Genomic DNA, 144,179 nt, shown 5'->3' on the forward strand with positions numbered 1-144,179 from the left:
GTTGGTTTGGCCAAGGCTATGTGGGTCATTTGTGGCTGCTGTACAAGAGCAGGAGCTGATTCCAGCATTCTAAGCCAACATGTTGGCTGGCATTTCATCTGTGTACAGAAATACAAGGTGGATTTAGGGCACATTTAGGCTTGGTTTGTGAACATGAACAAAGTAGCACGTGAGCACTGTTTTCTGAACTACTTCCAATATTTATCTTAATTTTTAATGTATGATCATCACTGTCAAGAGAAGACCTTTTAAGTCCTTGTCTTTGTGCCAAATGCTTATGACGTCGACATCTTTAAAGGTATAAAAAGCAAACCTGCTTGCCCTCAGTACCTTCAACTGGACCAAATAACCTGCACAATGAAGTTCTTCATTTTGTTCGTGCTGGTCAGCCTTGGCCATTGTGATGGTAAGCAATTTCCTTCTATTGAATGCTTAAGTAAAATATGCACTGGAAATGATTTCTTGATGCTTAGCTAGTGAGTCATAGTGTGAGTAGAGCTTCAGTTAGTTTAAGATACTTGTACGTCTATGCTTAGGACATCAGGGGAAGAGGAAGCGGCGCTAAGCACACCATTATCATTATTTCTTTAATGCAAACCTGAACCAATTTTCTTCCACTTGATCTTATCTTTGTCATGTTCTAATCTAACTAAAGAACAGTGCTTTATCAGTGCATAGTGCAAGTCTCTGTTTCATGGGGGCTTCCATCTTGCTAGTTACAAATTCTAAAAATAACATTACCTCCTGTTTCTAACTGATATCTGACACTTCAAACACATAGGGGCTATTCCTGCCCCATGTTCCACTCAGAGAGAATTTATATTGTGCTAGAGGGGCACAGCAAAGTCAAGCAGTCAGCCAGCACTGTCCACATTTACAATTATTCACTACAGAGGTCAACAGTGAGGGCTGTTCCACACCAGAGCGGTTCTGGATCGTTTTTAAAAACGATTGCGGATAGACAAACGCTTGGCTAATGTATTTCAATGGGATGGTGCACACCAGAGCAGGTTGTTTTTTCCACAAACGCAAACTCAGGGGCTGCAGCATTTTTTAGATTTCGGAGGCGTTTCTGCCTCAATGTTAAAGTATAGGAAAGTGGAAAACTGAAAAACACTAGTTCAGAGTGGTTTTCCAGGTGTTTTTGTTACAGTAGCTGTTCAGTAACAGCTTTACTGTAACAATATATGACATCTGCTACACACACTCCAAAAAAACGCTAGGCATGTTTAGAAAACATCTCTAAACATGCCTAGAGTCGCTCTGAAATCTGCTTCAAAAACCTCTAGCGTTTTGGAGATCTGCTAGAGGTTTTTGGTGTGCACTGGGCCTGAAAGTTATCAGAATAAAAACCTTTAGTTGTATGAATTAAAGGTACATGTAAAATTGTCTGTATGACAAAAACTCATCCATAGCTTTTGTTTGTAAAAGTAAATTAATTTTATTACAGCTAAAAATATTTTTTGGCTTTAAGTCATGAGAATAAGGGTAATACTGTCTGGCTAATTGTTTCTGCTGTCTTTGTACACTTTGGGGAAATTTTCTTTTATTTCCTGTTGCTGGGACCTCCATTACTTTGATGTGAATCTTCCAAAATGTTTTACGCTTTAGGCCTCGTTTACATCATTCAGCGCAGATGGCTGTGCGATTGGAACGCAGCGCGTACAATCGTACGCCATCTGTGCTACTATGCACTGCGTATCCTATTCACCACAGTGAATGGGATCTGCGCTGCGATTCCTGAAAATGCATGCAGCGGTACGATAGCGCATCACACTGCTGCGCAGCACATATGATGGGAACGGTAGAAAGGCTGTCTATGCTCTTCTACTATTCTTGCGTGTCAAACACTATGTGCGCTGCCAAAATGCGCACGGCAGCGCTCATAGTCTGAACTAGCTCATTGATTTTAATTGTACCATTAAAAAGATTTACTCTCTAAGTGTTAAAACAAAATATGAAGGCATTCTAATCCTTGTCTGCATTATCTAAAACTGGAGTTGGGCCTTCACTGTTTTAATGATGATATTTTCTGCCTCTTATTACCTGTAGAGAAAGAGCACAACCGCAGGGAGTGATAGGACTGCTGCCCTTTCCCTCCATCCTGGTCCCATAGCAGCCCCTATAGTTGATTTGGCAATTTCTGCTTCTTTAAACACATAGATCCATTCATGATTTCCCTTGTCTTTAGTATATATGTATATATATATATATATATATATATATATATATATATATATATATTTGAATGAGGCATTGTTTATGCAAAATTAAGTGGCCTATGGAGCCTTCCATTTTTTCTTTATAACTAATTAATTAGTTCATTCATATGATGTAGAAGAGATTTTTAGTAGTTTATTCCTAGTAGCATATTGAGTAATGGGATGTAATTGTCCCATAGCCAGATCATCTGGAAAGGAAACTAGGCAAGTGTATGGGACCCGGTAGATATCAGGTGCCCGGCTTCCCCCTCCTCTGAGCCACCACCTTAGCTTATAAAAAGAGGAGATGTAGACAATGGGAAACCAATGCTGCTGCCTTGCCTAGGCCTCATTTTACTTATAGGTCTGTAAATGTCCCCTGCCCAATCTGCTGAGGCACCCTGGGGTAGATTTATAAATACACATGCACAGGGAATAGGAACAAAAGCTAAGCAGCCCCTTCCCATTTATTTTAATTGGATAAATCTGGTCGGTTGCTCACAGCAACTGTACTTTTACTCTAGTTTTTAATGAGTTTGTCAATGTAAAGCTGTCCCACTGTAGTGATGATGGTATTCAGCTAATTAGGATTACGCAAAATGTTGCATACATTTTTGCAATTACGCCTGTGTGTAATTACACTTTGTAAATTCAATTGATTTCGATTAATCGTTCGTAATGATTGCCAACTTTGGTGGTGAATAACACAGCCCCCATACATGCTATTGCCACCAGAATTGCTACATATGTTAAGGATTATAGTGGGTACAAGTCAAAAAGACCTTTTAATTTTTGAGAAAATTAATTTGAAATATGCAAAATCATTTTTTTTAAACTCAGAAAAATGACAGTTTAAAAACCTTTGCATTTTTAAAATTGATTTCCTCAAACACTACAAGGTCTTTTTATGTTTTACTTGTAGCCACTATTCTCCTTTACTATGTAGCAATCTTTGGAGGCAATAGCATGTATGGGGACTTTGCTATTAACCGCTAAAGTTGGCCCAACATTACACGAGAATTACATGGAAATTTACTCAAAATCGTACATGATTACAATTGCAGACAAAATTCTTTACGATTTTTTTCTGAAATTTCACATTACAATTTTGCATTGTAATTGCAAATTTTGATGCAACATTACTTCTATGTGAAATGTGTGCTCATCATCACTACTCCACTGTACTTTTAGTTTATGTTTCCCCATTTATCCTAGCTGCCAGTTTAATATTTGACTCAATTTTCAAAATTATTTAAAAAATGAAACTACCTTTGTTCATGTGGATGTGTTTGTCCCTATATATCCTCCAGGTGTTTCTTCTGAGGCTGGACTATCATTTTAAGGGCTGGTTCAGACGGACGCTTGCGGAGCGTTTACCGCAAGCGTTCAGAACGTCGCGGTAAACGCTCACATTCAAGTGAATGGGAGCGTTTACACCGAGCTTTTGCACATGTTTACACGATCGCGGCGTTCGGGTCCCGATTTTTGCTAGCGTTCGAGCTGCCCCTGGAAGCGACATTTAGCTTCCAGGAGCGGCCAACCGCGACGGCTAATGTACCTCTAGGGGAAGAAAAAACGCGACCGCATCGGAACGCAACGCGAAGGCTACTGAAAGCCTGACCGTGCAGCTGCCGCAACGCCCCCAAACGCGACGCCACGCAGACGTCCGTCTGAACCAGCCCTTAATGTGAAAACCAGCTCAGTGTGACAAGCAGGTTATCAGTGGTTTTTCCGTAATGCCAGTCATGATCTTTACTAAATACTTTCTAATATATTATATAATACATTATTTTCATAGATCTGCCAGTGCCAGTGCCACTGCCAGCTGCGGATTGTACTACAGGGACTCTTAAGGTAAGAATATCTGCTTTTTTATACAAAGTATCATTTTAGAGGCACATTTCAAAAATGCATGGATCGATAGATCATTGATAAAATGGCATAGGTTAAAAGACCACTATCGCGAAAAATTGTAAAATTTAAAATACATATAAAACACACACATAAGATGTATGTTTCTTCTGGAGTAAAATGAGCTATACATTACTTTTCTCCTTTGTTGCTGTAACTTAAAGTATTTGGTAGAATTCTGACAGAACTGACAGTTTTTCGACTGGTCCATCTCTTCATGGGGAATTACCAGTACTTTACAAATAAATACAGACGACTCTGAGAACCCTCCCATGAGGAGATGGATTAGTCCAAAACTGTCAGTTTTGTCAGATTTCTACTAACTACTGTAAGTGACAGCAATATTAGAGAAAAGTAATTTATAGCTCATTTTACTCTTGGAAAAATGTACTTTGTATTTATATGTTTTCATGTATTTTAACCTTCCTGGCGGTAAGCCGGAGCTGAGCTCGGGCTATGCTGCGCAGGAGGATTTCTCAGGCCCTGTTGGGCCGATTTGCATAATTATTTTTTTTTGCAACACGCAGCTAGCACTTTGCTAGCTGCGTGTGCATTCCGATCACCGCCGCTCCGCGCAAGATCACCGCTAATCGACGCACCGTGCCACCCCCCCCCCCAGACCCCGTGCGCTGCCTGGCCAATCAGTGCCAGGCTGCGCTGAGGGGTGGATCGGGACTCCCTTAGCCATGGCGACGGGGGAAGCCCTTCAGGAAATCCCGTTCTTTGAATCGAATCGGGCGGGGGGATGCCGCTCTACAGCGGCTATCAGGTATCGAGCCCTAGGCTCGCTACATGATTTAATTTTTTATTTTTTTTATTTTTTTTGTCAAATAGTGTTGCGCTGCCCCTCTGGCGGTTTCTAATAGACCGCCAGGAGGGTTAAATTTATTTCTTTTGTGATAGTGGTCCTTTAATTAACAATCTGTTGTTAACCAAAGAGGCAGAACACTCATGAGGAACTAAACTCAGATTTATAAAACAATAGAATTTATTTAGCTTTGTTGATATTCTCATGTTTTTGTTTAGTTACAGTAACTTGTTCTTAGGCAAGACAAAAGTCTTCAGAGCTTTCTATCTTTTTCTTATTTTAAATGAAACCTGAATTGAACATCATCTCAGGTTTTATACTTACCTGGGGCTTCCTCCAGCCCTATGGGGTCCACATGGTCCCTAGGATTCCATCCAGTCCCCTCCCTCCATCCCCATGGGGTCCATCTGATCCCATTCGGATATCATTCCATCTAGTTCGGGTGCAGGCCACTGGGTGTGCGCGTCCCAGCTGTGCTTGTGTGCTGATCATGCTCCCATGGCTAGAAGCATTCTGCACATGGGCAGTTACAGTCTATGTGAACTGTCGATGCGCAGAATGCTCCTGGCCATGGGAGCACGATCAGGGCGTGCATGCGCAGTGGAGCGCAACTGGGCTCAATTGGCAAATTTATTGTGCTAGCCTGTGGAGGAACAGAGGGAACTGGGCCAAATCTCATGGACTAGTCAGACCTCATGGGGCTGGAGTAAGCCCCAGGTAAGTGTAAACCTGAGATGATAGCACTTACATTCAATCTTTTGTGTCCACCAAGTTCTTTCAGGGTTTTAACTATATTGTTCATTCATTTTCACATACAGTGGGGTGCGAAAGTTTGGGCAACCTTGTTAATCATCATGATTTTCCTGTATAAATCATTGGTTGTTACAGTAAAAAAAGTCAGTTAAATATATCATATAGGAGACAAACACAGTGCTAGTTGAGAAGTAAAATTAAGTGTATTGGATTTACAAAAAGTGTGCAATAAGTGTTTAAATACAATTAGGCAGGTGCATACATTTGAGCACTGTTGTCATTTTATTGATTCCAAAACCTTTAGAACTAATTATTGGAACTCAATTTGGCTTGGTAAGCTCAGTGACCCCTGACCTACATACACAGGTGAATCTAATTATGAGAAAGAGTATTTAAGGAGGTCAATTGTAAGTTTCCCTCCTCTTTTAAATTTCTCTGAGGAGTAGCAACATGGGGGTCTCAAAACAACTCTCAAATGACCTGATGACAAAGATTGTTCACCACCCTGGATTAGGGGAAGGATACAGAAAGCTGTCTCAGAGATGTCAGCTGTCTGTTTCCACAGTTAGCAACATATTGAGGAAATGGAAGACCACAAGCTCAGTTCAAGTAAAGGCTTGAAGTGGCAGACCAAGAAAAATCTCGGATAGACAGAAGAGATGAATGGTGAGAACAGTCAGAGTCAACCCACAGATCAGCACCAAAGACCTACACCATCATCTGGCTGCAGATGGAATCACTGTGCATCGATCAATTGTTCAGCGCACTTTACACAAGGAGATGCTGTAGGCAAGAGTGATGCAGAGGAAGCCTTTTCTCCTCCCACAGCACAAACAGAGCTGCTTGAGGTATGCTAAAGCACATTTGAACAAGCCAGCTTCATTTTGGAATAAGGTGCTGTGGACTGATGAAACTAAAATTGAGTTATTTGGGCATTACAAGGGGCATTATGCATGGAGGAAAAAGAACACAGTATTCAAAAAAAACACCTGCTACCTACAGTAAAATATGGTGGTGATTCCATCATGCTGTGGCTCTGTGTGGCCAGTGCAGGGTCTGGGAATCTTGTGAAAGTTGAGGGACACATGGATTCCACTCAGTATCAGCAGATTCTGGAGACCAATGTCCAGGAATCAGTGACAAAGCTGAAGCTGCCCCGCGGCTGGATCTTTCAACAAGATAAAGACCCTAAACACTGCTCAAAATCCACTAAGGCATTCATGCAGAGGAACAAAAACAATGTTTTAGAATGGCTATCTCAGTTCCCAGACCTGAGTATAATTGAAAATCTGTGGTGTGAGTTAAAGAGAGCTGTCCATGCTCGGAAGCCATCAAACCTGAATGAACTAGAGATGTTTTGTAAAGAGGAATGGTCCAAAATACCTTCAACCAGAATCCAAACTCTCATTGGAACCTACAGGAAGCATTTAGAGGCTGTAATTTCTGCAAAAGGAGGATCTACTAAATATTGATTTCATTTCTTTTTTGTGCTGCCCAAATTTATGCATCTGCCTAATTTAGCTTAAACAATTCTTGCACACTTTCTGTAAGTCCAATAAACTTCATTTTACTTCTCAAATATCACTGTGTGTGTCTCCTATATGATATATTTAACTGACATTTTTCATCATAAGATCCAACGATTTATACAGGAAAATCATGACGATTAACAAGGTTGCCCAAACTTTAGAGCCCCACTGTATATGGTATGTTCAGGATCAACTGAGAATTACTGTATTTACTAAGAAACCAGCAGTCAGTTCTCAGTTATTTCCAAATGTATGGTAGAAGAATTCAGTTCCATTCAGTGGTGGATCTGATCATATTGTTCATTAATTGGTGGTAAATATTGCCTTGTGTGTACTGACAGAGAACCACTGTTTTTTCATCTGCCTTGTCAAATCCACTGATTGAAGTGTTTGATGATAATAATAAAAGAATATATTTTAGCATACTTTGACAATGATTATGTGAACACTTCTGCCTTTGCTTAAAATGAGGAAATGGTATATACTCAAAAACAATGATTCAATCAATTTCCTCTGTTTGTTTAGGATGTCGCTGGATTGCCTAAAGTCGTTTTGAGTCTAACATGCGCACTTACTGGACCTGCCTCGGTAAATATACAGAAAATTCTATATTGCTGGTATAGTGAGCTTTTACTCAAAGTATGCTGTACAGAAATCAGTGACATAAAGTCAGCACTGAGAGAGGTTATGTTTGCTGACTGTAAAGAAGAATCTTCAATACAGCTATACTTTTGTAGTTACCTTAGCTTGCATAACGATTCTTTAATATCATTCAGACAGACTTTATTGAATTCCAAGAGAAAGTAAGAGAAGTACATTAATTTTTAAAATGGGCTTGTCAGCCATAACATCAAATTCCATTGACCCACTGCTCTGTGTCTATTATGTAGCCTTCAACCTGACCATGCATTGCAAGCATTCCAATCTAATCAGAAATGTTTCTGCTATAATAAATCTCAGTCACCCTTGCTTTATTGCTGAAGAGAAGGAAGCTTGTCCTCTCCCCTCCCACTTTCCTGCTTCTCACGGATTGGCTGAGGGCAATTTAGTGAGCTGCTGAAATATGATCTATGCTGTGCTCGCATGTGTTTACAAAGCAAGCCAGAGATGACAGTGCAATTTCTAGGAGAAAAAAGGTGAGGTAAGGGTGTAAATTAGATCAGAATTGGCTTTAGTCAGAAGAAATAAAAATGGAAAATGCCTACGAAAGAATTCTCTTTATTTACTATATAAAATTCACTGAAATGAAAATGTGGACAGTACAATACAAATGTTAAGTAAGTAGAATAAATATTTATCAGAATCAGAATCATTTATAGTGTAAGTACAAAAGAGGGGGTTGTACCTGGAATTGGTTTCAGCTCATACAGATTCTGAAAGGGGGGTGGGGAGTAATGTCCAAAAGCCAAGAGTCGAGGCTACCATGCTACGGCGCAAACACTCTCACTTGGCAAGCATCTGCTATCCCTAAGGAGAAATGGGGGTGGGGGGGCAGTGGGAGGTGAAGGTTCAGCAGTGATGGCCCAGCTCTACTATTATCTACTTATATATGTATTTCTTTTACTGGGAATATGATTGTCCCTGGTACTTTAATGCCTTGTACACACCATGCAATTTTCCAGCAGATTGACAGGTTAAGTATTTTCCAACATGTCCGATCTGATTTCAATCATTTTTCTGATAAATTTTCCAATCACTTCTGTACAAAATCGGTCAGAAAAACAATTGTAAATCAGATCGGAACTGTCGCAAATTATCGATTTGACCTGTCAATCTGCGTGGTGTGTACCAGTCATAAAATCGGTGACCACCCTTTCAGTGATTGGCCAAGCTGGAAGATCCTCAGGTAATCAATATTGTTGTCTCTATAGTGAGATGTCTTCTGATAGATTATTCCATTTTCATCCCCATCAAGGGCCCTAATTCATTTCAGATTTTCTCCAAAGTTTCCTCATGGGTGATATTTTCAAATCTTATAAATTAAATGTCTTTTAAGCTACCAGTGACCAATACAGTACTCAGAATTATTTTAACAGTACTTTTTCTCCTGCTTTTTGGTTCATTTTCAATTTTAGAGTGCTGAAAAGTTATTTTAAACAGAAGATAAAATATTACCTTTTAGGAGAAAACTTTGGAGAAAAATTGAACAAGAGCTAAGGGCCCATATGCAATTAACTTTTTCTCTGGAGTTTTCTCCTAGGTGATATTTTTAAACTTGTCAATAAAATTCCTTTTAAGCCACCAGAAAGCAATAACATACTCAAAATCATTTTGATAGCAAGTTTTCACCTACTTTTCAGTACATTTTCAGTTGAAAAGTGCTGGGAAGTTATTTTAAATCGAAGATGAAAATTGATCTCCTAGGAGAAATCTCAGGAGAGGAGGGGAATTGCATATGGACCATGGAGTTTTATTGGTCTGACAGATGTGTATAGAAATATATTTATTTATTCAAAGTGAGTTGAAAATAAACTGATAAAATAAACAATTGGCATTTTATCCTCCTACTCCTAAAATTACTTTTTTTTTAGATATCTATATTTAGATATAAAATAGTATTATTTTATTTTTAAAAATGTAAAAAGAAGATGTAATGCTCTATCGTTTTTGCTCAATGGCATAGACTTGCTGTGTCCCAGGGCTAAAATAGTTTATTGACCATTTTATCTATCCCGTGCACTCAAAAGCTGTTTTCTGCCAGACAAGTGTTTTATGGCAGTAATACCACATCCTTGAGGATTATCGTATATTCTTGACTATAAGCCGAGTTTTTGAGGTAAAAAAGTGGCCCAAAAGTGGGGGTCTAAGCTTATACTCAAGTCACAAGTGCTCCCCCCAATGCAATATGAACAAAAAAGCTGCGCGCTGATGGCCCCCGCCATTTACATAGTGTTGCAGGCACATTTGGCAGCCAAGTTACACTCCTCCTCCTGACTCTGCCGGAGCGAAATGTGTGACAGCTTTTGCGCTGTTCTCTGCCTCACACAAGAGTCCTTGTCCCGATAAGCAGAGCCGTGTGGGCCTCATAATGTCAGCACCATGGGAGCCTCCTTAATTTACCAGTCTGCCGCCGGGACTCCTTCATAGGTGAAGCTAGGAGGAGTCCCAGTGGCAGCTATGGAGATTTCCTGGTGGCAGCTATGGGGAGTCCCAGTAAATAAATAAATAAAGGAAGTCTGCGCAGCTCTGTTTATCAGGACAGGGGCACTTGGGTGTGACAGTGGACACAGAAAAAGCTGCTACACATTTCACTCTGGTGGCACGCAAGGAGGGGGGAAGGAGGGTAACTCGGCCGCCAAATGTGCCTGCGGCACTATTTACATGGAAGATGGTGGGATGAATGGATAGCAATACAGTGAGGTGAATAGCTCAATTCAGTGGTAGGGCTAGCACAGTGATTAAATGGCTAGCACTCTCACCTTGCAGAGCTACACTCACATCCTGAAGTCCAGGGTAGCCAGAATCACCATCTGATTGAGAATTTGAACACAGAGAAATTCCACCTGCACCACTCCTGCGTTTCCTACCATTGCCTTATATTAGAGTCAATCATTTTTTCCAATATTTTTAAAGAGACACTGTAACATCAAAAAGTCTCCCTGGGGGTACTCACCTCGGGAGGGGGAAGCCTCAGGGTCCCAATGAGGCTTCCCACGCCATCCTCTGTCCCACGGGGGTCTTGCTGCAGCCCTCCGAACAGCGGCCTGTCAGACTTGACAGCCTGATCAATATTTACCTTTCCAGGCTCTAGCGGGGGCGCTGTTGTGGCTTTCGGCTCCGAAGTAGACAGAAATACCCGATCTCAGTCGGATCCGCTCTACTGCGCAGGCGCCGGAGACTTGCGCTTGAGCAGTAGAGCAGACCTGATGGCGATCTGATATTTCCGCCTATTTCGGAGCTGAGAGCCGCAGGAGCCGGGAAGGTAAATATTTACATTGCCGCTGTTCGGAGGGCTGCAGCAAGACCCCCGAGGGACGGAGGACGGCGTGGGAAGCCTCTATGGTACCCTGAGGTTTCCCCTCCCGAGGTGAGTACCCCCAGGGGACTTTTTGATGTTACAGGTTTTCTTTAAGTAAAAGTTGGGTGGTCAGCCTATGCTCAGGTCGGCTTATACTCGAGTATATACAGTACACTATTGCCCTACTAGGTTCCGACTGGATAGAAACTGTCACTTGCTTACATGAATGTTAAATACAGCCTAGTTATTTGTATGCTTGGCACTGTACATACCCATGTCTATCTCATCATGTCCCCTCTAGTACAGTGTGAGGATTATAAAACAGACATTACAAACAGCAACTATAGAGTCCTAGGAGCCTCTTTAAGTCATCAATAGGGCTCAAATTTATAGTAGGCAAAATGTAATGAACTCAGTTTATAGTGGATCTTTTGTCAATTTAAATTTCAAAGGCGAAAACAGAGTATACTCACCTCCTCTCAGGCAGTTTTTAAGAAGGCAAGTGTCCACCCTATGCAGAGATCACTGGCACCTCACTTGTTTTTGGACACCATTCTATTCACAGCAATGCAGAGTAGGTTGTTTGCCGTAAACTTAAACATTACTTTGATTCCAGACCTGAAGACTATATTTTACTAAGGTTTGAAAGGCACCACTGTACTTTACAGAAGGTCTAACACAGGAAATTTTAGCTCCATTAGACCCTCTTCTCAAATACTTGGTGGTTCTCTATGAGCTGCCTGGTGGTTCTAGTGTAAGCAGTGTAAGTGGTAGTGTAAGAAGACTACTACTTCATTAACTACTTTAGCACCACGCTAATTGAAATCTACGCCCTGTTTTGGTGGGCTCCTGGCTGGCTGGGCGTAGATTTCAATTAGCTGCCGATGCACGCATTCGGTGTTTCCGTCGCTTCCCGCCGACCGTGCCACTCAAACCCGACATGTCTCGCCGCATCTCACAGGCTCTGCCTGTCTCTATGACGGCAGAGCTATATGATCGGTCAGAAGCCGATTCATTGGCTCCTGGCTGTGTCTATCAATGTAAGCTGCTCCCATTGGCTTACATTGATAAACATGGTCATGAGCCAATGAAAGCGGCTCCTGACCGGCTCACATGACTCTGCAGTTATAGATATGGCAGAGTCTATGTCCTGGGGGTCCCGGGGTGCAGTGATGATGGCAGTTGCGGCAGGTATGCGCATTGATTCGTTGCGATTCCGTCGTTCTTGTACCAGCGGTCTCTAGTCCTTAAGGGGGCAGAGACCACTGGAACTTAAGTGGTTAAAGTCAAAGACCAAAAATGAAAACGTCTGTTTGTTTGTTTCTTTTAAATGGTCTGAAGGCTGAAGATGGCAGTTTTCAGGTCTGAAGTGACGGGATCATTTGTGAAGTGCCAAAGTACTTATTGTGCTAAAGTGTTTTTTTGTTTTTCATAAGCATCACTTTTCCCACAAATTGTCAGTTTTGGAAAAAACAATTCCAAAGCAGAAACTCGCAATTCTCTTCGGTATCTGAGAGTCATCCTTAGAAAAAGTAAATAAACGTATAGCTCTATCATGGGTGAGATCATCAGTGCTGTAACAATAATTTAACAAAGTATGATCAGTCTAGTATAAGTCAACTTATGACTGGTTTTCAACAGGAACAGGACTTATGCATTTTACATACTACGCCAGTATTGACAGTGAGGTTATTTTTGTCTAATCTACAAAATAAAGAAAAAACAATTTTACCAAGATAAATAAAAAACATTTACAGTAGAGCCAACATATACAGTAGGAACTCAACTAACCAGCGGTCTCAACCAACCAGCGCAATTAAATGGCAGCACTCAAAGTGGTGAAGCAAACTAAAAGCGGAGATTACATTAATTATAAATTCTTATTTAGCACTATTTTTTTTGTTGTTGAAAGCCCAAGTGTCACATGACTAGCAAGATTACAGTGTTGTAGACTATAGCACTGTTAAATGAATCTGGTTTATCCAAAACCAAAAGTTATGATTATAATAAAACTCTCAAAGCTGCCTAATACTCACTTAGACAAACATTATCATGAAAAACTATCAAATGTAAAATGCATAAATTAAAAATGTACCGTCCATTTCTTCCACCGTAAACTATAAATTGCCTTCTTCCTAAGTTGTTCTCACACACAGTAGGTAATAATAAGCTGAAAGATCTGACAGGTTTTGGACTAGTCCACCTCCTGGGAGGGATTTTCAGTACTCCCTTTATTTTTTACAAAAGCGCTCTATGCAAAGGATCTATACAATGTTGTTGGCCACCCTCCCAACTCATTTGCCCACTATTGTGGAAGCTGGACTGAGCAACTGAGTAATTCTAGTGTGGAAATCCCCAGTGCTGGAGCCACACAAATCTTTTATCTGTTGTGTAATCTAATGGTCAGGTTCATGTCAGCATAAATATATTTTCCTTGGCATTATAAATAACAATGCATGCAAAAAAATGAAGCATATCAATTAATTTGTAAACTACAGTTTACTGTTCTGCTAAATATATCCATGGAGACGGGCGTAATGACAGGGTGGCAGCCCCGGAAACCGCAGGGGGACCAGAGCTGTGAGGGGACCCCAATTACTAATCTTCCCTTCCTCCTATAAAGGGATCCTTCCTCAGATCAAGTGTTTTTGGGACTACACTTCCTACGCTCCTTACGAGATGGACCCCCAGCAGGCCAAGAGTTACCTAACAGGAGCCTATAGGCACAGATGTTCTGGCACCCTAGACTTTGCCCTCCACAAACCTACAAATCAAACCCCCACCAAACTGCACTGCAAGTGTGCTGGCTGTGTCAGCTGTCACTTCTCACTTACTTCCCTTGCCCGCCATAGCTGCAGGTGTCCCTCAGCATTAGGTAGCCAGAGGTACCCTCAGTATTAAATATATAGTGGTGTCCCGACTGAAGGAAGATCTCAACAGTGAAATGCAGAGAGCTGGATGAGTAATCTCGCATGTATGCTCTGCTCAGGGCTCTGCATAGGGAAGGAGGGAGGCACTAGGGGAGGGGAATAAGCCACCTTTCCATCATCAGGCGCCTGCAGGCATGCGCCTACAGTGCCTTATGGTAAAACCAGCACTGGCTCCATGGCTTTAAAGAGAACCTGAACTGAAAATAAAAAGCCAAAATAACCATACACAGCTCATACTTACCTCCTGTGTAGTCTACTCATCAATCTCTTTCTCCTCTCCTGCATCCTATTTGTCCACTGTGATCAATGGAATTCTCCATCCTCCATTTTAAAAATGGCCATTATCCCCCAACAGCTTCCTGGTCAGTTCACTGTTAAACTGTAATATCGCCCACCTGAGCCATAGGGAAACATGGACATTACCTTGCTCATTCAGTTGTAACTGACAGCGGTGGTAATACTGTATATAACTGATAGCAACTGGAAGGGATCATTGTAAGAAGAATATGTGAGCTTCTGAGAGGAACTGATGGTGAGGTAAGTATGTAATATTCATTTGCAGCTATGTCATGTGGTTATTTTAAATAATTTTACTCGCTTCAGGTTCCATTTAAGGCTTACCAAGGGGAAGCAAGGAACTGGGTGTGGGGGGCCCATCAAAGTTTTGCTGGGGGTTTCATGATTTGTAGTTACACCACTGCATGAAGATGTAAGAAATCTGCAGAACGCCACCTGATTGATGAAGCATGACTGGCTGCAGTCCTGCTCTACATGCTCGGCTCTCTGCAGACCAGCCTGACCACATGCAAGTCTCTGAATACGTCAGATGTAAACCTGTAATAATCCATCATGGTGTTCATTTTTTAATGGGATTTACATATCAATTCCACAGGTTGACGAGCAGAATGCAGCTATTAATGCATACAACACACAACTTGGCTCATTGTCGGTAAGTCATGGACGTATTTTATTTCAATCAGATGCAACAAATGCATGAGTTGTGATAGCTGGTTTTACAGAGGCGTTTGTCTTGGACCCAGACTTGTACAAGTTTTTACTCCTTTGATTGCCTAGTGAAGGTCGATACAACCTGTGAAATGCGTTGCATTGTGGAGTACTTAAAGCGGAATATAACCCAGAATTTCTTCTTTGCTCTAATAGAGTATTCACAGCATATTATATACAACCAGCTTTTTTTTTTTACTAGAACATCATTCAAAGGGTTTACACAGGCTTTAGAAGCTTTAATGCCTTCAGAGCTGTCCGCTTCCGAAAGTTAAACAATGTAATCTTGTGTTTACTTAAATGTATCAAGTGTGGAATGTGACACATTCTCTGACTGTGCAGGAGCTCCCGGACACAGAGAGAGAGTCAAACCATGTCTGCCTGAATGAATGAATGAATAAAAGCAGTTATTAATAAAATGCATAAAGCAAAAAACGGTACTTTTGGGAAGCTATAACTTATAAATGAATAATAATACTTATGCAAAAATGCAAATATGATAACCGTATGGCATATAAAATGTAGGAAAACATGTTTTTATTGAATATTATGTCCGGGTTTTAAACCTCTTCAAATAAACGGTATCTTTGTTGAAACTTTTAATCAACACAGTCTGTGTTTTACTTGTGGAGGAGGTAAGCCAACCACGGCCGCGCTTTTTAAATGGTTTTTAAACATTTTTACTCTATTCTGGCACCTCCGTTCAAGCCTCTCTTCATACTGGTTTAGTTTGTTTACCTTTAGGCCACGTTCACATTACAAACGCGGACGGGCACACACGCGGAACGCAACGCGTACGAACGCACGCCATCCGCGTTTGTATGCGTTGCGTGGCTGATCCCATCACTGAAAAGTGAATGGGACAGCCACGCGTTTTTGCGGAACATGCTACACGTGGCCAGTCCTGACGGGTCTGTCGGCAAAAATGAAACTAGCTGGCAGCGGGGGACCAGAGGATTAGTGAGTGGCTGCGAGGGCACAAGACTGCTGCAGGGGGCTGGTAGAAGCCCCAGGTGAGTAAAACAATTTTTTTTTTTCTGACTTAAGGTTCACTTTAAGGGGTGAATTTATAAGGCAGAATTCACAAAGAAGTTTTATAGGCAATATACAGATAATAACTAATAGTACTAGGGATGAGCAAGAATGCTATGGAAGATGTTGACGCTATATAAATGAAAAATAATAATAATAACACCTCTGGCAGTCTCACAATAATTTTCTTGAACTTACGATCATTGTCTGTAACAGTTTTGAAAATGATATTAAAGTCAATCGTGCCGAATTAAGCAGTGAAAGGAGTGGTTGCTATGTAAGTTCATGTCACGGCCTTGTCAGATATCAGATGTTTTTAGACTATTTAAGTTCCTGGCGCCAGGACATAAAATGGTTAACAGAACACAGACAGACACAGAATGTGAGCACACAATATGCTAGTTCTTTACTTCAATTGCTTTCCTTATATCTTACTCAATACAGAATTTGCTCATGCGCAGTATATCATCATATGTCACCATAATTACAGAAAGTCATGTGATTTACGAGAAATAGCACAGTTCAATGATCACGGGGAAATATGTTATTTAGGAACATACAGTTGCTTGAGGGACGCTCAGGGGGTTTGCCCAGAGAGAATTTGCCTATTCTGAGTTTCATACAGCCAGTGTTTTCCTGCACAGATGTGAGGCTGGTTCTTCTTCTTAATAGCAAAGCTCCCATACATGGTAAAATGACCATAATTGTTAGATATGTGAAAAATAATCTGTAAGAAAATAAGGTGCCCCTATGGGGTACTTTCCTCAGGAGGGGGAAGCCTATGGATCCTAATGAGGCATTTCCATCCTCCTTCATCCCTCCATTTCAGCTAAGTCAGCTGCCGAAGATCCGCCAGGGCTTCAGGATCATAACAATCCTGTGTGAGCCTCCTGAAGAAGCAGTCGTGGCTTTCCTTCCAGCTCAGGCAGAAAATGCCGCGCATGATTGGATCCGCACAGATGCAGACACCGCGCACGGGTCAGATTGGGCTCGGCTATTTCTGCCTGAGCCTGAAGGAAAGCCACGACTGCGTCTTCAGGAGGCTCACACAGGATGTTTATGAAGCTGGAGCCCTGGATTTTCAGTGGCTGACAGCGCTGGAATGGAGGGACGGAGGTGGACAGGAAAAGCTTGATTAGGATCCAGAGGCTTCCTCCTCCTGAAGTACACATAGGACATTTATTTTTTCCTACAGAGAGAGAAGTGTTGTTCTCTCTCTGTAAGGCCGCTATGGAAGCTTCCTGGGCCTCCATAACACCTGAGCAGTGCCACAGGCTGATTGCCTCCATGCCACGCCGCATTGAAGCAGTCATTTCTGCAAAAGGATTCCCGACCAAGTATTGAGTGCATAACTGAACATCATTATTTGAAGGTTGACTTTTTTTGTTTTAAAAACACTTTTCTTTTATTGGTCGGATGAAATATGCTAATTTTTTGAGATAGGAATTTTCAGTTTTCATGAGCTGTATGCCAAAATCATCAATATTAAAACAATAAAGGGCTTGAACTACTTCAGTTGCGTGTAATGAATCTAAAATATATGAAAGTCTAATGTTTATCAGTACATTACAGAAAATAATGAACTTTATCACAATATGCTATTTTTTTGAGAAGATCCTGTATAGGGGTATGTAGCCCCAGCCTTCCAGTGATGCTTAGCTTAGGCTGTTTAACTATGTGGAATTCTCCACCAAGAGCATTCTGGAAGACCATGCATTATTTTCACTGGCTTCAAAATACTCAGAAGCAGGGGTGTGTGCAATTGGGGCGGAGCTACCTCCCACCCCGCTGCAGCACAACCGCGATCACCCACATCCTCCTGCCACACAGCAGAAAACAGCAGGTGCTGGGGGGATGTGAGTGATTGCGAAAATGGATTGGAAAGGATTAAAATAGAGTACATTTTAGTGAACTTTAATAAACTAATGACTGTATTAATATAATATTTTTCATTAATTTACAGACTAAAACTGAGTGCATTACTCAGAAGCTCGCTGGTCTAACAGTAGTAAGTTTGCTGATACATAATATAGATATATTCATATGTATATATATATATTTAAAATGTACCATAAATGCCTGTAGGTTGTTGTATAGACAAGAGACAGCATGAACAATAATGTCAGTCACCTCTTTCTATAGAGAAATGTAAATATGGTTACATCAGATTTTGATCCTGGAAATACTTTTTGTGGTTGTAAGACCTTCAGGCAAAACTCACTATGATGACCTAAATACCTGAAAACCATGCATAGCATTTTGCTCATCGTTCAAGTGCTTTGCAAGCATTTTTTTTTTTTTTTTTAATGTTTTTATTAGTTTTTAAACTTTAAACTTTACAGGCATATGATACATATTTTACAATATGAACGCTCATTTCAATTCAACATCCCTGTTTGTATCCCTCCCCTCTCCCATACCGACCCATCCTCCCCCCTCCCTCGTCCAATGCTCCCCCCTCCCTCCCCCACCCCAAGGTCACTCCTTGTTAGTGTCCATATCAAATCTTGCGACGTTGGTTATAGTTCTTTTCCTTTGAATTGGGATGTTTATTTCGGTCTAGTCTATTTAGTCTCCTACTGCCAATCGACCCAAAGTCCCTGATAAGTCTGCCTTCGCATACCATGAGGTATACTTAAATGGTGCTACTAATTGCTGAATGTCTCTATCCGTCATGGTTTCCAGGATTAAGGGTTTCCATTTGGTGAAGAATTTTTTTGTTCCTTTTTCTTTGTTTATACTGGCGTCCAATTTTTCAATTTGCATCAAATGTCTTAGTTCTTCTTTCAAATCCCATATTGTCGGAGTTGACGAGTAGATCCATTTGTTGTAAATTGTCTTTCTTGCCGCTAGGAGTATGATATGAACAATGTCTTTTAGTGGTTGGGGTTTTTCCTCGTCTGTCTTCTTTGAGGCTATATTGAAAAGTAATAATCTAGGGTCTTTTGGCAGCAGGACTTTCCCCAGCTTCCGCGCAAATTTAACTACCTCATCCCAATAGTCCTGGATAGCTGGACATTCCCAGATACAATGCACCATGTTTTTGCAAGCATTTTAAGAAATTGTTTCTGTGGTTTTAAGCATCAAACATCTAAAGCAAGCTTGTGCCCACGCTGTCTGCAGTGCATTCTGGTTGAATGGGAATTTGTGCCTTGCTTTGTAAAATGCTGAAATAATTGTAACAATGACTAGAAACCACTTCCATTATTTTCTGTGAGAGTGTAACTGCCAGGCCACATACATGTGAACCTATACACTTTCCTAATGCAGCATTTTGTATTTTATCGGAGCTGTGCTGCTCCAAATCTACCTATGTATGTACATCCTATTTTATTAATTATTTCCACCATGCATGTTGGAAGGTGGCATCACTGTGGGGTAATGCCACCTGAAACTTGTCAGTGTGACCAGACACAATCGTCAGACATGTCAGACAAGAACCTCCCTAGGGAAACTGGTTCTCTTTAAAGCCAAAAAGTTGGTCACACCACTTATGCATCACATTCATCTTTTTTCTTTCTTTTTTTGTGGTAATGCACTTTTTAGGGTTTTTTTTATTGATAAAGAAAAACTATTCATCATATAGCCATCCTTGCTTTAAAGCACACCCAAGGCTGTAATTACTAGGTCATTCCCAGCGGTGTTGATCCAGGAATCTTTTCTGATTGCCATATGGAGTCAGGTCTGAATTTTTTTTCCCTATTAGGGCTAATTGGTGCAAGCCTTGAAAGGGTTTTTACATATATAAAGGCAGATGGATATTTATACAAGGGATATGGTGTAACTGACCAAAAATGATAATATATTAAATTCCAAAACTCAGAATCCCTTAATTGCATTTTATATTCTAGTACATACAAAACAAAAATAATTCATGGGTAGTTGTCATGACAACGGTTGGGGTGAAATGAGGTATATACAGAAATTTCGTCTCTGGACAGGAGATCCTGTGTATAAAGTCCCAGAACAGAAAAAGGAATGTTGAGCTACAAACTTTCATCCAGATAATATAAAACATAAAACAGTTCCTCAATTATGCTAAGTAGAAGCAGTAGAGTGTTGTACCGTGTTAGCCATCAGTAAAAGCAAGGAGTTTTGAATCAGGATGATACCATTTATTGGCTAACTTAGAGAAGCGTAAACAGTGAGCTTTCGGCTTATAAAAAGCCTTCGTCGGACTGGTTCCTGACCAAAACTGAAAAACACAGCTGAAAGCTCACTGTTTACTCATCTCTAAGTTAGCTAATAAATGGTATGATCCTGATTCAAAACTCCTTTCAATTATGCAAGATATCCTCATCTCAGAGCATTTTTCACAAGTCTCTAAAATGTTTTCACAGCACTTGCTGATCATGCTGTTAACTGTGTTCATTTACATGCAAATGGGGTCAGTAGCAGAATCACTTTCAGGGGAGGTCTGGGACCATTTGGCCTGGGGGGAAAACACAACCTAGAGGACGGTTATCATGGCAGCCCCAGCCCAAATGGCTTCATACATGCGCCCTACTTGCTATATGCCGGTAGTCATTTAGGACGCCAATGCGGAAATATAGCAAGGAAACTTGCAAGACCGCGTGACAGGTAAAGTATAAATGCACAGGCATCGGGGGTCACATAATACATTTGGAGGGAAGATATCCAGGGTTTTCCGCCATGTCTGTCATTGGTGATTATCACACGCCATTACAGCTGTGTACCCGGTCAGCCACTTCAGCCTGAGATTTCCCATCATATCAAATTCGACCAATTTCTGCCTGAAATCAGTCAAATCATCAATTGGGATTCGATAGTAATTATCAAAACAGTTGGCTGATCACCAAGTCTACAGCTGTATGGCCACACACACTTGTGTCCAAAGAGGAACTGTCCCTTCAAAAGCGGGACAGTTGGGAGCTTTGATGGTAAGAGAGCACACAGTAATTTGTTTTCTACGGACACTCCAGGCAAGTCTCTGCTCTGCATCTTGCTGTGTACACTTACCAGCGTACCCCTCCTCTAATTGCTCTGTAAGGGCTGGTGCACACCAGAGCAGTTCTGAAGTGTTTTTTAAAACACTTGCAGGGGAAAACCGCTTGGCTAATGAAAGTGAATGGGATGGTGCACACCAGAGCGGGTCGTTTTTTCCACAAACGCAAACTTGGGGGCTGCAGCATTTTTTAGATTTCTGAGGCGTTTCTGCCTCAATGTTAAAGTATAGGAAACAGCTCTGAAAAACGCTACATCAGAGCAGTTTTCCAGGCATTTTTGTTACAGAAGCTGTTCAGTAACAGCTTTTACTGTAACAATATTTGTAATCTGCTACATAAAAACGCTCCAAAAAACGCTAGGCATGTTTAGAAAACGTCTCTAGTCTAAACATGCCTAGAATTGCTCTGAAATCTGTTTCAAAAACCTCTAGCGTTTGGCAGATCTGCTAGAGGTTTTTAGTGTGCACTGGGCCTAATTGCACTTTTATTTCCCTCAGTTAGCCTAGTGTTTCACATTGCCTTCAAAAAACTGAAATGCAGCAGGCCCTGCACCAGCCCTAAATCGTTAAGAGAGGTAGCCTGGGGGGAAATGTCCCCCCTTCCCCTAAGCCAGTCCTCCCCTGATCACTTTCATTATTGTATTGCAGTTTGTGGTCCCCCTCACTTGCTGTAATGCCACAGGACTGAAAGTACAGGAGAAGCTCTCCAATGACTAAATAGACAGCAGAGAAAACCTTTTGTTGTAAGGATTTCTTATATAAGACCTGATAGAAATAAACAACAGCTTAAAGCTTTCACATCTTTCTTTCTATATACCAAAAGTTTTAGGCGGGATTCTACTTTAACCTCATTCCTGAGCAATCTAGAGATCAGGAATATTTTGTCACAATTGGGACAAGTGGAAGGCATGACGTCATAATGACGGCAGTTGGGAATTTAGGTCTTCAAAGTTTTTCAGCACATTTAGATAATGGTCAATATGATGGTTTGATCATAATGTGTATACTTTTTTTTATTCTAGAAACCACTAGTAGACAAGAGTGGAGAAGGTGCACAAAAAATTATTGAAGGACTTGGAAGAACTACTGTAAGTTGAAAGTTTTTGTACAGCTGTTACCCTAGCATAAATGGACTGTAATTCCCCTACATAACCTTATTAGTCTATTATTATTCGCCTATTTTATTTATAAAGTGCCAACATACTATGCAGTGCCAGAGAATAAATAGGGAACATCAGCTGACTGTAGTTTCCTTATATAACCTTGTTAATCATTAGCCTAGCACTGTGATTGATATTGCTAAAATAGGCACAAGGAAATACCAATAGTAGAATCATTTTACCCACTGTATATTCTACTACACCTATAGTAGAATACCGGTAATAAGACAGATATTCTACTATTTTCCACTGTAACCTAATTTTCACACTAAGCCCCCCCCCCCATCTACTGTATGCATAACACTAACCTGCCCTCATCTCCTCCCAACACTAAGCTTCTCCCTATATAAGTATTATTTTATTATTGTTTACTGTAGTATTTATGTAGTAGAGACATCTTATTCAGTGCTGTCCAGGGTATATAGTCTTGTCACTTAAAGGATACCTGAGGTGACATGTGACATGATAAGCTAAACATGTGTATGTACAGTGCCTAGCACACAAATAGCACACAAATAACTATGCTGTGTTCCTTTTTTCTTTCTCTCCCTGAAAGAGTTAAGCATCAGGTATGTAAGTGAGTCAGGACTGGGTCAGACTACAGTGTGACCTTCACTGATAAGATCTTACAACTATAAAACACTTTCCTAGCAGAAAATGGCTTCTGAGAGCAGGAATGAGATAAAAAGGGTCAATAGTTTGACAATTTTGGCTCTGGCATACTTTAATGAATGTGTCATTAAGCAAATACAATAAAACAGTAAATACTTAAAAAGTAAATTTAAATTATAAATAAAATGTGGAATATCTTAAAAAGTCATTTTTAGGAGGAGGAGGATGATAGAAACAATTGTTTATTTCATAGGTTTATTTTCACCTCAGGTGTCCTTTAACTGTCTGTCATAGTGTAGGCTAGCGCCATTTTTTAGTGGGAAGCCAATTAACTCATCTGTATGTGTTTTGGATGTGGGAAGAAACCAGAGTACCCAGAGGAAACCCACGCAAACATGAGGAGAACATACAAATTCTGTGCAGAGAGTGCCCTGGTCAGATTCCAACCGGGGATCAAGCGCTGCAAGACAAAGGTGTTATGCGCTATACCTAACACTAACCCCCCCTTCCCTACCTGAGTGAATGTAAAGCCACTAATTACAGCAGCTGCAAAGCTGCTAATTAGTGTGGCTGTAGAGCCACAATGTACCTATCAATCCATATTATACAGTTAGTGCCATTCAAAAGATATTTGTATTGCCACAAATGGGTCACCCAAATTAAGGCCCGGTTCACATGAAGCGTCATGTTGTCACATGACGCGGAAGAAGACGGAAGCCTCTACAGCCGGCTACTACTGAAAATTAGGTATGTATAAACCCTCCCTCACCCACCCGCCCAGCTGCTGCGCCCTCCCCTCACCCTCCCGTCCTTAGATTTGCATCGGCATATGCCCCCATCCCCCGTGGAACGGTCCGTTTCTTCACTAGTGTTAACAAACGTTCCGTTTCCCATTGCCCCAATGCTGCAGTATTTTTTGTCCTGATCCGTTCCGCTAGGCAGAACGGTCCGGAAAATTAGGGTCTTCAGCATTGTTTCGATTCATGGACCGAAACGTACGGAACGTATCCGTACCAACGGACGCATGTGAATGGATCCATAGGTTAACATTGGATCCATTCACATCCGTTCTGTTTGTACAGTATACGTTTCGGTTCCAATCCGCAAAAAAACGCTAATGTGAACCGCGCCTAACAGGTGCTATTCTTCAATGCCTTTTAGTATAGCTCCTTATAAAAACTTATTGAACATTATGCCCTCCTCAGCTGCCTGGGATAATATGTGCTTTATGCTAAGCTGGTAGAGGGTGGTCAGCACACCCACACAGGAAGCTTCTGCATCTCACACTGCCGATTATGGGGTCAATTCATAAAGCATTACCGCATTTGGCAATACAGAAATCAGATGACTTTACCAAGCAGTTAGGGAAATGTCAATTCATAAAGCCTGTTACCGCAGGAAAAGCTAAAATTACCGAGCAGTGAGGTAAATCACCAACTTGTGCGGTAATTACCTCAACACATGTTAGTAAATGTCAGTTCATAAAGCAGACAAGGGGCTTGATTTACTAAACTGTTATAACTCATATCATGGCCGTTTTCACACGCATTTGCGCGCAATTGTGAATTATCGCGTGCAATTGAGAATTTTCGCACGAAAACGTGAACATTTTCAAGCGAAAATGCATGATTGTGCGTGAACATTTGCGATTGCGCGCAATAATTCGCGATCGCGCGCAAACGTACAAATGCACGCTAAAACGCCCGTGATATGAGTTACCACGGTTTAGTGAATCAAGCCCAAGGAGCGATAAAGCCACAAAGCAATACCAGCTGCTTTGAAGTGGTGAAAAGAATGTGGAGAGTAGACTGTGGGAGCGTGACTCACTAGCAGAAGCAGGTGCAGCTGTGATTGACAGACGCAGAGAGCTAATAGAATCAGCCCATTCTCCTGCAAGTCTGACTGATCAAATCTGATAGGACCCGCAGCCTTCACTGGCGGGACAAGCTTTTAAACCCCTTAGGCAGCAGCACAGCAGCAGAGTGACAACGGAACAAAACAGGCATCCCCTGAGTACCTTAGGCCGTGTGTGTTTAACCTCTTGGGTACCTGTTAGGAGCTAGTGGGGAAAATCATCCAGGCATGGCATGTGTAAAGTTTCTTGGAAGTTAATCTAAACTGTGGCAATTAAATGGCTTTTCATGAAAGACTATTACAGATAGACTGTAATTACAGCATCGGGACTTGCAGCGAGAGGCAGAGGGTGTTTAGTGGTGGTAGGTAAAGTGGTAATGGGTGACGACGCAGCTGTGGGGGGCTTCGCCAATATGCGGCAGCCCAACTGAATGCTCTGGGGGTCTCCTTATTAATGGAGACCCCAGATGCAGTGGTGGAAGATGGTGGCGGATGTTCGGAGGGTTTGCGCACATCTCTGGGGAGCGAGGCCGTGGTGCTGAAGGACAGCGCCACAACATAAAACTTCACTCCCCTTCGTCTAGGAAAAGGGAGCATTGCTCAGGCTTTTGCTGAGTAATGCTCTCTAGTAATCAGCCATCGCACTAAGGAAAGCGGCAATAGGATTAGCCAGTAATCCTCACGTGATGGCAAGGTGATAATTAGCTCGCATCTCCAAGCTACTTATCACTAGAGTTGGGCCGAACGGTTCGCCGGCGAACCTGGTTCGCGAACTTTATTGCGGAAAAGTTCGCCCCATTGCGGTTCGCCCCATAATGCACTGAGGGTCAACTTTGACCCTCTACATCACAGTCAGCAGGCCCAGTGTAGCCAATTAGGCTACACTAGCCCCTGGAGCCCCACCCCCCCTTATATAGGCAGGCAGCGGCGGCCGTGGCCACTCGTGTGCCTGCATTAGTTAGAGTAGGGCGAGCTACTGCAGTCTCTCATAGGGAAAGATTAGTTAGCCTTAGCTTGTCCCTGGCTGCATACCTGTTCATTGATCCTGCCACTGCATACCTGTTCATTGATCCTGCCACTGCATACCTGTTCATTGATCCTGCCACTGCATACCTGTTCATTGATCCTGCCACTGCATACCTGTTCAGTGATCCTGCCACTGCATACCTGTTCATTGATCCTGCCACTGCATACCTGTTCATTGATCCTGCCACTGCATACCTGTTCATTGATCCTGCCACTGCATACCTGTTCATTGATCCTGCCACTGCATACCTGTTCATTGATCCTGCCACTGCATACCTGTTCATTGATCCTGCCACTGCATACCTGTTCAGTGATCCTGCCACTGCATACCTGTTCATTGATCCTGCCACTGCATACCTGTTCTGTGAACCCACCACTGCATACCTGTTCTGTTCAGTGGACCCGCCACTGTATACCTGTTTAGTGAACCCGCCACTGCATACCTGTTCTGTTCAGTGGACCCGCCACTGTATACCTGTTCAGTGGACCCGCCACTGCATACCTGTTCTGTTCAGTGAACCCGCCACTGCATACCTGTTCTGTTCAGTGGAGTTTGGTGTGTCAGTGTGAAGCAGTACCTTAATTACACTCCCTGATTGATGTATACACATGCAAGATGTTTTAAAGCACTTTAGGCCTGTCATTTAGCATTCAATGTGATTTCTGCCCTTAAAACGCTGCTTTGCGTCAAATCCAGATTTTTCCCGGTGACTTTTGGCGTGTATCCCACTCCGCCATGCCCCCCTCCAGGTGTTAGACCCCTTGAAACATCTTTTCCATCACTTTTGTGGCCAGCATAATTTTTTTTTTTTTTCAAAGTTCGCATCCCCATTGAAGTCTATTGCGGTTCGCGAACTTTAACGCGAACCGAACCTTCCGCGAAAGTTCGCGAACCCGGTTCGCGAACCTAAAATCGGAGGTTCGGCCCAACTCTACTTATCACCTTTAATAGGATATGGCCCAGAGTGTCAAATAGAAGAGAGCTAACATAGAGTAAAAGATTAGGCTTAAAAAGCAACCTGAAACGAGAAGTATATGGAGACTGCCATAGTTATTTCCTTTAAACAATACCAGTTGCCTGGCAGCCCTGCTGATCTATTTGGCTGCAGTAGTGTCTGAATCACACCAGAAACAAGCATCCAGCTAATCTTGTCAGATCTGACAATAATGTCAGAAACACCTGATCTGCTGCATGCTTGTTCATGATATATAGAAAACTATTTTAGAGTCAGAGGATCAGCAAGATAGCTAGGCAACTGGTAATGCTTAAAAGGAAATCAATATGGCAGCCTCCATATACCCTCACTTCCACTGTACTTCATAGCTTTTAATAATGCAAATATACTTTTTTTATATATATATTTCTGTAGCTATGAAATTGTAATAAGAACCATTGAAAAGTTTAAAATATCCTTTGCTCTGTCCAAAATAAAAACATAACATTGCCTGATTTGCCAGTAGAGCTGTTTAGCACAGAACTCCCATGTGTGTTTGTGTCAGGCTAATAGGAATTGACAGTACTCAAAAAGTCTGTTATAAGAAAAAATAAAAAAAAAAGAAACATAACAAATTTTTCTTATATTCTAGAAGCAACTTGGGATTGCAGATAATATAGTGACCGATGCATGTAATTTGGTAAGAAAATACTTCTCTGAATAAATCACGCTTTCTTCTTACATAAATGACTGACTTTTACTCTTAGGACTTGTTCACACTACAAGAGCTGTTTAAGCGCTAGTGATTTTGAAAAACTCTTGGTAATGCAATGCTATGGGGGATTTTTACAAAATCACATCACTCCAGTGTGAACACAGCTTTTAAAATCACAAAGGGCTTAGAAAATCTCTTGTAGTATAAACAAGGCCTCACATATTGAAAAAAAATGTTCTGTGATTTTAAATATAAAATATTGTCTGTCTCACACTCACGGAAATAACTTTCATAAAACAGAGAGTGAAGGCAGTGAAGAGCTAGTTTTTGCTAATACCTCCTGTACCCAGAGAAAGCAATACATAAATAAATACATAAATACAAATCTGTAAAGAGGAGAAGAGTTAAAATCCACCATCTAGTTATTGTAGTGTACTCCCATTTCCTGTTCCCAGGAATACCAGTTTTCATTTTAATGTCACAAATTCCCATAGTGGTCCCAAAGACAGGAAGTGAAAGGAGATTCTCCAGTGGCGAAAGAAAAAGCAGCGAAAATCCCCATAAGTTTCTAACCGCTTTTTACACTATTTAAAAATAATATAAAAATATAAAAGAGCAGTAAGGAAGCCTGAGATATAGGAAAGGTGGAACCAAGCTCCTTATCCATGAAAAGTCAACATTTCAGCGCATAGATCCCTGAAGTTGCTGTTTATAGTTGACACACAGATCTCACTAAAAGTGACACGTGGGTTACGTTTTCATCACTTTTCTTCTCAGATTTGTAACAGGTATGGTTTAAATGGAGACATATGATTTGGTGGAGGAACTAGATGGTAACAGTGAGCTATTGTTATCACAATAATTCATTTTGAAATTCAATTAAAATCTTTCTCATTTTACTTTATAGACTTTTATTTTTAGTACAATGTACTTTAATTTCCTTGATTGTTTTCAGGCAATGTTGTGCAGAATCATACTTGCATTGCAGTAATATTTTATGTATCCTGAACTGTACACATTACAATACTACTTAGTAACTTCACAATATCTTACAGATCAATTCCCTGCTGAATCCAGCATGCTTGAGCAAAATAACAAACGTATGTACTAGATTTTAATATAACACTGTTCCTAATACTGCCCTATGTAGACAAAATTACTGTGTTCTTCTTCTTTTCTGTGGTAAACTGATAATTAAGCGTACATCAAATAAGGGCTCCTTGAAAAAGGGCGTGTGTTATAGCCAAAATGTTATAATATTGTATATTACAATATTTGTATCTTTTGTTCATGTAATAAAATCTGAAAATATCATCTATAACAATGAAAACTAAAAATATATGTACAGTTGTAATAACTATAGTAAAACATTGGTAAATATTACCAATATTTGACTACAACTAAACCACCTCACCCTACTCTCACACAGAACCCTCCCTCTACCTATCCCTAACCCTTAGAACCCCCTGGTGGTGCCTAATCCTAAGACTCCCCTAGCTGGTGCCTAACCCTAAGACTCCCCTGGTGGTGCCTAACCCTAAGACTCCCCTAGCTGGTGCCTAACCCTAAGACTCCCCTGGTGGTGCCTAACCCTAAGACTCCCCTGGTGGTGCCTAACCTTAAGACTCCCCCTCCCCCCTAGCTGGTGCCTAACCCTAAAATCCTCTTCCTGATGCCTAAACCTAAAAACCCCCTTTCTCAGCTTAAAATAAGGTTAATACAAAAAAAACGATAATTAACAAAATTATAACTCTCAAAACAAATGTAAAAATGCTATAAGAAATTAAAATGATAATTTACAAGTTATTAAAATGGAAAAGAAAAAACGTATAAAAAGTTAAAACAATATTTTGCAAACTATCAAAACGAAAATATGATATAAAAAGTTAAACTGATAATTTACATTAATTCAATTCTGTTTGTTAAAAGCATAAATAGAGAACTGTTTCAAGTAAACCTCCAAGCACATTATTTTACCTTTCAATTACAAGATTTTCTCTGCATGCTTTCAGAACCTTAAAGAGAACCCGAGGTGGCATTGCATTACGTTAGTGGGGCACAGAGGCTGGTTGGGCACACTAACACCAGCCTCTGTTGCCCCATCGTGTGCCTCAAAGACCCCCCTGCTCGCCGCTATACCCCCGCAGTGCTGGCGACACGCAGCGTGTCGCCAGCACAATGTTTACCTAAGCGCTGTCTGTCAGCGCCGCTCCCCCGCCTCCTCCGCATCGCCGCTACCCGCCCGTGTCCCTTCCCTCCCGCTGATTGGAGGGAAGGGACGAGGGCGGGTAACGGCGATGCGGAGGAGGCGGGGGAGCAGCGCTGACAGACAGCGCTAGGGTAAACATTGTGCTGGCGATGCGCTGAGTGTCGCCAGCACTGCGGGGAGTATAGCAGCGAGCAGGGGGTTCTTTGAGGCACACGATGGGGCAACAGAGGCTGGTGTTAGTGTGCACAACCAGCCTCTATGCCCCACTAACGTAATGCAATGCCACCTCGGGTTCTCTTTAAGTTTCTTCTTCAGGCTGAAACATGCCTGAAAAATAAACTTTAAAGTCTAGAAAGCTTGCAGAAAAATCTTGTACATTTAGTCATTATGTATCACCTGAACAACTTTTGTTGTATGTCTTTGGATGCTTTCTGTAACAATGATAAACTTGCCATGTGCAGGCAGCGGAAGGCAACTTATCCACCAGGTGGATAACAATAATTGCAATGGAAGCAGAGGCGCCAGCAGAGTAAAAACTGAACATAAGTAAAAACAGATAAAAGTTGGGGGTCTTACCTCCCCAAAACCAAACACAACCACTATGTATGGTTTAAACAAGATTTAATTCGTACTACAGAACAAATGCAACACATTTTGCAGGTCTCTAGCCTGCAAATAATACAGATAGGAGTAACCCAGCAGTAGTGTAGCCAAGTACAGCGCCTCTGTCTGCATGTGTATGTACAGTGGCAAGCATACAGACACTTCTGCTGTGCTCCTTTCCTTTTTTCCCTGCGTAAAGATTTAATATTCAGCTATGGAACTGATAGTTTTTCTCCCGTTGGGACTCAATCGGCTCACTGATAACAAATCACAGCTATAAAACACTTTCCTACGCAGATAACTAAGCTTCTGATTACAGGATGCAAGATAAAAAGGTCAATAGTTCATGTATTTTTGCTCTGGGACTCTTGAGACACTGTAATTGAGCAGAAATGGTAAAACATTAAATCTGCTTTGTAAATGTTTTTACATAAAATAAACCCTTGAGCTATCTAAAAAAAAGTCATTTTAGGAGGACAGACCTAGTTGTTTATCTCAATAGTTTGTTTTCTGTTCGGGTTCACTTTAAAGTGGACCCGAGCTCTTGCAAAGAACAAACTGAAAACTGTTCATTCCACAAAGAAATACTGCAGAAATCAGCTGCACTGAACTGTGTTTGTTTATTTAGATGCAGTTGAGTGTAACATGTGTAATCAGTAGGCATGACTCTCAGTGGCAACACATGGGGAGGAGCAATTTTTGTTGGTCTCAGCATGATGTATTATACATACAGTAGATCAGTATTAGTAGGTAACATGATCAGTATTTTTAGTTTTGGATATGCAGTTACCACCACTGTAGTAGCCCATGGGGCTTAGAAGACAGTAGTAAAGTTCTAAAACAGATTTCCCACACTATCCAAAACTTAAATAGTATTGCCTGAAACTGTGGAGTTGGGTTTAACCATTTAGCAAAATCAGAATAATTGTGACATTATACAACCCGGAGTCATTTTTACAGCAGATGCCACCATTGATGATTAAATATGTATTTCCTATGAATTTTTCTGAATTTAATCTTTGTTTTATCTTACAGACAGTATCTGATAAGGCAGTACAAACGGCCCTGAAACTTGACTTATGTCAGGTATGAATTATGTGCTGTGACATTACTCCCAAAATTCTTTTTAAACCTTTCACATCACAAATGAGACTATAATAATACTTCAGCCAGCAGGTGAGTAGCTGCAGGTATCCCTAATACATTCCTGTGCAGCTGGGAAGCCCCTGGATATCTTGGGATATCTTTACAAGGAGGGGTTTAGCATTGTCCAGACCTCAGCTATTTGTCACCTGAAATGATCTTCCAACAACACTCTGGATAGCAGTATGCTGGGGAGATGTTAGCGGGTTGCTGTAAGATTCAAGAAGAATTTCACAAAGTGATAAATAATTAGTACCTCTGTGCCAAATAATGAGGCAAGGTAACATAAAAAAGATGTTTATGTCCTTAGTAATATGCCCTTAAACTATACCCAAGGCTATCCTCGGTTCAAAAAACACATACTTACCTAAGAATAGGAAGGCCTCTGGATCCCATAGAGGCTTCCCATGTCATTCTCTGGACCTCCATTGCTGCTTACAGACCCCAAAGAGAAATCTGACTAGAACTTGTTGGATTGAAGATCTGGGCCACGGTCCTCTTCGTGCACGAGCGCAGCTGTACTGGGCTTATGTGAGTACTGCCGCGCCTGTGTAGTAAGCCAGATCTGCTCATGCACAAGTGGCTCTGTGCTACTATGTAGGTGTGGCTATGATTGCTTATTGGCCGCACGGCTTAGTGCATGCATGAAGAGTAGAGCGGCCTGGATATTTCAGACAGTAATTGTAAGTAGAGATATTACGCTGGGCTCCGAGGAGTTGCTGCTTGCATATTTTATTTCAGTTGGTACATCAAAAACAAAGTGTGTGAGGGGTGAGATCAACTCCCAAGTGCTCAGCGTGATTTCTCTACTTACAATTATACAACTTGTTACTTGTTGTGAGCACGTGGAGGCTACGTTATTCTACTGTACTTTGCCACATTGAGTGCCACTGCCAGCCCTTCTGTCCTCCTTTTCTGCATCTTTCCGAGGGTGCCGGCAAGTGGCAGCAGCAGCAGCGAGAAGGATATATGTTAAATGAAAGGGCAGTGAATTGTTATTATCCGTGAACACTGTGATCCTTATTGCAATGTTTTTGCTTCTTTCACAGCTTAAAAAGGACAACTTGGACTTAAACGCATTAACCAGTGTTTTGGTAAGCGTGACATCATAACGTAGTTTACGACACGTTTTACTTCAGTTCTGCATTACTATCCAAAGACTAAAAAGCACTCAAAGGGGCAGCACGGTGGCGTAGTGGTTAGCGCTCTTGCCTTGCAGCGCTGGGTCCCAGGTTTGAATCCCAGCCAGGGTACTATCTGCAAAGAGTTTGTATGTTCTCCCCGTGTCTGCGTGGGTTTTCTCCAGCCACTCCGGTTTCCTCTCACATACCAAAAACATACAGATAAGTTAATTGGCTTCCCCCTAAATTAGCCTTAGACTACAATACATACACGACATGATGCATACATACACATATGACTATAAAAGGGATTAGATTGTGAGCTCCTTTGAGGGACAGTTAGTGACCAGACTATATACTCTGTACAGAGCTGCGAAAGATGTCGGCGCTATATAAATACTAAATAATAATAATAATAAACTATTAGAAAAGTCCGGTATTTAATCATTCTGAAATATTAGTTAATCCATTAATATTCTGGAAAACAAATTAAATACAGTAAAATCTTGGATTGTGAGTAACTTGGTTTAAGAACGCTTTGCTAACATTTTTGTGAAATTTTGACTTGATATACAAGCAAAAAAGTGTACACGCGTCACGTCATCACATCTGAGCCAATAGTTCTTTTCCCTTTGGGGCTGCAGGATTGTACTTAATTGTGTAGAGTGTAGAGACTGTGCGAAGTCACATTTCTACAAAATCCTCAATAGTAACTGTCATTGGGTAAGTCCCTTATTAAAGCTACACAAAAAAAAGTTTGGGGAAGCCAACAGATAGCAATGATTATGTTAGTTATAGTGAAAGTCTTGTTTATATTTTTATTTTATACTGTTTTACTATAACTGTTTTTGGGTTGTGGAACTAACCATTGGGTTTCCATAAATTCTTATGGGGAAATTTGTTTTTAAATAAGAGTGCTTTGGATTACAAGCTCCAGAACAAATTATGCTCACAAATCAAGGTTCCACAGTATATTCTATAACTTTCTTACTTTTCTTACCTTGCACCAAAACCCAAAATGTCAGTAGACCTTAACAGTACTTTTATACAAAGTGTTGCAGATGCAGCATAAAATGTTGGCTCATTCCTCGTTGCCTACATCCACCCTACCCACATTTGCTCTTGTAGTGTGAAGAGAGAGGAAAAGCTAAGTCCTTTGGCTATAAACCCCTAATGCCTTAACTTCCAACATGCGTGGCAGCCCCAGGCAGCCCCAGGACCGCCTAACGCCACTTGGCGTCAAGTCCTGGGGCTGCAGTTTGCAGAAGATTGTGTGCATCTCCTGCTCTGGAGGTGGAGCTCCACCCCTCCTTCAGTCTCCGAGCCGCTCGGGAGACTGTTAGTCGGCGTAACCGCCGTATATTTACATGTACAGCGCTGCGATCTGTGTCACACGGCTGTCCCCCTGGGGCACTTGAGAGCGAACGGCTCTCATAGGCAGAAGCTTATGACAGCCGATCGCAAGGATTGGCCGGCTGGGGGGAGGGAGGGGTTTGAAAAAAAATAAAAAATTTTTTTGAACAATGTTAATAAAACACACAAATAAATATTTATAAAAAAAACCCCACACATTTGGGGGGCAATCAGACCCCACCAACAGAGAGCTCTGGGGTCGCTAGTGTGCTGTGTTGTGCGGCCCTGCAGCTTGGCCTTAAAGCTGCAGTGGCATATTATGAAAAAATAGCCTAGTTTTAGGGGGGTTTACGACTGTGGTCTTCAAGTGGTTAAATGCTAACAAAATAATTTAACCAGTATACCTAGTATATCTACACCCCGAGGGAAGAGACTGCTCCTGTCTCAGAGGCATAGATACTCGTCTTCTGCAGCAAACGGGTGGTGTGCATGCAATGTTAATTCAATGAATGTCTAAAAAATTCCCACTAACTTCTGGTTTTATTTTAGCTTAGGAAGTTGTGATTCAGCTTCCTAAGCAGTAAGGTACCATCAAGTGGTAAAAATTACTTTTATTATATGTATTTTTATTTAAAAAAAAATCATACTCCTAGCGCATTAACTTATTCATAGTTGCCCCCCCCCTCCTCCCCCCCCCTGAAAAAAAAAATAAACCTGGAAAAAAAAACAACTATACGTTAGGTTAGGAACTTAGCTTTTTATATATGTATGCTATACGGATATATTATTGTTATTTTTACAAATCAGGGCTTTTAATTATCTGTAGAGTACAATGAGAAAACCAAAACCAAATAAAATACTGTTGTCATACATTGTACAAGGGATATCATTTAAATATTGTAATAACTAGGAAAAATGGGTAAATAAAATTTGTGGATTTTAATTACAGTAACATATTATTTTAAAAATAGAATATTTAAATACTGATTTTTTTTGTTTTCCTAATATTCCCTTTAAAATGTATACACAATAAAACTGATTCTTAGCAAAATGTACTGCCTAAAGAATGCCTAATTGGTGGCAAACAAAATAAGGTATAGATCATTTTAGTGTGATAAGTAGTGATAAAGTTATTGGCAAATAAAAGGGAGCGGTGCTGAAAGGTAAACAATTATCTGGTCCATAAGGGTAAACCCCTTTGTGGTGAAGTGGTTCACTTGGTAAAGGGGTTAAAATTATCATTTAAAATCAATGTTTATTTATTTACAATTAACCAAATATACAAGTGGTCAGACACACTATTAAAGGATACTTGAGAAGGATATGGAGGCTGCCATATTTATTTCTTATAAAACCATGCCAGTTGCCTGGTAGTCCTGCTGATTTTTTATGCATCAGTAGTGTCTAAATCACACACCTGAAACAAGCATGCAGCTATTTCAGCCAGACTTCAGTCATACTTTAGTCAGAAACATCTGACTGTTTAGTCAGAAACATCTGCTTGTTCAGGGTCTATGTCTAAATGCATTAGAGGCAGAGGATCAGCAGGACAGCCAGGCAATGTGTATGGTTGTAAAGGAAATAAATATGGCAGCCTCCATACCATTCTCTCTTCAGGTCTCCCTTAAGACATCTCATATTCTGTATTTTTCAGACCATAAGACGCCCCAGACCATAAGGCGCATCCAAATTTATAGGGCAAAAAACAGGGGAAAAATGTATACTAAACCTGGTGTGTCCATGGTGCAGGGCAGTCTTTTGGAGCTTCCCCCCCAAGTTATTATGGTCACTGTTGTGAGGCAGGACAGCAGTTCTCACAGGCAATATATAGTGGGATGCAAAAGTTTGGGCAACCTTGTTAATTGTCATGATTTTCCTGTATAAATCGTTGGTTGTTATGATAAAAAATGTCAGTTAAATATATCATATAGGATATATATATATATATATATATATATATATATATATATATATATTGATATTGATATTTGAGAAGTGAAATGACGTTTATTGGATTTACAGTAAGTGCGCAATATTTGTTTAACTAAAATTAGGCAGGTGCATAAAGTTGGGCAATTTTATTGATTCTAAAACCTTTAGAACAAATTATTGGAACTCAAAGTGGCTTGGTAAGCTCAGTGACCCCTGACCTACATACACAGGTGAATCCAATTATAAGAAAGAGTATTTAAGGGGGTCAGTTGTGCTGCAGTTGTCTGCGCCCGTCGGACCTGTTCTCATATCGGCTTTTCTCCTTCTGCACAACATGCTTACAGGGATGTTTTGTCAGGATCTGCGGCCTTGCTACTGCTTAGGAAAAGCGCCCGCTGTGATACAATTGGGAAAAGCACCCACAGTAGTAGCAAAGCCACAGATCATGACAAACATCCCTGCAAGCATGCTGTGCATAAGGAGAAGGGCTGCTATAAGAGCAGGTCCGACGGGTACAAACATTCAGGAGGGAAAAAAGCCACTTTGGGACCATAAGAGGAAACCAACATTTTCTCCCTCTTTTGTGGGCAGAAAAAGTGCGTCTTATGGTCCGAGAAAATACGGTAAGTCATTAGGAATTACAAGATAGTTATATAGAAATAGTAAGATGTGTGGCTGCATATTAGACTTTGATTCATCAAATGCACCGGAAGAGGATTCATATTACATAGAGGTTCCATTAGCCGGGATTAATTTATTTTTTATGAGGAAACTAAAAAAGTGTTTGAAAATTGAGTTCTAGTAATTCAAAAATGTTCTTCTTTTGTTTTAGGATAAATCAGGCTGCCTGGATGTACTACCTAAGAATCTGGTAATATATGTTAACTACTAAACAAGTGTTTAAAGTGGAATTTAACTGAAATAAAATAAATAAAAAAAAACCTGTGTGCTGGAAGAATTTCACTTTCCAGTTCAATTTGAGTGGATTGTGCTTTAAGTGCACCATGAAGCGTATTTGCAATGTCAAAATAAAGACCCATGTGTACTTAAAAATTGGGATGGTAAATATGATACAAATAATTATTAGTTGATTAAAAGTTTCTGTTAATTTTAGGCAATATTTGGAGCTTGAAAATGGACTCCTCAAATACTGCAGCTGTTGCTATTGGCAAGTACATTTTCAAGCTGCACAAATGTGTATATTACCTTAAAGAGAACCCGAGGTGGGTTTTAAGAATGCTATTAGGACATAGAGGTTGGTTCTGCATACTATAACCAGCCTCTGTGTCTGTGCTGTGTCCCCCAGCCCTCCCCCCCCTGCGCTCTGCTGTCCCCTTTAAAAACAACAACGTGCTAGTGACATGAACCGTGTCGCTAGCAGGCTGTTTACAGTTGTGCTGCCTGTCACCGCCACTCCCCCAGGGAGCCGCGATATAGAGGAGGCGTGGGAGCGGCAGTGACAGGCAGCACAATTGTAAACAGCCTGCTAGCGACACGGTGCATGTTGTTAGCACAGCGTTTTTTTTCTGGTGGACAGCAGAGCGCGGGGGGGGGGGGGGGGGGGGGGGGGGGCACAGTACAGACACAGAGGCTGGTGATAGTATGCAGATCAAGCCTCTGTGTCCTAATAGCATTCTTAAAACCCAACTCGAGTTCTCTTTAAAAGTTGGCATTATTTGCATTTTAAAGGATGCCAGAGCTGACAAAAATTTAAAAAGCTGTCCTCATGCCCACCGCTTCCCCCGTTCTCCTCCTCCCCCCTCCACTCTCACCTAAATGCCACCCTTAGCCTCTTCTGTGAGTGCTCTGCACGTGCACACAATGTTACAGTTGATGTCGTGCACATGCGCAGAGTGCTCCCGGCCATGGGTGCACGATCAAGGATGCAAGCTGCTGGGTCTGCACCTGTGCACTACTGCCCGACCCGGCCAACTCTGTTTTGTTTTTGTCATCTGTTATATAAGATCTTGCAAATGTAGTTTGTCTTCCCATCTTTGCATACAGTTTATACTGTTTGAAATACATCAATCTATTACAGGAGCTATGACTGTTCCCAGAACTGTGGAGTATAGACTTGAACCTTTGTGTCTTGTAGTGCTGTTTTTTGACTGCTCAGCAGTTTCACAACACATGATGTCTAAGTTGGTCTATGCACACCTTTAGCATTAAAGAGAATCTGTACTCTAATATTCTCACACTAAAAAGCATACCATTCTATTCCTTATTTTCTCCTGTGCCTCTCTGTGCTGTTTCTGCCACTCTCTGCTGCAATCCTGGCTTGTAATTAACAGTTTTAGGCAGTTTTTACAAACAAACTAACCAGCTTGTGAAAGGCTCACATAAACAGAGTGTGTGAGTCATACAGAGTGTGCAGGGGGCCTGCAGAGGGTGTGTATCGCTTCTATCCAATCACAAGCAGCCCTGCACATTCCACACATTCAAGCCTTAGCCCGACAGACACGACAGAGGAAAAGAGATAAGATGTATTACAGAGACAGTGCAATTAGGAAAGGCTGCAGTAAGCCAGAGCACATTAGAACAGGCATAGGAACTTATAGGATAGAAGAACTAAGGCTGAAAAATTTGTTACAGAGTCTCTTTAAGGCATGTACTACGCTAGATTATACTCAGGCAAGGAGGCCATTCAGTTCCATCCCAGCCGAGATCCTAGCATTACTACACCTCTATCTGGTATATTTCTGGTGATTTGTCACAGTTTGTAATCCTGTCCCCAGTCTTGCTTTGGGTTTGGCTGTTTAGTGTTCATCCACTCCGATCGTGTCCTGGAGTTCTTTGATTAGTCCCAGCCTTGCATTTCCTGTCTCATCCTGTCTCCTCATTGTTCTTGCATTTGATATTTATTTTTTTGGCCTTCTTTCCTGTTGCATTGCCTTTTGGTTGTTCTAAGTATCCCTGCTTCTTACATCTCTGTCCTGTCTCATGTTCTTAGTCTTGTCTCTTATTGACTACACAAAATCTTGCATCTGAAGAAGGTCTTATCTCTTATGAACAAAAGATCTGTGCACATGGGCTTATATGCAATTAACGTTTTCCCCTAGGAGATCATTTTTCATCTTCTATTTAAAATAACTCTTCAGCACGTTTCAACTGAAAATGTACTGAAAAGTGGCTAAAAAAGTACTATCAAAATTATTTTGAGTATTTTCTTGCTTGCTGGAGGTTTAAAAGGCATTTTATTGACAAGTTTAAAATTATCACCTAGAACAGTGATCTGCAAACTTTGCTCTCCAGCTGTTACGGAACTACAAGTCTCACAATGCATTTGCCTTTATGAATTATGACTGTGGCTGTGAGACTCCTGCAATGCATTGTGGGAGTTGTAGTTCTTTAGCAGCTGGAGAGCCAAGTTTGAAGATCACTGACCTAGAAGAAAACTCAGGATAAAAAGTTAATTGCATGTGTGCCATGCTATTAGTGTCACCTTCATGACTGAACTTGATCTTGTGAGTGACACTGCAGGGAACACTTAACAGACCCAAGAGCCCTTATTCAATTTGCTTTTTGCCCAAGGTGATATGTTTACACTTTATTGATGCAATGCATTTTAAGCCACCAGTAAGCAAGAAAATATTAAGAATAATCTTGACAGTACTTGCCCCCTACTTTTTGGTACTGTTTTGATTTCAGAGTGCTGAAAAGTTATTTTAAAGGGAAGATCCGTGCTGCCCCAAAAAACAAACTGCACTTACCTGGGGTTTCTTCCAGCTCCTGGCAGTCGATCGGTGCCCTCGCCGCAGCTCCTCTCACTCCTGGTGTCCAGCGGTGAAGAAGCCGACCTCGCCATGTCGGCTTCCAGGTCGGCTTCTGAGCGCTCCACGGCGAGGGGTCACGTGGTGTAGGGACGTCATCGGGTCTCTACTGTGCTGGCGCAGAACTAGTAGAGACTTGATGACGTCACGTACCCCACGTGACCCGCGCCGTGGAGCACACAGGAAGCCAACCCGGAAGCCGACCTGGCGAGGCGGCTTCTTCACCGCTGGACACCGGGAGTGAGAAGAGCTGCGGCGAGGGCACCGATCGACTGCCAGGAGCTGGAAGAAGCCCCAGGTAAGTGTAGTTTGTTTTTTTTGGGCAGCGCGGATCTTCCCTTTAAATAGAAGGTGAAAAATGATCTCCTAGGAGAAAACGTAGGAGAAAAAGTGAATTGAATAGGGGCCAATGTTTACAGTCAGTTGACAGAGATGGGAGGAGGGATGACAGCGCAGTGTACAATGGAGCTTCTGGCAGCTGAGGTGAGGAGAGGAACAATGCTCTTAACGGTCACTGTCCTTTAAAGCTACTAGCTCTTATTCAATTAACTTTTCTCCTGAGTTTCAACACTAAGCAATTCAAAAAGTACTAAAAAGTAGGTAAAAAGTAAAGTAATGTCAAACTTATTTTAAATCATTTCTTGCATGGTGGGGAATTTAAAGGTATTTTATTGATTTAAAAATAACTCATCATACCATTATGCCATAGCTTCAAATGACTACAGGGACACTTGTAGACATACTAGCTTCATGGCTGAGACCTCCCTAAATAGTCACTTATGTATGTTGTCCTGTTACTGTGTATACGAGGCTTAGCTCCTAGACACTGCACTTACCAGGCTGGCAGGTAATATATTTAGATATTTAGAACTGTGCCTTAAAGGGAACCTAAACTAGGAGAGATACGGATGTTTCCTTTTAAACAATACCAGTTGCCTGACTCTTCTGCTGATGTCTTTAGTTGCAGTAGTGGCTGAATCACACACCTGAAACAAGCATGCAACTAATCCAGTCTGATTTCAGTCAGAGCACCTGATCTACATGCTTATTCAGGGGCTGTGGCTGAAAGCATTTAGGCTGCTTACACACAGGGACGTTACAGGCGCACGTTAGTGCGCCTGTAACGCTCCCCCAACGCACAGCAATGTAACACAAGTGGGCTGTTCACACAGCCCACGTTGTGTTACATGTAACGCTGCACGTTCTCCGCAAAGTGCAGCATGCTACGGCATTGGAGCGGCTATAGCCGCGTTAGACTGTTTGCACATGCGCAGTGGGGGGCGGAGAGGAGGCGGGGAGAGCCAGCTACAGTAGCCGCGCACATGGCTACTTAATATTCACTTCACTGGCGGGCGCTGATTGGCCGGCGGGACCACGTGATGCGGAGTGTCTCGCTCCGCATCACGTGGACCTGCTGGCCAATCAGCGCCACTCTGGGAGACATTATAGGAATCGAGCCGCCTAACGCGGCTCACTCTACCGTCGGCTCTTGCAGCACCATACGTTGTGTTAGGTGCACGTTATGCGACCTTAACGTGGCACCTAACGCAACGTCTTGGTGTGCAAGAAGCCTAAAGACACAAGATCAGCAGGAGAGTCAGGCAACTGGTATTATTTTAAAAAGACAAATCCATATCCTTCTCAGTTTAGGTTCCCTTTAAGGAGTGTATACAGTTACAATTAGTGGGACCTACAAGTGATAAGGACTCAGTCAGTCAGGCAACATTTTGGGGCTGAGTTCTGTACAGGCACATCGCTATCCTCCAGGCTAGTGATGTGCTCTGTTGCTATGAAGAGAGATAAAGTGGCTCAGAGCTGGTGGGGTGAGCTAAAGAAGAATAAGGTTGGCTAGTCTGGATAATCTTTCACTGACACTTTGGGGAGAATCAAGGACCCTTACACACATTATAATGTGGTCAGAAGTGGCCTATTCCGTGATATGTAATGTAAATGTATGGCTATCTGCCCTGTGAGGTTATAGTTTTTTTAAAAATCCACCTGGAAGTAACCAGTAATGTTGTGTCTCTTTTTCAGAAAGCCCTTGAAACTGTACAACCTGTCATCAGTTTGGTTCAACCACTTGCATCAAATCTTGCGGTAAATTCTTACTGCTGTTATTATTACTGCTTGTATATTCTCTTAGCCTTTCCTCTTTATGTTGTCTACTGAGATTGTAGGTTTCCTAACCGTGTAAAGACTAGTGATAACAGTTGTAGTCATGAAGGAAGGAGGAGGAATGATCGGCACTGCAAAGTACATTTATTCTTCAAAAACTGAGGCACAGTCCAAATGGGTAAATACAAAACAGTAGTGCAGCATGCATGGACATACCGGTGCTCAGAGGTGTGGTGGTAGCAGTGGGTGCTGGGCACTGCTCGCCTGATGGCCGTTTCGTGCTATATTGCGGTTCTACTGAGGCTGGAGAGCAAGCTCCCAATAATCCAGGTTTAAATAAGCTCTAGGGACGGTATTCGGCGCATCCACGCCGTAAAAATCTGCCCATTTCCTTTAAGAGCAGCAAATAGCACAGTGGAACATATGTGTTCCACCAAACTTCCTGGTTGTTGCCTCACCTCCCACTTATGGCATCCTTTGCAGACCAAACTTATTAGATGGCTGCAAATGCTATTGCATGTATTGGATGACAGTGGGGGATAGGTGCCATCCAGTGGCTGAATAAAATATAACCGGTGAGCGAATATATATATATATATATATATATATATATATATATATATATATATATATATATATATATATATATATATACAGTACATATATATATATATATATATATATATATATATATATACAGGTATGTATATATATATATATATATATATATATATATATAGTGTACATTTATATTAAGGCAGGGACTGGAACCATATACGATGCACCATGTTAGTCAAAAGTGGCAGAGGTGGGGACTAGGTGGGAATGGACTAATTTAAAAAGATGCATTGGCATCATGTACATCTGGAGGGGCTGAGGGGGGGGGGGGGGGGCAAATGACCTGGATTAGTGTAACCCCATTGCTTATACAATCAAATTACTATATTAGCAAGAGTATAGAAGGGGAAGAACGCTGCAGTGCCAGCTGATTTTCTACCTTCTCCAGTTCTAGTCATGCAGGGCCTGGTCTCAGACATGTTGCTGCACATGTTGTCATGCCTGGCCAGCAGGTGGTCAGGTGATCTGCTCCACATTCCTGCTGATCCTGCTCCTTCAGGGACTGCTGAAAACAGTCACTCCTGCACTTATGTTGCTCCTCCTCTTCTCACACCAGATAGTAAACAGTGTATCCACCACTACTACTTATTGGTAAAGAGTGAACAAGCAGGCACACTGACAGGATTGGGGTGCTAAAGGTGAAGAATAGTAGCATTACATGTGGATATTGGGTAAAGTGTAGCTAGTAGACAGAATTTATTGTTGAAGATACAGCAGCTACCATGTCCGGGTGCAGTGCTTATAAACAAATCAGTCAGGAAAACATCACTCAAATGCTATGAAAGTTTGTGGATGACCAACAGCGCACACTCCTACTGTGAAGTGAAAAGTGAACCTCCAGACTAAAAAGCATGATGGGATTTCTGATGTTGTTGTTCTCGTTCTGCTGTTTTTGCGCAAATTCGTTTTTTACATTTTGAATTTGAGATTTGAAGCCTAGCGCGCGCAGCTGGGAGGGGTGATCAGGACACAGGACAGTTGAAACTGTGTCTCATGCTCCCTTTCACCTACTTTCAACCAAAAAGATGGCTACCCCCATGAAATCACAAACATTTGCCTGTTATTTTAAAACAGGGTGGGTAAGAGATTATATTACCCACCATATATACTCGAATACAAGTCGACCTCATGTATAAGTCGACCCCAATATTTGACCCTCTTAAGCTGGCATTTTTTAATCGCATTTTTTTAATGGCATTTAGTCTCGAATATAATTCTATCCAGCAAAGTTGTAGTCAAGTCCAAACCTTCTGTCTTTGGAAGAAATCATAAACAAGGTTAAAGGAATACTATCGATACCCAAGTGTTCTAAAATGACAGTGTGTAGCTGTGTAAACATTTTCCTACTTTTCATGTTAAATATCAGAGGCAAAAGCTGTAATTTATTGGGGGTAGGATTTAGCTACATTGGGACAAATCAATTGCAGAAGGGGTGTCTGCTTCAATGCACAGCCAGAGTTGCATATCAGACTACAGAAAGCAAATATCAAACATATCAAACTCTGAAAGCAAAAGCCGTATGAAAAGCTGTGACAATTAGTTACATTTCCTCTGCTCTCTTCAGACACGTCAGTCAGAAACACAGGACACAGGAGCTGCAGCTGTCGGGAGCTCTCTCTCTCTCTCTCTCTCTCTCTCTCTCTCTCTCTCTGTCACATGCAGAATTACACATAGAGTTCACTGATCAAGTGTGAGGGGAATTTCCCCTCTCCTCATGGCTCAGTCAGCCATCAGTTTTGGCGTCAGTAAAGTTTGAATGTATTTTGATAACAGTAAACAAAGAAGTTGCTACTAAAATGTATACACCAGTACTTAGAAGCACTTCCTAAACAATTCCTGTGTCAATTGAAAAAAATATGTGGATCGATAGTATTCCTTTAAGGGCAGCATGGTGGCAAGGTAGTTCGCACTCTCGCCTTGCAGTGCTGGGTTCCCGGTTCGAATCCCAGCCAGGTCAACATCTGTATGCAACGTAACAATGTATGCTCTGCCAGTGTCTGTGTGGGCTTCGTCCGGGCACTATGGTTTCCTCTCACATCCCAAAACATACAGATAAGTTAACTGGCTTCCCCCTAACTTGGCCCAAAACTATGATACATACACTACATGATACATAGACATATGGCTAAGGTAGGGATTAGATTGTGAGCCCCTCTGAGGGACAGTTAGTGACAAGACAATATACTCTGTTCAGCAATGCAGAAGATGTCACTGCTATATAAATACTAAATAATAATAACAGTGGGCATGTATGATACTGATACCAGGAGCAACCATGCATGATCTCCATGCATCTTCCTCACACTGTGCTGCTGATATGTTAATACAGAACATTAAAAGCAGCACAGTGTTGGAAACATGCTTGCAGATCACAAGGGGTTAATCACTTCAAGTATCTTGCCTCAGTTATAAAAACAATGATAAGCAACAATGCACACAGGAGCTGAGTGCTGACAGGGAAGATGAGCCCAATCCTATGACTCAAATAAACATGTTAGAGAATTACCCAGTCTGGATGCATCTAAACTTCCTCTCAATGCTGATATCCTCCACAAATCACTGAAACACGCTGGCTTCAGCTCCCATCCAGCATGTCTTGCTACTCTGATCCCCTCCCCCACTTCCTCATGTCACTAGGAAGCAGGACCGGGAGACCTAAGGGCTGGTTCAGACGGACACTTGCGGTGCGTTTACCGCAAGCCGTTGGAACGTTGCGCTAAACACTTCCATTCAGGTGAATGGAAGCGTTTACACCGAGCTTTTGCGTGCTTTTACACGAACGCGGCGTTCGGGTCCCGATTTTCGGTAGCGTTCGTGCTGCCCCTGGAAGCTACATGTAGCTTCCAGGGGGCGGCCAACCGCGACGGCTAATGTCCCCCTGGGGGGATTAAAAACGCGACCGCGACACAAAGGTTACTGAAAGCCTGACCGTGCAGCCGCCGCAACGCCCCGAACGTAACGCCGCCGAAACGTCCGTCTGAACCAGCCCTAATGCAAACTGATTCAATGCTGATAGATAATGCTGCTCTCCCCAGCACTGCACAATAAAGGTGTCACTGTTATCAGCAGTGCTGACACTTCAGTGATTAAAGCAGTAAAAAGATTAAATGGAGCTCCAGATTCAACTGAGGATTTTAGCTGCTCCTGCTCCACTGGCTGTATGAGATCATGTGTTATCAGAGCCGAGGTTAATCCATTATGCAGCTTGCAGGGGGAGGTGGATTATGGCGACCAGGCATCTTAACTGAAGCAGGGGGACACAATCTGGCTGGCTAGCAGCACAAGGGGGGCAGAATGCAGCAAATGTAGAGCAGAGGAGATGCTTTATACTCTGCTTCAAGTCAGAAATGTAGGTCTGTTGCGAGTATTAGTCGACCCCCCTACTTTACAAAAGTAGATCAGACCTAAATTTCTCGACTTATAGTCGAGTATATACAGTACCTATTTTTATTAACATAACTAATGTAACTTAATGACAGAATGTTTGTTTACGCTGAAGTTCCACTTTAAGGGGTAAAGGTTTAGCAGCAGGGGTATAGTCACCAGGTGGGGTCTTAGGGTTAGGCATAGGTGGAGAGGGGGTTCAGTGTGAGAGTGGGCAGGGGCTTTATTATAGATTACCTGCTCCTGACAATAACATCTCCACTTCCTGGTTAGTTTGAAGGTTTCTTGCAGCTAGCCAATCACCATGCGGCTTCAGTTCCTGCACTGGAATTTGCTGGCTGCAGGACACTTGGAAACTAACCAGGAAGTGGAGGAGATGTGATCGCTGGGAGCTTGTAATGAATAATAATGCTAGATGCCAGTAATGACATTTTGTTACTATCGTTATTTAACATTTTAGAAATGTCCTAGAACATTAAATAAGCACCATAGTTCTGAAGTGCTATTCTTAAATGTATGGCCGCTATGATTTCTGAACCACAGAACCCCCACCAGTTCAGAGCTTGCATTGCAGCAAGCTGCTATCCACTGCTCTGCAGATTGTGCATTGGAGCTTATCACAAGATATTTAGCGCTGATAACTTTATTGCAGCTGTTTCTCATAGGATTTCTGAGATCACACAATAAATCGCCAGCCGCAAGGAAATCATCCAAGCAGATAACTGTGCTTTACTGGCATAGCCAAGCATTGCACAATCTGGGAGTGGGAGGCAGGGCATATGCCAGTACAAGCTATGCCTAAGGGGTACGAGGAGAACTAGACATATACTTGGCACAATACAAGGGGTATTACAAAGGGACAATATACTAAGGGCACTATACAATAGGCACCACTCAGGGGACAATATAGAAACAATACATGAGACACTACAAAGTGAATACGACACAGGAGGCTATAGTATACATGGTGCTGACCATGTTTAAAGTCCTGATTTTTATAATTAGATTATTATCAATATATTATGTTTATTTGTTTATTGGTTGTTTGTATTTAGTCTGAGATTCTAATTCTGCAAACCTACCATTATTTTAAAGGCTTTGTTTCACTTGCACATGTTCTAATCTGCTTTACAGCTCACATGCAATCAGGAAATTGCTATGATGTGCAGTTTCCCAGAAAGCCCTCAATTTTTTGTGCCATTTAGTACAATTGCATTGAACTTTAAAATCCATCAAAAATTGTACAGGAAAAAAGGTTTGCAATTTGCAGTGCTCTCAAGTCATCTCTCTGGACCTCTGTGGTTTACATTTTGCAATCTGCTGCCCCTCCCCAAATCTCTCCCATTGCAGATCAATTACAGCTACTCAAGGAGCCCGGTTCATTTTTTAGATACATTTGTGGGGAAAAATTGGTAATTTGATCAGTCCAAGTAGTCCTGCTCTGGGAACCACAGGCTTGTGGTGGTCTGAAAGAAAATGTATCTGAATCTTATGCTGGTGTTTATTTCTGTTCTGCATTGTAACAAACATTAGGTTTGCACCCAGGTCAGGGGATTCTCAGCTTTAGGTTCTAGTAAGTCACTCATCAGGTGGCAAGGATTTTGTTCAAGTTTTGTTCTTTTTTTATGTATATAGTGTGTACAGCACTATTACAGTTTTGATGTTTAGTGAAGTTCACAGACTGTCTCCTGACTTGCTTTGCACTGTGCCTGAAGGCAAAAGTAATTACTACCAAGACAGTACATATTACACATGTTATAGCCATATAACAGAGAACAGACTGTCTAAGTAGGGATGCTCATTCGGATTCTGCGGAAATGCAATTTCCGTATTTCCGATCGGAAATTGCATTTCCGCATCGGAATGCAGAAATCGGAAATGGGGCTTTGCTATTAACCGCTAAAGTTGGCGGCTTTTGACTGTAATTTAAAATGCAGAAAATCCGCATTATGCGATATGCTGTAATTTTAAGCCAATCAGAAGACTCGGAATGAATAAACCAATCAAAGAATTGGGATTTAGGCGGAAATGTCCACATTCTCTGATTGTCTTATTCATTCTGAGTTGTCTGGCTTACAATTACCGCATGACGGATAATGCGGATTTTCTGCATTTTATATTACATTAAAAAGCCGCCAACTTTAGCGGTTAATAGCAAATCCCCCATAGGTCCTAGACACACCACATTTTCAGGGTTTATTAAACAGGACACTGTGAACAAGATGAAGAAAAAGTTTTCAAAAAGACCTTATAGTTTTTGAGAAAATCAATTTTAAAATCCGCCGAAATTTCTGCGATTTCCGGCGGAAATCCGCATCGGAATGCGGAAATCTGTAGCGGAAAGCGGAATCGGTAGCGGTATCAGTGATCGGCAATGGCAGAATGCGGATTTTCCACGGAATCGGAAATTGGCATTTTCGAACACCCCTATGTCTAAGAAACTATTTTGGAGACGTAGTTCTTCTTTAAAGAAATCTATTATTACTAAAGCCTATACGACTGTTGTCATTACTTTCTGAACTATTGGCCCAGACTCGATATGCAGATGAGGTGTTCTGATTCTGATTCTATTGGCTGATAATATGTCTCCAGTTATCTTTCTGACTACTTCCAGAATTGTGCCAGAATGTTGCTGGCCACACACAGATTGGAGAATACCCCAAAGTTTGCAGCTGGTAATTTTTGAAAGACCAAAAAGAAATTGTAAATGTCAGTTCTTATTCCAGTTTCACAACCAACCTAAGGAAACCTCATCAACTTATTACTTTGACATAGTTTGTTTCTAAATCTTCTTTTACAGGCAACGGTTGATGGCATTCTTAACCCACTTTTTTGCGCTGTGGTAAGATATCAGTTACTTCTTTATTTCTTCATCTTCCCAGGTGTAATACTGCTGGCGCACACAGGCTTCTGATATCACTTTGATTTCAGTTTACATTGAGATTACCATACGTTCATATCCTGGCTATACATGTAAATGGTAAATAGGGGACTAACTAAGGTCAAACTAAACACAACTGACCTTGAATGTAAAGTCGGTGCACATTTTAAGCTATTTTAACTTCAAACAGTTGTTAGAGTGTATTTGGGTGACAGTTTTAGGAAGGAGGACTGTATAGACACACTGCCCAGCTGCCAGCTGAGAAGCCAGTTCTATTCTATGTAGAGGGGGGGGGGGGGGGGGGACAAATAAGCTGGATCCTGTTGCAGGAACTTTGGAAGAAGCTCCCAAAATAACAATAGCTATTGGTCAATGATAATGTAGCTAAGTCGAATACTTGTCAGCAAAGTCAAAGGACAGCTTTCCCCAGCATGAGTATGAAGGATCATCTCAGGGGAGGAAAATCTATGTGTGTACATAGCTAAGTAATGACAAGCTAATTAACATAGACTCATGTTCAACTCATGTGACTAAACAGGAATCTGACTCTTGCCAATAGAGAATTTCAGAAGACTATCCATACGGTATTAATATTCAAGTGAAACTCATAAAATTAGAATAGCATTCAAAAGTCCATTTATTACTGTGAAAAGGTGAAAGTAATATATGAAATAGGACCTATTTGCAGGTGATTTGGATCAATTGGCTGGTTAGAGTCGTAGTAGAAGATTAGTCTGACACTTTGAGCCTAGAATATTGAACATTTTCACAATATTCGAATGGTCTGAGATTTTGATTTTGGGGCTCTCATAAGCTGTAAGCCATAATCATCATCATAACAAATAAAGGTTGAAATATCTTGCTTTGCATGTATTGAGCCTATTTTATATATTAGTTTTACCTTTTAACTTAAATTACTGAAATAAATGAACTTTTGCACGATATTCTAATTTTTCAAGTTTCACTTGTATGTAATAACTTGGCTGAAAAAGGAAAAGGCAAACAGTTATAATAATCCCAAGTATCGAGCACTTTTTGAATATGAGGTGACTGAAAGGTGGAAGCTGCAATCTTTATCCTATACAATAAAACCTAACTGTCCCTGCATCATCCACTTTCCCTGTCTGTCTGTCCGAAGCTTTTTTGTACTGCGCATGTGCGCAGTACAGAAAGCCGTTGGGACGGGAGGTGAGGCCAGGGAGCAGGGCGGCCATGTGCATGCGGCGGGCAGGCGGGTGCGCATGGCACGCACGATGCGTGAGCGCGGCGCAGGCGCACGCAGCGGGCATGCGCGGTTAAATCACTACCTAGAGCCTGTTTTTAAACGGGCTTAGGTAGACTAGTTTCCTTATAAAATGCTGGTTGCTGTAATGTAGACCGCTTGGCTTCAAGGGGGCCTGAGATACAATAGCCAGACAAGGCTGAGGACAGTAAAGACAAAGTAGTCAGAGCAGCTGATCTGCTTGCTTTTCCTTAGCTCAGTGATTTAGCAGGTATTACAAAATGTGGATCAGAGCAGCAATCGAGCAAGTAGCATTTCAACAGGTAATCGGCAATTGCACCTTTAACTATATTAGAAACCAGAAAAGGAAAGAAATCCTGCACAAAAACGCTGCACCACCAATTACAAATATAACAACGCTTTATTGGACATTCTGTCTAAGAACATCTAAGAACATTTAAAACAAGTGCTGACATCAGCAACTGACCACAATACAATATTATGTGGAACCAACCAACAATGCCTCACCTCCTATGTTCAAGATCAACCCTGCAGGCTGCAAACAATTACCCAACATGGGTTCAAAAGTTGAACCCAATGTTAAGCAGTACTGGACCCGGGTCTGAACAATTGCAAATCACCTGAAAAACCTCCTATAAATAACCAATGTGCAAAAAGAATAAGAGTGCTAGTGTGTAGATATAATGCTCATGGAACATGAGTAATAATTAATATAATCATGTGTGGACAGTGCATATCAGGATCAACAATGTCAGTGAATCAGGGGGTATACATACGTAGCCCAGGATTAAATGTGCAGGCAGCCATGGAGTAAGGGTGGAGGGAGGCACATTCACCTTTAACTATATTCCTCCCACTTCAGATTGACTTGCTTATTGGATAGAGGGCCTAGCTGTCACATGTAGTAAGAAAGGTATTGAATGAAATAGAAGTGTGCATTCATTTAGGTAACCACTGATATTTATAGGTAGTAATGAGAGTCAGTGGCCATTTTTGTTTTGCTATCATTGTTACATTGTAGCACAGATGAAAGATAGCATGAGAAAGAACCTTATTTGCATGTAATTTATCAGTGACTAACAACTACAGAAAAATAGTGGCGGTGGATTTCAACCTGTCATTCCACAAACTACTGGGGGTGCTAATTTGCATGATGTAAGGACAGGTCGACATCCACCTCCACTATGTTAGTGTAGTTGTTGGTCTCTGGTCAGTTACATCCAAATTGTCTTTTCTTTTTACTTATTAATTGCCCATAAAGGTTAAGTTTTAATTTTCTCCAGTACAAGATTAATTGTGAGCTAACTGAGCAGGAGATAAGACATTGATGCATAGATGGCTGTATACATGAAAATGTATGGTTTGCATATGAAAACACATTTTTTCCAAATGCATTGAAGTCAATGGGCATCAGAAAACACATTTTCAGAATAGTTCTCATTTTTGCAAAAATGTGGAAAATCTGTTGTTTTTTTGACCAAAAATGGAGTCAATCAAATTCAAAATTACTTCAAAGGAGATTTTAACTTGTCCCTACTGATAGGTAAAATAGTGTTCTACTATTGGCTTTGCAATGGTAGTTTCATCTGTTTTATTTTTTTGTACCAGTTTCTGGTTGATCCCCTATCTCTACTACTTAATGCTTAACCCAAACCTGCCCTACCACTTTGTAACCTCCTATACCACAGTGAATTTCTTTCTCCTGCCTAACCCTAACCCTCCTCATTGCAATCCCCTTCCTATTCACCTAACCCTCCTCATTGCAATCCCCTTCCTATACATCTAACCCTATCCCCCCTCTCATTGCAATCCCCTTCCTATACACCTAAGTCTAACCTAAACATAGTTACATAGCTATTTGGGTTGAAAAAAACATACCTCTATTGAGTTCTAATTGAGTTCCAATTAGCCCCAAAACATAAAAAAATCCCTGGATAGACACTGCCAGCAATTACCTAGTAATTATAGCCATGCATGTTATGAATGCAAGGAAAGCATCTAAGGCCCCCTTAAAGGAATACTTAAGTCAAAATAAAAAAATGATTTTTACTCACCTGGTGCATCCCTCAGCCCCCTGAAGCTGTATGGTGCCCTCGCAGCCTGGTTCCGATCTTCCTGTCCCCGCCGGCGGCTACTTCCGGGTTCGGCGACAGCCGCCGACAGGCTGGGAACGCGAGTGATTCTCCGCATTCCCAGCCGCTATATCACCCTCTATGCTGCTATAGTGTGTATGTTATACACTATAGCAGCATAAAGGGTGATATAGCGGCTGGGAACGCGGAGAATCACTCGCATTCCCAGCCTGTCGGCGGCCGTCGCCGAACCTGGAAGTAGCCGCCGACGGGGACAGGAGGATTGGAACCAGGCTGCGAGGGCACCATACAGCTTCAGGGGGCTGAGGGATGCCCCAGGTGAGTAAAAATATTTTTTTTATTTTGACTTAAGTATTCCTTTAAACACAGATATAGAATTTGAAATAACTACTTCCTGTGCAGGGTTGAACCTAACATGAAGCCACCTAAATCACATGATTCAGGTGCAAAATCTTGAAGGCAGTATTTACACAGTTTGGGCCACCAGGTGTCTGCCTCCTCTCCGCTCTCTCACCCGCTTTCCTGGCGCACACATTACCCTCCTCATCCCCACCCTCATTCAACTGGTGGCACCTGCTGGACTAATCAGGGGGGTGCTACTGGCCAATCACAGATACCTGCTGCTCCTTTTGCTAACTGGTGGCGATGGTCCTCTGGGCGAGACCACAGCCCCGTCATAGGGTGCTCGGTCAGTAGCAGTGACCAATCAGATGTGATTGGCCCAATGACGGTTCCGTGGTCATGGCCGCTAGACCATAGGCACAAGTTAACAAGAAAAACAACAGCTGGCCGGTGATTGGCCAGTCTGGTGCCAGCCCCCCCCCCTGATTGGTCACGTGCCAAAGCTTCCCCTCTGACTGGCCATGGTGATCTCTCACCGATAATGGGGTTTATATAGGGGGTATATATGATAAGAGGTATATATGATGGAGGTATAAACTGTATGCATTTATGGAGCGGGGGGCAGCCCTCCGTGCACAGATCATATACCCTAGTCCTTTAGTTCTCTGTGCAAGCCTAAATAAAGCCCTTCTACTGCCTATTGCTTAATTCCAACCCTTCCTTCATTCTGTAACTCCTTATTCTAATCTTTCTTTCTTTTTGAAACCTAACCTTAGCACCCTTCTCATCCTGCTAACTCCAACTTTCCATGCCATATACCTAACACTATCCCAGGTTTATATGATATCTCCACAGGTGAATCTTGGCACAAGATATTACAGAAAGTTAACATGCCTAATGCTAGCCGGCCTTCCTGCATTCTTATTGCCTAAAACTAACCCCTCCACCGTGTCCACGCCAAACACTAACCTCCCTCCTTTCCACGCCTTACAATAATCCCCTCCCTACTAACTTGTCTCTAAAAACTATCCCTTAGGGACTGTAGAGGGCTCTCCAGAGGTAGCATAAATTAGAGTAAACCTGCAACTTTCTTTAAAATAAAAATCAGATACTTACCTCAGGAGCTGGAAGCCTCTGGGCCCTATTGAGGCTTCCTCCGTCCTCCTCAGCAGCCCCGATCCAGTGCTGCAACCCTCAGGGCCCGTTCAGACTACAAAATGCGGACCGCAACGCATGCGGACCGCAACGCGTACGAACGCACGCATGTCCGCGTTCGTATGCGTTGCGTGGCTGATCCCATCACTGAAAAGTGAATGGGACAGCCGCGCGTTTTTGTAAAATCTGCGTGCAGCATGCGTTCCCGGACCGCACAGGTCCGGAACGCATGCTGTGTGAACATCAGACATTGCACTCTATGCAATGTCTGATGTCGTGCGTTTTGGCCACCTGCACGCGTTTCCAAAACGCGGCTGGAAACGCGTGCAGTGTGAACGGGCCCTCAAAGAAAAATAAACAATAATAAAACCATTAAACCATATTTCATGATGGATGCCACCCGCGGTGATTGTTCGTTTTTGAATGACCACAATGCCGGATTGTCCCGATCCTCATTGACTTTCGCTGGTTTTGCCGGGATCATGTAAAAGATTGTTCATTTATGACGGCGCGCACAATGCTTGCGGATACGGCCAGATGGATCAGGGACTGATCATTTGTTGGCGGAGATCCCCGATCCATCTGCCCATGATCTGTCTGCAGGTATTTATCTTAAAAAAGCTTTGCGGTGAAATAGCAGGATCTGGTTGACTGTGTTACATGAAGGGCCTTATCACTTTGAGAGAGCAAGGGAAGGCCAAGTCCAAAAGGAAGCCCAGGTGTATGGTATGGGGTGCAAAGAAAACAATCCTGGGGACTTCGGGACCGTGAAGGTTGCTGGAGAGAAGTTTATGTGTGAAGGTGTGGCCTGTCATAGTCTGCTGAACTAGTGCTGGTGCTGACAACTCTTTTCTAGCAATATTTGACTGTAGTTTTCAGCAACAATGTTGCCTGGTGAAATTCCACTATGAGTAATGTTAGGAAGCCCTGGACATGCATACTGTACTCATTCTCTGGCCGTAGTCTCAGGGGTGTACCTAGAAATCCCTGGGCCCCCCTGCAAAAAAAAATCCAGGTCCGCTCAGGGACTTTTGTAGGGCAGGAGGGGTCTCAGCATAAGAGGAGAGCATGGCCGCAGATCGGTGGGGAGGGGGGACATTCCCCCCCTCCCTCACCTCGGGCTCTCCTCTCAGCGCTCCCCTCCTGCAATCATTGGTGGCAGCGGCGGCAGGCTGAGCACATACCTCCTTCTTGCCGGAGGTCTTCCGATCACTATGTGCTTCATGTAACTTCCTGTGTAAACAGGAAGCAGCATGAAGCTCTTAGCGATCAGAAGACCTCCGGCGAGAAGGAGGTATGTGCTCAGCCTGCCGCCGCCGCCCGCTGCCACCAATGATGGCAGGAGGGGAGCACTGAGTGGAGAGCCCGAGGTGAGGGGGGGAATGTCCCCCCTCCCAAACCGATCTGCGGCCACGCTCTCCTCTTATGCTGCGACCACTCCTGCCCTACAAAAGTCCCTGAGCGGGCCCTAGGGAGCCCCGGGCCCCCCGCGGCGGCAGGGGTTGCATCCTCTATTGTTACGCCAGTGCTTAGTCTCTATTTATACTAAAACATTTTCTCAGCTTCTTTGTAATGCAAACATTTCATAGATGTTTTCTTTTACTCTACAAGGATGCAGCACTTAATGGTGCGAAAGGACTTCTTGCAAATCTCCCTGCTGTTGGTAAAGGTGCCACTGATGGTAATAAAGGAGGTGTAAGTGCTTCTGGTAACGCTCAAGTGCCTGCCCTTGGAGGTGGTGCTTTCAACCTTCTTGTTTAACCCTGTGAGGAAAAAGTATGCAGAGGTAATCAACATCTTTCTAAATAAAATACACACTGTAGAGTATAGATTTAAAATCTGAGTCATGTTTTTCATTATTTTAAAACCCACTAAAAAGATTGTTCCAGAGTCTTGTACTTGTTATTTGTGTGTCTCTCTGCACCGTAACATCTCTACTCTGGAGATCCCAGTCTAGAGATACTCAGAAATTTCTATTGTTTGACATATTAAATGTGCCTCTTCTTTCTTCCAGGAACCGGACTGATCCCGCTAATCCTGAGTGTAACTGCATACCAATAATCCAAGAAAATCCAATCATTTCTCTCTTTTTTTTCCCTTTAATCAACATTCTTTAATCAATACTCTTTACAACAAATAATTAATGACTGACTTATATCAACATATGATTTCATTTCTTTTCTGGCTGATTTATCAATAAATTCATTGCATCAAGCTGTGTGTTAATATGTTATTTTAATGTTTTGATATTGAATCTATTTGGTAACCTGAAGGATGTAAACAGCACAGTACACATATTACACATATATGAAAGGAAAGCTGAAGTGAGGGCATGTGGTAGAAGTATTTGTACTGCTCCTTTTAGAGGAAACTGCACATTGCTTAGGTTGATTTCACACTATGCACTTTGCATCACAATCACAACACAATGATGCTGAAAAGTTGCATTGTACATTAGACATGTGATGCAATGTGCTGTGAAGCATACTGGATCATTGAAAGTATGCTTCACTGCCACTGTAAATACACACGTTACCCTGTAAATGCATTGCACGCAGCATGTTATCCTGATGGAACCCGCTGCAATGCACCACACTGCAATCAGTTTGCTATCCCCATAGTAATATTATTGCATTGCATTGTGATGCAATGATATTGTCTGTTGCATCCCTTCAGTTTCACTCAGATGTTCAAATTGCCAGGAATACTGCCATGTGTTTTTTTTCCCACAATGCATAACTTGATTCTTAGCACAGATTCACCCAGCCTCTCCACTGTGATCCAGCTTTTTTCAATTTTGAGCACAATTTGTTTTAGCGCCTCCCGGCACTTACCTTTTTTTTTGTAAAGAGCTTTTCTGAGCGCTTTTGCAGAGCGATTCATTTTTTCACTTCCTGACGTCAGTCAGAAAAGTGAAATCTTTCACCCGAAAATGAATGTACAATGAAAATAAATACAATGTATTTATTTATAAAAGCGGTTGGGAAATCGCTATACAAAGCGTTTTTTCCAGCACTTTGTGATTTCTCTATACCTTCCATTGATTCAAAACGCTCAGAAAATGGTACAGGCAGCGCTTTGGTGAGCAGATAGGAATCAAACCGCTCAGATGTGAACACTCTCATAGGGAATGATTGCACCAGCGCTTTTAGGGTGATTTTGAAAATCACCAGCGCTTAAAAAAACCCCAAAAGCGCCTTTAGTGTGAACAAGCCCTAAGATCAGGTGTGAAAAATAACTACCAAGAGCTCTTGCTCTAGGGGTCAAATTACTCATGCAGGACAGGAGACATCTGGGCTGCTCTTAATGCTTAAAGGACCATTGCCACGAAACACTACGTTTTGAAACACCCCCACAGTAGCTATATCAATCATACAGAATATTCACAGTCTCATTTATTTCAATTTCTAGCATGGCCCGTTAAATATCCATAAGACAATGTATATTGTATATGTCAGTCCCTGCATCCACACTGATGGACTTCTGTAACTATAAACCCATCATAGGGGAAGCCTTGTCAGTCCTAGTAAATAAACTAAATAACTGATGGTATAATCGTTCTTCCCTCAGCCCCAGTCTTCCCAACTGCCATAAATCCTCATGCAAACTCCCGCACTGACAAGGTCCTCACAGCCCACACTCGCTGCCTTGCAGGCATTTAGTGAGACAGCCTTCAGCACAGTGCGGACATGGCTACGCAATAAGATGCTTGAGCTGCTCTCCTTTGTTCAGTCCATTCAAACACTGCTGCTCTGCCTGCTTGTAATGACGCTCAGGCACAGAACTGCTTTAGACATTTAGGAGCTCTGCACCTGCGCGTGGATCATGGATGCTGGTTTCGAATGCACCGACTCATGATCACGAGTTACAGCGTCGAACAAGGGAGTTGCAGGAGGCCCTTGCTTGGAAACTGGAGGAAGCCTTCCCTCAGCCTTCCACCCCTCTGTCCCTATCCAGTCATCCCAACAGCAGGTGCCTGTGGCCAGCAGCAGCAGGCGCCCACGAGATCTGCTTAGTCTTACAAGGCAACTCTACACAGTAGAGCTTTCCCGAGAGGAGGTGCCAGCAGCACCATCCTCCTCTAGTCAGCACCAGTGGCTGACCCGCATGGTGGCAGACTACATGGGGTCCTTCTGCAGGCTAGACATCAAGGGCCCTGTGGACCCCATGGAGTCTTTCTCCCTCCCTCACAGCCTTGGCAGGGTCACAGGTCTCAGGCAGGGATCCAAAGAGATACTCCAGCAACTGGAACGGCTGGAGCTCAGCAGAAGAGGTCCTCTCTCCATCTCAGCCACACACAAACTGAACTCTAATGGGAAGATCATTTCAGATAATGAAACTACATAATATACATTCTTGAATCCGAGGGTCAATATCAGACTTTATTATATCAAAAATTGCAAAAAATGGTAAAAACTTTTTGTCAACAAAGACTCTTCAGAGCATAAATACAGGAGATCACTCTGTTTTGACAGACAATTATAGTAAACACAGTGTGCTTTGATAGACGAAAAAATATATTTCAGGCAATGACACTAGTCCATTTTGGGTTGATAACGCTTCATCAGGCCTTTACAAAGCTTGAATATATCTAAGAATAAAACATAGACAAATTTAAAATCAACAAATTTTACAAAAGCAGAATTAAGTGAAAAATAGGAGTGAATGCAAGAATACTGCATAAGTCATAGAACAGCTGTCAACCATGATTAGAGTAGAAGAATTCAAAGAGAAATATGAGAACCAGAGAAAAGGTAAGAACCGTGCATAGAGTATATCCCATCACCAAATGGAGATCTAGGATCAAGAGCTGAAAAGAAGAACTGTAGGAAGGTCAGGTAAATACACTGCAGAGTGCAAAGATGAATCAGGTCATGTAGAGGCATTCAACATTCAAACAGTAGAATAGTAGAACACTAACCTCCACTGTAAAGACTACATAATAGAGGAGAAAAAGTGTATAGGGGCAGTAAGTGGGAGTAAGTGAGTGAGTGAGTGTGAGAGTGAGTGAGTGAGTGAGTGAGTGAGAGAGACAGAGACAGAAAGTGAAAGAGAGAGTGAATGAGTCAGAGAGTGACTAAGTGAGTGAGTGAGTGAGTGAGTGAGTGAGTGAGTGAGTGAGTGAGTGAGTGAGAAAGAGTGAGTGAGTGAGAAAGAGTGAGAATGAGTAAGAGAAAGAGTGTGAGTGAGTGAGTGAGTGAGTGAGTGAGTGAGTGAGTGAGTGAGAATGAAAGAGTGAGTGAGTGTGAGAGTGACTAAGTAAGAGAGAGTGAATAAGTGTGAGTGAGTGAGTAACAGTGTGAGTAAGTGAGAGAGAGTGAGTAAGTGAGAGAGTAAGTGAGAGAGAGTGTGAGTAAGTGAGAGAGAGTGAGTGAGTGAGTCAGGGGCTGGATAGTGTACTGGTTAAGGGCTCTGCCTCTGACACGGGAGACCAGGGTTTGAATCTCGGCTCTGCCTGTTCAGTAAGCCAGAACCTATTCAGCAGGAGACCTTAGGCAAGTCTCCCTAACACTGCCTATAGAGCGCGTGCTAGAGGCTGCAGCTCTGGTGCTTTGAGTCCGCCAGGAGAAAAGCGGGATATAAGTGTTTGTCTGTCTGAGTGAGTGAGTGAAAGTGAGAGTGAGTGAGTGAGTGAGTGAGTGAAAGTGAGAGTGAGTGAGTGAAAGTGAGAGTGAGTGAGTGAAAGTGAGAGTGAGTGAGAGAGAGTGAGTAAGTGAGGGTGAGTGAAATTGAGTAAGAGGGAGTGTGAGTGAGTAAGTGAGTGAGTGAGAGTGTGAGTAAGTGAGAGTTTAGTGGGAGAGAGTGTTAGTGAGTGAGAGAGAGTATGAGTGAGTGAGAGTGTAAGTGGGAGAGAGTGTGAGTGAGTGAGAGTGTAAGTGGGAGAGAGTGTTAATGAGTGAGAGAGAGTGTGAGTGAGTAAGAGTGTAAGTGGGAGTGTTAGTGAGTGAGAGAGTGTGAGTGAGTGAGAGTGTAAGTGGGAGAGAGTGTTAGTGAGTGAGAAAGAGTGTGAGTGAGTGAGAGAGAGAGTGAGTGTGTTTTTCGCTGCTACCACATCACAATATCAGTCAAATGCAGGACACAGCAGGGATGAAGCATACCTTTGCACATGATCTCATCCCTCTGATGAGCCTGCACAGACTGTTCTCCTTCCCTGTGTCACCCGACACCACAGTGCTGCAGAGATAGGCATCTTCCCAGCAGAAGTCCACTACATCTGTCACTGAATGCTGCTCTGATGAACTGGCCCAGCAAGTAGTGTTGGGCGAACAGTGTTCGCCACTGTTCGGGTTCTGCAGAACATCACCCTGTTCGGGTGATGTTCGAGTTCGGCCGAACACCTGGCGGTGTTCGGCCAAACCGTTCGGCCACATGGCCGAACTAAGAGCGCATGGCCGAACGTTCCCCGAACGTTCGGCTAGCGCTGTGATTGGCCGAACGGGTCACGTGGTTCGGGCCCGAACGCGCTCTGATTGGCCGAACGGTCACGTGGTTCGGGTAAATAAATACCCGAACCACGTCATATCTCCGCCATTTGTCTGTGGGTTTAGCTTTGGGTAGGCAGGCAGGGTAGTTCGCTCTCCAGCCACGCTAGCCAGGGTCCCCCCCAGTCATTGTGTGTCGCTGCTGGGAACAGTAGTACACCGCTCGCTCAGCCACACTATATATAGCATTGTTTACTGCCACTGTGTACCTCGCTCAGCCACGCTATATATATAGCATAGTGTTTTCTGACACTCTGTGTACACGGCTTAGGCTAGTCTGACTAATATAGCATTGTGTGTACTGCCACTGTGCACCTCGCTCAGCCACGCTATATATAGCATTGTGTGTACTGCCACTGTGCACCTCGCTCAGCCACGCTATATATAGCATTGTGTGTACTGCCACTGTGCACCTCGCTCAGCCACGCTATATATAGCATTGTGTGTACTGCCACTGTGCACCTCGCTCAGCCACGCTATATATAGCATTGTGTGTACTGCCACTGTGCACCTCGTTCAGCCACGCTATATATAGCATTGTGTGTACTGCCACTGTGCACCTCGCTCAGCCACGCTATATATATAGCATTGTGTTTTCTGACACTCTGTGTACACGGCTTAGGCTAGCCTGACTAATATAGCATTGTGTGTACTGCCACTGTGCACCTCGCTCAGCCACGCTATATATAGCATTGTGTGTACTGCCACTGTGCACCTCGCTCAGCCACGCTATATATAGCATTGTGTGTACTGCCACTGTGCACCTCGCTCAGCCACGCTATATATATAGCATTGTGTTTTCTGACACTCTGTGTACACGGCTTAGGCTAGCCTGACTAATATAGCATTGTGTGTACTGCCACTGTGCACCTCGCTCAGCCACGCTATATATAGCATTGTGTGTACTGCCACTGTGCACCTCGCTCAGCCACGCTATATATAGCATTGTGTGTACTGCCACTGTGCACCTCGCTCAGCCACGCTATATATATAGCATTGTGTTTTCTGACACTCTGTGTACACGGCTTAGCCTGACTAATATAGCATTGTGTGTACTGCCACTGTGCACCTCGCTCAGCCACGCTATATATAGCATTGTGTGTACTGCCACTGTGCACCTCGCTCAGCCACGCTATATATAGCATTGTGTGTACTGCCACTGTGCACCTCGCTCAGCCACGCTATATATAGCATTGTGTGTACTGCCACTGTGCACCTCGCTCAGCCACGCTATATATAGCATTGTGTGTACTGCCACTGTGCACCTCGCTCAGCCACGCTATATATAGCATTGTGTGTACTGCCACTGTGCACCTCGTTCAGCCACGCTATATATAGCATTGTGTGTACTGCCACTGTGCACCTCGCTCAGCCACGCTATATATATAGCATTGTGTTTTCTGACACTCTGTGTACACGGCTTAGGCTAGCCTGACTAATATAGCATTGTGTGTACTGCCACTGTGCACCTCGCTCAGCCACGCTATATATAGCATTGTGTGTACTGCCACTGTGCACCTCGCTCAGCCACGCTATATATAGCATTGTGTGTACTGCCACTGTGCACCTCGCTCAGCCACGCTATATATATAGCATTGTGTTTTCTGACACTCTGTGTACACGGCTTAGGCTAGCCTGACTAATATAGCATTGTGTGTACTGCCACTGTGCACCTCGCTCAGCCACGCTATATATAGCATTGTGTGTACTGCCACTGTGCACCTCGCTCAGCCACGCTATATATAGCATTGTGTGTACTGCCACTGTGCACCTCGCTCAGCCACGCTATATATATAGCATTGTGTTTTCTGACACTCTGTGTACACGGCTTAGCCTGACTAATATAGCATTGTGTGTACTGCCACTGTGCACCTCGCTCAGCCACGCTATATATAGCATTGTGTGTACTGCCACTGTGCACCTCGCTCAGCCACGCTATATATAGCATTGTGTGTACTGCCACTGTGCACCTCGCTCAGCCACGCTATATATAGCATTGTGTGTACTGCCACTGTGCACCTCGCTCAGCCACGCTATATATAGCATTGTGTGTACTGCCACTGTGCACCTCGCTCAGCCACGCTATATATATAGCATTGTGTTTTCTGACACTCTGTGTACACCGCTCAGCCAGACTATATACCGTTGTTTACTGACACTCTGTGTACACCGCTCAGCCAGACTATATACCATTGTTTACTGACACTCTGTGTACATGGCTCAGCCTGACTATAAAGCATTGTGTGTACTGCCACTGTGCACCTCGCTCAGCCACGCTATATATATAGCATTGTGTTTTCTGACACTCTGTGTACACGGCTTAGCCAGACTAATATAGCATTGTGTGTACTGCCACTGTGCACCTCGCTCAGCCACGCTATATATAGCATTGTGTGTACTGCCACTGTGCACCTCGCTCAGCCACGCTATATATAGCATTGTGTGTACTGCCACTGTGCACCTCGCTCAGCCACGCTATATATATAGCATTGTGTTTTCTGACACTCTGTGTACACGGCTTAGCCTGACTAATATAGCATTGTGTGTACTGCCACTGTGCACCTCGCTCAGCCACGCTATATATAGCATTGTGTTTTCTGACACTCTGTGTACACGGCTTAGCCTGACTAATATAGCATTGTGTGTACTGCCACTGTGCACCTCGCTCAGCCACGCTATATATAGCATTGTGTTTTCTGACACTCTGTGTACACGGCTTAGCCTGGCTCTATAGCATTGTGTGTACTGCCACTGTGCACCTCGCTCAGCCACGCTATATATAGCATTGTGTTTACTGCCACTCTGTGTACACCGCTCAGCCAGACTATATACCATTGTTTACTGACACTCTGTGTACACGGCTCAGCCTGACTATAAAGCATTGTGTGTACTGCCACTGTGCACCTCGCTCAGCCACGCTATATATAGCATTGTGTTTAATGACACTCTGTGTACACGGCTTAGCCAGACTATATAGCATTGTGTGTACTGCCACTCTGTGTACACCGCTCAGCCAGACTATATAGCATTGTGTTTACTTCCACTCTGTGTCTGCTGGGCCTGGGAACAGTAGTACACCGCTCACCCGCCACTGTATAGCATTGTGCTCTGTGTCGCTGCTGGGAATAGTGGTACTGTATAGCATTTCTGTACTGCCACTGTACTGCTGCCAGTCAGCGTGTACTGTAAGGATAAGTGAAATGAGGAAGAAATCCGGTGAAAGAGGAAGGGGCAAGGGAAGAGGTGTTTCCCCTGACGGTTCACGTACAGGCCACAGGGGAGCACCCAAGAAAACCCACTCAATACCGCCCATGTTGTCCAGGACAACAACCCTCACAAATCCAAAAGAACAGGACCAGATAATTACTTGGATGACCTCTCAAGCGTCCAGCAGTGGGTTAAGCAGCACCAGCACATCACGCACGAGGTCCGAGTCCTCAGCCAGTTACAAGGAGCCAGTGGGCACAAAGCTGACACAACCGGCAGCGACACCACGCACACAACTGCCAGATAACCAGTCCTATGAATTACCTCAGGACACAATGGGGTATTCGCAGGAGCTATTCCCAGCCCAACAAACTTCCACCTATGAAAGGTCAATGGAGGAACAGCCAGAAATGTTGTGCCCGGATTCACAACCATTAACTGTGGGAAATGCACCGCGCACTGAAATACAAGGCGAGTCCGAGGAGGACTCGGAAACCCAAATCCCAGAGCAAGTTGAGCAGGAGGGGTTGCAATTGCAGGAGGTCGGCCGACAAGATCTGGAAGACGACGTTGGAGTGAGCTGCGCAGAGGTTGTTCTGGGGAGCTCTACTCCACGGCGGCGGCCCCCCACAATGACATATGACGAGTTTGAGGAGATGGAAGAGGAGGGTATGGACAATGTGGACAGAGACCCAGATTTTATTTGTGAACGAGAACATCGCCGTCGTAGCAGCAGCACAGATGAGTCTGTTGAAGAACCCACTGCTGCACGAGTTCGCCTTGTGCCACAAGGTAGGCGGCGCGCAATTTCAGGCACCACAAGCGTGGAAGTTAGAGTGAGAGGCAAAAGAGGAGGAAACAGAAATCGCCAGCAAGGAGGCAGGTGCTCCAAAGTCTGGGCTTTCTTTGAAGACTGCACTGAGGATGTTACCATGGCGATTTGCAAGGTGTGCAAGACTCGCCTGAGCAGGGGGAAAAGTATTAACAACCTCTCCACCACCAGCATGAGCCGCCACATGCTATCCAAACATCCCACTCTGTGGGCAAACGCGGCAGGACAGGGTACCAGCAACACTGCCTCCCTTGGGTTCACCAGACTCACCACCAGACCCGCCTCAGCAGCAGCAGTAGCCCAGCCATTGCGTGGTTCACAACATTCACAAACATCAGACGACGCTGACACTGTCACTTTCCGGAGTAGTGCTCTTGAGGTCTCCCAGTGTTCATCAAACACAACAACCAACAGCCCTTCCGTGTGCAGCGCTACGGTTCAGTTGTCTGTGTCGGAGATGTTTGAGCGCAAGAGGAAATTGCCAGCAAATGACCCCCGGGCCGTGGCAGTAACAGCCAGCATAGCCAAGCTTCTGGCCTGCGAAATGCTGCCATATCGAGTGGTGGAGACAAACAGCTTCAAGGGCATGATGTCAGTGGCCATCCCACGTTACGTGGTTCCCAGCCGCTACCACTTTGCGCGCTCTGCAGTGCCTGAGTTGCATGAGCACGTGGTCAGCAAAATAACCCGAAGCTTGAAGAATGCCGTTGCCTGCAAGGTTCACCTCACCACTGACACTTGGACGAGTGCGTTCGGCCAGGGTCGATACATCTCCCTTACCGCGCACTGGGTGAACCTTGTGGAGCCTGGCAGCGATTCCTCACCTGCTACGGCGCGGGTGTTGCCCACGCCGCAAACAGCTGCACCGCCGTCCCTCCCACTGGATAACAACAGCAGCACCTACCTCTCTGACTCCTTCTCCTCCAACGCATCTCAAAGCTGTACCTCATCCGGAAACGCTAACCCAGCAGCAGTAGGATCGTGGAAGCAGTGCAGCACAGCTGTTGGCATGCGTCAGCAAGCGTTGCTGAAGCTGATCTGCCTTGGGGATAAGCAGCACACAGGGGAGGAAATTTGGAAGGGAATAAAGGAACAGACGGATTTGTGGCTGGCACCGCTGGACTTGAAACCGGGCATGGTTGTGTGTGATAATGGGAGTAATCTCATTCGCGCTTTAAGGTTGGCTAAGCTGACACACATCCCTTGCCTGGCGCACGTGATGAACCTAGTAGTTCAGCGGTTCCTGAGGACATACCCAGGCGTGGCCGATCTTCTGTTGAAGGTGCGTCGAGTGGCCAAACATTGTAGAAATTCCAGTACTGCTTCGGGGGCACTCGCCAAGATGCAGGAGCGCTTCAATCTCCCCCACCATCGCTTGCTGTGTGATGTCCCTACGCGCTGGAATTCTACGCTGCACATGCTAGCACGCTTTTGTGAGCAGAAGAGTGCAGTGGTCCAGTACATGACGGCGCAGTACCGAGGCGCATCCGGCCAGCTGCCAAGCTTCTGTGGATCCGATTGGGCCAACATGTTGGACCTCTGCCAAGTCCTCCAAAATTTTGAGCAATCCACGTTGCTTGTGAGCAGTGACAACTCTTCAGTCAGCATTACCATACCACTGCTGTGTTTACTGAAGAGGTCAATGTTGAAAATCAAGGAAACAGCTGTCATGATGCAACTGGGGGAATCTGAAGGAGAAAACGATCAGCGTGATGGTACCAACATCAGGCCATCCGCCTCAGGGAACGCTGGCCCCAGCAGCTATGACGAAGAAGAGGAGGAGGAACAGCTGGAGTTGGAGCAGGAATTTCATGCCACCACTGACGAGGGCCAGAGCGGTGCACGTTGGACTTCCACAATTCAGCGCGAATGGTCAGCAGAAGCAGACCAGGAGGAAGGTGACGACTATGATGCATCACAACAACTATCACAACGCTCACAAGAGGATGATGAGGATTCTGGTAGGACTCTTGCACACATGGCTCAATTCATGCTAGACTGCATTGAACGCGACCCACGCATTGTGCGCATTCTGGACAACACCAATTACTGGGTTTATACCCTTCTGGATCCACGGTACAAACACAATGTTCCAAAACTGCTTGAAGAAAGAGTCAGACAGGTCAAAATGGAAGAATACCAGCAGGCCCTTGTGGAGACTTTAGAGAGGAGATTGACATCCTCCCCCTCCTCTAGCCAGTTGTACGCCGACAGACTGACTTCCGCAAACCCAGGACGACCAGGAGGGCAGCAAACAACGCAAGCCGCAGCTAGTGCCCAAAAGGGAACGGTATCGGCAGTGTCCTTGGAGTGGGAAAATTTTCTGACACCCATGCAGCAGCAGCCCACTGAACAGCAAGCGTGCAGATCCACCTCCAACACCGATCGCCTGGAGAAGATGGTCAAGGACTACATGTCAGATGACGTAGCTGTGTCGAACAATCCATCTGCACCCTTCAACTATTGGGTATCGAAGCTAGACACCTGGCACGAACTGGCAATGTACGCAATAGAGGTGCTGGCTTGCCCGGCAGCCAGCGTTATGTCGGAACGCTGTTTCAGTGCTGCCGGAGGCATCGTCACAGATCGGCGTATCCGCCTCTCCACAGAAAATGCAGACCGTCTGACTCAAATTAAAATGAATCAATCCTGGATTGGAAACGACTACGCAACACTCCAGGACCCCAACCAAGTAACATGACCAATGAACATCTGGGATGGTGTAGCGTTACCGGTCCCTGTTTATTGAACCTCTCATCTGTATTACATTTATGACTGCATGGCGGCAAAAAGCATTGCTGCTATATCCGCACGCTTTTTGTCCTCATGCAAGGCCTGGGTTGTTGTGTCTCACAAAGCGTGGCCTTCTCCTCCTGCGCCTGCTCCTGTTCCATCACGTGTGCTGCTGCTGCTGCTGGGTTAGCGTTGCCGGTCCCTGTTTATTGAACCACTTATCTTTATTACATTTATGACTGCATGGCGGTACCTCATGCAAGGCCTGGGTTGTTGTGTCTCACAAAGCGTGGCCTTCTCCTCCTGCGCCTCCTCCTGTTCCATCACGTCTGCTGCTGCTGGGTTAGCGTTGCCGCGTGGTCCCTGTTTATTGAACCACTTATCTTTATTAAATTTATGACTGCATGGCGGTACAAAGCATGCTATCCGCACGCTTCTTGTCCTCATGCAAGGCCTGGGTTGTTGTGTCTCACAAAGCGTGGCCTTCTCCTCCTGCGCCTCCTCCTGTTCCATCACGTCTGCTGCTGCTGGGTTAGCGTTGCCGCGTGGTCCCTGTTTATTGAACCACTTATCTTTATTAAATTTATGACTGCATGGCGGTACAAAGCATGCTATCCGCACGCTTCTTGTCCTCATGCAAGGCCTGGGTTGTTGTGTCTCACAAAGCGTGGTCTTCTCCTCCTGCGCCTCCTCCTGTTCCATCACGTCTGCTGCTGCTGGGTTAGCGTTGCCGCGTGGTCCCTGTTTATTGAACCACTTATCTTTATTACATTTATGACTGCATGGCGGTACCTCATGCAAGGCCTGGGTTGTTGTGTCTCACAAAGCGTGGCCTTCTCCTCCTGCGCCTGCTCCTGTTCCATCACGTGTGCTGCTGCTGCTGCTGGGTTAGCGTTGCCGGTCCCTGTTTATTGAACCACTTATCTTTATTACATTTATGACTGCATGGCGGTACAAAGCATGCTATCCGCACGCTTCTTGTCCTCATGCAAGGCCTGGGTTGTTGTGTCTCACAAAGCGTGGCCTTCTCCTCCTGCGCCTCCTCCTGTTCCATCACGTCTGCTGCTGCTGGGTTAGCGTTGCCGCGTGGTCCCTGTTTATTGAACCACTTATCTTTATTACATTTATGACTGCATGGCGGTACCTCATGCAAGGCCTGGGTTGTTGTGTCTCACAAAGCGTGGCCTTCTCCTCCTGCGCCTGCTCCTGTTCCATCACGTGTGCTGCTGCTGCTGCTGGGTTAGCGTTGCCGGTCCCTGTTTATGGAACCTCTTATCTTTATTACATTTATGACTGCATGGCGGTACAAAGCATGCTATCCGCACGCTTCTTGTCCTCATGCAAGGCCTGGGTTGTTGTGTCTCACAAAGCGTGGCCTTCTCCTCCTGCGCCTGCTCCTGTTCCATCACGTGTGCTGCTGCTGCTGCTGGGTTAGCGTTGCCGTTCCCTGTTTATTGAACCACTTATCTTTATTACATTTATGACTGCATGGCGGTACCTCATGCAAGGCCTGGGTTGTTGTGTCTCACAAAGCGTGGCCTTCTCCTCCTGCGCCTCCTCCTGTTCCATCACGTCTGCTGCTGCTGGGTTAGCGTTGCCGCGTGGTCCCTGTTTATTGAACCACTTATCTTTATTAAATTTATGACTGCATGGCGGTACAAAGCATGCTATCCGCACGCTTCTTGTCCTCATGCAAGGCCTGGGTTGTTGTGTCTCACAAAGCGTGGCCTTCTCCTCCTGCGCCTCCTCCTGTTCCATCACGTCTGCTGCTGCTGGGTTAGCGTTGCCGCGTGGTCCCTGTTTATTGAACCACTTATCTTTATTAAATTTATGACTGCATGGCGGTACAAAGCATGCTATCCGCACGCTTCTTGTCCTCATGCAAGGCCTGGGTTGTTGTGTCTCACAAAGCGTGGTCTTCTCCTCCTGCGCCTCCTCCTGTTCCATCACGTCTGCTGCTGCTGGGTTAGCGTTGCCGCGTGGTCCCTGTTTATTGAACCACTTATCTTTATTACATTTATGACTGCATGGCGGTACCTCATGCAAGGCCTGGGTTGTTGTGTCTCACAAAGCGTGGCCTTCTCCTCCTGCGCCTGCTCCTGTTCCATCACGTGTGCTGCTGCTGCTGCTGGGTTAGCGTTGCCGGTCCCTGTTTATGGAACCTCTTATCTTTATTACATTTATGACTGCATGGCGGTACAAAGCATGCTATCCGCACGCTTCTTGTCCTCATGCAAGGCCTGGGTTGTTGTGTCTCACAAAGCGTGGCCTTCTCCTCCTGCGCCTCCTCCTGTTCCATCACGTGTGCTGCTGCTGCTGGGTTAGCGTTGCCGCGTGGTCCCTGTTTATTGAACCACTTATCTTTATTAAATTTATGACTGCATGGCGGTACAAAGCATGCTATCCGCACGCTTCTTGTCCTCATGCAAGGCCTGGGTTGTTGTGTCTCACAAAGCGTGGCCTTCTCCTCCTGCGCCACCCTCCTCCTGTTCCATCACGTGTGCTGCTGCTGGGTTAGCGTTACCGGTCCTTTTTCCTGGAACCTCTTATATGTATTACATTTATGACTGCATGCCGACAAAAAGCATGTTACCTGTGCAAAGAAAACAGACATTTCCCGCATTTAAAAGACAGTTTTCCCTTTGAAACTTTAAAATCGATTTTCTCAAAAACTATAACCTCTTTTTGCTAAAAAATTTTTTCCTCTTGTACCCACTCCCAAGGTGCACATACCCTGTAAATTTGGGGTATGTAGCATGTAAGGAGGCTTTACAAAGCACAAAAGTTCGGGTCCCCATTGACTTCCATTATGTTCGGAGTTCGGGTCGAACACCCGAACATCGCGGCCATGTTCGGCCTGTTCGGCCCGAACCCGAACATCTAGATGTTCGCCCAACACTACCAGCAAGCACACAGCCAGCATCAGATCAGAGGGTAGAGGAGCAGAAGTGACCAATGAGAAGAAGATACAGAGACCATTTATATTCAGGCTATTTATGATGGGCAGGGTTTCAACAAATAAGTAAATAAGACATGCTATAAAAAAAAACAATAAATAAGACATGCAATAAAAAACTGAGCTCCATGGATGAGGAGAGGTCATTAAGAGTATCAATGGCACAAAAATTAGAAGGGGTAGCGGGGTGCACAGATCACCCTGGTGCAAACAAACAGGTGTCCCACGCAGGGGCATCACTAACGATCATTGGGCCCCCATGCAATATTTTTGGATGGGCCCCCCTCATTATATATTCAATATGGACCCCCGTATTAGTATATCAGGAAGTGATTAACATAGGGGCATAGAGGTCATAGTTAAGTGTAAGGGGGGAGAGAGAGAGTGTGAGAGTGAGTGAGTAAGAGAGAGAGTAGGAATAAGTGAGTGAGTGAGAGAGACAGAGACAGAAAGTGAAAGAGAGAGTGAATGAGTCAGAGAGTGACTAAGTGAGTGAGTGAGTGAGTGAGTAAGTGACTGAGTGAGTGAGTGAGTGAGCGAGTGGGTGAGTGAGAAAGAGTGAGAATGAGTAAGAGAAAGAGTGTGAGTGAGTGAGTGAGTGAGTGAGTGAGTGAGAGTGAAAGAGTGAGTGAGTGTGAAAGTGACTAAGTAAGAGAGAGTGAATAAGTGTGAGTGAGTGAGTGAGTGAGTGAGTGAGTGAGTAACCGTGTGAGTAAGTGAGAGGGAGTGAGTAAGTGAGAGAGAGTGTGAGTAAGTGAGAGAGAGTGGGTGTAAGTGAGAGAGAGTGGGTGAGTGAGTCAGTGGCTGGATAGTGTACTGGTTAAGGGCTCTGCCTCTGACATGGGAGACCAGGGTTTGAATCTTGGCTCTGCCTGTTCAGTAAGCCAGCACCTATTCAGCAGGAGACCTTAGGCAAGTCTCCCTAACACTGCCTATAGAGCGCGTCATAGTGGCTGCAGCTCTGGTGCTTTGAGTCCGCCAGGAGAAAAGCGCGATATAAGTGTTTGTCTGTCTGTCTGTCTGTCTGAGTGAGTGAGTGAGTGAGTGAGTGAGTGAGTGAAAGTGAGAATGAGTGAGTGAGTGAGTGAGTGAGTGAAAGTGAAAGTGAGTGAGTAAGTGAGAAAGTGAGTGAGTGAAAGAGAGAGTGAGTAAGTGAGAGTGAGTGAAAATGAGTAAGAGAGAGAGTGTGAGTGAGTAAGTGAGTGAGTGAGAGTGTGAGTAAGTGAGAGTTTAGTGGGAGAGAGTGTTAGTGAGTGTGAAAGAGTATGAGTGAGTGAGAGTGAGAGTGTAAGAGAGTGTAAGAAATGCAGGGCACAGCAGGGTTGAAGCATACCTTTGCACATGATCTCATCCCTCTGCTGAGCCTGCACAGACTGTGTTCTCCTTCCCTGTGTCACCCGACACCACAGTGCTGGAGAGATAGACATCTTCCCAGCAGAAGTCCACTACATCTGTCACTGAATGCTGCTGTGACGAACTGGCCCAGCAAGCACAGAGCCAGCATCAGATCAGAGGGTAGAGGAGCAGAAGTGACCAACTCCATCAGCAGGCTATTGGCAGGATGTAACATCCTGTGAGGGAAGGGAACTAGTGAGTGGCTCTCTGATGCCGACCAGTGACTGCTGGGATATGTGTATCTGCCAGGGACAGTGAGTTTTCCATCTAAGTTGCAGTAGGTTACCTTTACTGCCCCTGTGTGCCACCTGCACTCTCTGTACACTGCCTGCTCTCCTCAGCAAAGGAACGCCTTATGCAGGCAGCCAGCATGGGTGGGCCCCTGTGAGTCTCAAGGCCCACCTGCAGTTCAGGAGCCTGCAGGGGCTATAGTAATGCCCCTCATGACCACGTGCAAAATGCAAAGTGCCACGTGCAAACATGTGGAAAGTGCAAAATGCCACGAGCAAACACGTACAAAGTGCCACGTGCAAAGTGCCAAGTGCAAAGTGCCATGTGCAAACACGTGCAAAGTGCCACGTGCAAACACATGCAAAGTGCCACGTGCAAAGTGCCACGTGCAAAGTGCCACATGCAAAGTGCAAAGTGCCATGTGCAAAGTGCCACGTGCAAAGTGCCAAGTGCAAAGTGCCATGTGCAAACACGTGCAAAGTGCCACGTGCAAACACGTGCAAGTGCCACATGCAAAGTGCCACGTGCAAACACGTGCAAAGTGTCACATGCAAAGTGCCACTTAGCACTTTGCACGTGTTTGCACGTGGCACTTTGCACGTGGCACTTTGCACGTGCCAAGTGCCACATGCCACGTGCAAAGTGCCACATGCAAAGTGCCAAGTGTCAAGGGCCATGTGCCACGTGCCGAGTGACAGTCAGACAGCAGAGGAGAGGACACTAACTGTCACACTGGCACTGCTCAGCAGCACAGCAGTTCTGTAGTAAGCTAACATAGTACTACTACTACTCTAACAACTACTAGCACTGACTGCAGTACTACAGTACTAACTACACAATTACACAGTAATGCTATTCCCTAATCCCTAACCTAACCTATACTGTAGCTAGCTAAGGCTAATAGCTGGCCAGCAGGCAGCAGCTGGCCTGGTCTGTGCACAGCAAACACACAGACACATAGCAGCTGCAGCAGCACTGGAGCACACACTCTGACTGTCACAATGAAATCTGTTAGCTAACAATTAGATTAGCGCTCAACCAGCTATATGGGCAATCAAATTTACAATATGTGCACCAACAGTGAAATGTAGAGTGCTGCCCTGCTATGTGCAAGCCTTCAATAGTATATAAACAAATGGGTTAGGAGCGCTGCATACAAAAATTATTTATAACATAATAGTAGTTCATCAGAGTCCCATATCCATAAAAGTTCATCACGTATGCATAGATCTGGCACAGTAGGAGAATGACATGATTGGCACATGCGATTCCTTGTTAAAACACAGCTTTATTAAATCCGGCTGTACATCATAGGAATGAACAAAGTACATTTCCAATATTGATAAAAGTTCCCACCCGGTCCAGTGCTTGGTGGGGTAAAGTGGGAGCGGTGGCTAGCCTGACACACGTTTCGCTCGTAAGAGCGTCTTCTGAGGCTCTGCGCACGCCGGTCATCTCGCACTGTGTGATTAAATAAAGGAAATTCCAAAGTACCCGGCGTGTGGCAGACCGTCGCCCGCCCCTCACTTCCGGCACGTAATGTCACGGCACTCACCGGAAGTTCGGGGAAATCCACTTTGGTTGTCGGTCCTGCGCAAACACAAAGCATGCGTGTATTGGACCTGGCAGCCACTAGGTGGAGCCAGATACATTTAAGAGGAACCAAGTAGCAAAGCAAAATATATGTTGGCAACTGAATGCCAACATTCGACTGCAGCGCTGCTAAAAAAAAGGAAATTTCGTTGATACAGCTAAAAACATATATACAGTTGGAAAGAAAGGATTAAGGGGTAATAGATTTATGGAACTTTCATAATAATGCTAGATGCAAAGGGAGGTATATCAAATATATTAAATTATTTTATTATATTACAGCAAGACAATGCTTTGCTCATTAATTCCCTCCCGTGTATCTTAGGCAAAAATTATCGAAACGCTACAACGTTCATCTAATCCACCCAACGCTCACTTCAAACCACCTGTATAAAGTTAAAAACTCTTAATTAAAAACGAATATACAAGAAATATGATATATATGGACAGAATGACATCTCATGATTAATCCCTACAAGAAATCCAGAGAGAAAAGAGGAGGATGAATAAAAAGGGAGGGAGATACAATAAAGGAAGAAGGGGAATAAATACAGAGAGGGCTCTAGAAATAATATATATCTCAAAGAAAATTAATGAATGAACCCTCTTTATTACACACTCTCCCCAAAATCACCCTATTGAGTCCTAGAACAGAAAAATCTTTTAGCTCAGTCTATTAAGGGTCCAGAAAACAAGCCATGTCCACATAATCATTGAGACCTAAAGGTCCAACAGCGTCTGTTCTTACTATCCACCTCGTTTCCTTTCTAAGGCGGAGCCTCTCCCTATCTCCCCCCCCTAGGTGGCAAAGAAACTTGTTCTAGACCTGCAAAGCTAAGGCAATTCGGGTCCCACTGATGTTCTGCCCTAACATGCTCTATTAAACGGGGGCTCTCTTTCCCTGAGGCAATCGATCTCACATGATCCTGTATTCTTTCTTTAAGCTTTCGTGTGGTCATTCCGATATAAAATCTAAGACGTGGGCACCAGACAATGTAGACAATATACTTCGTTTGACACGTAATCAACATTTTGGGTTTATTCTCCACAGGGCCTACTTTTAAGCTATTTCCTTGTCTCATTAGTGGGCAAACAGAGCAACGTCCACATTTCCAATTTCCCTTTGGTTGGTATCTTTCCAGCCAACTGCTCGATCTAACAGTTCTATATTCACTGCTTATAACCTTACTACCTATTGTCGGAGCTCTTTTAAAGGTTACTAAAGGTGGTTTCTTGTAAATTTTGCCCAGAATTGGATCTCTTTTTATTGTCTTCCAGTTCCGCAGAATGCTCTTTCTGATGTCTTTGGCCATTGGAATATATTGGAAAACAAAGGTTAATCTATCCTCATTTTGATTAGGAACTCCCTTCTTTTTATTCTTCCTTTTCACTAGGTCGTCCCTATTCTTTTCACTGGCCCTTTCTCTAGCCACATCTAAATCCTTTCTATCATAACCTCTTCTCAACAAGTCTACTGTTAGATCTTCGGCTTGACATAAATAATCCTCATGTCTTGTGTTGTTCCTTCTGAGTCTTAAATATTGACTATACGGCAAAGATTTGAACACATGGTCTGGGTGGTAGCTATTTCGATGCAAGAGGGAATTACCCGATATTGTTTTTTTGTAACCTTTTGAAATCAATCTTCCCTCCTCAACTTTCAGGATGAGGTCCAGATAGGTGACCTGGTCATGACTATATTCATATGTAAACTCCATGTTGTTTCTACCATCATTAAGATAGTTAAAGAATTCCTTAAAATCCTTTTCAGTCCCGGACCAGACCACCAGGATGTCATCCACAAATCTGGACCATCTCCTGAGGCAGGCGCCATGGGGGACACTCGGGCCATATACGTATTGATGTTCCCACCAAGCCAAAAATATATTGGCATACGTACATGACACCGATGTCCCCATGGCGGTACCCGACAGCTGCCAGTACCATTTACCATCATACAAAAAAGCATTATGAGAACGCACGAACAAAAGGCACTCACAGATAAAATCAATATAACCTAGATCCTTGTTCGTTTTCTCTAGGAAAAATCTAACCGCTGCCACCCCATCCCGATGTGGTATTCTGTTATAAAGGCTTACTACGTCAATAGTGACCAGAGCATCACCCTTATACCAAGACACACCTTCAATGCTACTCAGCACGTCAAGCGTGTCCTGGAGGTAAGATGGCACCTGTTCAAACAATGGCCTCAGGAGATGGTCCAGAAACTTAGATAGCCTCTCGGTAACGGAGCCCACACCGGAGACTATCGGGCGCCCCGGTGGCCTGTCCCGGGACTTGTGGATTTTTAGCAGATGGTACCATATCGGTTTCATTGGAAACTCCGGTAGAAGATCTTCCGCCATTTTCTGCTTTAAGTATCCATTTTCAACTCCTTTCCTTAGGAGGGATTGTAATGCTTTCTTGTACTTTGGCGTAGGATTTTCACTCAAAGGTTTGTAGGTCTCTCTATCGCTTAGCTGTCGTATAGATTCTTCATTGTACTGCTCAGATGTCATTATTACCAATGCCCCGCCTTTATCGGCCTTTTTGAGTATCAAATCAGGTCTCTCTCTAAGCCATTGGATAGCCTTCCATTCCTCTCTATCTAAATTAGATTCTACCTTCCTATATCTAAGTGCCTTTAGGTCATCCTCTACCTGCATTTGGAATATATCTATTGCAGAGCCCTGCGTTACTGGGAAAGGTTTTAAAGATCTGCATGGTCTAAATCTGGCCTCCTCTTGGAGATCTCTGGTCGTCTGGATGTCCATCTCTGGGTTACTTTCCAGCCACAACTCTTCCAAGATTTTAAGATTCTGCAGATCCTGAGTTTTCCATTCTTTTCCCGGGATAAAACCTAGGCTACTAATTTTTGCTGCTTCCTCAACTTGCTTTTGGTATTGATCTTTCTTTCCAAAGAACTGTTGAATGTTCATTCGCCGTATGCCCTTATACAAGTCCACCTTGAAATCGCAGTAGTCAAAATCCTGGGTACATGAGAAATTGAGCCCCTTCTTTGAGAGATTTTTGCATTTCGGGGGGAGGGGGACCCCACTCAAATTCACAATTTCTATTTGCTGGGTCCTTTGTGATATTTCCTCTTCTTGGATCTTTGTTCGGTATCCATTTTCTGACCTTTCCAACTCACTTGTTTTTCCAGCTTTGCTTTTGGTTTTATTCCTTCCCCTGCGTGTCCTCTTCCTAAAGGGGCTTTCTTAGATGTTTTCCTCTGGTTTTCTCTTTGTTTATCCTCATGTTCCCCATCATCTGGGCATTGCCTATTGCCTTCTTCCCCACTCGACTCCGTATCTGTTGTCCAGTAGCCTCTACCTTGCTTGGGATTCCTCGGGCCCCCTCTGGGTCTAAAAGGTCTTTGTCTCAGTGTGTTCCAATTAAAGAACTGGCCTGTTTTGAAATCCTCTGTATCCCTGAGATACTTTTGTAGCTTCCTCTGCTTAATTTCTTCCTGAATTGGTACCAGCCTCTTCTCAATTTTTCGTATATTGCTACAATAGATTTCATCTGTAACCAGGACTTTATACTGTTCCTTTAATTTTTTAATTTCCTTGGTCAATGTGGCATGCTCCTCTTCAGTTCTTTCTAGAACTATATCCTGGAAAATAGCTGCCTGTGCCAAGTGTGCATTTCTCCATTTCTCCATGAATTTCTTGTCATCACAGTATTCAGCAGGTTCCTGATAGCGTCTAAAACCCCTTGCTGTTATCCGTTTACTCTTATATTTCCTAAGAGTTGTCACTGTCCAAAATATCTTTATTTCCTTTTCACAGAGCCTCTTAAGCTTCAGCTCCACCACTCTTGCCCCCACCGCCTTGTTTCTAGAAGTTGAAGTGGCTGGGTTGTCGAATAGGTTATCTGTATCAACCCGTCCTGCTTCTATTGCCTCTTCCACTTCATCACCGCTGTCGGTACCAGACGAACCAAGGAAATTAAAACATTAAAGGAACAGTATAAAGTCCTAATTACAGATGAAATCTATTGTAGCAATATACGAAAAATTGAGAAGAGGCTGGTACCAATTCAGGAAGAAATTAAGCAGAGGAAGCTAAAAAAAGTATTTTAGGGATACAGAGGATTTCAAAACAGGCCAGTTCTTTAATTGGAACACACTGAGACAAAGACCTTTTAGACCCAGAGGGGGCCCGAGAAATCCCAAGCAAGGTAGAGGCTACTGGACAACAGATACGGAGTCGAGTCCGGAAGAAGGCAATAGGCAATGCCCAGATGATGGGGAACATGAGGATAAACAAAGAGAAAACCAGAGGAAAACATCTAAGAAAGCCCCTTTAGGAAGAGGACACGCAGGGGAAGGAATAAAACCAAAAGCAAAGCTGGAAAAACAAGTGAGTTGGAAAGGTCAGAAAATGGATACCGAACAAAGATCCAAGAAGAGGAAATATCACAAAGGACCCAGCAAATAGAAATTGTGAATTTGATTGGGGTCCCCCTCCCCCCGAAATGCGAAAATCTCTTAAAAAAGGGGCTCAATTTCTCATGTACCCAGGATCTTGACTACTGCGATTTCAAGGTGGACTTGTATAAGGGCATACGGCGAATGAACATTCAACAGTTCTTTGGAAAGAAAGATCAATACCAAAAGCAAGTTGAGGAAGCAGCAAAAATTAGTAGCCTAGGTTTTATCCCGGGAAAAGAATGGAAAACTCAGGATCTGCAGAATCTTAAAATCTTGGAAGAGTTGTGGCTGGAAAGTAACCCAGAGATGGACATCCAGACAACCGGAGATCTCCAAGAGGAGGCCAGATTTAGACCATGCAGATCTTTAAAACCTTTCCCAGTAACGCAGGGCTCTGCGATAGATATATTACAAATTAGAGAGAGACCTGATTTGATACTCAAAAAGGCTGTTAAAGGCGGGGCATTGGTAATAATGACATCTGAGCAGTACAATGAAGAATCTATATGACAGCTAAACGATAGAGAGACCTACATACCTTTGAGTGAAAATCCTACGCCAAAGTACAAGAGAGCATTACAATCCCTCCTAAGGAAAGGAGTTGAAAATGGATACTTAAAGCAGAAAATGGCGGAAGATCTTCTACCGGAGTTCCCGATGAAACCGATATGGTACCATCTGCCAAAAATCCACAAGTCCCGGGACAGGCCACCGGGGCGCCCGATAGTCTCCGGTATGGGATCCCTTACCGAGAGTCTATCTAAGTTTCTGGACCATCTCCTGAGGCCATTGCTTGAACAGGTGCCATCTTACCTCCAGGACACGCTTGACATGCTGAGTAGCATTGAAGGTGTGTCTTGGTATAAGGGTGATGCTCTGGTCACTATTGACGTAGTAAGCCTTTATAACAGAATACCACACCGGGATGGGGTGGCAGCGGTTAGATTTTCCTAGAGAAAACGAACAAGGATCTAGGCTATATTGATTTTATCTGTGAGTGCCTTTTGTTCGTGCTTTCTCATAATGCTTTTTTGTATGATGGTAAATGGTACTGGCAGCTGTCGGGTACCGCCATGGGGACATCGGTGTCATGTACGTATGCCAATTTATTTTTGGCTTGGTGGGAACATCAATACGTATATGGCCCGAGTGTCCCCCATGGCGCCTGCCTCAGGAGATGGTGCAGATTTGTGGATGACATCCTGGTGGTCTGGTCCGGGACTGAAAAGGATTTTAAGGAATTCTTTAACTATCTTAATGATGGTAGAAACAACATGGAGTTTACATATGAATATAGTCATGACCAGGTCACCTATCTGGACCTCATCCTGAAAGTTGAGGAGGGAAGATTGATTTCAAAAGGTTACAAAAAAACAATATCGGGTAATTCCCTCTTGCATCGAAATAGCTACCACCCAGACCATGTGTTCAAATCTTTGCCGTATAGTCAATATTTAAGACTCAGAAGGAACAACACAAGACATGAGGATTATTTATGTCAAGCCGAAGATCTAACAGTAGACTTGTTGAGAAGAGGTTATGATAGAAAGGATTTAGATGTGGCTAGAGAAAGGGCCAGTGAAAAGAATAGGGATGACCTAGTGAAAAGGAAGAATAAAAAGAAGGGAGTTCCTAATCAAAATGAGGATAGATTAACCTTTGTTTTCCAATATACTCCAATGGCCAAAGACATCAGAAAGAGCATTCTGCGGAACTGGAAGACAATAAAAAGAGATCCAATTCTGGGCAAAATTAACAAGAAACCACTTTTAGTAACCTTTAAAAGAGCTCCGACAATAGGTAGTAAGGTTACAAGCAGTGAATATAGAACTGTTAGATCGAGCAGTTGGCTGGAAAGATACCAACCAAAGGGAAATTGGAAATGTGGATGGTGCTCTGTTTGCCCACTAATGAGACAAGGAAATAGCTTAAAAGTAGGCCCTATGGAGAATAAACCCAAAATGTTGATTACGTGTCAAACGAAGTATGTTGTCTACATTGTCTGGTGCCCATGCCTTAGATTTTATATCGGAATGACCACACGAAAACTTAAAGAAAGAATACAGGATCATGTGAGATCGATTGCCTCAGGGAAAGGGAGCCTCCGTTTAATAGAGCATGTTAGGGCAGAACATCAGTGGGACCCGAATTGCCTTAGCTTTGCAGGTTTAGAACAAGTTTCTTTGCCACCTAAAGGGGGAGATAGGGAGAGGCTCCTCCTTAGAAAGGAAACGAGGTGGATAGTAAGAACAGACGCTATTGGATCTTTAGGTCTCAATGATTATGTGGACATGGCTTGTTTTCTGGACCCTTAATAGACTGAGCTAAAAGATTTTTCTGTTCTAGGACTCAATAGGGTGATGTAACGATCGGTGTAACACAGAGAGGATCTGATTACCGGTGATCTGCAGTATCACCGAGAATGCAGATATATACCAGATTATTGATGATCTGCAGTATCACCGATAATCAGATATATCTCTAACCTCTGGACACCTGAGTGATAAGAGTGTTTTGGTACAACAGTAATACTTTGAGGATCGCACCTGGAAGACAGGTGCAAGAGCAGATTGGAATACTGCTCGGAAACTGGTTCCTTCCGTAGTCTGGACTCTCCATGGGGAGGAGTCAGACTGACAGTAGAAGGACAGAGCGTGAGTGACACCAATGGAGAAGTATCACTGACAGATCTGCGAGCTATCTCCTAACAGGAGAGCTAGTTCTCGAGGTCGGACAAGCCAGGTTGTAAACACACGGACAGATAAGGTACAGAGACAGGAGACAGGTGCAGAATCCAGAGACTAGCCGAGATTTGGCAACAGAGTATCAGAATGATAAAGGTACAAAATCAGAGATCAGAAGAATGCTCAGGAAAGCAGAAGGTCATAACAAATAATCAACAAAGTCTAAGCTAAGGTGTGAGTTCCTTGGCCGTCAACACCTTGGAAACTCATCTAGAATATAATACAGATAATAACAGACTTCCTAGACTAAGGTGTGAGATCCTTGGCCATCGACACCTTGGAAACTGTCTAATAACACAGATACTGACAAGGTCTGAGTGCTACCACGTAGTGATCGCAACGCCAGACACCAGAGAAATGACCAGCATCCAGTATATATACACCAGCGCTCACTAGCGCCTCCCCTAAGTGCAGGACCAATGGAAGTTGCTGAAATTGTCAGCTGACCGGCTTGGTCAGCTGACTCCCTTCTGACTGTCATAAAGGCCCCGCCTCTCTGCGCGCGCGTCCTCCTGAGCCAGTGTGGACTATCAGTCCCAGCTACACCAGACATGTGTTGTAATGTGTCAGCCTGTTCGAGCGCGGGGGCAGCCGCACCGCCAACCGAGCATGCGGCGGTTTCCCCGCGCTCAGCCACTGTGTCAGTAGTAGGCCTATGCGTACCGACTGCCGCGTCAGACGCGGACTCCGCCGCCCTGACCGCTGAGCATGCGGCGGTTTCTCCGCGTTCCGTCCCGCTAGTGGATGCGTGCCTAAACACTCCAGATGCCATGCTAGATGCGGAATCAGCCACCTCACTCCGAGTATTTGCGGCGGCTCTTCCGCGTTTTCTCACAGTACCCCCCCCCCCCCTGAGGAGTGGACTCCGGACAACTCCTACCGGGTTTCTCAGGATACAAAGCGTGGAATTCCTTTCTCAATTTGTCCGCGTGCATGCAACATTCAGGTACCCATGTTCTTTCCTCTATACCATACCCTTTCCTGTGAACTAGATACTGTACTGAGTTCTGTACCAACCGTGAGTCTAAAATCTTTTCTACTTCGTACTCAGGTTGGTCATCTACCATTACAGGAGGAGGAGGAGTGGCACCCACATGGACTGCTGGCTTAAGCAGGGACACATGAAAAGATCTAACCCCACGCATGCTGGAAGGAAGATCAATGGCATAAGAAACATTGTTGATCTTCCTGGTAACTGGAAAAGGACTCACAAACCTGGGACCCAACTTGGGCGAGGGTTGTTTCAGGGCCAAATGACGGGTGGACACCCAGACCAAATCTCCTGGTTGGAACTTCCACTCTAAAGAACGTCTCTTGTCAGCTTGACCTTTCTGACTGTGAAAAGCTTTTTCCAAATTATTCTTTACAATCCCCCAATTATCCTTAAATGATTTTTGTCATGCCTCCAGAGCTGGAAACGGAGTGGAAGCTACTGGCAATGGGGAGAACTTGGGCAACTTCCCAGTAACCACCTGAAATGGCAAAAACCCAGAGGAAGAGCTTTTCAAATTATTGTGCGCAAATTCTGCGAATGGCAAGAACTTGACCCAATCATTTTGCACATCCGCAACATAACATCTTGAAAATTGTTCCAATGACTGATTCACTCGCTCAGTCTGACCATTGGTCTGTGGGTGGTAGCCTGATGAAAATGATAGTTCCATGCCCATTTGACGACAAAATGCCCTCCAAAATCTGGAAATAAATTGGACAAAATGGGTCATTTTACTGAAACGGTCAACTACCACCCAAATGACCGACATGCCCTCAGACTTCGGAAGTTCCCCCACAAAATCCATGGACAAGTGGGTCCACGGTTCACTCGGGGTGGGCAAAGGCTGCAACGTTCCCACAGGTGCCAGGCGGGAGGGTTTACTTTTTGCACATACAGCACACTCTCTTACATACTCCTTGCAGTCTGTTGCCAATGACGGCCACCAAGCACACCTAGCGACTAGGTCCTGTGTTCTGGAGGCCCCAGGATGTCCAGCATTCTTGTGCGAGTGGAACATCTGCAATATTTGAAGGCGAAAAGGCAGTGGCACAAACATAACCCCCTGAACCTTTCCCTCAGGAATATCCTGTTGGAAAGGGCTTAAAGTTTCCCTCCAATCTTTCCAAGTTTCTGTGGCTGCCAACACAACTTTCTGTGGAATAATAGTCTCAGGATCTGAGGGCTGTGCTGTACGTAATTATAAACCTAAATCTTGAGAAAAACAATGACCATCGAGCCTGACGGGGGCTCAATCTCTTAGCCCCCTCAATGTATTCCAAATTTTTGTGATCTGTGTAAACCGTAATAGTATGTTCTGCCCCTTCTAGCCAATTACCCACTCTTCAAAGGCCAATTTAATGGCTAGAAGTTCCCTGTTACCTATGTCGTAGTTTTTCTCTGCTGGTGAAAACCTACGAGAGAAATAGGCGCACGGGTGCAATCTGCCCTGTAATTCAGAGCGCTGAGACAGCACAGCCCCTACTCCAACCTCTGAGGCGTCTACCTCAACAATGAAGGGAAAAGAGGTGTCTACGTGTCTCAGAATGGGTGCAGAGCAAAACAACTCTTTCAAAGTGGAGAAAGCAACTCGAGCCTCAGGGGACCAGTGGTTAGTATCTGCCCCTTTTTTAGTGAGACTGGTAAGGGGTGCTATGACTGTGGAGTACCCCTTTATGAACCTTCTATAGTAATTAGCAAATCCCAAAAATCTCTGAAGTGACTTCAGGCCCACTGGCTGGGGCCACTCCAACACAGCAGAGACCTTAGCAGGGTCCATAGAAAGACCCGAGGTGGAAATTATGTACCCCAAAAAGGTGACAGAAGTTTTCTCAAAAATGCATTTCTCCAGTTTGGCGTAAAGCATGTTCAGTCTTAGTTTGTTCAGCACAAACTTGACGTGAGTTCTGTGCTCGGAAAGGTTGTCTGAGAAAATAAGTATATCATCTAGATATACTAGAACAAATTTACCCAACACCTCCCTGAATACCTCATTGATTAGTTCTTGGAAGACGGCCGGGGCGTTACACAACCCGAAGGGCATCACCAGATACTCGTAATGCCGTCGGGTGTGTTAAAGGCCGTCTTCCATTCATCGCCCTTTCTGATTCGCACCAGGTTGTATGCACCCCGTAAATCCAATTTCGAGAAGATCTTAGCGTTTGTGACCTGCTTGAATAAATCGTCTATCAAGGGTAATGGATAGCGATTTTTTACTGTAATCTTAATTAGACCCCGGTAATCAATGCATGGCCGAAGGCCTCCATCTTTTTTCTTAACAAAAAAGAAACCTGCTCCGGCAGGTGACCGGGAAGGGCAAATTAATCCTTTGGCTAAGTTTTCACGGATGTACTCTTGCATGGCCACCTTTTCTGGCCCAGACAAATTGTAGAGATGACCTCTAGGGGGCATACAACCTGAACGGAGATCAATGGGGCAATCGAAAGGGGCGATGTGGAGGTAACTGATCAGCAGCTTTGGGACAAAATACATCAGAAAACTCGGAATATTGTTCTGGTACTCCTTCCACCCGAATCCCGGTCTGACCCAAGGTCACCTTCACTAAACAATGCTGGAAACAATGGGCTGACCAGTTTGTTAGCTGACCCGTGGCCCAATTAAACTGAGGGGAATGAAGGTGTAGCCATGGCATGCCAAGGATGACTGTGGAGGTAGACATATGTAATACAAAAAACTGTAATTTTTCCCTATGCAGTACCCCTATAGTGACTTCCACCTCTGGTGTCTGAGACAGAGGATGGTTACGTTGCAGGGGGGAGTCATCCACTGCCGTAACCTGGATGGGTGGTTTTACCGGGGTAAGCGGGATACCCAATATCTTAGCAAATTCGTAATCCATGAAATTAGCTGCTGAGTCGGAATCTACGAAAGCCTCAGAGACTTCAGATTTATTCTCCCATGTAATCGTACAAGGAAGAAGTAACCGTTTATCTTCTAGGGGTGAGAGTCGTACGCCTAGGGTATTACCCCCAACTACTCCTAGGCAGTAGCATTTCCCGACTTTTTAGGGCAATTCCGCACTCTATGACCCCCCTCTGCACAATAAAGACACAACTGTTCCGAAATCCTGCGTCTCCGCTCCACTTGAGACAATCTGGACCGGCCAATCTGCATTGGCTTCGGGTGGAGGTGAGGCGGGAGGAGATGGAGTCACAGGAGGCGCAGCGTAGGACACCATTTTAATGTTGTTTCTACCCCGGGTCTGTTTTTGATATCGTAATCTGCGATCAACCCTAATGGCCGATGAAATGGCCTCATCGATAGTTCTAGGTTCGGGCTGACTTAACATAAGATCTGAGACCTCATCTGATAACCCTGATAAAAAACTGTGAGAAAGCGCGGAGGAGCCGCCGCCATGAGCCGGCGGCGGGCGGCTCCTTCCGCACTCAGCCTTGTCTCGCACGGAGAGGCAGCCGCCTCCTCGCATCATGAGGCGGCTGCCTCCGTGCATGAGGCCGCAGAACGCGGCGAAACCGCCGCGTTGGGTGCGGCGAGTAGCCCGCCGGTCCCCGCTGCGGAGTCACCGCTGAGCGGGGCTGCGCTGGCTGGGACTCGTAGTCCCTCAGTATTCAGAGTGACGCGCGCGCGCGCACTCAAGGGAGATTTATGACAGGTAGAGGGGAGTCAGCTGACCAGGCTGGTCAGCTGACCCGGATTCTGCACCTCATTGGCTCATCACTGAGGGAGGTGCTGGGGGAACATTTGAGTATATATACTGCCGGCTGTTCACTTCTCTGGTGTCTGGCGTTGCGTTCACATACGTGGGAGCACCCAGATCCGTTAGTCAGATCCGTTAGTGTGCCGGGACCAGCTGGAGCTGTAATCCTACACTAAAGCTAGATTTGTTGATAGCTTAAAGTACTAGTTTGATTGTGATTATTTGTTATGACTTCTTGCCTGCCTTGACTACTCTTCTGAACTTTGATCTTGTACCTCGTTATTTCTGATACACCGTTGCCGAACCCCGGCTCGCTCCTAGACTCTGTTTCTGCCTCCTGATTCTGTACCCCGATATATCTGATACCCCGTTGCCGAACCCTGCCTGTACTTTGACTACGCCTCTGCCTCTCGATCTTGTACTTTATCTGTCTGTGTGTGTACGACCTGGCTTGTCCGACCTCGAGAACCGACCTCATCATTGGAGGAGGTTCTTCGTTCTGTTAGTAACCCTTCCGCCTGAGGGTGACTTTCAGAAGATACTTCTTGCTAGCAGTCTGACTCCTCCCGTCTTGGAGAGTTCAGGGGTGCGGAAGTAATCTGTACGGTACGTCTTACTGTACTGAGGTCTAGTCCTCTAAGTGTTACTGTTACACCAAAACACTACACTCTACTCCGGTGAACAGAGGTTAGCTGGTATATTGGATTATCGGTGATACTGCAGATCACATATAATCTGGTATACGTCTGTATTCCCCGTGACGCTGCAGGTCACCGGTAATCAGACCTCTCTGTGCTTCACCGAGCGTTACAGAACGCCAGACCAAAACACTGATGGAACGCACTGATCCTCTGACTATGCTTGCCACTTCGGTGGATAGCATTCATCAATCATTAAGCCAGCACAAAGCCTTAATTGATGCCTTATCAGGCTCTGTGAGAACCCTCCAGACATCAGTTGATTCAGTGCGATCCCCTCATAGTGATGACATACGCATGCCTGTGCCTGATAAGTTTTCCGGCCACAAGTCTGACTTCCGGAATTTCAGGAGTAGAGTGTTGTCGTATTTTGAATTGAGACCCCGATCCTCGGGGACTGAGGCCCAACGGGTCATCTTTATTAAAACCTTGTTGACTGGGGACTCCCAGTCCTGGGCATATAACTTGCCTGCTACCGATACCGCTCTGACTTCGGTAGACGAGTTCTTTAAGGCCATGGCCATAATCTATGACGACCCTGACCTTGCTGTGACCTCAGAGCAGAAACTCAAGCTTTTGCGGCAAGGCAGAGGGTCGGTCGAGGATTATGCGGCAGAGTTCCGTAGGTGGTCGGTCACCTCGAGATTTGATAATTTTGCCCTCATGGACTACTTCCTGTCTGGGTTGTCGGAAGAGGTTTCCGACCTAATGTTGACTGTGCCCAAGCCCAAGACAGTAGACGAGGCCATATCGTCGGCCATACGAGTAGATCGCAGGCTACGTCATCAGAGGCAGGCTAGGAGTAGTCACCGGGTCAGGGTGACCTCGTATACTGTACCGGCTGTTGCATCGCCAGTAACAATAACTCCGCCTGTCTCAACCTCTCCGGCCTTGCCTCCACCAGAGCCAATGCAAATTGGTCGGTCAAAACTGACCCAGGTGGAGCGGAGGAGGAGAATGACGGAACAACTGTGCCTATATTGTGCAGAGGCAGGGCATAGGGTGCGAAACTGTCCTAACAGGTCGGGAAACGGGTCTGCCTAGGAGTAGTGGGGGGTGACACCCTAGGCACACAATTTTCACCCCTTAAGGAGAAGAAACTGCTTCTCCCCTGTACGATTACATGGGAGAATAAGTCAGTAGCCACTGAAGCATTTATTGATTCCGGCTCAGCGGCTAATTTTATGAATTTTGCATTTGCTCAGGAGTTGGGTATTCCCCTCATTTCAGTGAATCCCCCCATTCAGGTCACGGCGGTGGACGATTCCCCGCTGCAACGGGAGCACCCGCTGTCACAGACCCCAGAGGTGAAAGTCACTATAGGGGTACTTCATGGGGAACAATTATCATTTTTTGTATTGCACATGTCAACCTCCACTATCATCCTAGGCATGCCCTGGTTGCAACTCCACTCACCTCAAATTGATTGGGCCACAGGGCAGTTAACCACTTGGTCACCTCGTTGTTTTCAGCAGTGTTTGGGGAAGTTGACCCTGGGGCAAACCAGAGTTCAGGTGGAAGGGGTACCTGACCAATATTCCGAGTATTCCGACGTGTTCTGTCCCAAAGCAGCAGACAGGTTGCCCCCACATCGCCCTTTCGATTGTCCCATTGACCTCCGTTCAGGATGTGTACCTCCCCGGGGTCATTTGTACAACCTGTCGGGACCCGAAAAAGTAGCCATGCAGGATTATATACGTGAAAACTTGGCCAAAGGGTTCATTCGGCCGTCTCGGTCACCTGCTGGAGCTGGTTTCTTTTTTGTTAAAAAGAAAGATGGAGGCCTGCGACCCTGCATTGATTATCGCGGCCTTAACAAAATTACAGTCAAGAACCGCTATCCCCTGCCACTGATAGACGATTTGTTCACACAAATTACAGACGCTAAAATCTTCTCTAAACTAGATTTGCGGGGCGCGTATAACTTGATACGAATAAGAAAGGGCGATGAGTGGAAGACGGCCTTTAATACACCAGACGGGCATTACGAGTACCTGGTGATGCCCTTCGGGCTCTGTAATGCCCCGGCCGTCTTCCAGGAACTCATTAACGAGGTATTCAGAGAGGTGTTGGGGAAATTTGTTTTAGTCTATCTTGATGATATTCTTATCTTCTCCAACAACCTCTCTGAACATAGAGACCATGTGAGGTTTGTTTTGAATCTGTTGAGGCAGAACTTCTTATATGCAAAACTTGAAAAATGTATCTTTGAAGTAACGTCCGTCGCCTTCTTGGGGTATATAATTTCCACCACAGGCCTGTCTATGGATCCTGCCAAGGTTTCGGCTGTGCTGGAGTGGCCACAGCCGGTGGGGTTAAAACCTCTTCAGCGTTTTCTTGGCTTTGCCAATTACTATAGACGGTTTATAAAGGGGTATTCCACAGTCATTTCTCCCCTTACAAGTCTCACTAGGAAAGGGGCAGATACAACTCACTGGTCTCCTGAGGCTGTACATGCTTTTTCCACTCTGAAGGGCCTATTCTGTTCAGCACCCATCCTCAGACATGTGGATACGTCCTTCCCGTTCATTGTGGAGGTGGATGCTTCAGAGGTAGGAGTGGGGGCTGTGCTGTCTCAGCGATCAGGCTTGCAAGGTAGAATGCACCCTTGCGCTTACTTCTCCCGCAGGTTTTCCCCTGCAGAGAGGAATTATGATATTGGTAATAGGGAGCTCCTGGCCATCAAATTAGCTTTCGAGGAATGGCGACATTGGTTAGAAGGAGCTGAGCATACCATTACAGTTTACACCGATCATAAGAACTTAGAATACATCGAGGGGGCTAAGAGGTTGAGCCCTCGTCAGGCTCGATGGTCGCTATTTTTCTCCAGGTTCACCTTCATCATTACATATACCCCGGGGAGCAAGAATGTTAAGGCAGATGCCTTGTCCAGATGCTTTGAGGCAGAGACAGCACAGCCCTCCGTTCCTGAGACCATTATTCCTCAGAGATTGATACTGGCAGCCACTGGAACTTGGGAGGATTGGAAGGAGACGCTGAGTCCCTTTCAGCAGGACATCCCGGAAGGGAAGCCCGCAGGGGTTCTGTTCGTTCCTCTGCCGTTTCGCCTTCAGGTTCTAGAGATGTTCCACGCACATAAGAATGCAGGGCATCCGGGGGCATCCAGAACACAGGATTTAGTAGCCAGATGCGCCTGGTGGCCTTCTCTGGCAGCGGATTGCAAGGAATATGTGAAGGAGTGTGTGACATGTGCCAAGAGTAAACCCTCCCGGTTGGCACCTGTCGGTACCTTGCAGTCATTGCCCACCCCAACTGAACCGTGGACCCACCTGTCCATGGATTTTGTAGGCGAGCTGCCCAGGTCTGAGGGAATGACGGTCATTTGGGTCGTGGTCGACCGTTTTAGCAAGATGGCCCATTTTGTACCCCTAAAAGGACTCCCCTCCGCTCAAGAACTGGCCGAGTTGTTCATTACGCATGTCTTTCGATTGCATGGTATTCCCGAAAACATAGTTTCAGACAGGGGAGTTCAGTTCGTCTCACGTTTTTGGAAAGCTTTTTGCCAGCTCATGGACATAAAACTGTCCTTCTCGTCTGGATATCACCCTCAGACCAACGGCCAGACTAAGATAATAAATCAATCATTAGAGCAGTTCTTAAGGTGTTATGTAGCTGAAGCACAGGACGATTGGGTCAGATTTCTGCCGTTTGCAGAATTTGCCCAAAATAATTTAAAAAACTCATCCTCCGGTTTTTCGCCTTTTCAAGTAGTGACGGGAAGATTACCCAAATTTTCCCCATTGCCTATAGCCTCCACTCCGTTTCCAGCCCTGGAGGTCTGGCAAAGGTCATTCAAGGATCTGTGGGCGACAGTAAGAAATAACTTGGAGAAGGCCTTTTTGAGTCAGAAGGGTCAAGCCGACAAGAGACGGTCGGTGGAGTGGAGGTTCCAACCAGGAGACCCGGTTTGGGTGTCCACACGTCACTTGGCCCTAAAACAACCTTCTAATAAGCTTGGTCCCAGGTTTGTGGGTCCATTTCCGATAACCAAGAAGATCAACAATGTTACTTATACTGTCGAACTTCCCACTAGCATGCGGGGGGTAAGGTCTTTTCATGTTTCCCTTCTTAAGCCAGCGGTCCAGGTGGGTCCCACTCCTCCCCCTCCTGTGTTGGTAGATGCCCAACCTGAATACGAGGTGGAGAAGATAATTGATTCACGTACTGTACAGAACTCGGTGCAATATCTCGTACATTGGAAGGGGTACGGCATTGAGGAGAGGCAATGGGTGCCTGGGAACCGCATGCATGCGGACGAGTTGGTGAGAGAGTTCCATGCTGCACATCCAGGGAAACCTGGAAGGAGCTGTCCGGAGTCCACTCCTCGGGGGGGGGGGGGTACTGTGAGAAAGCGCGGAGGAGCCGAGGCGGGAGGAGATGGAGTCACAGGAGGCGCAGCGTAGGACACCATTTTAATGTTGTTTCTACCCCGGGTCTGTTTTTGATATCGTAATCTGCGATCAACCCTAATGGCCGATGAAATGGCCTCATCGATAGTTCTAGGTTCGGGCTGACTTAACATAAGATCTGAGACCTCATCTGATAACCCTGATAAAAAACTGTGAGAAAGCGCGGAGGAGCCGCCGCCATGAGCCGGCGGCGGGCGGCTCCTTCCGCACTCAGCCTTGTCTCGCACGGAGAGGCAGCCGCCTCCTCGCATCATGAGGCGGCTGCCTCCGTGCATGAGGCCGCAGAACGCGGCGAAACCGCCGCGTTGGGTGCGGCGAGTAGCCCGCCGGTCCCCGCTGCGGAGTCACCGCTGAGCGGGGCTGCGCTGGCTGGGACTCGTAGTCCCTCAGTATTCAGAGTGACGCGCGCGCGCGCACTCAAGGGAGATTTATGACAGGTAGAGGGGAGTCAGCTGACCAGGCTGGTCAGCTGACCCGGATTCTGCACCTCATTGGCTCATCACTGAGGGAGGTGCTGGGGGAACATTTGAGTATATATACTGCCGGCTGTTCACTTCTCTGGTGTCTGGCGTTGCGTTCACATACGTGGGAGCACCCAGATCCGTTAGTCAGATCCGTTAGTGTGCCGGGACCAGCTGGAGCTGTAATCCTACACTAAAGCTAGATTTGTTGATAGCTTAAAGTACTAGTTTGATTGTGATTATTTGTTATGACTTCTTGCCTGCCTTGACAACTCTTCTGAACTTTGATCTTGTACCTCGTTATTTCTGATACACCGTTGCCGAACCCCGGCTCGCTCCTAGACTCTGTTTCTGCCTCCTGATTCTGTACCCCGATATATCTGATACCCCGTTGCCGAACCCTGCCTGTACTTTGACTACGCCTCTGCCTCTCGATCTTGTACTTTATCTGTCTGTGTGTGTACGACCTGGCTTGTCCGACCTCGAGAACCGACCTCATCATTGGAGGAGGTTCTTCGTTCTGTTAGTAACCCTTCCGCCTGAGGGTGACTTTCAGAAGATACTTCTTGCTAGCAGTCTGACTCCTCCCGTCTTGGAGAGTTCAGGGGTGCGGAAGTAATCTGTACGGTACGTCTTACTGTACTGAGGTCTAGTCCTCTAAGTGTTACTGTTACACCAAAACACTACACTCTACTCCGGTGAACAGAGGTTAGCTGGTATATTGGATTATCGGTGATACTGCAGATCACATATAATCTGGTATACGTCTGTATTCCCCGTGACGCTGCAGGTCACCGGTAATCAGACCTCTCTGTGCTTCACCGAGCGTTACAAAAACAATCTAAAAGGGCATAGGTGTCCCACCTGGCTGAAACTGACCACCTTCTAAATTCCGCAGCATAATCCTCGACCGGACTCTTGCCTCGACGTAACATCTTGAGCTTCCGCTCAGAACTCGAGGCAATGTCTGGATTGTCGTAAATTATCGCCATGGCTTCAAAAAATTCATCTACCGGGGTTAAAGCTAAATCTCCGGCGGGCAGACTGTATGCCTAAGTTTGGGAATTGCCTGATAACAAGGTCTTAATAAATGTGACCCTTTGGGCCATAGTTCCTGAAGATCTAGGTCTCAACTCAAAGTATGATAACACTCTACTTCTGAAATTTCGAAAGTCAGATCTGTGACCAGAAAATATCTCAGGTACAGGCATACGTATGTCTGTGCTAGGAGGGGATCGCACCTCGTTCACAGCCGTCTTGAGGGTTTGTAAAGAACCGGACAAGGCGTCAATCATCGTCTTGTGACTACCCAGCACTTGGTTGATGTTATCCACCGAAGTGGCAAGTGTGCCCAGACGGTCAGTGTGTGCGTCCATTTGTTTTTTGGGTCTGGCGTTCTGTAACGATCGGTGTAACACAGAGAGGATCTGATTACCGGTGATCTGCAGTATCACCGAGAATGCAGATATATACCAGATTATTGATGATCTGCAGTATCACCGATAATCAGATATATCTCTAACCTTTGGACACCTGAGTGATAAGAGTGTTTTGGTACAACAATAATACTTTGAGGATCGCACCTGGAAGACAGGTGCAAGAGCAGATAGGAATACTGCTCGGCAACTGGTTCCTTCCGTAGTCTGGACTCTCCATGGGGAGGAGTCAGACTGACAGTGGGAAGGACAGAGCGTGAGTGACACCAATGGAGAAGTATCACTGACAGATCTGCGAGCTATCTCCTAACAGGAGAGATAGTTCTCGAGGTCGGACAAGCCAGGTTGTAAACACACGGATAGATAAGGTACAGAGACAGGAGGCAGGTGCAGAATCCAGAGACTAGCCGAGATTTGGCAACAGAGTATCAGAATGATAAAGGTACAAAATCAGAGATCAGAAGAATGGTCAGGAAAGCAGAAGGTCATAACAAATAATCAACAAAGCCTAAGCTAAGGTGTGAGTTCCTTGGCTGTCAACACCTTGGAAACTGATCTAGAATATAATACAGATAATAACAGACTTCCTAGACTAAGGTCTTCCTAGACCTGACCGCTGGGCATGCGGCGGTTTCTCCGCGTTCCGTCCCACTAGTGGATGCGTGCCTAAACACTCCAGATGCCATGCTAGACGCGGAATCAGCCGCCTCACTCTGAGTATTTGCGGCGGCTCTTTCGCGTTTTCTCACAGGTGATTTTGGGGAGAGTGTGTAATAAAGAGGGTTCATTCATTAATTTTCTTTGAGATATATATTAGTTCTAGAGCCCTCTCTGTATTTATTTCCCTTCTTCCTTTATTGTATCTCCCTCCCTTTTTATTCATCCTCCTCTTTTCTCTCTGAATTTCTTGTAGGGATTAATCATGAGATGTCATTCTGTCCATATATATCCTATTTCTTGTATATTTGTTTTTAATTAAGAGTTTTTAACTTTATACAGGTGGTTTGAAGTGAGCGTTGGGTGGATTAGATGAACGTTGTAGCGTTTCGATAATTTTTGCCTAAGATACACGGGAGGGAATTAATGAGCAAAGCATTGTCTTGCTGTAATATAATAAAATAATTTAATATATTTGATATACCTCCCTTTGCATCTAGCATTATTATGAAAGTTCCATAAATCTATTACCCCTTAATCCTTTCTTTCCAACTGTATATATGTTTTTAGCTGTATCAACGAAATTTCCTTTTCTTTAGCAGTGCTGCACTCGAATGTTGGCATTCAGTTGCCGACATATACTTTGCTTTGCTACTTGGTTCCTCTTAAGTTTATCTGGCTCCACCTAGTGGCTGCCAGGTCCAATACACGCATGCTTTGTGTTTGCGCAGGACCGACAATCACAGTGGATTTCTCCGAACTTCCAGTGAGTGCCGTGACGTTACGTGCCGGAAGTGAGGGGCGGGCGACGGCCTGCCGCATGCCGGGTACTTTGGAATTTCCTCTATTTAATCACACAGCGCGAGATGACCGGCGTGCGCAGAGCCTCAAGAGACGCTCTTACGAGCGAAACGTCAGGCTAGCCACCGCTCCCACTTCACCCCACCAAGCACTGGACCGGGTAGGAACTTTTATCAATATTGGAAATGTACTTTGTTCATTCCTATGATGTACAGCCGGATTTAATAAAGCTGTGTTTTAACAAGGAATCGCATGTGCCAATCCTGTCATTCTCCTACTGTGCCATATATATCCTGTATTCTTTGTGGATTAGAGCACGCCATCCTTGCTAACTGTGTACCCGGCGAGTGCTCCAGCTTTTGATCTACAATATTTATACTGAACATCTGTGATTGCAGTGCCTGTTGTTTCCTCCACGTGTGTCTATACTGTATGCATAGATCTGCCAATGATGGGACCACAGGGTTCAGTTCACAAAACTAGGACACTGACTGCTAGGGATTGCCCCCCTTCAAGTCCCCACTCACTGGATACAGCGGCCTAAATGGGCCCGTCACAGAGTCTGAGGTATTGGCCACCTCACAGCCCTTATTCTAGGCTCGATCTTTCGTATATGGATGAGCCTCCTCCGCACTCAAATATAATCCAGTGGCAGATATGGCACCTTATGCACCATGGAACGACGTTTTCTTCAGCTCAAAGTATCATCATCAGCGGATTTAATCAGTCAAGTGATGACATGTGCTTGGCTGGCGCTGGTCTGGACTGTATTATTTTTCAAATCGGGCAGTCGGCGGCTGGCTGGCTGGCCCGGCACTAGCTGCCTGTCTCGCTCGGTGGTGGGTGGCTTGCTGGCTGCGGCTGGCTCTGGCTGTGACCACTCACTCTGCTGGCTCACAGCGTCGTCGGCTCCTCCCCCGTCACCTGGGCCAAATGAAACAAGCAGCCCAACCTTTCGTTTGTCCCAGGTGACGGGGGAGGAGCCGACGACGCTGTGAGCCAGCAGAGCGAGTGGTCACAGCCAGAGCCAGCCGCAGCCAGCAAGCCACCCACCACCGAGCGAGACAGGCAGCTAGTGCCAGGCCAGCCAGCCAGCCGCCGACTGCCCGATTTGAAAAATGATACAGTCCAAACCAGCGCCAGCCAAGCACATGCCATCACGTGACTGATGAAATCCACTGATGATGATACTTTCAGCTGAAGAAAACGTTGTTCCACATAAGGTGCCATATCTGCCACTGGATTATATTGGAGTGCGGAGGAGGCTCATCCATATACGAAAGGTCGAGTCCAAATCGAGTGGCTGTGAGGTGGCCAATACCTCAGACGCTGTGACGGGCCCATTTAGGCCGCTGTATCCGGTGAGTGGGGACCTGAAGGGGGGCAATCCCTAGCAGTCAGTGTCCTAGTTTTGTGAACTGAACCCTGTGGTCACATAATTGGCAGATCTATGCATACGTGATGAACTTTTATGGATATGGGACTCTGATGAACTACTATTATGTTGTAAATAATTTTTGTATGCAGCGCTTCTAACCCATTTGTTTCTATACAATGAAATCTGTAACAAGCGGCGGGGATGCGACGGGGTCCAGCGGCATGACCGCCGCCGCTATCCCCACCGCGCACACTGTCAGTTCGCTGCACGCAGGTCTCTCTGCTGCGCACGGGCTTAGGGCTACACGCACGGCGGCAGGACCTTTTTCTTCTGAGAAGACAGTTCAGCTGATCCGGCGATCAGCTGACTCCAGCCAATCACATGCTGACCTGGGTTCCAGCCCCTTGGGTGGGCTGGTTTAACATGCTTTCTGTATTTAAGCATGGAGATGTCATTTGCTCAGTGTCTGCTGTTGCGAATACTTCGTGCTAGTGCTCAGACCTGTTCTTCCCTGTAATAAACCACTGATCACCTGTCAATCACCTGTCAATCACCCATCAATCACCCCCTGTCACTGCCACCCATCAATCACCCCCTGTCACTGCCACCCATCAATCAGCCCCTAACCTGCCCCTTGCGGGCAATCTGATCACCCACCCACACCAGTAGATTGCCCGCAGATCCGACGTCAGATCACCTCCCAAGTGCAGTGTTTACATCTGTTCTCTACTCTAACCACCCACTAATTATCCATCAATCACCCCCTGTCACTGCTACCTATCAGATTAGACCCCTATCTGCCCCTAGGGCACTCAATCACCCGCCCACACCCTCAGAACGCCCTCAGACCCCAACCCTGATCACCTCGCCAGTGCATTGCTTGCATCTATTCCCCCCTCTAATCACAACTTGAGACACCCATCAATCACCTCCTGTCACCCCCTAGCACACCTACCCATCAGATCAGGCCCTAATTTGCCCCGTGTGGGCTCCTGATCACTCGGCCAAACCCTCAGATCCCCCTCAGACCCCCTTCCGATCACCTCCCCAGTGCATTGATTGCATCTATTTTCCCCTCTAACCACCCCCTGAGACACCCATCAATCACCTCCTGTCACCCCCCTAGCACTCCTATCCATCAGATCAGGCCCAATACAACCTGTCATCTAAAAGGCCACCCTGCTTATGACCGGTTCCACAAAATTCGCCAACTCATAGACCACCTGTCATAAAAATTTGCAGATGCTTATACCCCTGAACAGTCATTTTGAGACATTTGGTTTCCAGACTACTCACGGTTTTGGGCCGTAAAATGCCAGGGCAGTAAAGGAACCCCACAAGTGACCCCATTTTAGAAAAAAAGACACCCCAAAGTATTCTGTTAGGTGTATGACAAGTTCATAGAAGATTTTATTTTTTGTCAAAAGTTAGCGGAAATTGATTTTTATTGTTTTTTTTCCACAAAGTGTCATTTTTCACTAACTTGTGACAAAAAATAAAATCTTCTATGAACTCGCCATACACCTAACGGAATACCTTGGGGAGTCTCCTTTCTAAAATGGGGTCACTTGTGGGCTTCCTATACTGCCCTGGCATTTTAGGGGCCCTAAACCGTGAGGAGAAGTCTAGAAAACAAATGCCTCAAAATGACCTGTGAATAGGACGTTGGGCCCCTTACCGCACCTAGGCTGCAAAAAAGTGTCACACATGTGGTACCGCCGTACTCAGAAAAAGTAGTATAATGTGTTTTGGGGTGTATTTTTACACATACCCATGCTGGGTGGGAGAAATCTCTCTGTAAATGGACAATTGTGTGTAAAAAAAAAATCAAACAATTGTCATTTACAGAGATATTTCTCCTACCCAGCATGGGTATGTGTAAAAATACACCCCAAAACGCATTATACTACTTCTCCTGAGTACGGCGGTACCACATGTGTGGCACTTTTTTACACCCTAAGTACGCTAAGGGGCCCAAAGTCCAATGAGTACCTTTAGGATTTCACAGGTTTAGGGCCCCTAAAATGCCAGGGCAGTACAGGAACCCCACTAATGACCCCATTTTAGAAAGAAGACACCCAAAGGTATTCCGTTAGGAGTATGGTGAGTTCATAGAAGATTTTATTTTTTGTCACAAATTAGCGGAAAATGACACTTTGTGAAAAAAAACAATTAAAATCAATTTCCGCTAACTTGCGACAAAAAATAAAATCTTCTATGAACTCGCCATACTCCTAACGGAATACCTTGGGGTGTCTTCTTTCTAAAATGGGGTCATTAGTGGGGTTCCTGTACTGCCCTGGCATTTTAGGGGCCCTAAACCTGTGAAATCCTAAAGGTACTCATTGGACTTTGGTCCCCTTAGCGCAGTTAGGGTGCAAAAAGTGCCACACATGTGGTATTGCCGTACTCAGGAGAAGTAGTATAATGTGTTTTGGGGTGTATTTTTACACATACCCATGCTGAGTGGGAGAAATATCTCTGTAAATGGACAATTGTGTGTAAAAAAAAAATCAAACAATTGTCATTTACAGAGATATTTCTCCCACCCAGCATGGGTATGTGTAAAAATACACCCCAAAACACATTATACTACTTCTCCTGAGTACGGCAATACCACATGTGTGGCCCTTTTTTGCAGCCTAACTGCGCTAAGGGGCCCAAAGTCCAATGAGCACTTTTAGGCTTTACAGGGGTGCTTACAAATTAGCATCCCCCAAAATGCCAGGACAGTAAACACACCACACAAATGACCCCATTTTGGAAAGTAGACACTTCAAGGTATTCAGAGAGGGGCATGGTGAGTCCGTGACAGATTTCATTTTTTTTGTCACAAGTTAGCAGAAATGGAAACTTTTTTTTTTTTTTCTTGTCACAAAGTGTCATTTTCCGCTAAGGCCCGGTTCACATTAGCGGTTGCTATCCGGAATCGCCGTGCCGGAGCCGTCCCGGAGCCGGACCGCATGCGGACCGGACGAAACGGACGCACGGCATAGCAATGAAAGTCTATGCGACCGTTCACATGCGTCCGTTTCGTCCGGACCGGAGCCGGACCGGATCCGGACTCCGGCGTCCGTTCCAACATGCGCTATTTTTTGGTCCGGCTGGTCCGGCTGACGTATCCGGACCGGAGCCGGAATGTTGCATCCGGCCAATGGAAACCAATGAGAACCGGAGAGCGCACAACACACTGGCTATAAAAACCGGATGTTATACCACACTTCCTATGCTGACTCTATGGTATGGTGGCCATTTTGGATGGGGACCACATGGCACCAGCGTTCACAGAGTGGAGCAGCAGTGACTTCATGCTGGAGCTGTTTGGCAGCAACATGTCTGACGATATGTCTGATAACGAGGGGGTGAGGCCCTACACATCAGAAGACCTCATCCTACAGGTGCAGCAGGTACCAGCCCTGTGGGACAAGGGGGATGCGGACCACAGCAACATCAAAAAATGCAGAGGCCTGTGGAAAAAAATTGCCAAGCTGTATGTGGAGGACTTTGAGCACTTGAGCAAGAGACAGCAAGGCACAGAGGGTATGTTGACTAGAAGTTTTTGGGGGGGCTTGTGGTTTAGCTTGTGATGTATTCCACTTTTGCTATGGATTTGTGTCACCCACGTGTTGCCCACCCACCCGTGGCCCACCCACCTGTTCCCCACCCACCTGTACCCCACCTGTGATGTATCCCACCCACCTGTGATGTATCCCACCCACCTGTACCCCACCTGTGATGTATCCCCCCCACCTGTACCCCACCTGTGATGTATCCCACCCACCTGTGATGTATCCCACCCACCTGTACCCCACCTGTGATGTATCCCACCCACCTGTACCCCACCTGTGATGTATCCCACCCACCTGCGATGTATCCCACCCACCTGTGATGTATCCCACCCACCTGTACCCCACCTGTGATGTATCCCACCCACCTGTACCCCACCTGTGATGTATCCCACCCACCTGTACCCCACCTGTGATGTATCCCACCCACCTGTGATGTATCCCACCCACCTGTACCCCACCTGTGATGTATCCCACCCACCTGTACCCCACCTGTGCTGTATCCCACCCACCTGTACCCCACCTGTGATGTATCCCACCCACCTGTGATGTATCCCACCCACCTGTGATGTCTCCCACCCACCTGTGATGTATCCCACCCACCTGTACCCCACCTGTGATGTATCCCACCCACCTGTACCCCACCTGTGATGTATCCCACCCACCTGTACCCCACCTGTGATGTATCCCACCCACCTGTACCCCACCTGTGCTGTATCCCACCCACCTGTACCCCACCTGTGATGTATCCCACCCACCTGAACCCCACCTGTGATGTATCCCACCCACCTGTACCCCACCTGTGATGTATCCCACCCACCTTTGATGTATCCCATCCACCTGTGATGTCTCCCACCCACCTGCGATGTACCCTACCTGTGCACATAAAACATACACAATGACCAATTATTAAACATCAATTTATTGTAAAAAATTAAGACATTTAAAATCACTTAAAAACTTGAAACTCTAAAATAAACACATTTCAACAAAACATTAAAAACCAAACATTCACCCTCGTCCTGGTGGTGTGGTAAAATAAAGTCTCAGTTGGTCCCTGTTCCGCAGTGACACTACCCTTGGCCTGGTTGCATACCTCCGCAGGGGCATTAGTGGAAGCACATTCGGGGGTTCCGGAGTCTCTCTTTCCTCCTGCCGCACAAAGTTGTGGAGGATGCATGCTGCCTTCACCACGACAACTGCGTTGCCCGGTTTCAGCAGCATGGGCGTGTGGAACACCCTCCACTTTGACACCAGGATCCCAAATGTGCACTCCACCATTCTCCTTGCACGGCTCAACCGAGCATTGAAGTGTAGCTGGCTGGCATCAAGTCCCCTGTCTGGGTACGGACGCATTACATGGTCGGACAGGGCGAAGGCCTCGTCCCCCACAAACACATAGGGGTAGGCTGGTGCCCTTGTCCCAGGCCAGGGTCTGTCACGGGGGAGACGCAGTCTGCCTTCCTCCATCAGCCGGCAAAGGGTCGTACGCTGGAAAATTCCAGAGTCATTGGAACTACCGTACGACCCCACGTCCACGTACACAAACTTGTAGTCCGCATCTGCCACTGCCATTAGAACAATGCTGAAGTATTTTTTATAGTTGAAATAATGGCTGCCACTCCCCACGGGTTTCTGAATCCGGATGTGTTTCCCATCCAGTGCGCCAACACAATTAGGAAACTTGCACTCGGTCCAGAAGCCCTGGGCGATCTCCTCCCATTTCGTGGTGTCTGGCACAGGCATGTATCTGGCCCTCAGTCGCGTCCAAAGGATCCTCGAAGTCCTCACGACGATGCCTGCCACCGTGCTCTTCCCAATACGAAATGTGACATGTAGCGATGTATATGTTTGTCCAGTTGCGATGTACCTACAAGAGAAATAATCGAAATCAATTTTTCATGTCGTTACAGGAGAAAGGTTCAAGACAAGGTGGCACAATATACGTGATGCATACGTGAAATGGCTACGGAAGAAAAAACTTGCCGAACGAAGTGGCAGTGGCGGGGGAAAGCGACAAAAAGACTACCAATTTGCCAAGCAATTGTCTTTCATCAATGCAAGCCTGGAACCTAGACTGTAAGTACCACTACTGTGGGCAGGAACTGAGAGCTCATTTTAGCAGACAACTACCATGACTTCAGCCATGTATTGCTATAAACTGGCCTCAATTCCCATGGCTAGCGAACTTTTCTCACAAGCTTTATCAAATGTTTGGTAGAAACGGTTGATAAAGTGTTTGCTAGTGTTTGCTAGCTCTGTGAATTGACGCCACATGCTGTTTGGCACACCAATAAATATTGTTTTTATCTACAGGACTGAAGACAATTTGGAGCAAGAGGAACCGACCCAGGAGGCACGGTTCAGCAGTGAGGAGAGCTTGGTGGATGATGACGTCGCCGATGTAACCTATTTCCCCGAGGAGAGGAGTAGGAGGAGGGAGTCCTTAGCTATCCCAGCTCTCTCCTTTGATGATGACTTGGGAGAAGAGAGCTTGGATGTTGAGGTTGCAGGACCGAGTGTGGAAGAAGCTGCACCTCCACAATCGACCGCTATGGAAGCTCCCAGGGAACAAGAACAAAGTGAGGAGCACCGAGAGACTGCAGCACAACCAGCGCGCAGGGCAACCCCGACACAGGCCAGAGGACGGGAAGATGCTGCCACACCACTAGTGAGGACCACCACACCAGTGAGGCGTCGAGGTACCCTCCCCCCAACAAGGAGAGAGACAGAGTCCGAGATGTCCGGGGCTGTCTCCGGACTTCTCGGGATTCTTCAGAGCCACCAAACTCTCATAACCCGGCAGTTGCAAGATGAGGACAGGGGCCATATCATGGAGCAGTACAAGTCCCACATCACTTCACTGCAATGTGAGCTCGACGCTGTACATGGGCACTACAGGGACGAGCTTAAAATGATGCATGAGATGCACAGAGGAGAAATCGACCAACTGCGTGCGCAGCATCATCAGTCGGTGGGCCAGCTGCAGAACATGATGCAGCAAATGCATCAACAAAGCAAGGAACTACTGAAATTGCAGGCACACCCGTGTTTTCACACTGTGATGTCTCTAATACCATATTTGGAAAAGGTGCCTTCCCAAAACTTGATGGCGTGCCATTCCACTTTGCTGGAGGTGATCAAACAGCACATGGACACGCCATTATTGCAACCACCAATTTTTAGACCCCCACAACCAACAGCGGTGCCCACCTGGCAATCATCACAGATGTACACCGGCTACAGAGGCAGTCAATATGGGCCACCGCTGTCAGGGTCCAGCTCATCCACGACCAGCACCCAAGAGAGTCCAGATTTCCAGGCAGCAACTCCCACCTTTTCTAGTAGTGGTGCCGATACAATTTGAAAAAAAAAGTCAAATTGTTCCTGGACATGCTCCTCTGAATACCTCCGATCCTCGGAGGAAGGATACCATCACAGGGCTTTTTAGCCCAACCTTTTCCCTGCCCCATCTCCTTCAACCAAGGTTCAGAGGTGTTCAGATGACCATGTCAGGGAACTTTTGGTTTTGCTGGATTTGAACTTTAGGGCCTGGTGTCCCCGAAAGACACTACCTGGGTCACAACCTTGTGCCTTTTGCACTGCACCTGTAGTCATGCACCTGTCCCTTTGATTCCTCTTGTTCCTTACTTTGTTGTTCCTAATCACTTGCACAAGACCCTTGGAGCCATGGGTGAAGGACACCTTGACTGGTCGGTGAGAGGCCTAGCCTTTTCACTGACCTGTGTCCTTCATCCATGGCTCAGAGGGTCATGTGCCAGTGGTTAGGTTTTTGAAGCACTTCAATTTATTAGGGCCTGGTGTCCCCGAAAGACACTACCTGGGTCACAACCTTGTGCCTGTTGCACTGCACCTGTAGTCATGCACCTCTGCCATCGGTTCCTCTTGTTCCTTACTTTGTTGTTCCTAATCACTTGCACAAGACCCTTGGAGCCATGGGTGAAGGACACCTTGACTGGTCGGTGAGAGGCCTAGCCTTTTCACTGACCTGTGTCCTTCATCCATGGCTCAGAGGGTCATGTGCCAGTGGTTAGGTTTTTAAAGCACTTCAATTTTAGGGCCTGGTGTCCCCGAAAGTCACTACCTGGGTCACAACCTTGTGCCTGTTGCACTGCACCTGTAGTCATGCACCTCTGCCATCGGTTCCTCTTGTTCCTTACTTTGTTGTTCCTAATCACTTGCACAAGACCCTTGGAGCCATGGGTGAAGGACACCTTGACTGGTCGGTGAGAGGCCTAGCCTTTTCACTGACCTGTGTCCTTCATCCATGGCTCAGAGGGTCATGTGCCAGTGGTTAGGTTTTTAAAGCACTTCAATTTTAGGGCCTGGTGTCCCCGAAAGACACTACCTGGGTCACAACCTTGTGCCTGTTGCACTGCACCTGTAGTCATGCACCTCTGCCATCGGTTCCTCTTGCTCCTCACTTTGTTCTTGTTCCTAACCACTTGCACAAGACCCTTTGAACCATGGATGAAGGACACCTTGACTGGTCGGTGAGAGGCCTAGCCTTTTCACTGACCTGTGTCCTTCATCCATGGCTCAGAGGGTCATGTGCCAGTGGTTAGGTTTTTGAAGCACTAATAATTTAGGGCCTTTTGTCCCCAAAAGACACTACCTGTAGTCCTGCTCCTCTGCCATCGGTTCCTCTTGCTCCTCACTTTGTTCTTGTTCCTAATCACTTGCACAAGACCCTTGGAGCCATGGATGAAGGACACCTTGACTGGTCGGTGAGAGGCCTAGCCTTTTCACTGACCTGTGTCCTTCATCCATGGCTCAGAGGGTCCTGTGCCAGTGGTTAGGTTTTTGAAGCACTTCAATTTATTAGGGCCTGGTGTCCACGAAAGACACTTGGGCAGCTATGCCCTGCAACTCTTCCAGCACAAAGTTGGTGGTTGGTGTTCCTTAAAACTGACCGGGCTATACCATAGATATGTTATTTTTTTGTCTTCCATGTTGGAAGAATGTTTCCATGTTGGAAAGTGGTTGTTTTTGCAATAAAAAAATTTGTTTTTACATACCTCAGTGTGATGAGTAGTTGTTCTTGTGGTGTGACTGCTCTCCTGAACGTGGTATCCTTCTTCCTAAGGTCATCCTTCACCATCTCCAAAAGGGTATCAAACCTGTCAGGAGATGTAAAGGAAGAAGCTGTAAAGTATGTTGTGGGACAAGGTGTTGGGTGGAGGATGGGGGAGGTGTGTTTACAGAGGTTTGGGAGTGTTGTGGAGGGTGGGGGTGTAGTGTATAGCTAGGTATACAGGGGTGTGGGGGTCAGGGTGGTGTGCTTAGCTAGGTATACAGGGATGAGGTGTTGTGGGGGTGAGGGTGGGGTGTTTAGGAATGGTGGGGGTTGGTGTATTTAGGCCTATATACTTACAGGGGAATAGACATCCGAGTGTAGCTGTAGAACTTCTGTGGGTGTCGTCTGAGGTCCCGGTAGAGGGCCTGGAACTCTCCCTTCCTCTGCCTCCTGGCTAGTAGAGGGTGCACCCACCATCTCCTGCGAGGAGCACGCCTTCTCCCCACATAGTAGTAGGTAAACAACAGGAAGGAGAGAATTCCCAGGTAATAAGCGTAAAAAATGACTGGATCCATGGTCCCAACTGCTGTCTCTGTATCCAAGGATGGTCTCCAAACGTCCAGCTGTCTCCAACAATGACCCCAGAGCTTCTGCTGACCTCCCAGAACCCCAGGTATTTATACATGTTGTTATCTTTTTAAGAATCCGGATCCGGACCGCAACCGTGTTCATACCGCACGGAAACCGTATGCAACCGGACCGGATCCGGACCGGATCCGGACAGGAACCGTACGGTTCAGGTCCGATCCGGCTCCGGTGCGGTCCGGACATCCGGTGCGGTTTTCGCAAAACCGCAAGTGTGAACGGGGCCTAACTTGTGACAAAAAATAATATCTTCTATGAACTCACTATGCTTCTCAGTGAATACTTTGGGATGTCTTCTTTCCAAAATGGGGTCATTTGGGGGGTATTTATACTATCCTGGAATTCTAGCCCTTAATGAAACATGTCAGGTGGTCAGAAAAGTCATAGATGCTGGAAAATGGGAAAATTCACTTTTTGCACCATAGTTTGTAAACGCTATAACTTTTACCTAAACCAATAAATATAGACTGCATGGGTTTTTTTTAAATCAAAAACATGTTTGTCCACATTTTTTGTGCTGCATGTATACAGAAATTTTACTTTATTTGAAAAATGTCAGCACAGAAAGTTAAAAAAATCATTTTTTTTGACAAAATTCATGTCTTTTTTGATGAATATAATAAAAAGTAAAAATTGCAGCAGCAATCAAATAGCACCAAAAGAAAGCTTTATTAGTGACAAGAAAAGGAGCCAAAATTAATTCAGGTGGTAGGTTGTATGAACGAGCAATAAACCGTTAAAGGTACAGTGGTCTGAATGGAAAAAAGTGCCTGGTCCTTAAAGAGGAACTGTAATGACAAAACGTCCCCTGGGGGGTACTCACCTCGGGTGGGGGAAGCCTTCGAATCCTAATGAGGCTTCCCACGCCGTCCTCCATCCCTCAGGGGTCTCGCTGCAGCCCTCCGTGCAGCGGTGGCGTCAATATTTACCTTCCCGGCTCCTGCGCAGGCGCTCTGACGGCTGTCGACTCCGAAGTAGGCGGAAATACCCGATCGCCGTCGGGTCTGCTCTACTGCGCAGGCGCAAGTTTCCGGCGCCTGAGCAGTAGAGTGGACCCGACGGAGATCGTGTATTTCCGTCTATTTCCGCGCCGAAAGCAGCCACAGCACCCCCGCTGGAGCCAGCAAAGGTAAATATTGAAGCTACAGTCGGGTCTGTCGCCGGCTGTTCGGAGGGCTGCAGCGAGACCCCCGTGGGACAGAGGATGGCGTGGGAAGCCTCATTAGGATCCGGAGGCTTCCCCCACCCGAGGTGAGTACCCCCCAGGGGAGGTTTTTGATGTTACAGAGTCTCTTTAAGGGGGGTAAAGCCCACGGTCCTCAAGTGGTTAATCTCACGCCAGCTTTAGGTGGTTTATCACTGTGTAAACACTTGCTAGGCCAGCAGCACTGGAGCATGTCTCTCAGTGAGCATTCACAAGCAAGAGACGATATGTCTCATCATGGCAGCCCTCATTATTATACAGGGGGCTGGCCAGTGTTCCTTTCCTTGGGTGCCAGGGTTTAGGCTGGGAGCCCTCTGATTGGCTCAATGAGGTCAGGTGGGGCTGGCCAGGGTTCCCCTCTGTGATTGGTTGCTAGGGCTTCTGCTGGGAGCCCTCTGATTGGCTCCAGGACGTCCTTGACGTCATACAGTATCTCAATGGTCGGATATCTGCCGGATATCCGCGGTATCCGTGGATATCCGCATTGCCCAGCCAACTATCCGCAGATAGCTATCCGGATTTGGGCCCAGGTATCCGGAATCCGAATCCGGTCGGATAGCTGAAAAATGGTTGGATATTCGGGTTACCCGGATATCCGGAATCTAGATGAGCAGCACTGCTCATGTTTGTCACTTTGCCTCCCAGGAATTGGAAGCCAAAGGCATGTCTAATTTGAAGGTAGTGGAAAAACATACTATTTTTTAGTGAATAGACCTGTCTAAGTTGATTAAGCGTAAGAAGCTTATCGTCTTCAACTATGTGATGCTGTGCTTTAATGCCATACTGCGACCATAGTAGAGGATCAGGAATTTCCATGAAATGAGGCAAATTAGGATTATCCCAAAGGGGAGATTACGGCCACAACAGATTGTTCCCACCTCTAAGTTTAATCATATCTTGCCAAATTTTCACGGTCGTGGCCATAGGTGTTGTGATTGTATCGTCGCTACCTGTGCCTCTAAATACTAAGAAAGTGAGTCTCTCGTATGATCCTAGATGAGCTGCCTCTACTGTGACCGATGTATTGTACGGTATGTGTCTTGGGAGAACCACCAGCGGACAGAAACCAATACCGCAGCACAGTAGTATAAATAAAGAATTCGAACAGCTAGTCCACTGTGGTAGTCAATGCTATCTTAGGAGGTTGGTCTTGCCATATGAAAGAAGTTACACATGAGTGAAGGGTGCAAAAAAACTTTTTGGGAATTACTATAGGTGACTGGCGAAAAATATACAAGAACTTGGGGAGGAAGTTCATTTTAAAAAGATTGATGCGGCCAATCAATGAGAGTGGGAGGTTCTTCCAGACTACAGCTTTCCATTTAAAGTTGTTCAGTATGGAAGTTACATTTAATGTAAAAAAATCAGTGACCTGCGCCGTAACATTTACACCAAGGTACTTAAATTCTTTAACCCTTTTAAGGGGGTAAATGGATGTGCCTATAGGAAAGTCATCAATTTTCATTATTACTGACTTCCCATGATTAATCCTCAGACCTGAGAATATGCCAAATGTATGTATTAGGTCTAATGTAGAGATGGCTTGAACCTCCAATTTTAGGTTCGCGAACGTCGAACGCAAACTTCTGCAAAAGTTCGCATTCAAGTGAACCATGCAACCCGCAATAGACTTCAATGGGCAGGCGAACTTTCAAGACTAACGCACTAAGCAGCCATTGTGTTTTAATGTGACTTTCATTACTCAATTAATGTATTTTAATGCGACTGCCAGACTGACATAGATACAACCTTAGCTTTACTGACCATTCTCTAGTCCTTTGTACCGCAGCCATCTGATCTAACGTGTATGACCTTAGCCTGTTACCGACTTCGATTCCGCCTAGTCCATTGTACCGCAGCCATCTGATCTAACGTGTATGACCCTAGCCTGTTACCAACTACGTCTGTTGTGTATTGTATCACATAGCATCTAGCGTGATAGGTGGTATTGGAAGCCCAGAGCTGCAGTTGCTCTGGGCAATCTTTCTCCCTTGTTCATTACTCCTGTGGCCACCTGTGTAGCCTCTTCCATTACTCAGCTACATAGTCTTATTGCTTTTGGTGATAGGTCTGCTTTCTACGTCAGCTTGTATGCTTGCTCACCTAAGTTCTATTAGGACCAGCTAGTGGTGTGCCAGGCAGGGACAGGTTGAGGGTCAGCTAGTGGCGTGCCAGGCAGGGTCAGCAGGTGAAGAGCGAGCCCTCCGGTCTTGAGCATGCATGCTGACTCAGAAAGTATACCCCCCAAGCATTACAGAAGGTATACATAATTAGACACATGGCACATCACTATAGCTGTTAACCTCCTCTGTTATTATTTATAATCCTGTTATTATCCTTTCTTTCTTTCTTTCTTTCTTTCTTTCTTTCTTTCTTTCTTTCTTTCTTTCTTTCTTTCTTTCTTTCTTTCTTTCTTTCTTTCTTTCCAGATACTTGCAGCAGAATGTGAGAAAACCATGTTAGAGTCTCTTAAAATCTCAGCAGAAACTTTGTCTGGATCCCAGTGGCGTACCTAGGCCATTTGACACCCGGTTTTGGGTATTATAAGACACCCCCCCCCAAAGGACCGAGTGCAGCAAACTATGTGTGCCACGGCAGGTAATGCCAGTTATAGGTGCCCCTAGTATAGGTAATATAGTTGCCCCAGTATATGTATTAAAATTGCCCCAAGTATAGTTAGCTAGCATAGTTGTCACCAGTATAGGTAGCTATTATAGTTGCCCCCACCCCAGTATAGTTGTCTGTAGTATAGTTGCCCCAGTATAGGTAGCTATTATAGTTGCCCCCAGTATAGGTAATATAGTTGCCCTAGTATACTTGCCCCCAGTGTAGCTAGTATAGTTGCCCCAGTATAGCTTCCCCCAGTGTAGCCAGCATAGTTGCCCCCTATGTAGCCAGCATAGTTGCCCCCTTTGTAGCCAGCATAGTTGCCCCCTTTGTAGCCAGCATAGTTTCCCCCAGTGTAGCTAGCATAGTTGCCCCCTTTGTAGCTAGCATAGTTGCCCCCTTTGTAGCTAGCATAGTTGCCCCCAGTGTAGCCAGCATAGTTGCCCCCAGTGTAGCCAGCATAGTTGCCCCCAGTGTAGCCAGCATAGTTGCCCCCAGTGTAGCCAGCATAGTTGCCCCCTTTGTAGCCAGCATAATTGCCCCCTTTTTAGCCAGCATAGATGCCCCCTTTGTAGCCAGCATAGTTGCCCCCAGTGGACTCCAGGAGGGGAAGAAACGCTAGAAGGAGAGGTTTGAGGGCAGCGGCGGGGAGGGGGGCCAGAACACCCCCCTCCCTCACCTGGGTCCCCTCCTTCTGCTCTCTCCCCCTCCAGAATAGCGGCAGCAAGGAGGCGCGGTGGGCGGACGGAGGATTACTCACCTCACTTCCGCGTTCCAAGCGCTGGAACGCAGCATCCCCTCGTCACAGGTCTCCGCCTTCAATGCTGCCCACTGTGCTTCCTGATTGAAGGAAGCACAGTGGGCGGCATTGAAGGCGGAGACCTGTGACGAGGGGACGCTACGTTCCAGCGCTTGGTACGCGGAAGTAAGGTGAGTAATTCATATATAGGCTTTCCATATATTGATCATACTCCTCCCCTGTTAATGAATGTCGCAGTTCCGTTTTTAAGGCTTTGATTTTATCATCGATGACTTGTAGTTCTCGGTGTATCCTCACAATCGTGAATAGCATGGAGTCAAAAGCGGCTTTATTCCAGAACCCTTCCCATCCTTTGCAGAACTCCTTGTCACCAGGAAACATCATTGGTGGTACATTCCCTCTTATAGATGTTTGATGGGTTGAATCCAGGTCACCTATTGATAGCATTGGGCATGCGTATTTTTGTCTGCGTCTGTTCCGTATTTTTATACGCGTACTATGCGTCTGTTTTTCCGCATCGCGATGGCAATAGGATGCCAGTAGAGGCGTCATTGCGTACGTCCTTCCGCATTGGTTGTCATGTGACGGTGGTTGCCATGGCAACGTCGGGCAGCGCTCGGTGTTCCTTAATTTACAGTTTTATACTGTGTATGACACATCCAAACCCATGCCCTCTGCATCATGATGCCCTGGATTCCTCCCAGGATCTTTTTGGATGCTTAACAGGTGCTATAGATCAGAGTTAGAAATGCTTCTATTTATATGTTTCTGTTACTGCAATGACATCATGCATTTCAAAATGTTTGACCAATGGAGTGGGAGGGCGGTACCCTTTGTGGACAAGCCCTGTAGTTCCCCATCAGGTCCAGTCATTTGCATAGGTTCCTCTGATTGGTTGCCATGTTGGAGCTTTGACTATATAAAGAGCATGTCTGCAGTTGTTCATTTGGCTGTGTGGCGTGAACAAGGACTGTGATGGTCCGAAACGGTGGACCGTAGCCACTATGCAGCTTTAATGTTTGTATTTTTATGATCCAATAAAATAATCTTCTGATTAAAAGAGCTGTGCCGGATCATCTTGGAGAAATTGTAACACTGAGGCAGACCAGAGTACTAAGAAGGATTCTACAATGTTGTAGAAGAACAGACACACTGATTACATGATGCTTACTGAACACTGGTGCAAAACAAATTGATCATCCAAAGCATTAAATCCACAGAACTATATTGAGCATGTTTTTATTGTGCCACCAAAACAGCTCTGAACAGTTGAGGGATGAACTCTGCAAGCAGGGGCGTAACTAGAAATCACTGGGCCCCCCTGCGAATATTTGGATGGGCCCCCCCCCCCATAGGTGCCAAATAATCGTAATGGGGCAGCGTTTCACTGTAAATTAATTGTAAAGTGGGCAGCATTTTACCAGACAATCGTAATGTGGGCCAGAAAATCGTAATGTGGGCAGAGTTCACCAGAAAATCGTAATGTGGGCCTTTAGAAAATCATAATGTGGGCAGAGTTCACCAGAAAATCGTAATGTGGGCACCAGTCACCAGAAAATTGTAACGTGGACAGCATTCACCAGACAATCGTAATGTGGGCAGCGTTCACCAGAAAATCATAATGTGGGCAGAGTTCACCAGAAAATCATAATGTGGGCAGAGTTCACCAGAAAATCGTAATGTGGGCACCAGTCACCAGAAAATCGTAACGTGAGCAGCAGTCACCAGAAAATTGTAACGTGGACAGCATTCACCAGACAATCGTAATGTGGGCAGCGTTCACCAGAATATCGTAATGTGGGACAGAAAATCGTAATGTGGGCAGAGTTCACCAGAAAATCGCCATGTGGGCAGCAGTCACCAGAAAATCGCCATGTGGGCAGCAGTCACCAGAAAATCGCAATGTGGGCAACAGTCACCAGAAAATCGCAATGTGGGCAGCAGTCACCAGAAAATCCTAATGTGGGCAGCATACACCAGAAAATCGTAATGTGGGCAGCAGACACCAGAAAATCGCAATGTGGGCAGCAGACACCTGAAAATCGTAATGTGGGCAGCAGACACCAGAAAATCATAATATGGGGAGCAGACACCTGAAAATCGTAATGTGGGCAGCAGACACCTGAAAATCGTAATGTGGGCAGCAGACACCTGAAAATCACAATGTGGGCAGCAGGCACCTGAAAATCGTAATGTGGGCAGCAGACACCAGAAAATCATAATATGGGCAGCAGACACCTGAAAATCGTAATGTGGGCAGCAGACACCTGAAAATCGTAATGTGGGCAGCAGACACCTGAAAATCCCTCTGCAGAATTTCAGAAGTGACGTCAGCCGCTAGAGCGAGAAGGCGGCGATGGAACGCAAGGAAGAAGGTATGTATCCCGCCGCCGCTGCTGCCCGCTGCCCACACACATTCACTAGCTGGAGGGGGGCGCAGAGGGGAGAGCCCCGAGGTGAGGGAGAGGGGGGAACTTCCCCTCTCCCCGCCGACTGTGGGCAAGGCTTTCCCCTCATGCTGCCATCCCTCCAGCCCCCAAAAAACGGCCCCGAGCGGGCCCCCCCCCGCGGGCGCAGGCGCTGCAGGGCCTATTGTTACGCCCCTGTCCGCAAGAACTCTAAACATGACAGGTGGTATCAGGCACCAAGACACTAGCAGACCATTATTTGAGTCCAGTAAGTTGTGAGAGGTGGCATCCATTAATCAAACTTGTTTCATCAGCAAGTAAACTAACCCAACCACACCTGGCCCCCCAAAAAATATGTGATTTATCAGACCAGGCCGTTTTTCACCATTGTTCCATGGTCCAGTTCCAGTACTCACATGCCCAGGAGCATTTGGCAGTGGACAGGAGTCATAATGGGCAGTGGTCCGCAGTTATACAGCCCCATATGCATCAAGCTGTTGTGCACTGTGTATTCTGACATCTTTCTATAATGAGCAGCATTAATGGTAGGTACACAAAATGTGTTTTTTCGGTCGATTTTCCGCTCGATCGATTTTCAATTCAATTTTCCGCTCGATTCTCTTATATTTTCTTATCGATTACCATTCACTTCTATTAGAAATCGACCAGAAAAACGATCGAAAATAATATCGGACATGATGGAAATCAGGGGAGGACTGGGACCTTTTGGCCTGGGGGGAAAACACAAACTAGAGGCCCTTTCACGGCAGTCACAGCCCAAAGCCATATCTTTTTTGTGAGCAAATGTATACAGTGTAAAGCAGCATTACATGCAATTACATAGATTACACCCCCCTCCCTCCCAGCAACCCAGGCTTGGGGTAAAAAAGCCTATTAGCAGTAATCAAAAGCCTGGGTCGGGGTGACCGCCAATCAGGTTATAGCAGAAAGCGCAATCGGAGCTGGATTTATAGCTCTGTCTTACAATAGTAAGTTACTTGGTTTCCCCCAAAACAAGTCTATAGTGAAAACAGACTATGACTATGGTAGGATTATGCTCAAGGCCGGATTTAGGCCATGGCCTAGGGCACCACAGGAACAAGGGCACCAAAGCAGCAGACTCACTGGTGCAGCATTTGCAAGCTTGCAAATGCTGCAATTCCGGGAGATCAGGAGAACGCATGATCTCCCTGCTGCCAGCCACCTGTGCAGCGGCCACCTTGCTCTCTGAGCACGTTGGCGTTGTGGCATGCGGCTACAGACTTGGACAGCATTGGAGACAGAGGAGAAGAGGAAGCTTCTGCACTGGAGATGAGCAGAGAAGTGAGTGATACTGGTGGCTGCTGCGGTGTGGAGGCAAGCTGTACTGAAGGGGGGGGATTAAGGGAGTCATCTGGCTACCTATACTGGAGGGGAAGGGATCATCAAGCTACCTATACTAGAGGGAAAGAGGGGAGGGGTCATCTGGCTACTGATACTGGAGTGAAGAGGGGAGGTAATCTGGCTACCTATACTGGAGGGAAGAGGTCATCTCGCTGCCTATACTGAAGGGGGGCGGCTGGTGACAATGGCCTTGGGCGGTAGAGAGTACAAATCCGGCCCTGATTATGCTAGGTACACACTGAGATTTTCTGGCAGATTTATTGTCAGGTTGATTATTTCCAACATGTCCAATCTGATTTCTAAATTGATTTCCGACCGATTTCTGATAGAAGTGAAGGGAAAACAGTCGGAAATCAGATCGGACTTGTTGGAAATAATCAATCTGACAGTAAATCTGCCAGAAAATCTAATAGTGTGTACCTAGCATAAGATTGTGAGCTCCTCTGAGGACAGCCAATGACATGACTATGTACTCTGTGAAGTGCTGCAAAAGATGTCAGTGCTATATAAATACATCATAATACAGAAGGACTTTAGACTAGGACTATGGTAGGATTAGATTGTGAGCTCCTCTGAGGACAGTCAGTGACATGGCTATGTACTCTGTAAAGTGCTGCAAAAGATGTCAGTGCTAAATAAATAATATTAATAATACAGAAGGACATTAGACTAGAACTATGGTAGGATTAGATTGTGAGCTCCTCTAAGGACAGGCAGTGATATGACTATGTACACTGTACAGTGCTGCAGAAGGTGTCAGTGCTATATACAGTGGTGTGAAAAACTATTTGCCCCCTTCCTGATTTCTTACTCTTTTGCATGTTTGTCACACTTAAATGTTTCTGCTCATCAAAAACCGTTAACTACTAGTCAAAGATAACATAATTGAACACAAAATGCAGTTTTGAATGATGGTTTTTTATTATTTAGTGAGAAAAAAACTCCAAATCTACATGGCCCTGTGTGAAAAAGTGATTGCCCCCCTTGTTAAAAAATAACTTAACTGTGGTTTATCACACCTGAGTTCAATTTCTGTAGTCACCCCCAGGCCTGATTACTGCCACACCTGTTTCAATCAAGAAATCACTTAAATAGGAGCTATCTGACACAGAAGTAGACCAAAAGCACCTCAAAAGCTAGACATCATGCCAAGATCCAAAGAATTCAGGAACAAAGGAGAACAAAAGTACTGTAATTGAGTTCTATCAGTCTGATAAAGGTTATAAAGCCATTTCTAAAGCTTTGGGACTCCGGCGAACCACAGTGAGAGCCATTATCCACAAATGGCAAGAACATGGAACAGTGATGAACCTTCCCAGGAGTGGCTGGCCGACCCAAATTACCCCAAGAGCGCAGAGAAAACTCATCCGAGAGGCCACAAAAGACCCCAGGACAACATCTAAAGAACTGCAGGCCTCACTTGCCTCAATTAAGGTCAGTGTTCACGACTCCACCATAAGAAAGAGACTGGGCAAAAATGGCCTGCATGGCAGATATCGAAGGCGCAAACCAGTTTTAAGCAAAAAGAACATTAAGGCTCGTCTCAATTTTGCTAAAAAACATCTCAATGATTGCCAAGACTTTGGGGAAAATACCTTGTGGACCGACGAGACAAAAGTTGAACTTTTTGGAAGGTGCGTGTCCCATTACATCTGGCGTAGAAGTAACACAGCATTTCAGCAAAAGAACATCATACCAACAGTAAAATATGGTGGTGGTAGTGTGATGGTCTGGAGTTGTTTTGCTGCTCAGGACCTGGAAGGCTTGCTGTGATAGATGGAACCATAAATTCTACTGTCTACCAAAAAATCCTGAAGGAGAATGTCCGGCCATCTGTTCGTCAACTCAAGCTGAAGCAATCTTGGGTGCTGCAGCAGGACAATGACCCAAAACACACCAGCAAATCCACCTCTGAATGGCTGAAGAAAAACAAAATAAAGACTTTGGAGTGGCCTAATCAAAGTCCTGACCTGAATCCTATTGAGATATTGTGGCATGACCTTAAAAATGCGGTTCATGCTAGAAAACCCTCAAATAAAGCTGAATTACAACAATTCTGCAAAGATGAGTGGGCCAAAATTCCTCCAGAGCGCTGTAAAAGACTTGTTGCAAGTTATCGCAAAAGCCAGATTGCAGTTATTGCTGCTAAGGGTGGCCCAACCAGTTATTAGGTGCAGGGGGCAATTTCTTTTTCACACAGGGCCATGTAGGTTTTGAGGTTTTTTTCTCACTAAATAATAAAAACCATCATTTAAAACTGCATTTTGTGTTCAATTATGTTATCTTTGACTAATAGTTAACGGTTTTTGATGAGCAGAAACATTTAAGTGTGACAAACATGCAAAAGAATAAGAAATCAGGAAGGGGGCAAATAGTTTTTCACACCACTGTAAATACATAATAATAATATGGTAGGCCATTAGATTGTGACTATGGTAGGATTAGAATGTGAGCTCCTCCGAGGACAGTCAGTGACATGACTATGTACTCTGTACAGTGCTGCAGAAGATGTCAGTGCTATATACATAATAATAATATGGTAGTACATTAGACTATGACTATGGTAGGATTAGATTGTGAGCTCCTCTGAGGACAGCCAGTGACATGACTATGTACTCTGTAATGTGCTGCAGGAGAGGTCAGTGCTATATAAATACATACATAATAATAATAGGGTAGGACATTAGGCTATAACTATGGTAGGATTAGAGTGTGAGCTCCTCTGAGGACAGTCAGTGACATGACTATGTACTCTGTAATGTGCTGCAGGAGAGGTCAGTGCTATATAAATACATAATAATAATATGGTAGGACATTAGACTATGACTGTGGTAGGATTAGAGTGTGAGCTCCTCTGAGGACAGTCAGTGACATGACTATGTTCTCTGTAAAATGCTGCAGAAGATGTCAGTGCTATATAAACGCTTAATAATAATAATAATAATAATAATAAGATGGTAGGACATTTGCCTTGGACTATTGTAGGATTAGATTGTGAGCTCTGAAAACAATCAATGCCATGTACTTTGTAACGTGCTGCAGAAGATGTCAGAGAGAAAGAGAGAATAAATACATAATAGAAAGGAGAGACAGGGACAGATGCAGGGAAATGAGGCATAAAGGGAGAGGAATGTGGGAAAGAGAAATAGAGTACATAAGAAAGATGGAGGACATGGTGGGGGAGATTGAGGTATAGGCACAAAGAGACAGAGCATGGGGGAGAGGAGAAATGGCAGGGAAATCTCACTAGGCCTGCTGGCTTCCTCTGTCCCATTTGAGAAAGACTTTATGAGGAAAGAAGCCATTGCATTTGGGAGTGAGGAGATGGGAGGAGGGGGGAATGGGAAGCAGACACACACACTTGAAAAACAAGAGATAAGAAACTCCAGCTGGCAATACAGCTAATTGGCGTTTACAGCTTACATTTAGGATGTACTGTGCAGGTCCTGCTTCCTCTCCCTTCCGTGTGTCTCAGAGATGCACCCAGCCTGACTGCAGTCCTGTCTCTATTCACCACTCAGAGCTGCCGGTCACACTTTGAAATTGCCGGTAAGAAAGGGGCGGGAGAGAGGGGTGTGCCATAGGTAGCAGGAAGAAGAACAGTATTGTACATTGCCTGCACGTCACGCTGGCTGCTCAGCTGATACCCTGTCGGGTCAGCTGCTGGTGAGACTGATCACCGCAGCCTCCCTACTGATGGAGACGCAGCCAGGGGACCTTCAGAGAGCAGAGCAGGAGAGGAAAGAAGTCGGCCCTTTCCTCTTGTGCTAGGCTTCAGCCAGCGGCCCAAAACACAGAGACAGGAGGCGGCCCGGGGGGAGACTGCCACCCATCCCCCCAGGCCAGTCCGCCCCTGATGGAAATTATCTATTGAACCATCTATCTAACACAAAATTGTATGGTGTGTACCTAGCATAAGAGTTTCAGCAATTTGTGCTACAGTCACTTTGCTGTGGGATAGCACCAGATCACCTAGTCTTCTCTCCCCATATGCATCAATGATCCCTAGGTGTTAATGTCACTATTGCTAGTTCACTGTTTGTCCTTTCTTAGACCACTTTTGGTAGGTGAATATTGGGACCACCCCTCCTTCCCCCCTTGGGGTCTCCTTGACACAGTCATCAATCCCCCAGAACTTGTCCCTTGCCAAATTTGCTTTCTTACTTATGCCTGCCCATTTTGCCTGCTTCAAACACATCACCTTCAAAAACTCATTATTTACTTGCTGCTTAATAAATCCTATCCCTTGACAGGTGCCATTGTAACATGACAGTCAATAATGTTGAGTAGTAGTTATGTTTGAATTTCATATTTTGACTTCTTGGCTTTTTTAATGTTGTTTATTCCTTTTGCTATTTCTACTTAAAGGCAGTGGTGTACCTAGGGAATTTGACACCCAGTGCTGATTAATTACAGAATTCCCCCCCCCCCCCACAAAAAACATTTTTTTGTATGGAAGTATTGACAGGTTGGGGCACCGTGCCTGTTGCTGCAAATTTTGAGGGATTTTGGGGCTAAAGGAGTCGTCAGGATGTGAACGGAGCAAACCGTTATGAAACTCTGTACTGTATACAGTGCTGCAGAAGATGTCAGTGCTATATAAATAAACAATAGTAATATCGCAGGACATTAGACTATGACTATGGTACAAAGAGATTGTGAGGTCCTCCCAGGACAGTCTGAAAAGGGGAACATATGAAAGAGCGGGATGCATAGGAGGGGGGGGGGGGGTGATAAAGAGATAGCGGCACAAGACAGAGAGCCCGGTGGGAGAGGAGAAATGGCAAGAGGACCTCTACCCAGACTGGTTGGGAGAGGGAGCTGGAAAAAGAGATAAGATTACCTGCAATCAAGCTACTTTTAATTGCCTAACGCTTGCTTCTCTACTCACCACAGAAGTCGGCTGTCAGCACCTGTATCACTGGCTTCTGCAACAGCAGACTGCCCTGCATTATTGATTAAATACTCTGATCAGGATAATTAATCAATAATCTAGGGCACTCTAGTATTACAGCAACCAGTGCACATGGCTACAAATGACAGTGTAAGGCTTGGTGGTGTATTCTCCACAGTCAGCATGCAACGCATGAGCTGACGTGGAGGAGGTACACACACTAGCACAAGGAAACAGGCTATCCCTAGTATAGTGGAGGGGAGGACTGACTCCAAAAGGAGATTGTGGCGCACAGAGCCGGTGCAGATCCGACAGCCACAAACAATACTTTTGCGATAACGTCTCAGCGCAAGGTAGCGCTGAGCTCATAAACCAGAACTGAGGAGATCAGGACAGGTAGACAGAATGAACGCTTGCTAGCTAGCTGCTACTTAGTGACAGCAAGCGTCCACAACAAGACAGACTGGAATGAGGCAGCCAATGCGTTTGCAGCGATGGCGTGCCTCACAAAGACAGGACAGGATAGTCAGGAAATAGCAGGATCAAGATAGATGAACGTAACACAGATAAATATACAATAAGCATGTTTTCCTAGCGTATTACAATTACAGCTATCAATGAAACTATTTGTAACGTCTGACTAACATATGTATATATCGGCAATAAACCGATATATGACATAAGCAGGAACGCTGACTAGGACTGGAGTAATACAGGGAACAGGACTCAGAAGGATTTGCTATCTCTTCGCAGAGATGAACGCAATCCACAAACGGTAAAAGAACAGGATTCAGAAGGATTCGTTATCTCTTCGCAGAGATGAACGCAATCCACAAACGGTAACAGAACAGGATTCAGAAGGATTCGTTATCTCTTCGCAGAGATGAACGCAATCCACAAACGGTAACAGAACAGGATTCAGAAGGATTCGTTATCTCTTCGCAGAGATGAACGCAATCCACAAACAGATTCAGGAGCAGGGTACTAGCTCAGCACGGGTGCTCACGATACGCGCAAACTACCAAAACGTGCTGGAAGGCTGACTAACTGAACACAGGAAATAAACAGTTCGTGTACGTATATATCAGCGACACTGATGTATCAACGTAACACGAATACAAGGAAAATAATAAACGTGCTGGTATGCATATATATTGGCAATGAACCAATATATGATGCAAAGACCAGCAAAGTATCTTTAGAACAAGAAACACGATCGGGGGCTGAAGCGACAGCAAGACAGGCTTAAACTGAAGCTATGAAAACCCGAAGAGTCCTGCAGGAAGCAGATCTTTATACTGAGGTCATCCAATGGGAGCAGACATGCAGATTCCCACACAGGTGAATGATAATCAGTCACAAGCTGACAGCAGGGAAAGGCAGACAAAGCTATGCAGCTTGCATGGAAAGAGATCAGAACTGCCTGAGCTGCAGCACTACTACTTCCAGCAATAGCTGCTGCAGCAGCGATCATTACAGTACCCCCGCCCTTAAAAGCGGATTCCAGACGCTTTTCAAAACTGAAATTCCCAACAAAACAGTCTGACTGAATATTCATGATGACCGGGACAGCCCGGCAAAATTCCAGAATCAGTCTCCATAAGACTGGACCCATCAGAACCAGAACCTACAGAACCATGCCCATCAGTACTACAAGTCTCAGTGTGACACCCATCAGAACCATGATTTCCAGAAGAAAGCCCCCCGAAGCTCTCTGAGCGATACCCACTGCCTTCCAGGGACCGTCCAAAAATGCCAAAGCCTTTGCAATGCCCACCGGAACTGTCTTTACCAACACAAAACCCACTGTTGAACCAGTCCAAGGTACCAGGACAAGCTTCCTCAGAGATCTCCCAGAACACTTTAAAGCTCCAAAGAGATCTCAAAAGGTCAGAACGCCCTTTAGGCTCACATGGAGAACCATCCAGAATCCCCATGGAACCTATGGCAATTCCCGAGTCAGGGTTACAAGGACAAACATCAAGATCAGGGCTTTCAGGGACCAGAACCATCTCTGGGCATGCAGGCAGACTGGGAACATCAGAACATGTCTCCCCTAAGGAAGCATCCGAGTACGCTAACACCTTAGACACACTTGGGCATTCTGGCACACAAAGCACATCTGGGCACACTGGTACAAGAGAAACTTCTGGGCATGTCAAGGAACTGTGAACCTCAGGGTCAGCCAAGATAGGACCGAAACCAGGACTGGACAAAAATTCATCATGACTAGACTTCACAAGCACTGGACTCTCACTACAGAATGCAGGAACAGACTTGGATGTCGCTGATTCTAGCAAGGTTGTTAACAAATCAGGTTCAGGGGCATAAACAAGACAGGACAAGTCTTCTGATGTATGACCTGAGCTAGATAGGAATTCCACAACTTCCTCTGGACTGGACAGAGACTCATCTAGTACCTGGGATTGGGGCTCCAAAGTAGCTGCAAAACAAGTCAATATTACAGCATCCCCCACTGAACTGGGCAAATCTGAGGAATTCCCTGGACAGGAAGGGAACTCCGGAATCTCTGCCACACTGGCGAGAGAATCAGAATTTTCCAAAATACAAGGCAGGGTTTCAGGAATGCTTACTAAATCAGACTGAAATTCTGAGACTTCTGTTATTTTGACCAGAGAATCAGAATTATCCATGTTACAGGGCAAGACTTCTGAAACATGCAGAGGACAGGGCTGGAGTTCCTCGGCTGTTACAACACTGGAGAGGGACTCAACAACATTGGTTAAATCAGACTGTGTACAGGGCAAGGTATCTGACACACTTGCTGACGAGGACAATATTTCAATGGCTTCTGCTTTGCTGGGCAGAAATTCATCAAGTTTTATTAGAGCAGACTGTAATTCCAAAACAGCTGCTAGACAAGTGAATATTACTGCAACACCAACTGAGGTAAGCAGTGCCTCAGACTCCTCTGCTAGAGGGTTTAAAGTATCCAAAGTACTGGGTGAAGCATAAGACTCTGCGACCACAGCTTCACTGGACAGGATCACTGAACAGTCCATATTGCAGGGCAAAACCATGGAAGCACCTGCTGGACAGCATAATGATTCTGTGACCTGAGTTTCATTGGAGAGATCTACTGCACAATTCATGGTACAGGGCAAATTTACTGGAACATTTTCTGAACAAGGTAATAATTCTGCGATTTCAGGTTCACATAGCAGATGCTCTGAGCTATTCACGAAACTAGAGCGAGGTGTAGAAACAGGAAGATCAAGACACAATGTTTGCGCATCTGAATCACCATTCATTTGTAAAATTGGGAAATTCAGATGCTGGGGTTCTGAGGTTTCTAGGCAGGATTGCTGGGACTCGGAAACTGATGTAGTGCATCTATTGGCATCTGCTGGATCAGACAGGAGTTGAACTTTATTAATACAGGTAATTTCTGCAGAAGTGTTTGCAGAGGCAGGCAAGATTTTTCTGGTGTCTGTTTCACTGAACAAAGACTCATGAGTACTGGCTAGACTGGACTCGGAAGTCAGCAGGACCTCTGGATTCTCTGCTGAGAAATTTGTGCAGGGCAAGGTTAAGAAAGTATCAGTGGCTTCTGTTTTACTGGGAAGTAACACTGAGTTATCCATGGTACAGGGTGGAATTGCAGGAACTTCAATTTCACACAAAAAGAGCTCCGAATCACCAGCTGAATCAGCGAAAGGTGCTGAAGCAGGCGGGTCAGAACGCCATATTTGCGAATTCGGAGTCACATAAAAATCATCCAGAATCAGTTCCCACACATCAATCAAAGGAGCCACACAGTCATACCTACACACACCAGTCTCTATTAGGTTATAGGCTGACTTAATGCATGCATTCAATACCATTTCACTTTTTGCACTGTAAAATTGACAAAATGAACTTGAATCATTCTTCCATTCACAGACCAGGGCTTCCATCTCTCTTTTCTCAAATGGAGGATTCCAAGCATACTTAACAGGCAGATCATGGTTTGCAGATATGATTGTGGCAGGGACATATATTGGGTTAATTAGCAGGTGATTGGCAGATTCCTTATTCCTAAGAATCTCCAATACCTGTAGCAAGTGCTGAACTGTAGTGTATGCAAACTTTCCTTGCTTCACAAATAAGTTGATTTGTTCAATACTCTGTAATATCTCCTCATAATCATACTCAGATAATTCTTTTAAACAAAAATCTTTATTTTCCCTAGCCAGGGAGGAAAGTTCATTAGTAGTTTCATAAGTCCATTTAACTCCCCTGAAAGACAATTGCATTTCATTATCTGTTAATGGCAGAATCTCATTATAGGTCTCAGTCGCTAAGGATAACGACTCTGCAGATCGGACACGTTTCTTAGAACGTTTGCGTTTTGCCTTAGACCCTGCTGTTTTTGGTGATTTATTCAAGGCTGCAGGAAAATTATCAGTAACACTTTCTGCTTGCTGATCATTTTTGCAAGCAATTGAAGGAGAAGCTGATTGGCCTGCTGCCAGGAGTTCATTTAGAGGAAAAGGCAATGGATCTATGCGCAACCAGTTATGGATCACAAACACTAGAAATTCCAGCGGTCTCTCTTTCAAATCAGAATGATTGAGAACATCATATGCCCACTGAAATAATTCCCCTTTAAACAAAATATAACTTAGTTGGAGTGCCCAGGTTGAAACAGGAGTCGCTTGGAGATCGGGATTGGTCAGGAACCTGGCACATTCAGAGAAAAACTCATTTTCTGTTTCAGAGTTAAGTTCTTCAAATTTCTTAAAGGAACAGGAACCATAATTAACAGTGTCATACTTTCTGGGAATCCCCCCCACAATGGGGATTGGTAATGGGGTTTTCATAATGTAAGGCTTGGTGGTGTATTCTCCACAGTTAGCATGCAACGCATGAGCTGACGTGGAGGAGGTACAAACACTAGCACAAGGAAACAGGCTATCCCTAGTATAGTGGAGGGGAGGACTGACTCCAAAAGGAGATTGTGGCGCACAGAGCCGGTGCAGATCCGACAGCCACAAACAATACTTTTGCGATAACGTCTCAGCGCAAGGTAGCGCTGAGCTCATAAACCAGAACTGAGGAGATCAGGACAGGTAGACAGAATGAACGCTTGCTAGCTAGCCGCTACTTAGTGACAGCAAGCGTCCACAACAAGACAGACTGGAATTAGGCAGCCAATGCGTTTGCAGCGATGGCGTGCCTCACAAAGACAGGACAGGATAGTCAGGAAATAGCAGGATCAAGATAGATGAACGTAACACAGATAAATATACAATAAGTATGTTTTCCTAGCGTATTACAATTACAGCTATCAATGAAACTATTTGTAACGTCTGACTAACATATGTATATATCGGCAATGAACCGATATATGACATAAGCAGGAACGCTGACTAGGACTGGAGTAATACAGGGAACAGGACTCAGAAGGATTCGCTATCTCTTCGCAGAGATGAACGCAATCCACAAACGGTAACAGAACAGGATTCAGAAGGATTCGTTATCTCTTCGCAGAGATGAACGCAATCCACAAACGGTAACAGAACAGGATTCAGAAGGATTCGTTATCTCTTCGCAGAGATGAACGCAATCCACAAACGGTAACAGAACAGGATTCAGAAGGATTCGTTATCTCTTCGCAGAGATGAACGCAATCCACAAACAGATTCAGGAGCAGGGTACTAGCTCAGCACGGGTGCTCACGATACGCGCAAACTACCAAAACGTGCTGGAAGGCTGACTAACTGAACACAGGAAATAAACAGTTCGTGTACGTATATATCAGCGACACTGATGTATCAACGTAACACGAATACAAGGAAATTAATAAACGTGCTGGTATGCATATATATTGGCAATGAACCAATATATGATGCAAAGACCAGCAAAGTATCTTTAGAACAAGAAACACGATCGGGGGCTGAAGCGACAGCAAGACAGGCTTAAACTGAAGCTATGAAAACCCGAAGAGTCCTGCAGGAAGCAGATCTTTATACTGAGGTCATCCAATGGGAGCAGACATGCAGATTCCCACACAGGTGAATGATAATCAGTCACAAGCTGACAGCAGGGAAAGGCAGACAAAGCTATGCAGCTTGCATGGAAAGAGATCAGAACTGCCTGAGCTGCAGCACTACTACTTCCAGCAATAGCTGCTGCAGCAGCGATCATTACAGACAGGCTAATTCTGAAGCACTATCCTGCTACCACTCCCTGCCAATGTTCCAACTGCAGCACAGCAATTATTCTCTCTACTCACCCTGCTGCACTGCACATTCACTTACTGCAGGCTGTGTGTAGCGAGTGAGTGGACACATTGCCAATGGGACAGAAAGGGGGAGAGGTGCTACATCTAGTGCAGGAAGTAGGACAGTCCCCTGCACTGCCTGCTGCTATTTCCCCGAATGTTGCCCAAACTATGAAAATATGTCTGCAAAACACACAGCAGGGCAGCACAGTCCTTTCTTTGGGATAGTAATCCTCACTATTCCAAAGAAAGGACTGTGCTGCACTGCTGTGTCTTTTGCAGAAATTGTGGACTTTAAAAATAATACATATAGCGCAACGCCTACTGATATAAAGAAATTGACTTGGTTATTGTTTATAATTGAGTGTGCATTGTTAACCACTGTTGTATCAAAATATGTCCCAGGTGGAACAACACAGTGGCTGAGCACCACAGTGGCACCCCTAGCCATGGCTACACTCAGTGCTGTGAGCACCTGCAGCCTTATGGTAGGTACACTACTGCTTACAGGTCATATTTTATAATAAACATTATTCACACTAATTTAATCTGTTTTTTTATTATTTGTTATCATTATTAGAAAAACAAAAAACATACAAGAGCCATAAATAAGGAGTATTTCCCCATACTCCCATGATGATCCTATTAAACCCCCAGTACAGCCTCATGGTTTTCTAAGTCATATATTTAGCAGTCTTCTCTGGTGCCATTAATGGCTGTTTTAACACCCATTTTGAGGATTGTACTGTCTTCCCTTTATCTCAAAATTAAAAAATATTTAACAACTATAAGAAAAGTTTATATTGATGCCGCATTTCATTTGACAATCATATGAAAACGTTTGGAAACCCCTCTCAGCCTGCATAATAATTTACTGTCAACAAAAAGATAACAGTGGGATGTCTTTCATCACCTAGCATGTGTATACTGCGGTGTTTTCTGAATACAGATTTTTAGTAAAGCAATACTTAGTTGTATGAAATTAAATCGAATGTAAAAATTCTAGCTCTGCAAAAATATGGGTACCTTTGTAATTTTGCTGATTTGAATGCAGATAACTGCTCAATACTGATTACTTGGCTCACCAAATTGTTTGTGTTAGCTAAATAAGTCTTAAACATCATAAACAGGTGTGTCCAATCATGAGAAACAGTGTGTAGAGTGGCCAATCGCAAGTTGTGCCTCTCTTTGATTCTCCTCTGAGGAGAGGCAGCATGGGATCCTCAAAGCAACTCTCAAAATATCTGAAAACAAAGATTGTGCAGTGTCATGGTTTAGAGAAAGGCTACAAAAAGCTATGTCAAAAGTTTAAACTGTCAGTGTCAATTGTGAGGAGTAAACTGAGGAAATGGAAGTCACAGGCATAGTTGCTTTTAAACTGAGGTCTGGCAAGAAGAAAAATACAGTACCAGCATATGTGGAGTATTGTGAGAAAGGCTACAAACCCAACCCACAGGTCACTTCCAAAGACCTGCATGAACATTAAGCTGTCAAAGGTGTATTTGTACATAGTTCTACAATTCAGCACAATTTGCATAAGGAACATTTGTATGGTGGGTGATGAAAAAAGAAACCCTCTCTGCACTCACGCCACTAACAGAGTTGTTTGTTGTATGCAATAGCTCATTTAGCCATGCCAGATTCATTTTTGAAAAAGGGCTTTGGACTAATGAGACAATAATGAAGTTATTTGGTCATAGCAAAAAGTGCATTGCTTAGTGGAAGAAGAACCAGAAAAACACCTGATATCTACTGGCAAATTAGGTATTGGTTTTATGATGCTGTGGGGGTCCAGGGCCTATTTGCTAGAGTAAAATCTCTGCCTTAAAAGTAAATCCCCAACTCCCTCCTTTTATCACCTGAATTGGATATGCCCCCCTGTTGCTAGTTTCTGGAATCAGGTTCTTCAGTTCCTCCATGAATGGGGTGTCATGCAATACTTGACCCAGTATTATGTATCCTTGGCTTAAAGGGAACCTGAGATTGGGCCACAACACAAAAATATACATACCTGGGGTTTCCTCCAGCCCTCTCCGGCCTGGTTGCTCCCATGCTGTCCTCTTCTGACTCTCCATCAACCTGCAATTGGCCCCGGAAAGTTGTCCAGTCTGGGCCACCTGTGTGCTTGCTCCCGCTGCGTTCACGTCGTGAGGCGCGGTAGCGCGCTTAGCCGCACTGCACCGGCACCGACTGGCCCCAACTGGAGGTTTTTCCAGGGCCAATTGCGGGTGAATGGGGAGTGAGAGGTGGACGGCGTGGGATTGATCAGGCCTGAGGGGGCTGGAGGAAGCCCCAGGTATGTATATATTTTTTGTTGTGGCCCCATCTCAGGTGTGGATGACACAATGCACAAAAACACCAAGGTTCAAACTTTATTCCAAGTTTCAAAGAAGAGTCGCACACCATCAGAGAAGATGAGGTGCTGGACCATAAGCATCAAATGTGGAAATCCAGAAGGTCCGCATGCTCTTTAAGTTCATCATGTCGTATACCTTGACAAAGGGTACCCGCCGTGGCTCTGAAACGTTTGTTGGTCGATTGAATGTACATCTGGCTTGTAATGTGATAGATGAAAAAATAATCTGCAACTTAAAGAGTATGAGGACCTTCTGGAATTCTTCAAACTTTATTCCAGACTAGATAAGAGATTGCCCAAAAATTGCTCTCCAGTCAATTCCCCACATATCATCAAGTTGAATCAGCAGGGTTGTCCATGCTTTAACCCTTAAAAAAATTGATGTACGTTCCTAGGAAATCTTTACCTAGGTTTTATTTAATTTGAATAGCTTGCTTGAATGATAGCTACCTAGTCTTCTATGGATTTCCTATTGGTGTTCCTTTAGTGTCCATCCAAGATGGGTGATTTTGGTGCTTTCTATTGACGTTTGTACTTTTGAATTGAATTAGACTTCTACTCTATGCTTCACTTTACAAATATATGTGATGCTGATATGATTACACAGAGTTCCCCCTCCTCCTCCTCTCCCCTTATTTTTCCATATGACTTTTATGCGTAATATACATAATATAACATTCTCACAGTACATTTAACAATAGGCTTGGGACATATTACCTCATTTTCGGAGTATTATGGGAGAAAAAGCCATTTGAGCAGGTGCAGACCGCATCATCCATCACAGGCTCTTATCAGCCAATTTCAGGCGATGGGTGATTGGTCCATCCCTGCAAGGTGATGGCACATTTAGCTCTTTAGAGGCTAGTATATAAATCTAGGCCGGAGCTAAAGAGCTCTAGATATGGCGCGAAAGGTCCGCCTGGCGGGTAGTTCGCGCGGATATCAGCTGTCCGCGCCTGCGGCAGGTAGCGACTACATATCGTGTTCGACCCGCCTCCTATACCTTATCATTGGGCTAAATTTTGACCCTCTACATCACAATCAGCAGACACATGGCAGCCTATCAGGCTGCACTCGCCCATGGACCCTCGCCCCCCCCATAAAAACACCGCAGCTTTGGCCATGTTATCAGTCTGCTGATGCTGCTGTAGTGAGAGTAAGTTAAAGACATTTGGAGTTAGGGAAAGCGTTAGATAGTCTCTTGTTAGCTTGCTCCTTGCTGAATTTTGTTGCTGAAAGCACCCCACCTCTTTTGAGAGCTAATATTTATTCTTCTGATGTGTTTGTGTGTGTGTGTGTGTGTGTGTGTGTGTGTGTGTGTGTGTGTGTGTGTGTGTGTGTGTGTGTGTGTGTGTGTGACACAGACACTGCATAGATACAGCCCTGTCTTTCGCAGCTGGGCCTAGTTGCTGTACTGTGCCAGACCCAGCACACTGTATTACCATTTCATATCTTTCCACTGTATTTGTGATTTACCTTACTAAAGCATAGCTGTCTTTGTGGGTGACACTGCATATATATAGCCCACAGACAGTTGCCAGGCCAGCTGGGATCTGTAGTCCCACCACTGGCAGCACACTGTATTATACCAGTGCATATCTTCCCATTGTATCTGTGTGACAGCACATTCTATTATACCAGTGCATACCTTCCCATTGTATCTGTGTGATAGCACACTGTATTATACCAGTGCATACTTTACCACTGTATCTGTGTGACAGCACACTGTATTATACCAGCGCATACCTTCCCACTGTATTAGTGTGACAGAACACTCTATTATACCAGTGCATACCTTCCCATTGTATCTGTGTGACAACACACTGTATTACACCAGTGCATACCTTACCATTGTATCTGTGTGACAGCACACTCTATTATACCAGTGCATACCTTCCCACTGTATTAGTGTGACAGCACACTCTATTATACCAGTGCATACCTTCCCATTGCATCTGTGTGACAGCACATTCTATTATACCAGTGCATACCTTACCATTGTATCTGTGTGACAGCACACTGTATTATACCAGTGCATACCTTCCCACTGTATTAGTGTGACAGCACACTCTGTTATACCAGTGCATACCTTCCCACTGTTTTTGTGTGACAGCACACTCTATTATACCAGTGCATAACTTTCCATTGTATCTACATGACAGCACACTCCATTATATCAGTGCATACCTTACCATTGTATCTGTGTGACAGCACACTGTATTATACCAGTGCATACCTTCCCACTGTATTAGTGTGACAGCACACTCTATTACACCAGTGCATACCTTCCCACTGTATTTGTGTGAGAGCACACTCTATTATACCAGTGCATACCTTTCCATTGTATCTGTGTGAAAGCACACTCTATTTTACCAGTGCATACCTTTTCTGCTGTATCTGTGATTGAAAGTACTATATCATAGCTCTTTTTGTGAGTGACACTGCATACAGCCCACAGGGAGACAATGACAGTTAGCTAAGCTGTTCTTTATTGCTGAAACCACCCCAAAACAACAGCCCTTTTGAGGGCTCATATTCTATTTTTGTGTGTGTGTGTGTGAGAGAGAGACACTGCATAAAGGCCAGGCCACAGTCATTGCTGGGCCTGGCAGTTCTACTATCCTCTTCTATCTATTACAAGCCAGCAAACATTAAGGGCCCTTTTCCACTAGAGCGATTGTGATTGCTGAATCGCAAAATCGCAAATCGCTAGTGATTTTTAAATCGCTAGGGTTGTTACTTTATCATAGAAAGCATGAGAAGTATTTTCCACTAGAGTGATTCGATTTGGAAATCGCTAATCGCAAATCGCAATCGCTTGCTGGAGCGATTTTTACAATGATAATGCAATGCGATGAAAATCGCAAATCGCAATCGCATAACAGAATTAATGAGAAATCGCAATCGCAATCACTGGCGTTTGTGATTTGTGATTGCGATTGCTAGTGGAAAAGGGCCCTTAGGGAAAAGAGGCACCCTGGTTGATTAAAAGCTTCTAAAAGCAGTTTAAAAATGAAAAGGGTAACGAGGTGTCTTACTTCAATAACTAAATCTTTGTAACTTACAAAAGATTTTTATTTAGCACAGGCAACGCGGGTCTGAGCACGCTTCTTCAGACCAATAACGCGTTTCGCAGGTTCGAGCCCGCTTCCTCAGACCAATAACAGTGCCTATAACAGCAAAGAGAAATCCTCAGTATAAGAAACATACAGGATCTTCTCAAAAAATTAGCATATTGTGATAAAGTTCATTATTTTCTGTAATGTACTGATAAACATTAGACTTTCATATATTTTAGATTCAAATACACACAACTGAAGTAGTTCAAGCCTTTTATTGTTTTAATATTGATGATTTTGGCATACAGCTCATGAAAACCCACAATTCCTATCTCAAAAAATTAGCATATTTCATCCGACCAATAAAAGAAAGTGTTTTTAAAACAAAAAAAAGTCAACCTTCAAATAATTATGTTCAGTTATGCACTCAATACTTGGTCAGGAATCCTTTTGCAGAAATGACTGCTTCAATGCGGCGTGGCATGGAGGCAATCAGCCTGTGGCACTGCTCAGGTGTTATGGAGGCCCAGGATGCTTCGATAGCGGCCTTAAGCTCATCCAGAGTGTTGGGTCTTGCGTCTCTCAACTTTCTCTTCACAATATCCCACAGATTCTCTATGGGGTTCAGGTCAGGAGAGTTGGCAGGCCAACTGAGCACAGTAATACCATTGTCAGTAAACCATTTACCAGTGGTTTTGGCACTGTGAGCAGGTGCCAGTTCGTGCTGAAAAATGAAATCTTCATCTCCATAAAGATTTTCAGCAGATGGAGGGACAGTTAGTCACAAGACACTATATACTCTGTACAGCGCTGCGTAATATGTCGGTGCTATATAAATACTTAAATATATAAATAATAAATGGGGGCTATAAAATGCTTTAAAATATGAGACGCTGAGGATTTTATAATGATAAACAGTAATGGAATAATAATAGAATAAAATAAAAGGAAATATATCCGTATGAGCTATAAGAAAAAAACATACTGTATATATTATATATACACACATAATAAAAACTCTTCACAGACTTGGGCAGTTTAAAAAAGAAGACATGAGACAGGTAGCACTAGTGGTACTACACTGTTTATTATTATAAAATCCTTAGCGTCTCATATTTTAAAGCATTTTATAGCCCCTCCCTCTGAAATAACTATTGGCAATGATATAAAAAGAAATCTAACTTAATATGAAACTCAATTCTTTATGCTTGCATTGCAGCTAAATTTTACAGCTTTAATTATTTAAATTACTAATCTCCAGTGACATCATGGAGATGATTTGGGTGCTATATTCTGCATATTTTTAGATATTACATCGTGCAATATGTGATCTGCAGCACAAGTTCTACAGTAATTATGCACACCAGTATCTAGTGACTTATTAACTATTTATTTATTAGTGTTACTATTATTTTCTCATTATTTTATTATATATTTTTCAATATGTTTTTATATGTTTCTTATACTGAGGAGTTCTCTTTGCTGTTATAGGCACTGTTATTGGCTTGAGGAAGCGGACTCAGACCCGCCAAATGCGTTATTGGCCTGAGGAAGCACTCACGAGACGCATTGCCTGTGCTAAATAAAAATCTTTTGTAAGTTACAAAGATGTAGTTATTGAGGTAAGACACCTCATTACCCTTTTCATTCTTAAACTGTTTTTATAAGCTTTTATTCAACCAGGGTGCTTCTTTTCCCTTAAAGTGCTAAGTATACCCCCGTACATATCCTGTCCGAGGGGTGGTGACAGAACACCTGTGGTGTCCACCACGGTTGAAATCTGTCCCCCTTTTTTCTTCAAGAGAGCAACCACATCGAGGTCCATCCAGGACCACCCCAAGTAGAGTCGGGTTTATGGTCTCCGCATGCTTCCTGTGGTCGGTTGCCCCTTGCAACCCTCCTTTGTGAGTAGCATCTTACTTATTCTATATCACACCAGTAACTGACATACTGCACTACTCGTCTCCTGTACCTTTTCCTACAGGGTGCCAAGACACCCCCACCCAATTAAGCCAGCACACTGTCTATCATCATAAGCTGTGCTTAGCTTCCAACTGTATCTGTTATTGATATCTGTGTGGGTTACACACTGCATACAGGCTACAGTCAGTTGCTGGCCCTTGTAGTTCTACTATACTCTTCTAACTGTTGCAAGCAAGCCAGCACACTGTCTATCATAAGCAGTGCTTAGCTTGCAACTGTGTTTGTGATTGAAAGTACGATATAGGATATCTCTGTGTATGTTAATGTACACAGCCCTGTGATACACACACAGCTGCTGTGTATTTGACACTGATCATGTGCCTCTTTGTGATTACACACACTGTCTACCACTAGTATTCAATATTGTTAGTACTACTGTGCATACCCCCAATATGGACAAAATAACAGGCAGTGGCAGAGGCAGGCCACCCCGCAGGTCTTTTTGAGGTCGTGCTGGTGTGATTTTGTTCGGCCCTTGACCAAAGTACAGTGTTCAGAAGGCACAGACCATCAACCCCCAAGATTGTCAGGATGTAGTTGACTTTTAAACACAGCACCTATCATCTTCCTCAGCTTCCGCATGGAACTGTGACATCATCCTTCTCCTGCTCTGATTCGGGCACCCCACAAGTACTTAACACTTAGCCAGCAGCCACCACTGCTACTACTAACACCACATCTGCTCAATTTGAGAGTTTGCATGAGTTATTTTGTGGGGAATTAACTGATTCACAGCCATTATTGTTACAAGATGAAGGCACTAAGGATGTTACACCACCTCGTATGTCTGAGTTAGGCGTTGCTATGGATGTAAGGTGTGAGGATGATGATGAAGTACCTGTTGTTGGTGCAGTTTTGGAGGTGTGTGATACAAGCGGAGCTGTTGATGATGATGATCATATGATGGATGTCACATGGGATCCCAGGAGAGAAGATGAACAGGGGGACAGTTCAGAGGGGGAGTCAGAGAGGAGAAGGAGGAGACAAGTTGCTGTAAAAAGCAGGGGGAGCTAGTTGGAAACAGCTGTTGGCAGTGTCCGGCGGCATGTATCGCCACCTAGGGACAGCCAGCCAACACGCCCTTCATCGTCAGCTGCTGCCGCAACCACCAAAATGCCGTCATCCTAGAGCTCACCAGTGTGGACATTTTTTTTTGTGTCTGCCTCAGATTACAGCAATGCCATCTGTAATCTCTGTGAACAAAAATTGAGTCGTGGGAAAAGTAACACCCACCTAGGGACATAAGCCTTACGAAGGCACATGATAAACAAGCACAAACACCAGTGATATGAGCACAAAAGAAAAAGCAGCACGCAAACGCAAAGCCACCCTCCACCTCCTCTTCCTCCTGCAGGTGCAGCATCTTCAGCCGCTGTACCCTCTGCTGCCCTTACACCTTCATAGACACCCTCCTCCACTCCGCCTCTCACCTTGAGCAGTTCCTGCTCCTCTGCCCACAACAGCCAGGTGTCCGTAAAGGAAATATTTGAGTGGAAGAAACCAATGTCTGCCAGTCACCCCCTTGCCCGGTGTCTGACAGCTGGCTTGGCGGAACTGTTAGCCCGCCAGCTGTTACCATACAAGCTGGTGGACTCTGAAGCCTTCTGAAAATTTGAGGTGATTGGGACACTGCAGTGGAAGATACCAGGCCGCAATTTTTTTTTCCAAAAAGGCGATACCCAAACTATACACTACTTACACTACCTGATCCACGTATACACATGCAAGATGTTTGAAAGCACTTAATGCCTCCAATTTAGGAATGCAATGTGATTTCTGCCCTTATGGATTATAAACCTACTCTGCATCAAATACCTAATACCTAATAAGGGACTTTCGGCATGTATCTCACTCCGGCAATCCCCCCTCCAGATGTTAGACTCCTTGAAACAACTTTTCCATCACTTTCATGGCCAGAAATAGTCCCTGAAGAAGTTCGCCTGCCCATTGAAGTCTATGGCGGTTTGCCCGGTCCGCCTGTCCGCAAACTTTTACGGAAGTTTGCGTCCGCGGACCCAAAATCTGAGGTTCGAGCCATATCTACAGAGCTCACTTTAACTTCTAGTTTCTTCCTAGTTACCCTTTACTTCTATTCACTTCCTAACTTCTTGTAACATCATTTATCTGTATATAGCCAAGTGCTGTCTTAGCACAACGTAGCATAGATGTTCGTAAGATAAAGCCTGGTCGCTTTACAAGGAATGGATTAAGAGCATGGAATGCTTAAGATGACTTACTACAGACTGATTGCTTCGCTGAGGTAATGAACATGTAACGAAGATTGCTGATGAACACACCTGTATATCTGTTTTGCCGAATAAACTCCTTAAAGTTTGAAGACGTCTAATCAGTTCTTTCTCCTTTGCTGCTGCTGTAACTAGTGTTATCACAAGTTCTGTGATGTGGTGTTGAACAAAGGTGTAGTGTTGTTGCTCATAGTAACCAACAAATATGTATCGCAACATTAATCAAAGGCTATAGGAGGCTTGTAGAGGCTTGCATTTGCAAAGGGAGGCTCAGCTAAGTATTGATTTCATATCTCTGTTAGGGTGCAGACATTAATACACCTGTCTAATTTTGTTATCATGCATACTGCATAGTATTTTCTGTTAATCCGATACATTTTACTTCTCTGCAGAATTACTGCTGCTATAGGACATGACACATATTGAAAGCAAGGATGTTGGTACTTCGAAAGCTCACCCAATGATACTCAAAAACTAAAAACTTAAGAGAGGTTTCGAAACTTTTTCATAAAGCTGGATATGTTCACTAATAAATGTGCATAATTTGTGGAAAAATCAATGTTTTTTTAAGTGACTTATCAAAAGTTCTAAGTTATTGCTTATTTATGGCAACATTGAAGAGTACCTCAGCTAAAAATGACAAAGCCTGTCATGAAAGGCTTTGTCTTAATGATGGAGTATTGGGAGGGTGTGAGGGCTAAGTACTTACCTATTCTGGCATCATCACCAGGCAGGTGATTGCTCCACCCCCCTCAGAGAATGGGCCTTGGAGGTTAAAGAATCAAAATCACAGCTAATGCTCTAGTGTCGCCACGGCCCACCACCAGAACTATCATATAAGTACAGAGGGGCTGCAGCACACAACAGGAAAACGGTGATAGGGGCTCTTGGTTACGCTTTAACGCGCTTAAGCTCACCAACTGCGCTAAAGTGTCCCCAATCTGGTGAGTCCTACTCTACCATGCAAAATGCCAGTTTTTATAAGCAGTCTAGTGGGAACTAAACCAAAAACCCTAAAATGTCAACTAGATGGGAAAAAAAGGAGATTAAAAATACCTCACCCTTCACCTAGCTACCAAACGAACTCTCTGAACATGTGCAATGCACTAATTTATATACTTAACTGTGCTAGAGGTGGGCGTGGTCATGCAGGCTCACAGGGGAAAATTATAAATAAATTACCAAGGGGTGAGCAGCACAAACCAAATTTTTATGCAATTCTATGCAAAGCATGCACGCAGCGCTGGAGGTCCCCAGACTCCATAAGAAATATATAAGTACAGAGGGGCTGCAGCACACAACAGGAAAACGGTGACAGGGGCTCTTGGTTACGCACCAGAACTATCATAGTCTGCTGAACTAGTGCTGGTGCTGTCAGAGCACTCTGTTACAAGCAATATTTTATGGTAGTTTTCAGAAAAAATGTGGGGAATTGCCACTATGAGTAATGTTAGGAAGCCCTTGACAATCAAACTGTACTCATTCTCCGGTCTTAGTCTCTATTTATACTAGAACATTTTCTTAGCTATTTTGTAATACAAACATTTCATAGATGTTTTCTTTTACTCTATAAGGAAGGAGTAGTTAATAATGTGCAAAGAACTGTTGGAAGTCTCACTGGTGGTGCTAAAGGTCTTGGAAGTGCTACTGGTAATGCTAACGCTGTTGGTCTTGGAAGTGCTAGTGCTACTAGTGCTCTCAATGTTGGTCGTTAACCCTGTGAGGAAAATGTATGCCGAGGTAAGCAAAATCTTTCTAAATAAAATACACACTGTAGAGTATAGATTTAAAATCGGAGTCATGTTTTTCATTATTTTTAAAAGCCACTAAAAAGATCATTCCAGAGTCTTGTACTTGTTATTTGTTTGTCTCTCTGCACTGGAGATCCCAGTCTAGAGATCCTCAGAAATCTCTATTGTTTGACATGTAGAGTATTAAGTGTGCCTCTTCTCTCTTCCAGGAACAGGGCTGATTCCGTTACTCCTGAGTGTAACTGCATACTAGGGATGGCCCAGCCTTGGAGAACTCATGGAGAAGCACATAATCAGTTTGATCAGCTGATAGATTTGTAAAGCTCTGATTTGCTGGTCATGATCATGTGTTAAACCAGGAAGTCATCACAGCAAATCAGAGGCTTACAAATCTATCAGCTGATCAAACTGATCATGTGCTTCTACTTGAGTTCTCCAAGGCTGGGTCATCTCTACTGCATACCGAGATTCCAAGAAAATCCAATCATTTCTGTTTCTTTTTCTTTAACCAACACTTTCATTAATCAATACTCTCTACAATCAATCCATGATTGACTTCTATCAACATATGATTTATGTCTGTTTATTTACCTACTGATTTATCAATAAATTCATTGCATCAAGCTGTGTGTAAATATGTCCTTTTTAATGTTTTGATATTGGATCCATTTGGTAACATGAAGGATGTAAACAGCACAGTACACATATTGCACATATATGAAAGGAAATCTGAAGTGAGGGTATGTGGTAGAAGTATTTGTACTGCTTGTTTCAAAGGGAAAATGCACATTGTTTAGACTGATTTCACACTATGCACTTTACATCACAATCACAACACAATGATGCTGAAAAGTTGCATAGTACATTAGAAATGCGATACAATGTGCTGTGAAGCATACTGTACCATTGAAAGTATGCTTCACTGCCACTGTGAAGGCACACGTTACCCTGTAAATACACTGCATACAGCATGTTATCTTGACGGAACCCACTGCAATGCAATTGGTTTGCTATCCCCATAGTAATATCATTGCATTGTATTGTGATGCAATGATATTGTCTGTTGTGGCAAGATGCAATGCATATGATGTGAATGGAGCCTAAGAAAAAAAAACACACACACTGTCCCTTCAGTTCAGCTCAGCTCTTCAAACTGCCATGAATACTGCCATGTGCTTATTTTCCACACTGCATACCTTGATTCTGAGCACAAGTTCATCCAGCCTCTTCCTGACTATTAGGTTGGTAGAGTACATGTTGCTGCCAATCAATTAGAGCAGGTGAAGAAGACAACTACCAGTCTCTCCAGGGTACATGGAAACAAAAGCATCTGTGGGCCTTAGTATTATTTCTGCAAGGTCCATTGCATGATCTCTGGACATGATGGTTCCCATTCATCTGATGTCCTCTGTACCTATCATTTTTTTCTCTCTGAACCAAGACAGACATCACCATGGCAACAGACAAGCAACATGCATGTGTGAACAGGCCCATAGGAAGTCATGGGCACTTCCTGCATGTCCAATTGTCTGCTGAGATCTGTCCCAGGGTAGTGAACATAGTGAGAACCAGGCCTTTAGGCTTTGTGCTCTTTTGTACACCCTTAAAAACAAATACAATTTTGTGTTTTGAATTAGTTTCTCTGTGGCATGTGATGGGAATAGTATTACTGAATAGTAAAGGAAGAACTTTCATTGGGGAACATGGATGAGAAATCATATAAAAAAGGTGACACACAAGCTCTTAGTGTGCACAAAAGCCAGCCTATAAAATAATCATAAACATGAACATTAATCATTGCCATAAAACACAGTTTGTAAGAACAATTTGTATAGGTAGAAAAAACAACGTTTTGTAAGAACAATTTGGTAAAATAGATGAGTTTGGTCATTAGTTTAGTGATATGAACAATGAGAATTGAGCAGTATGATTGACACATTGGGGCTGATTCATGAAGCTGTGCTTCTAAATTCAGAGTGGCAAGCTATCGTGCAGGATACCGTGGCTTCCTTAGTTACGCATGCTGCTTACATAATAGCGGCCGCGTTAGTGAAGTATCAAGTTGTGTTATGTAAGCAATGCGGGTAACTAAGGAAGGCACCCTATGCTGCAAGAGTGAGTGTAGAGTGCAGCCTTGAATTTAGAGTGCGGTGCTGATCATGGATATTGCGCTGCTATAGCAGGGCAGCTTCATGAATCAGCCCCATTATAACTTAGTTCAATGGGAATTTATCCAGATTGACAAAATCGAATCAAACTTAGACTGGGCAGCCCTAAAGATACTGTTTTATGGAGAGAGAGAACTTGATTCACAGACCTGATCCACTTGGTACACAATGGGATTGTGGCAAGTATCCAGTGTTTCGGGAGTAGTTTGTGGACTAAGTGGCACACCTCTATAGCCAGACGCGTATCTGGAGGGATGCAGGCATGACACATACCCCAGGCGACCTCCCTCTTCAATCATCAGGGGGGCGCAGTGCTGCTGACAGCATTCCAGAGTCTAAGGGAGTAACAATCATCCAGCAGCTTGCATGTCTCAGCCTTTGTCTTATATCTACATTACAAGCTATTGAGAGGTGAGCTCCAAAGTTTTCCCTCACTCCCTACCATGTCTCAGTCCCCCGAGCAGCAGATGCTCCTGGTCTGGAGGTTACAAGATCTCACATTCACACATTCACACATTCCTCAGTCTTATTTCAGTGTGCTGTTTACTTACTTTTATTTATGACACTCTCTGCACTTTAACCATTACGCTGCTGGCATCTCTGTGGCCAGATTTAACAACCTCTCTCTTTTACAGTGTACCTCAGTTGTTAAAATGCATTATATTTCTAGCTCAGTACCTATCTACTGATATTTAATATGTTGTCAGCCTTTTATTATGTTATAATTGTCACTGCAAATGTTTCATTGCTTTCATTCATATGAGAGTGGTGGCTGCCATATTTATTTCCTTTTAAACAATACTGGTTGCATGGAAATCCTGCTGATCTTTCTGGTCACCCTGGGTCTAAATCACACACCTGAAACATGCATGCAGCTAATCTTGTCAGATGTGTTATAGACATTTGATCTGCATGCTTGTTTAGGGTCTATGGCTAAGGCAGGGATCACACTTGTTTTTCAGTTTTCAACTCAGCTTTTACTGCGCACATTTTCTGCACACCAAGTGTGTTTCTATGCAGAAAAATGTCTGCTTTTTTTCACAACAGTTAATGTAATTGATACAGAAAACTGACAAAATGAGCAGAATTATCATGCAGAATGTCCGTTTTTTTTCTGTGCAAGAAAAACACATTAAGTGTGAACTAGCCCCTTGATTAACACGAGTTTTCAGTTCTTCTGTGCAGAAAAAACATATGAAAACAGTCAAGTATGTTCCCTGCCTTAAAGTATTAGAGGCAGAGGATCAGAAGGATAACCTAATTTATTTCATAGTGACTGTTACATCCTGGTATTTGTGTGTGCGTGTGTGTTCTGAATGCATGATGGGGTTACACTGTCCAAAAAGGTTAGACAGGATGCTTTTGATTGTAGGTGTGTGTGTGTGTTTGGGGGGGGGGGGGGCACAATTTTAGTATTTGCCATGGGCGCTGTCTTGCCTAGATACGCCACTGTCTATAGCAAATTGTATGAGAAATTTACCGGTGAAGGTTTCATGACATATGAATAAAAGGCGCTCTATGGGATCACATGCAAGTGGACAGTGTGATGTATGCTATTTATTATTCTTGCTAAATGTATTTTTTTCCTGCTGTGATCTGCATGTTGTCTTGTGTTGATTTTAGCTGGAGTCAGGTGGAGTTTCTATTGTCCTTCTGTTTGCTAGCAGACTTGTCCTTATCTTGTCTGTTTACCGAATTGACAATGATCTGACTGCTTTCTGCTGGACCACACAGCTCTTGGAGGAGGGAATTGTCTGTATCTACTGAATGGTCTGGAAGCAAGGCATCTCCAGGTAGATAGGATCCTGTATCTGCCATTTAAGGTCAGGTACTTGGGGCTTTTGGGGTGAGTCAGTGAAGGGGATAGCAAGCTACAGCGTTTCTCCAATCCCCTGGATACAATAGTCACAGGAGTGAATAAATCCAATTGCCTGTATATGGAATAATGGACTAATTGCCTGGACTTTACCTTTGAGCTTCTTGGACTGTTTTGGAGTGCTCTATCTGTGGACACTACATATGAAGGTAATTCTGCTTATGCTGCTGTTATTTAAGTTTTGTTTTGCTGGCATATCAAGGATGCAGAAATCCAAGTGTTGGTGGAATAATAAAAGACCTGGATCCTCTCCATAATAGCCTTTGCCAGTGTCCTATGTTATATATCATCACAGACAGCCCACATATCATTAAGGAAATTGGCACAGAGCCTTCCATAGATGCCCATTCACACAGAACTAGGTGCAGTACAATGCCTACTACTCAGCCCCACCTCCCACACCAGCTGTCTATGGAACTCAGATACTGTATAGGCCACCATTAACACCACTGGTGTCGAAATGCCATAGAAAATTCATTTGTGTGCAGTTTGAAGTGGTGGACAGGCAGTCCTATTATATAAGTACGTGTGTGTGTGTGTGTGTGTGTGTGTTTGAGATGAGAAAGAGGGACACTTAAGCCACACCCCTGACCACACCTCCATCAAACCCCTAGTAACGCATACCATAAAGATTTCCTAAGAAAAATATGTTATTTTATAATTCAAACCACACTGGTCCTTTCTCTCCTGGCTCATTTTCCTTCATATTAACATTTTAAAATTATTAATATATCAATTTAAAGGATGGGAATAAAGCTTAGAGTCAATCAAACACATTTTTTAGTAGAGAAATATATATTTTTACATAGAAAGAGGGACAAAGTCCTGAAAGAGGGACAAATGAGGAGGAAAGGGGCACACGACTCCCAAAGAGGGACTGTTGGGAGCTATGATCTATAGAGATGGCTCGAACCTCCGACTTTAGATTCGCGAACCTCGAACGCAAACTTCCGCAAAAGTTCGGGTTCGCGCGAACTTTCGAAACCGCCATAGACTTCAATGGGGAGACGAACTTTGAAAATTACAAACATTAATGCTGGCCACAAAAGTTATGGAAGAGATGTTTCAAGGGGTCTAGCACATGGAGGGTGGCATGGCGGAGTTGGATACACGCCAAAAGTCCCGGGGGAAAATCCAGATTTTACGCATAGCAAGGTTTAAGGGCAGAAATCACATTTTATTGCTAAAGTGGAGGCCTAAAGTGCTTTAAAACATCTTGTGTATACATCAATCAGGTAGTTTAATTAGTGTACTGCTTCACACTGACAGACTAAACTCACTGTGTAATGCACCGCAAACAGCTATTTGTGTAGTGATGGCCGTGCTGGAGTAGTGCGCACTATGGCGACAGTGCAGGCGATGGCGGTTTTCAAGCACATATGGTCGGGCTGAGGTAGCTGAATGATAGAACAACAGTGACTGAGTGTCCAGCTGATAGAATTTGGTCTGTCCACAATGAAGCAGCGACCTTATTATCTATCTTCTTGGGTCAGGTGTGCCCCCAACCCTAACACACTCATTTAGCCGGTCATTGCTTCATTGTGATACGCAAGCCCCTTCACCGCAGCAAGGTAATGATCACGAAGGGGAATTGATACATGTACATGCCTTTTGTTTTGTTGTTGCAGCCGCAGTGCAGCCAGAAAAATTAGGCAGGCATGTACACGCACCAGAAAAATTATTATAGCGGCCGCTGCTAGCAGCAGCCTTAAAAAATCAGGAATCCGGCTGGAATCCTGGACCCTGTTGGTGGTGGTGGAGAAGGCAGTCAAGCAGCCTGCGGGCAGAGATGCTGTGTGTGGTGACTGACTTAGTCTTCGGGCAGGCCTGACTGTGCTTTGCAGACCAGGCATCCGTGGTCAGATGGACCCTTGACCCAACGCTGTGTGCCAGAGATGACACCACTTGCCTTTCAACATCACAGTACAGTTTGGGTATTGCCTTTTTTGAGAAATAATTGCGTGATGGTATCTTACACTGCGGTGTGTGGCTTTGCTTTTGTGTGCTGCTTTTCCTCAGGTGGTCATCCCATTGCAGTTTATGCTTTGTAATCATGTGCCTTCGAAAGGTAGTTGTCCCTAAGCGGGTCTTGGTCTTTCCACGGCTCAATTTTCGGTGGCAGAGAGTACAGATGGCATTGCTCTCATCTGAGGCAGACACACAAAAACATTTCCACACCGCTGAGCCCTGGGGTGATGGCACTTTGGTGATGGCTGCCGACAGAGTGTTAACCTCCCTGGCGGTAAGCCTGTGCTGAGCACGGGCTATGTCGCACAGGAGGATTTCTCAGGCCCTGCTGGGCCAATTTGCATACTTTTTTTTTGCAACACATGTGCACTCTGATCGCCGCCGCTCCTCGCCAATTAGCCGCCACCGCTCGCCGTGCAGCCCCCCCCCCTGGCCAATCAGTGCCAGGCAGCGCTGAGGGGTAGATTGGGACTCCCAATGACGTCGAAAACATCAGTGACGTCATGCCACCCGTCGCCATAGCGACGGGGGGAAGCCCTCCAGGAAATCCCATTCTTTCAATCAGATTTCCTGACTGGAGATCGCCGGAGGTGATCGAAGAGGGTGGGGGGATGCCGCTGCACAGCGGCTATCATGTAGCGAGCCCTGGGCTCGCTACATGATTTAAAAATTTTTTTTTTTAAAAACTGCTCTGCTGCCCCCTGGCAGTTTTTATTAGACCGCCAGGAAGGTTAAGTGGGGTGCCAGAATCAGAGCAGGAGGAGGAAGATATGTCACGCTTCTGTGCGGAAGCTGAGGAAGATGAGGTGTTCTGTGTTAAATAGTCAGCTACGTTCTGACAATATTGGGGGTTTATGGCACGTGCCTTCTCCTGAACACTGTACTATGGTCGAGGGCCGCACGAAATCACGATAGCGCGACCTCGAACAGACCTGCCAGGTGGCCTGCCTCTGGCTCTGCCTCTTGTTTTGTCCATATTGGGGGGGGGTTCTTATTATTGTTTAGTATTTATATAGCGCCGACATCTTCCGCAGCACTGTACAGAGTATATATAGGTTCGGCACTAACTGTTCCTCAGAGGAGCTTACAATCTAATCCCTACCCTAGTCATATGTCTATGTGTGTATCATGTAATGTATGTATCGTAGTCTAGAGCCAATTGTGGGAGAAGCCAATTAACTTATCTGTATGTTTTTGGGATGTGGGAGGAAACCGTTGTGCCCAGAGGAAACCCATGCAGACACAGGGAGACCATACAAACTCCTTGCAGATGTTGACCTGGCTGGGAATAGAACCGGGGACTCAGTGCTGCAAGGTGAGAGCGTTAACCACTATGCCACTGTGCCACTATGCCACTGGGGTGAAGTGAAAGGTATGCACTGACTTGACTAATACAATGTGCACTTACACAGGTGCAGTGAAAAGGTTGCAGTGACTGCTGGTACAACAATGTGCGGTTACACAGGTGCAGTAAACAGGTTGCAGTAACTGCTGGTACAATAATGTGCGGTTACACAGCCGCAGTTAACAGGTATGCACGGACTGGTATATAAAACAGCGTGTGGTCACACAGGTGCAGTGAACAGGTATGCAGTGATTGGTATTACAAATGTGCAGCTGTTACACACACAGGTACCCTGAACAGGTATGCAGTGACTAGTATTACAAATGTGCAGCTGTCACACACACAGGTACCATGAACAGGTATGCCGTGGTATATAATATAACACTGTGTGCGGTCACGTAGGTGCACTGAACAGGTATGCAGTGACTGGTATCAATACAATGTGCAGCTTTCACACACACAGGTACCGGGAACAGGTGCAGTGACTGGTATATAACACTGCATGCTTCTGTCACGCAGGTGCAGTAAACATGAACAGGTATGCAGTGATTGGTACTACAAATGTGCAGCTGTCACATTCACAGGTACCGTGAACAGGTGCAGTGACTAGTACATAACACTCTGTGCTTCTGTCACGCAGGTGCAGTAAACATGTAAAGGTATGCAGTGATTGGTATTACAAATGTGCAGCTGCCTGTCACACACGTGCAGTGAAAAGGTAGGCACTGAATGTGCTGGGCCTGGCAGGGGCACGGTAGGAATTAGCAAGGGGCCAAGGGCCAGCAGCTGCGACTGACTGACAGGGCTGTATATGCAAGTGTCAGTGGGACACACACACACACACAAAAAAATAGATCACAAGAACAACATTAGCTCTCAAAGGAGCTGTTGAGGGGTGCTTTTTAGCAATAAGTATCAGCAAGGAGCAAGCTAACAAGCCTAACAAAGCTTTCCCTATGTCTACAGCAGGTTCCTCTCCCTTCTCTAATTACTGCAGCCACACCGAGTGAGGTAAATGGCCAAGGGAGGGAGTGTAGCCTGATTGGCTGCCCTGGGTCTGGTGACTGTGATGTAGAGGGTCAAAGTTGAGCCTAATGGTGAAGTATAGGGGGCAGGTCGAACTCGCATATAGTTCGCACTTCGCCGCGAATGCGAACCACCGAAGTTCGTGCAAATAGGTTCAAAAGGTTATAGGAATAGGTTCACGGTCGAACCGTTTGGGCCATCTCTAATGATCTACCATGATTTGTGGAGATGCTTCTTATTCCCGTAGGTCTGCACAAAATGTCACACAAGGCAAAACAGCACTCACGCTCTCATAATGCGGAATGATACAGCTATCAGGACAGTAAATGCTCATCCATTCCTCTTATGAAAAAAATCATATGTGGATTTATTTTTTTCTTACACTGACAGTATTTTTACCAGTGTTTATCAGTAGAGTGGGGCCGAACCTCCGATTTTAGGTTCGCGAACCGGGTTCAATGGGGATGCGAACTTTGAAAAAAAAAAAATTATGCTGGCCACAAAAGTGATGGAAAAGATGTTTCAAGGGGTCTAACACCTGGACCCCCAGGTGGAGGAGTGCGATACATGCCAAAAGTCCCCGGGAAAAATCTGGATTTGACGCAAAGCAGCGTTTTAAGGGCAGAAATCACATTGAATGCTAAATGACAGGCCTAAAGTGCTTTAAAACATCTTGCATGTGTATACATCAATCAGTTAGTGTAATTAAGGTACTGCTTCACACTGACACACCAAACTCACCGTGTAACGCACCGCAAACAGCTGTTTGTGTAGTGACGGCCGTGCTGGACTGGTGCGCGCCATGGCGAGAGTGCAGGTTTTGGTGGCTTTACAGCCCATATGGTCGCCTGGCTGATGTAGCTGAATGACAGAACAGTGACTGTCCAGCTGATCAAATTTGGTCTGACCACAATGAGGCAACGACCTTATTATCGTGGGTGTGCCCCCCGAGACACTCATCTAGGGGCCGGTCATTGCTTCATTGTGATACGCAAGCCCCTTCACCACGGCAAGGTAATGATCACGAAGGGGAATGGGCGCATGTACATGCCTTTTCTTTTATTGTTGCAGCTGCCCGCAGTGCAGCCAGAAAAATTAGGCAGTCATGTACACGCACCAGAAAAATTATTACAGCGGCCGCTGCTAGCAGCGGCCTAAAAAATTCAGCAATCCG

The 144,179-nt window shown here is 44.7% G+C and overlaps 1 protein-coding gene across 1 annotated transcript; it reads left to right on the plus strand.

Moving 5' to 3' along the window:
* Positions 1-346: 346 nt before the first annotated feature.
* LOC137522504 (uncharacterized) lies at positions 347-55,571 on the plus strand. Its single transcript, XM_068242576.1, has 15 exons — positions 347-406; positions 4,000-4,055; positions 7,728-7,790; positions 14,983-15,039; positions 18,091-18,135; positions 22,116-22,181; positions 27,333-27,380; positions 28,451-28,495; positions 31,243-31,293; positions 32,400-32,444; positions 36,589-36,627; positions 41,561-41,623; positions 48,444-48,485; positions 54,969-55,143; positions 55,372-55,571. The coding sequence occupies exons 1-14, from the start codon at positions 358-360 to the stop codon at positions 55,116-55,118; spliced, it is 819 nt and encodes a 272-aa protein (XP_068098677.1). The 5' UTR covers positions 347-357; the 3' UTR covers positions 55,119-55,143; positions 55,372-55,571.
* The last annotated feature ends 88,608 nt before the right edge of the window (positions 55,572-144,179 follow it).

This window comes from Hyperolius riggenbachi, chromosome 6, assembly GCF_040937935.1.
Source record: "Hyperolius riggenbachi isolate aHypRig1 chromosome 6, aHypRig1.pri, whole genome shotgun sequence".
Taxonomy (NCBI): Eukaryota; Metazoa; Chordata; class Amphibia; order Anura; family Hyperoliidae; genus Hyperolius; species Hyperolius riggenbachi.

Coding starts and splice junctions, on each gene's coding strand:
- LOC137522504 (XM_068242576.1), top strand. CDS start 358: ATGAAGTTCTTCATTTTGTTCGTGCTGGTCAGCCTTGGCCATTGTGAT. Junction 4,056..7,727: donor GTACTACAGGGACTCTTAAG/GTAAGAATATCT, acceptor CTGTTTGTTTAG/GATGTCGCTGGATTGCCTAA. Junction 7,791..14,982: donor CACTTACTGGACCTGCCTCG/GTAAATATACAG, acceptor TCAATTCCACAG/GTTGACGAGCAGAATGCAGC.